This window comes from Hippichthys cyanospilos, chromosome 3 (genome assembly GCF_059441005.1).
Source record: "Hippichthys cyanospilos isolate Australia breed blue-spotted pipefish chromosome 3, RoL_Hcya_1.0, whole genome shotgun sequence".
NCBI lineage: Eukaryota > Metazoa > Chordata > Actinopteri > Syngnathiformes > Syngnathidae > Hippichthys > Hippichthys cyanospilos.
In genome coordinates this window covers 13,397,797-13,516,278 of record NC_142371.1, presented here as the reverse complement: position 1 = coordinate 13,516,278, position 118,482 = coordinate 13,397,797, and the positions used below count along the sequence as shown (strand labels likewise).

Genomic DNA, 118,482 nt, shown 5'->3' with positions numbered 1-118,482 from the left:
TACAGAGCAAGCCCCAGCCATAAAAATCTTGTTGGTATTAGTACTACCAACATGAGGACTCAGAGTAGTCCAGAAAAAATTTCCCAGTTTAAATTCGGCTTCACAAGTATTAGGTCACTCCCCTCGAAAGCCCTTCTTGTAAATGATCTTATTACAGATCAAAATCTTAACGTGCTTGGTCTCTGCGAAACCTGGCTGAAACCAAATGAATTCTTATCATTAAATGAGGCCTCACCCGCAAACTTTGTGGGCTCACATGTTGCCCGTCCTTGTAAAAAAAAAAAAAAGGGGGGGGGGGGGTGTCGCCCAAATTTCAGAATCTGATTTTAAGCTTAGCACGAGCACTAGTCACACCTTCAAGATATTTGAGGCTCTCGTTATGCGATTGAGCTCCTCACCACCATTCTATGTGGTAGTTATTTACCGTCCTCCCGGTCCATACTCTGGATTCTTAGATGAATTCCCTGAACTTATGGCTGACTTAATAACTCACACAGATAATATATTAATTATGGGTGACTTCAATATTCATATGAACTCCCCATTGGAGCCACTTACTGTAGCTTTTCAAGCAATAATCGATGCATTTGGTTTTACACAAATAATAAAAAGCAGCAACACAATGGTAATATCTTAGACTTAGTGTTAACCCACGGCCTAACTGCCTCAAATGTCACAATTCTGCCGCATACTAACGTTATGTCTGATCTGATCATTATCTTATAACATTTGAAGTCCTAGCTCAGTGTGGTCTTATTGTCCACAACCAAGGCTTTAAGAGCCGTGATATTAACTTCTTCAACCACTGCTACACTTTCTGAATGACTGCCTTCCGCAACAGCTGCCTTTCCGTCTTTCACTGGTTCAGTCGATAAGATCGCGAATGATTTTAATACGGTTCTTTTAAATTCCCTAAACTCTATTGCGCCGCTGAAACTTAAAACTCGTCCGAAGCGGCACACTCCAAGGTTTACGGATGAAACGCGTACGTGTAAATTGTTAAGTAGACAACTTGAGCGTAAATGGCGAACAACTAAACTCGAGGTTTTCCGTCAGGCCTGGTGCGATAGCTTGCTGAAATATAAAGAGGCTCTTAGGTTAGCAAAAACAAATTACTTTTCCAAAATGATTAGTCTTGATAAAAACAACCGAAAATATTTATTTGAGACGGTAGCACAGCTAACACAACAGCAGCAGGTTAATCATAGTTCCCTCCATTCAGCACACGATTTCATGCAATTCTTTACTCAGCGGATTCAGCTAACAAGGGACGAAATAAAAAAGGCAGCGCCACTTACCCCCATCTGCTGTGATTGTTGATGCTAGTTCGGATAATCAGGTTCAAGAAAGTCTGGTTACCCTGTCCCAGTTTGATTTAGTATCCCTGGAGTGTCTTACACACCTGGTTAATGCAGCTAAGCCGACGTCCTGCATGCTCGACCCGCTTCCAGGCAAACTTGTTAAAGACTTATTCCCGGTCTTAGGGTCATCTGTCTTGAATATTATCAACCTGTCACTCTCCTCTGGCATTGTACCTGAAGCTTTTAAGACGGCCGTCATTCAACCATTACTTAAGAAACCTCACCTAGATCCTGAAAATCTCTTTAACTATAGGCCAGTGTCACACCTTCCGTTTATCGCCAAAATTCTTGCGAAAGTTGTAGCACAACAGCTTAGCGATTTTATGATAGACAACAATAGATTTGAACTCCTTCAGTCAGGTTTTAGGACCAACCACTCAACTGAGACAGCCCTAGTAAAAGTGACGAATGATCTTCTCTTAGCCTTGGATTCCAACATCTCATCAATATTATTACTGCTTGATCTTAGTGCTGCATTTGACACTATTGATCATCATACTCTTATAGAACGTCTTAGATCATGTGTTGGTATCTCGGGATCAGCACTTTCTTGGTTCAGATCTTACATCCTGGGAAGGACACATAGTGTCTCCTATGGCAATGCGATCTCTGAATCTTTCTCCGTCTCATGTGGTGTCCCGCAGGGGTCAGTACTTGGTCCCTTACTGTTCAACATCTACATGATTCCTCTCGGCGATATTATACATAAACATGCTATTAGTTTTCATTGCTATGCTGATGATACCCAACTCTATATGGCCTTAGAAATAACGGATCCGTGCAAGTGCAGTAAACTGGAGGCTTGCCTTGCCGAGATTAAACAATGGATGTCTTCCAATTTTCTGCTTCTCAACCCTAATAAAACTGAGATGTTATTTATTGGCCCTGCTCATCATCAGCACTTGCTCAAGAATACCACGCTGAACCTAGAAAACTGTATTATTTCCCAAAGTAGTTCTGCAAAAAATCTCGGTGTGATATTTGACTCAACGCTCTCCTTTCGAACACATATTAATAACATGACAAGAATGGCGTTTTTTCACCTCCGCAAAATAGCTTAAATTCGCCCTATTCTTTCTCTTAGCGATGCAGAAACATTAATGCGTTTGTTACGTCGCGCCTAGACTATTGTAACATTTTGTTTTCTGGACTTCCCATGTCCTACATTAAAAGCCTGCAGTGTGTACAGAATGCAGCAGCGAGACTATTGACAAGGACGAGAAAATTCAATCATATTACTCCGATTCTAGCTGACCTTCATTGGCTTCCAATACACGTGAGATGTTATTTTAAGGTGCTGTTAATTACTTATAAAATTTTACACGGTTTAGCTCCTTCCTATCTCGTCAACTTAGTATCACCATATGTTCCGTCCCGACAACTTCAATCACAAAATGCCGGTTTGCTATCGACCCCACGGGCTAAAAAGAAGTCTGCGATCAAGGGCATTTTCCATTCGCGCGCCAGTACTATGGAATGCCCTACCTATGGAAGTTCGCGCAGCCACCTCAGTAGAAATCTTTAAATCCCGACTAAAAACACATTTATATTCAAAAGCATTTAGTTAATTGAGCCTGTCTGCAGCTTTCTTCTTCTTTCTTTTTTCCTGCCCCCCTCTTCCGGCCGGGAGAGGGGGCTAGCTAGATGGTGAGGGTTGACTTGACCGCCTCCATTGGGTCCTGCGTTGGTTGACCATCACGGTTTAGCAGTTCGGCCGTCTGCGGTCCACCTGGCTGGAATGTGGGATGGTTCCTGCCCAATGGCTTTGCCTGCTGTCAAGACATCACTGCACTATATAGCACATGTTTTCTGTAATTTATATTGTTTCTGTGTTTGGTACATGCAGCATCCACTTCAACCTGTGGGCCTGGAAGGTGGCTCCTCCCACCTGTGGTCCCTTCTGGAGGTTTCTGATTTTCCCCAAATTGGGGTTTTTGAGTTTTTCCTTCCCCTTCTGGAAGCTTTGACAGGGGATGCTGTTGTGTACCTTATACTGAAAAGATGTCTCTGTACGACTTCTTTTCTCGAAAGAGGTCTCCACATGACCTCTTTTCATCTGTGAAGCCCTTTGAGACTTCGGTGATTTAGGGCTATATTAAAAAAATTTGATTGATTGATTGATTGATTGATTCATTGAATGTGCGTCCCACACGTTAGGAAGACATACTGTATTGGGGGAGATGATTTTTGGTTTTGCTTTTCCTAATTTCATGGTCTTCAAATGCCCCCAAAGATAAGTCAAGTAAGGGGAGATATTGGGATCGAGAAAGATAGAACACATAACCACGCTGACAAACCCAAAGTGCTGATCTGACCATTGAGGCAAAGGAATGCCACGTTTGAGATGGGGCTCCATCTTGCTGAAACCTCATGTACACAGTACCCACACATAGCCTTCAAAATCAATTTACTGTCATCTTCATTAGATTACTCACACTTTTCACACCAATAACTGCTATGCTGGTGGAGAACCGTAGTGAAATGTGTTAAAAAAAAAAAAAAGATCAGTAATTTTTTTACTATGAATGGAAAATTATGTGGCACCCTGTGTACTAAATCAGCACAAATCTGGGTAATCCCAACAATGAAATGGAGATTGGAAAAAACAAAAATATTTTTTTTCTGTGGTATAAATGACACACAAGCTTGTCATACACTAACACTACTGTCAATTTGACTTGCAAAGCAATAAGTCACCATTTAACTCAATTCATGTTCAGCAGCAAAAAAAAGTTTCCACATTAACACCATACCAAAAAACATTTGATATAAGGAGCATAACACAGCGTTTCAAAAACCTTCTCATTACACAACTTTCATCTTTTTAACTCAGGTATTTGTTCTATTATCATAAACAATTTTCATACAATGCAGTCCTCTTTTGATGTGGTAAACATGCCTCCAAGGGTTTCTATTTTTGGTGATTTATTTATTAAAAAAAAAAAGAAAATTAAGGCTTAGTAGAAGCCTTTTTGTTACAGTTACACTATAGAATATCTACAAAAGGACAGAAGAAAAAATCAGGTAAATGAGGTCCATTATTTACCTCTACAGCTTAATGCCTCTAATATATATATGTAATACTATATTGTGATTATATAGTACATGCTTATCTATATGTAAAACTGAATGCACTGTGTTTTCTGAGAATGTGATTCCTCATTGTGGGCAAAGCCTACAGATTATTAGACAGGGCAAAAACAATGGATAAAAAAAATCTACTACATACACAAGACATTAACTATTATTTACAAAACTGCAAAATATATATTTCAATTTGACCATTTTATCTCAATCAGACATTTCATCTTAGGTATAATGAAGTAGAAAACAACAACTGTGATTGCAAATGTAGCAAGTCATTAACATTATATTTGTTCACTCAAAAGTAGTCTGTTCATTCAAAAATAGTCAAACAATCCTCTAAAAGTTAAAGGTGCTTCAGAGGTTTTATATTGCATTCCTGATCTTATATAGCACCCTTGGTTCCATAAAACATTGTGGCATACCTCTTGCTTTATTTTAGAGGTTCTTCAATACTAGTGCTTTAAAAATTATAGTTCTATATAGCACGATGAAATTTTTTTGAACGCTATCGTAAGGGTACACATTTTGAACCACATTTGGATAGCGTTCCAAGTCATCTTTTTTTGAGTAAATGTGAGCCTTTATGTCTCACAAAGGCTGATTTTTTTCTTTATTTAATCGTATATTAAGCTACTGCTGTGTCTCACAAACGTGCCTTTGCGGAATTGTCACCACCAATCAATAAAAATTCATGATGGTTGAGGAAAAGAGAAGGAGAAAAGCATCCCAATCTATGTGAAAATTTTCACAAAACCAGGCTTATGTTGGCGAAAATGAAAATTGAGATATTAATATACTGTATTTCAGTGGTGGGCAACTTTCATTTTTTTTGCTGGTCCAATATTCGTCATTCATCATATTCGTAATTTTCAAGCCAAGCGAAATTGTAATCAACAGTCCGACAGTTTCCCAACCTTCCGCCACCACTAGATGGCAAAATCTGACTTTTTTCTTTTTTTCTGGTCTGCAGGCGTTTTTCAGTAATTACACTTATTTTCAGTTGCAGTCACACTTGCCTCCCTGCAACGCGTCCCTACAATTCTGGCCTGCTATTGGTCGGCGTCTCCTCATGGAGATGGTGTTCTGCTATCGGTCGGCCTCACTCGTTTCAAATTGGCTGAATGGTAAAGCTTTGTTCGATTGTGAGTGGTTACAATACTGTTTTCATAGTGCATTTTACCGCTTAATTTAAAGTTGAAAGGGTTAGCCATGGGTCCCAAGATTGATAGTGAAAGAGAGTTAAAGAGATAAGTAAGAAGATGATTTGTATAGAAACAATGCTGGAGATAACCCTTATTAGGAAATACAGTATGGGCATAACAAGCGCCACTCAAAGGTTAATAAATCCTTTCTATTTTTTATTTATGAAGTTTTCTGATTGTATACATGTATATTATATATACGTAGCACTTACTATACTATTTTGGTACCAATTTTTAATATGTATGTGCACTTTTGATGTTTTTACCTGGGGTTATAAACGCATTAGCTATTCAACACAGGTTTGGATTGCCCGTCATATGATGATTTCGCCTTACGAACCCAACCACGGAATGGATTAATCTCATACCATGGGGGCCCACTGTATTCCTGAGGGTGAATTTACGAAAAAAACGTCTTTAGTTAGGAAATCAAAAAACTTCTATCTTACATTTCGTGGCCAACAGCCAATCAGAGAAAGAATGCAAATTTGTTCTGCAGCCATTGGTTACTTGAAAGAGTCGTCTGAGCAAGAAACGTGAAACCGGGACTAAGAAAGAGAGCAACTACAAATAAATCTCCGGTAAAGTCAGCTGTGAATGACAAGTGAACAACCCAAAGTATTCTGTTTGTACTATAAAGATGCAGCAAAATATCAAAAGATGTCAAAGTCAGTTCAAATATATTTCAGGAGGCAAAAAGGGCGTGGCAGGCTGACGAACAAGAGAACACCGGACATAATGTCTCTTCCGATGATTACGACGATGAGTGAAAATTGCAATTACGACATTTTAAATTGGCCGTTTCTTTTTGTTAGCATTACTATCATTTATTATCGCATCGGACAGCTCATCAGTGCCCACCTCTGGTTACAGCAATTTGAATGTTGCCAGGTTGAAAATCCTAGTTGTGAGAATTTTGGCACATTCATTCTTCTATGTCCATAGCAACCATTATCTTAGCAAAAAGATATTGACCTGAAACATTAAGAAAATGAAAAGTGTCCGGGTGGAACAAGTTGATTAAAAAAGTCCATAACACCGCTGCTTGTTGTCTATTTTCATACACTCTGAATAAAATTTTAACTTTTGGGCTTTTCTGAAATTAATGACAATACATTAAGGAGGTTGTTTTTGTACGAATCAAAAAATGTACACGTCCACCGAAAAGTCATATTTTAGTTCATAACTCAAAACTATGCCTGGTTTTGTCAAAACAAGTCACAGCCATTTAAAAAAAGAGAATGTCATGAAAAAGTTATTATTTTATTTTATTATTAGTTATTATTTCCACAATTCCATTATATAAAAAAAATTATAGATTATAGATCCAGGGCCCACAATTTAAGACATTTAAGACATTTCAAATTTACATTTGTTTATATTTACATCATTTGGATGTTCAGCTCATAAAACCCAATTAAAAAAAAGCAGGATTTAAAAAAAAAAGAATTTACTTCTCAGAAAAAAGAACTCATCAAAGTAGTCAAAATAATATATTTCAAAATGATATGTCCATCTTTAATACTTGGTTGGAAATCCTTCTGCCTTAATAACTGCCTCAATGTGCTGTGACATTGTAGCAATCACCTAGTGGCATTGTCCGGGGTTATGGAAGCCCAGAGCTCCTTAACGATTACTTTCACCTCTTTGTGTTTGAATAATGGTGTCTGTCATTTCCCTCTTGGTAATACCCGTTTAATTCTCAACGCGGTTGAGGTCCGGCAAACCGGCTGGCCAGTCAAACTCTATGAAGGCATTAAAGGGCATTAAACCAGGTTTTGGTGCTTCTGGCAGTACTATAGACAGGGGCCAAATAAGGGAAGATAAAATCAGCATCTCCACACAGATCCACAGCAGAAGGAATCATGTAGTCCTTTAAAACATTCTGGTAGACTGTTACTGTGACAGATTTTTGACTTTTCTAATAATCTGCTGAAGTCATCCCTTTTGGTGGTGCATCTCCAGCCACATGTTGCCATTCCACTAAACTTTACATTGATATGCTTGGGCAGAGCAATCTGTGAACAACCACCTCTTTGGCAATGAACGTTTGTGGCTTACTCATCCTAGGGAAGTTATCAGTGATATTTTGCTGGCCAGTTGTCAAGTCTGCATATTACCCAATTTAAATACACCTGGGAAAACCTGTGCAAGTGCTTTGAGTTTGTTCAATGATACTCAGTTAAAATGTACAAAAAATGCCCTGCAAAATTTGGTCAGTCCGATTTCTTCACAGTATTCTAATTTTCGAAATGCTGGTTTAATGCTGCTGTAATGATTTTTTGGGCTGGAAGCCCAAATCATGTAAAAATAAACTGATAAATACCTGTAATAACTTAAATTGTGAGTCCAGAATTTATAAACCATGAATGTTTGAATTTTTGAATGGTATTGTGGAAATAAATTAAGTCAAGAACTTTTCCATGATATTCATTTTTTTAAATGCGTCTATAACACACCGCAGATTATAAAATGAATTATGAGTAATAATCTCTGCAGCCAGGATCTCCAACACGTAGTTCACCAAATGGTCAAGAAAACGTTGATTTAAAAATATTCAATTACATTCACATTCCATTCATCAAAAAAGGGGGCAATTTGACAAACATCTGTCACTCAAATTTAAAATTGTGATTATCTTAATGATCATGGACAATGGCAGCAGTAAAAACTACTTTACTCCCTTGACCTTTTGGCTGCTGCGCTTAATAAATTCAGAATACAGAAAAAAAAGAAATACAACAAGCAGGACACCCTGAAAGGAAATGACAGGAACCCGAGTAAGACGTGGTCTTCATAAACATTCATTTTCACTCTTTAGTGAATAAAACAGGCATAGACACATGATGGCAAAAGTCATGTCCGTGCCATTTTGTGAATTCCTGGTGAGTTGTTATAGTTCTGCGGGGCCACACAAAACAAAAACAAAACATGAAGATCAGGTGCAAACCAGTTAAACAGGTCAAATAAGGTCACAAACCACTTACCCTCATGGCAGTATATAACCACGGCAGAAATCGGGAAACCTTGGTGTAAACGCCAGGCTTTTTTGGCATGGCACATCCTATTCCCCAGCTCACCACCCCCAGCAAACGGTATCGGCTGGTTTTGGACAAGCGGTCCTCTGCAATAAACGGGCCGCCACTATCTCCCTGTTTCCACCCAATTTTACATATGAAAGATATAACACAGAAAAAAACACTAAGAAAGTGATGTAAACCAATAGCATGTATCTGTAAAGAATATTTACACAACGACAATGACGTTCCAAAAAGTTCTCGTCACTAAAGAGGTACAAAATCTACCGTGTTTCTTTGTGTACAAGTCGACCCCCCTTTTATTACTTCAATTAGGGTGAATTTTCCAGAAAGGCAAGTATAAGTCTACCCCTGACATTAGTGGTTACACAAATCATGGCTGTCCAATTAAACACATGATGTGTGTTATTAAAATGACGAAATCACGCTACTTTTAGACTCATTTCTTTATTGTATATCGAATAATATACTGTTATGGTTATGGGGGGATATGGTGGGGCGAAAAAGAGACAAATGTGAGGCAATGTACGCATGCGCATAGACGCAAATGCTGAAACTAATGTTGCAACAATAAAGTTACAATGCTTTATTTTTTTGGCACAGCTGAATATAAATTCGTCAAAAAGCCCTAAAAGTCATTGTTGCTATCTGACAAGCCAAACAGCTCCTCTCATTTCAATGTATGAATATAACATGCTCTTCTTCGTCCTTGTCATTTGTTCAAACATCCTCATTGCCGTATTTTTCAGACTATAAGTCGCTCCGGAGTATAAGTGGCACCGGCCAAAAAATGAATAATTAAGAAGGAAAAAACATATATGTCGCACTGGAGTATAAGTCGCATTTTGGGGGGAAATGTAAATATAATGATAAAATATATGGCGAGTGTAGACGCAGCGGCCACTCCGCTAGCTCGGCCGCTCGCTCGGCAGCTCGCTCGAACGCTAGCTCGGTTGCTAGCTCGACCGCTCCGCTTCGACGTCGCTTACGTCAGACTCAACGGTGCCATTTTAGTTCAGCCCTTCTCAGTTGTTTTTATAAATTACCGGCATTGTTGAAATGATTAACACAGGCCTAGAGCGCCCTCTTGCGGTTTAGTGTGAAAATAACAGGTGAAATGATGTATTAATGTGTTAATAATTTCACACATAAGTCGCACCAGAGTATAAGTCGCACCCCCGGCTAAACTAAGTAAAAAACTGTGACTTATAGTCCGAAAAATACAGAACTCTTCCATGGGTAGTCATCTTTGGACCCCATCCAATTTGTTTGAAATGGAGGTCTCCAGAAATGCTTTGCTGAAGCCTTCTTTCCACAAGTGACGACTGTGAGATCAGAGCGTGGATTGGTTGCTCTTCGCTATTTTTCTCCCCCCACCTATTGACATCCACGCATGCCATGCCACTGCACTCGTATTTTTGTCTTAAACGGCCAAGTCAACTCGTATTTTCCTTTTCATAATGGGTCAAATTCCGGCTAAAAAATTATCTACACAGCCTCGTTTTTGACAAAGAAGAGGCAGTAAGGCGGCGCTTGACAAAACAACAAACACTTTAAGACGGATATATACTACAGTATATAGAGTTAGAGGTATACAGTAATCCCTTGCTGTATCGAGGTTCATCTTTCACAGGTTCGCTGCTTCACGAATTTTTTACAGTGTGGATATTTTTTACAGCGCATCGTGCTCTGTCGTGCTCTGAATCCTGATTGGCTCAGGGGCTTTACTGTTGTCTAGAAATAAAATATTGACGCTGTACTGTATTGGTTTTTCACTTGTCAATTTATTACAAAAGGCAAAAGAATCCAAAAGCTTGCTTTTGTCTCTCCTGTGCCCACGTGCGCTCAGCTCAGCACACAAGTTACAAACGTGCTAGTAAGCACGTTGATTGACAGCTTAGTCTCTGTGGGCCAATCACATGACCCGTAGGCATGCCGAGAGAAAACGCGTACGTCTGTGTGCCTACCGAGAGCAACGGAGAAATGCACAGCCCTCGAAATTTGACTTTTACCTAGATTTCTTTTGTAATAAATTGAAATTTCAAGTGTATTGTTATGATAAAAGAGGTTTCACTTTAATTGGATGTCCGGGCATATCCGTTAATAAAAATCGTCTTGCTCAGAAAAGGAAAGAGCTCAACAACTACTCATAAAAACGTGCGGGTTCAGGATGAAGAGGCATAACTGGGACTGTGAAATACGCGAGTGACAATGTTTCCAACTTTGTATTACTATATTAAAATGATTGTTTTAAACAAATTTGGGGCTTTAAAACAAGTTTTGATTTCTGGTTTTATTCTATAGTTTATTATTGCATTGTAAAATAATAAACGGATTTCACTTTGCGCGTGTTATTTTTGGAACGTAACCCCTGCGATAAACGAGGGATTACTGTATACAGTATAATCATTTTAAGCCTTGTAAATGACATATATTACTTATTTTGCATTCGAATTAATATTAATCAAACTTGGTCTCGTTTTGAGTTATGCGGGTATAAGTCGACCCTCCCAATATGGGAGCTGAAAATGAGGGAAAAAAAAAACTCAACTTGTACAGAAATGCAGTACTCAATAACCATAGAAAAAAATCTTTCACGAGGCCTTTTTGTACTCTGTTGAAAAGGGCTTTTGTAGTTGTTATAGCTGGTTATTTTTACTTTAGTAATAAGGTTTTTAGGAAATATGAGAATTTTTTTGCGTGAGAGTTTGATATCATTGCTTGTAAATCTGTGCATCGTCACTCTTGAGGAATATATCCAGTGTGTGTGTGTGTGTGTGCGTGTGTATGCGTGTGTGCATGTGTGTGAACTGTAGGTTTTGGTGAAAAGTTTTAGTGTGAGAGTTTTTGGTAGACTGAAGGTCTTGTGAGAGATTTATCAGAGTATGCTAGTGTAATATTTGTATGTGTGTGTGGATAAACACATATAGGGGAACATTTTATAACTGTTTATTTCTATGGATAGATCTGTTTTATTGGTTATTGATGTCGCTTAAGTGTGTTGACTATACGAATGAAAGACATACTGCTGCTGCTATAACACCTTACTTTCCTGTATCTATCTATCTATCTATCTATCTATCTATCTATCTATCTATCTATCTATCTATCTATCTATCTATCTATCTATCTAATGTTTTCTGATTGTCAGAGAGTCTCGTGACAAAGGTTTGCGTGAGACTTTTTCTAATGCAAGTTCTTTTGTGTCACACGGGCAGGGGTGGGCAACAGCGATTACTCAAAGAGCGATGACTGTCTCCCACAGAACAAAAAAACACTGTGAGCCACAAAAGCTTATCAAGTGACGCGAACACTGCACACAAATATAATAACGGTAATAGAGCCATAATGAACACACGCATTTGTGAACATTGAAGACACACGGACCTGGCAGGCGTCGGAAGATCCTTTCTCAAAGCCAGCACAGAACATACTGGCGGTGATCTGGTTGTTGTAGTAATCAGGCGCATTACACAGAGCGTCACTGATCACAGGGACATTCACCTCGTGCAGAATGTCTGTTTGATGACCTTGATCCAAACATAAGTCGTATTATAAGCAACACATTGATGATATTCTTTTTCACATCATCATTCATACAATGACAAAAATTTACCAGAGTATCCTAAGCTCCCCCAGCCAATTACTGTGCCTATCTGCCCGTCTCTCAGACTTTGGCCGTAGGCTGGCAGGCAAATGGGTTGGATGTATTCTACAAAGAGCAGGAGAAAAAAAATCAGATGTCTGGCGTTTATAATACAATGCATACCACACTGAATACATTTATTTAATCAAGCAGATTGAGTTTGTGAAAACATCGTTCACCATAGTTCTGTCCCTCATATCAAAATGCATTTATAAAAGCAAACACTAGATGGCATACGTGATCAAGCTGAAATGCTGAAATGATGTTTTGAAAAGGAACGTCAACACTTGGCAACACGCGCACAAAAAAATTTAAACTGTATTCCATTGTTAAGTATTTATTTCTGTCTACACGTTTTTCATTTAATGAGATCAATGTGAGTAATGTCGATATCTTTCTATTATTTATTTTCATTTTTTTTCATATGCCATATGTAATTTGTTGGTTGTTGTATTGTTGTAGGTATTAATGAAAAATCCAATAACTATGTTTAAAAAAAAAACTGTACTCCATTAACATTATATATACATACATAATGTATGGAGAAAGAGAGGAAGGGAGGAATAGCGAAAGTGTGTGTGTGTGTGTGTGTGTGTGTGTGCGTGTGTGTGTGTGTGTGTGTGTGTGTGTGTGTGTGTGAGAGAGAGAGAGAGAAAGAGCGAGAGCGAGAACAAGAGAAAATGTAATTGAGCAACACAGGCAGTGTTAGAGAGCACAATATACAAAAAAATGCCTTCCTTTTATGCTACGCAGATAATAATTTGAAATTTCCATATGGTGGGAGTAAGAAGAGGATTAGATCATCATTTAAGGCCCTGCACTGAAGGCCAAGGTCCAAAACTCACCACCCGCCACTGTTTTTCTCTATCGGTGCATTGCATCATGGCATTTATTTGATTTTCTCATGACATTGTGCGGTACTTTTCAAAATGTGTTGCGAGATCAACTAAGGGCAATAAAGGGATACGTTAATCTCACATTCAAACAACATTACAAAATATCAAACATGTATTTGCAACTTTGGACACAGCCTAATCCTTTCACTTTTGTCACTCTTATCACATAAAACACATGTGTCTATATCCAAGAAAATGTTGGCATGGCAAGTCCTACCATTGAAGGTGATGGGCTTAGCAAGGGCCAGTACAGCAATGTCACGGCTGTTGTCGTCAATGTTATCGACCACAAAGGGCAGGTAGCTGCTGTGGTAAACGATAGTTTTCACCTCTGCCACGTTGGCATTGACAGGTTTGTTGTAGATGGAGCCCATCAACACACGCCAATGACTAATAAAGCCATTGCGTCTGGTAAAAGGAGAGGGACAGAAAAAGTCATTTTTAATTATTATTTTGATTCAAACATGTCTTTGTGTTCTAAAGCAGCGGTCCCCAACCACCGGTCCGCGGACCGGTACCAGGCCACGTGGGCTGCAGTCGAAATAATGTTTTGGAAATGATTTAGGTTAACAGTTCATACGTTTATGCTTGATCTTTGTTTTTTTGACGCCGCTTCTGGCCGCTGTTGATATTACATACTGACAGAAAAATATTAAGCTACTGGTACTTGAGATCTGAATGGTTGCTTAATTGATTGAATTTTACTTCTCCGTTCGAGCAGTTATGAAAGTCATAAAATAAGGAAAATATTTGTGTGCAGAGAAGTTGTTTTTTTCAGTGTTCCCAGTTAATAAAAAGGTTAATGATCAGAGGTTCCCACCCGTCAGTCTGCGGTCTGGTACCGGTCCGTGGATCAACTGGTATTGGGCCGCATGGGCCGCACCCAAAATAAGGTTGATTTGGAACTGATTTTGGTTATGCTTTAACAGTTACAGATCTGTACTTTATTTGTGCTTTGCTTGGCTTGACCTTTGTTTTTTGGCGCCACCTTTGGTTGCTATTGATTTTACACTTTGTAGTAAGGAAGGACGGTGCGGCTTGAGTTAAGAGCAGTTACTGTTGGTGGTGACACATTTCTCTGTGAAATATGGACCACGAGTGTTGTACTTTCTTTGTAAGAATGTTGCCGTTCATGATATTATGCCCAAAGTTAGTTTGTTGATCCAAGGATTAGTGGCTGTGGATAACGTGCTAGCTAATGTTAGTTCTTATCTTCAGCATGTTATATAGTGCTGCCATGTTTGCATTTGGCTCATTAGCATTTTCGTCTGTGCCAAGTATTTGTCTTTGGTATATGTTAGCATATGCAAAGGTTTTGGATTGATAAGTACCCATTTGCATCTAATTAACGTCTTGTATTGAAATGAAGACCATTTGTGATTTAGTTATATGATTGATTTAATCAATATAATTTGTGTACATTTTTGAAAGATATATTTTTATTGCATATGGGACTTGAGTAACTGAGTTATGGTGATGTTTGAAGAGACAGCCTTTGATTGCTGTATTTTCTGTTTTATACAGTTTTTTATATATATATATATATATATATATATATATATATATATATATATATATATATATATATATATATATATATATATATATATATATATATATATATAAATGAGTTATAGATGCACCACTGACACTGTACACTCATTTGCTCTTCACTGGCTGTCTATCTGGATAGAAGCCATTGTAACATTTATAAAGGACGGAACAAATGAACTATTTCCATTTTATGTATTTTTTGAGTCTGAAACCTATTTATTTTTGTCCGAAACGGGCTGGGTTCTCTTGGATGTGTTCCGGTCACTTAAGCCCCAAAATGTTACTCACAAATATGTTAAATGAGCAAGAAACAGACGCCCTGTCAAGAAACAGGTGCCGAGCCCAAAACTTTGAAGAAAAAGAAAGCTTTTAACAGGCAATACCAAAGGTCGAACTTGATATAATTACTTCTTCGCGATAAGGACTTTGAGAGCTACTTCGTAGCCAAAAAGGACCCACAAAGTAACAAGGAATGGATTCGAATTTTTTGTTACCAAACCAGATAAACTCACAAATGGCGGCAGCCTTAAAAGTATTATCGATTGCATTGAAAAAATCGTAAGGCTTCGTTTAGTTTGTTGTGAATGTGCACTTTATATTTGCCGCCCCCACTCCAGGATAAAAACCCTCAACCGTTCACCGGCCCCTGGTGATAAAAAGGTTGGGGACCCCTGGTGTAGATAAATCATAGTAACATGTATTTTTACCTTTTATTTTGTTCCTATTAAGTAATTTTCAGATTCTTGAATGTTTTATTTGTTTAGATTGTGGTACTTTGGCCACAGGTATATAAAGAGATAGAGGTACAGTATACAGTAATCCCTCGCTGTATCGCGGTTAATCTTTCACGGGTTCGCTGCTTCACGGATTTTTTTACAGAGTGGGGAATTACTTTAACTGAATCCTGATTGGCTCAGGGGCTTTACTGTTGTCTCGAAATAAAATTTTTCACTTGTCAATTTGCTTGCTTTCGTCTATCCTTTGTCTCTCCTGTGCCCGCCTGCGCTCAGCTCAGTACATAGGTTGCAAACGTGCTAGTAAGCACATTGATTGACAACTTGGTCTCTGGGAGCTCTGGGATCACGTGACTCGTAGGCGTGACGAGAGCAAACGCACAGACCCGGTCTGTGTGCCTACATAGCGAGCAACGGAGAAACGCACAGCTTTGGAAATCTGACTTTTACGTAGATTTCTTTTGTAATAAATTGAACTTTCAAGCGTATTGTTATGACATAAGAGGCTTCACTTTAATTCAATGTCCGGGCATATCCGTTTATAAAAATCTTCTTGCTCAGAAAAAGAAAGAGCTCAACAACTACTCATAACAATGTGGGGGTGCAAGACGGGGACGCATAGCTGGGACTGTGAAATACGCGAGTGACAATGTTTCCAACTTTGTACTACGATATAAAAAAATTATTATCTTAAACAAATTTGGGGCTTTAAAACAGGTTTTGATTTTTGGTTTTATTCTATAGTTTAGTGTTGCGTTGTAAAATAATAAAAAAATAAATAAATAAAGCTGGCTACTTCACGGATTTCACTTTGCGCGTGTTATTTTTGGAACGTAACCCCCGCGATAAACGAGGCATTACTGTATATACAAAGAGATGATCTTAATTTCATGCATAAAATCAAGCTCTGCCTCTTACTTGGGGAAACAGTGAGCTGCAGAGACAACCCAGCGGTCTGAGATGATAGAACCTCCACACTGGTGAACTCCATCGTATTGCAAGCTCACCTGCCATGGCCACATGCCCTGCCTCGCTTCAACGCCACCCACTATGCGGTCTGCTGCAAAACTACGCCCACCACAATCTGGTGGGGGAGAAGGAATTGATTTCTGGATAAAATGTGAGTCGAAATAGCTCAATATGTTGATGGAATTGGACGAAATGAAAACAAAAGCGAAAATGAAATATGGAAATATAACAATAGCGGTTATTGGCTTACCTTGGCACAACAATGTAAGAACCTCCTTACTCTCGCAGTCGCTGAAACATAATGACACTTGTTAAGAGAAGATCAATACACCTCATCAGAATTTAAAGTACAGATGAATTGTATGGAACTAAAGAGGAAATTGTTCCGAAAGGACGGGCTGTTCGTGTACAGGTGGGTGCCCAATATTTAAAATGTCAAAGGAATGTTCATTTACAGAATATGAATCATTTGTTTTACAAAGTGAAACTTGTATGTTATATGTAATACAGTGATCCCTCATTTTTTGCAGTTAACGGGGACCGGAACCCCCAGCGATAAGTGAAAACCGCAAAGTAGCGTTAACCTGAACTAGTCTTCATACTATACATATTTAACACAAATGTTACTGCTGTACATGAATATACTTAAATCTTAGATTATTAAACCTTATACAGTAGCTTTACTGTTGTCTCTCCCCATCCATTTTGCAGACAGCCGCGGTCATATTAGCGGCAAGTCTAATTAAAGTGAAGCCTGTAGCAAACATGATAACAATCACAGTTTACTCTTAAAATTACAATTTACAGTAACCCCTCGTTTATTGCGGGGGTTACGTTCCAAAGATAACACGCGCAAAGTGAAATCCGTGAGGTAGCCAGCTTTATTTGTTTTATAATTTTACAATGCAATACTAAACTATAGAATAAAACCAAAAATCAAAACCTGTTTTAAAGCCCCAAATTTGTTTAAAACAATCATTTTAATATAGTAATACAAAGTTGGACATTGTCACTCTCGTATTTCACGGTCCCAGCTATGCCTCTTCGTCCTGAACCCGCACATTGTTATGAGTAGTTGTTGAGCTCTTTCTTTTTCTGACCAAGAAGATTTTTATAAACGGATATGCCCGGACATCGAATTAAAGTGAAGCCTCTTATATCATAACAATACACTTGAAATTTCAATTTATTACAAAAAAAATCTAGGTAAAAGTCAGATTTCAAAAGCTGCGCATTTCTCCATTGCTCTTGGTGGGCAGACAGACGTGTGCGTTTCCTCTCGGCACGCCTACGAGTCACGTGATTGGCTCACAGAGACCAAGCTGTCAATCAATGTGCTTACTAGCACGTTTGTATCGTGTGAGTTGAGCTGAGCGCACGCGGGCACAGGAGCGACACAGGATAGACGAAAGCAAGCTTTTGGATCCTCTTGCATTTTGTAATAAATTGACAAATGAAAAACCAATACAGTACAGCGTCAATATTTTATTTCGAGACAACAGTAAAGCCCCTGAGCCAATCAGGATTCAGAGCACAATGCACTGTAAAAATTATCCACACTGTAAAAAATCCGTGAAGCAGCGACCCCGTGAAAGATGAACCGCGACACAGCGAGGGATTACTGTATTACAAAAAAAGAATCTAGGTTAAAGTCACATTTCCAAACTTGTGCATTTCTCCATTCCTGTCTGTGCCTCTAAAGCGTGTGTGTGTGGATGTGTGTTTGACTTCAAGGACACGCAGCTCTCGACATGCCTATGAGACACATAATCGGCTCCCGGCGCATCACAACGTCACAAACACATATACACACGCTTTTGAGGCACAGAAAGGAACGGAGAAATGCGCAGCTTTGGAAATCTGACTTTAACCTAGATTTCTTTTGTAATAAATTGGAATTTCAAGTGTATACTGTGATTGTTATCATTGCTATCGTTGCTACGAGGCTTCACTTTAATTAGACTTCCAGGTGCCGCTAACATGACCGCGGCTCTTTGTGAGACTACAGCAGTGTAAACTTACAGTTACTATACAGTTACTGTATAAGGTTTAAAAATTTAAGAATGATGTATATACAGTATGTGCACTGCAGTAGTTAACTTGACCTGTACTTTATGTATTTAACCTCTCAGCTTGTAATCGAATGGGTCAAATTAGTTAATTGTGTAAAAGAATGGGCTCAGAGTTTTAACTGTTTTTACACATCTTGCTAGATCACATATTAATGCATAGTAGTAGTAGAATAGTTACCATGGGTACAAAAAGTCTTTGATTTTCTTGCCATAGCTCAGCTCTTCAGTTCTGACGCAGAAAAACTCTCCACCATCACTGCCGACATCTTGTACGGACGTAATCGAATAATTCACCACACTGAAAATAAAACACTTCAGTTTTACATAAGTCATTGAATAGAGTTTTTAAGGTCCTCTCACCTGACAAGGCCAACCTCCTCACAGCTGACATGAGCAAGAAGCTCATTGGCTGAAGAAGAGCACACCTGACGCCACCTCTTCTTAGTGGAGTCAAACACTCTGAGATGTTGGTCAGCGGAATTTACTTGGACTGTTTGAGTAAATCAACATCATAGTGGGATTTGGCAGTGTTACACATTGTTTTGACCTTCAATGTCATTAATTGACTCCTAAGTAATGTTTTGATGATTGATCAATTTTTGCAACCATATAACATTTTGACCGCATGCACAATACAAAACTCTTCAACACAAGACTTGCATCAAATGTTTGACCTTTCTAAAGGTAATAATGCTTAGTTTCACCTTTCCAAGGTACTCATACGTTATTCTACACCTTCAACATGATTACTATTCTTTTTTATTCCTCGCACTTTTTTAATATGCTAGCACACATTTTTAATCGTATTATTACCAACTTCAACATATTCACAAATTTCACAACCAGTGTGCTAAAAAGTTTCTCTTTCCAAAAATGCACATTTTCACCCTAGAACAGCATTAATTCCAAATGGCATTCAAAAAAGTAAAAGATAAAAAAAAGAAATCATATGGCCAAAGGCAGACAAACCCAGGGTTGTATGGATTGTCACTCATTTTAACATTTTAATGTATTGTTACTTTATAAAAACACGTGAGACAATAGGTGTACATATATCTATGTTCATTTGGTGCCGTTGTTAGCATGTTGCTTTTTTTAATCACTAAATCATGGGATCAAATCCTGTATAACATATTAAATTTTGAAACTCATATTCATAAATACTGGACTTTACTTCTTATTTTCGCAGTACAGTGGGAGTGCGAACAATCTAACATGCCGGTCAATGAGTCCGCACTATTTTTTTCGCTTTGCTGCATCATTAGAATCAACTGTTCCCGCATGTCACGGTACCACCGATATGCTATTGCTCTTACAATGTCACAGTCACTGTCTCAGTCACGGTGTCTGTCACGGAGATGCCGATATGCTATTGGTCGATTAAGTTCACAGTCCCGGTCTCAGTCACGGGAGATGCAGATATGCTATTGGCTGGCGTCACGTCAATCACAGAAATGCCGATATGCTATTGGCCGAATGCCGAATTGTGAAGGCTTTGCAAACTTTATCTGTTAGACATGGCTTCTAAAATTGCTAGTGGCGGTAAAGGAAGAAGTAATGATGATGACAATAGAAATGAAGCAGGAGATAATAAAGAAAATACGAAGGAGGCGCACGCATAGTTAACCTTGCTCGTGAGTATGGCCGTAACCGCTCAGCAATCTTCTAAGGGCAAAACTTTCCTTGCCAGGGGACGGACCTTGGTCAACACCAAAATGGAGAGGATTCTTCTATTATGGATTAAAGAGAAGGAAATCGCCGGTGATATGTTCTAGTTTGAGAAAAGTTCTCGTTTAAGAAAATAAATAAATTCTGCGGGTTGGTCTCTGCTCCCCTCCGCCTCCACCCAGCTCAAGTCACATCGCCCCAAAGGTAAATGGCATTTTTCCTTTGTATATTTATGTTATTTAATTTAACAGTACAGTAGATTATGTTACTAATTTTTAATATGTGTATAAAGTCGTGATGTTTTTACCTAAGGTTTTTGCACGCGTTGCACGCATTCACTAATTAAAATAGGTTTGGATTGCCCGTCATACGAGCAATTCGAGTTACGAGCATAGCCGCTGAACGGATTAAGTTCGTAACACGGGGGCCCACTGTATTTGTACTACACAGATACTGCTTAGGGGGCAATATTGCAACTAATGGTCGTCTTGTCCGTAAAAACTTACACTTTTATTTCATTCTACATATTTTACCGCTTGGGCTTGTTGCCCACTTGATGGCACCATAGAGAGAATGAATCAACATGAAATCTTAAACCATGTGCAAACCAATTGACAGGAAAGATTCAGTGTGTCGAGAAGTAATTGTCAACTGTCACCCGACAAAAGCATAATTTCGCAAAACTGTCATATGCTTCAGAATATGGGAGCATAAGACACAGTCAGACTAACCAGCAAATTTTCGATCTAGCCCTTAGGGCTAATAGATCACTAGTTATGTGACGTTCATGAACGAACCGAGTTTTTTGAACAGCTCATCACTGTGAACAATGTGACTCGAGTCTTTGTTAGAAGCCGTTCATCCTAGGGCTGCATGATTATGTCCAAAATATTAATCACAATTATTTTGTTTAATATTGAAATCATGATTATTAATCATGATTATTCATCATATTTGGACAGATTCAGTGCATCAAGAAGTAATTGTCAACTGTCACCCGACAAAAGCATCATTTCGCAAAACTGCCATATGTTTCAGAATATGGGAGCATAAGACAGACAGACTAAACAGCAAGTTATCGATCTAGCCCTTAGGGCGAATAGATCACTTGAGACCATTGGTGTACATCTATGTTCATGTGGTGCCGTTGTTAGAACGTTGAAATGTACGTATGAAATACAATGAAAGACAAATATCCAAAGGAAGGAAAATGCCTCAATTAAAATCTGTGGTTGCACACCTTCTTTGCAAAGAGTTTAAGTGAACTGCAAAGACTTGAACAGAATAAAATGGTTCTGTAGTGTGTCATTCTGGACACTTGTTGTCACCCATGTAATGATATACAGTGGTCCGGGACCCTTCCCGCGATAACTGAAAATCGTGACATAGCCCTGCCCCCCAACCGCCACCACGGATTTTTTTTTTTTTTTTTAATGTTTTTTTGTGGTCTTCATACTATACATATTTCAAAACAATATTACTGCAGTCCATTAATTTAATTCAATCTTAAATCATGAAACCTTACACGGTAACTGCTGTCATCCCTCCCCATCCATTTTGCTGTAGTTTCAGCTGTGGCCATATTACCATATTAGCCGCACCAGAAAGTCAAATGAAAGTGAACGCTGTAAAAAAAAACATGCTAAAATTCACAGTTTACACTTAAAATTCCAATTTATTAAAAAAAAAAAATCTAGGTAGAGATTTCCAACAGCATGGTGAAGCCACTTTCCTCCTCCCACCAGCGTGTGTATTTTCTGATTACCGGCACTGCCTTGCTTGCAGGACATAAAGTGACACAGAAGTCTAATTAAAGTGACAGCTGTAGCAAACATGATAAGGATCGCAGTTTACACTTGAAATTCCAATTTATTACAAAAGAAATCCAGGTACGTGATTTCCAACGGAACTGCTAATCGTTTTCCTCCTTCTAGGAGCCTGCGTTGTTTTTGAGTCACACCCGTGACAACCCAAGCAGCGGAAGTTGGGGTGGGAGTTGATTACACTCCTGCTCTCATTGGTCGATAGTCGTACCGGGAGCCAATCACGTGTCATATTGAAGTGCCAATCTCCCTTCTGAAATCACTTTTGAGTGCCCTGCAAGACACGCAATTGTCTCCCAGCGCGACCATCGACCAATGAGGGCAGGAGTTGTAATCTACTTCCGCCCCAACTTCCGCTTGTTATGTAGATGAAGGCAAACAGCTCGATTTCAAAAAACACCCAGCCTCTTGGGAGGAGGAAAGCGGCTTCACCGTGCCGTTGGAAATCTCTTACCTAGGTTTCTTTTGTAATAAATTGGGATTTCAAGCATAGACTGTGATTTTTAATTCTGTTTTCTACAGCGTTCATTTTAATTGGACTTCACCACTTACATGACATGGCTCTCCGTGAGACCACAGCAACTTAAACTTACATTTACTGTATAAGGTTCAATAACATAAGACGTAAGTAAATATGTGTACTGCAGTACTTGGATGTCCAAGAAGTGTACGTGGCAAGTGCATTAAGTCAGCGGTCCTCAACCCCCAGTCCGCGGACCGTGGATCGACTGGTACCGGGCCGCATGGGCTGCACCCGAAATAATGTTTTGGAGATGATTTAGTTTAATGGTACGCGCGCACCAAACGCAAACGAGGCCAAAAAGCGGAGCGTTTTGTATGGAGTTCACGTGACTGGGCAACGCGATGGACGCGAATGAAGCGACGCAAATGGCCGCGCACGGTCACAAGCGAAATTTTGCCTTTCGAGTGAAGGGTTTTTTTTTTTGTTTTTTTTTTTACTTTTTCCGCGTTTCGCGTCGCCACAGCCAATCAACTTTGGGAACATTCAACGGCGCACGCAGGGGGCAGGAATGACTCATGGCGGCCGCTTTGCCGTCACCGGGAGTGATCCAACACGGCCAGCTGAGCTTTCAATACTAAACAGAGCCAAGCAAGAGCCCTCACCTGGCTTGTCGAAAGGCAGAAGCGAGAACTTGGGACAACTGGTATGTGCAGCGTTTGCTTCACTTAACAGCTGTTGAACCGTAGTCACTGTGCTAAGCTAACGATAGCGCAGCGTTGTCATCACAATATTTAGCACGGTCTCGGCCACTCGATTGCGTCATTGAAATTTTTATTTTTTGGCAAGCGAGTATTGCCGCAAAAAATAAAGGTGCTGTCGGTGAAACTTGGCTCTGTCACATCCCAGAAAAGTGAAAGTTCTCAGCAATGCTCTTCTTTCCGGATCTACCGTAAAGTGCACAGCAAGCTCACTGGCATTTCCTGTAAAATTAAGAATTTTTTCCGCATTGTAACATTCGTTGTTACGCATGAGGAAGCCTGCAGAGGAGGACTGAGGGCAGTTGTTATAGAGCACTTTTAACTTCAATAAAAGAAGTAATCAGACAGTGAATCCTTTGACACACGCAAAGGCATTACAGTAATATAGACAGCGGACTACTTTGGCTCATTCAGTGCAAAATTTCTCCTTGTTAACTCAAGAACTAAAATGAAACAAAAAGACATGGATAAGGCTGGGGTTTGCAGGGGCGGTGTAAGGGAGGTACAATTTTTTTAAAAACAACACTTTGGGGGTGTTTCAAGTGAGAAATCAAAATTGTAACATGGTAAAAAGCACCAAAACGTTGACTTTTCATGATAGGGTCCCACTTTAGTACAACATAAATTGTTTCACTTATCCATCCAACCATTCATTTTCTCCCACTTTTTCGGGGTTGAGTCGCCAGACAGCTTCTTTAGCAGGGAAGCCCAGAATTTCCACTACCTAGCCACTTTGCCCACCTTCTCCGGCGAAACTTTCACAGGCCAGCCAAAAGACACTGTCTCTCAGCATGTCCTGAGTGATCCACGGCAATGTTCCCTATAATTTTCAATGCGTCTGAGCATTCACACAAACTTCCTGAGCAGGCTTTGGCCCACGGTGAGAAACTTCAGACATGCACACAGTGAGTCGCCGTGTGCCCGTCAGAACAGCTCTTTTTAGTGAATGGTTTGTGAATGAGCGTTTCTCTTTATAGAGCCAGATAAACACATTGTAGTTTTATCCACTATGCTATTAATTACTGACTATACAAGTAAAAGGATGCAGCAGTATTATGGTGGCAGAGAGAGCTGCAGCTCCTTACAACAACTCGGTCCCATCATTCACAGCGAAGAGCCGCTCAAAAATATGAATAAATAATTTTCACATCACTCGTGAGGACAAATGATGTGTATACTCGAAGGTGGAGGCAGAAGACACAGTTCAAATTGGACACCTTTGACAAAAGTGCCAAAACTGTTAAAAAAAAAAAAAAATTATAGTACGTACTATTCAAAAATGCCCCGCCCTCCAAAAAAATAATTACAATAAAATAAAAAAATGAAAAATTCTAAACTGATTCACACCATTCCAAAAAATGATGCTGGCCAGGGATATTATTGTTCACATTTAAAAAATCCAGTTTCATTTGACCAAAATTTCACCCTCATTCCCAAGAAACACTTCGCTTTAATTCTTCTTAGTAAGAATTTCCACTCCAAAAATTGACACATGCCAAAAAAAAAATCTGCATTGATTCATTTATTTATTTCCACATTCGTTCACTAATTCACACCATTCAGATTTCAACCGATGCTATTCAGAGCTACTGTTTTTCTCGTTTTAAAATTTATATTTTATCCAAAATTCTAAATATTTCAACCAAAAATTCATCATGCATTCGCAATAGCCCATTCAATTTTATACATTTACACTGTTCACATTTGAAATTCAAAACATTCATCTCAATCAAAAAACTTAGGGAGAGTTTTCAATATGGCCAAAAATCCCACCCATCAGAGGTTGAGCAATTTCACCATTCAAACACCTAAAACAATTTTTTTAATATATCATTTTTTGTTTTTCATCTCTAATTTTTACAGTTTTAACAGATTCAAATTGTTCCAATTTTAGACCGTTCATCTATTTTTAATATAAAAAAAGCAAAAAAAAACTTAAGTCATTTAGCCTCTTCACATGCAACTTCTCCAGATATTGCATAGTCTCGTAGCTGTACTGAACAACTACATAATAATATTGTGTGATTGTTCAATGGACACCTACCACTCTCTGCCAATTAAAACTGGGCATTATCTTAGATATAAATCTTGAACAAGATGTCGTCTTGTGAACATGGTCAAAATGTTTAGGTGGTCAGTGCATTTTGAAAAAATTACCGTCATAGTATCCTGTGTCTTCCTCCACAGTGCAATACGTGACTATAAAGGAGAAGAAAAGTTTACATTAAATGAGACAATTGATGACGTTTTTAGATTGGAATATGTATCTATTTTCTACTCTGTTTGTGTGTTTATGTATGTATCTGACCTATGACCCAGACCGTTGCTCCAATGGCTCCCAAGGTCATAAGTATCATGCACACACCCATAATACGGCAAGGTGTTAACACACAGGTGAGAGTGATCCCCCTGTTCCCTGCACACACATGTACGAACATTCGTCTGACAAGCAGAGATACTCAAAACACTCCAAATCATAACAATAACTAATAATGTAGTAAATGTATACACCAGCCAATTAGAAGCTTACAAGAAAAAAGCGTCCGAACCGCAAGACCTGCCCCCGTCCCAACTCACTGACGCTTAAACAATGGAAGTGGAATAAGTGGATAAATTGTCACCAAAAGCTCAATAGGCCACCTACAATTGTAGCATTAATATTCTGAGTCTGTAATCTTTGCCAACATTTGTCCTGCTTGACCTTGCATTAACTTTGTTGACAAGTGACAAGCAAGACCTTCATCACCGGGAAAAAAATAGCCATTCAACCAAATGGCAGGCTTTCCTAATCCAACCAGTTTACAAGCAACACAAAAAGATTGGGCTGGTAAATGGCGGCCTTTTAACGTAAGTAAAATATTTTACAATCATATCTCGAATCACCCATGTAAATACCATCCTATTTATATATGAATCTAAATTACTTAACTTGTCACTACTTAAATAATGAAAAAATATTTCCCCAGTTGACATTACGTATCATTGTCTTTGTCTCTGTAAAATGTATTGTATTGTAAAAGCAATGTAAATAGATAAATAAAATTTGTGTGTGCTGTTTGCGGAAGTGACTGGACTTAGGGTTAACGCTAAATAAAGAGATTGCTTTCATTAGCCTAATTGTCCTCATTTTGTATTTTATATGTAATAATTACAGTTTATGAAGCTGGCGGCTAGGTAGAATTATGGTTAGCATGTCCACCTCACAGTTCAGAGACCCAAGTTCAAATCAACCTCGCTTCAGCCATCCTGTGTGGAGTTCTCCCCGATGGGTTCTCTCCGGACGCTCCGGCTTCCTTCCACATTCCAAAAACATGCATGGCAGGTGAATTGGACAGTCTAAATTGTCCTTAGGTGTGATTGGATGCGTGAATGGTTGTTTGTCTCTGTATGCCCTGCAATTGGCTGGCAACCAGTTCAGGGTGTCCCCCGCCTACTGCCCATAGACAGTTGGGATAGGCATTGACAGGTCACCGACTCTAATGAGGATAAGCGGCTCCAGAAAATGGAAGGATGGATGGATGGCTGGATGGATGGATGGATGTTTATGAAGCAAGCAAATCTAATTGCAGGTGCTATGGATTGCTTCTCCCATTCCAAAACCATGCATAGTAAATATTCATAAGACAGAAAACACACCAGACCATAATTATAAATATAATAAATTATATGTATTTTTTTGAAAGCCGTATAGATGTTGACACTCACGTTTTGTAGTTACTTTGGGTGTGTTTACTTTTTACCTGGGGGTAACTGCTTAGCGATCAGCATCTCAGTATGCCCTTTCTTGTGCACCATGTGCTGAGGGTCTGATTTTTTACTAAACTGACCATGTTCTGGCCAAGGGCATTGAAAAAATATGAACATTTAAATTGATTATTAATTACTATTCATTATTAAAATTATTTTAGTCGCGTTAAATTGTTCATTTTTTTCTTTTGCCTGTCTCAGCAGAAAGTAAACTACCATGATAACTGATATAGTAAAAGACTTACTACTGATCACAGAAAAACAACTTATAATAGCAGCAATATTAATAATATCTGCACATAAAATACCAACATATTCTGCTTCACATGTTGCATGTTTACATGTTGTTATTGTTGCAGCAAGTAATGGGATAGCTCAACGTTGCTGGCTAGATGGTTGATGGAATGGCAGGACCATCCTATTTACATCGCTCCTTGCACCACGTGTGGCTCCACACAACAGAGGACTTGTAGAAGGCATCACTACTTAAAGTATGGGGGAGGGCTGAGTCACACCTGAAAGTCCAAGTGCATAACTGGGCCCCGTTTTAGCATCTCTAAAAATATCCAGATATCTGAAATGGTGATAAAAAAATATATATCTCATCAATTTACTGCTAAGTTGCTCTTAGCATGTTTTAAGCACTTATCTTCAAACATATTCAATGCATTAAAAAGAATCACAGAAAGGCCTTAGATTTTTGTAAATTTGGTGTTTTGGTTTTTTGTTTGTTCGTTAAAAAAATAAATAAATAAAATACTGTATCAGCCCCCACAAAACTATGTGGAAACTTTACAGCAAAGGCCAATTGTGCTTTTGTTAAGAGTCTAAGCTTGGCAGAGTTCCCCAGGAAGCTGTGTTCTAATTACAATTTATAATTTTAAGCCTGCCACTATTTCAATTTGATATTGAAAATACTATTTTCGAGGGCCCCTGTCGGTCGTGGACCCTTAAATGATTCACTTTTCTGCCCCTTAGTGTTTCCAAAAGGAATAAAAACTACTGTGATGGTCTACATTCTTTTCTTCAGGGCATCTCTTTCAGCATTCAGAGCCTAAGCGAGAACAAGAACTCTATTGTCCACTTCTACCTGAGACCGCTACTGTGGGTCTTTGTTAAGATGAATCCATTTATGCTTTGAGTTCCTGGGTCATTTTGTACTTTATTGGTGCTTCCTTTCTATAGAGATATATTTATTTTGGGTTATGTAGAAACTATTCCACTTGTCGTACATGTGGTAATAATAAATGTGTCTTCTACGATTAGAAAAATAATTTCCACACATCACAGGACCACAAGGGAAAGTCTTTAATAATATCAACGATAAATGTTTAGTTTCTCTCCTAGATAATGAAAATGTGTCATAGAGCAGTGGTTCTCAAATGGGAATATGTGTTTGTGTAAAACCATTTCGGGGGTGTATTTGAAATTTTTAAAGGGTTTCTTCAAACATCAGCAAATCAAATTTTCAATGCCATGGCAGGAACATCACATCTCCCTTTTTAAATTAAAAGCAAATTAAATGCAACATGAAGCAACATTTTGCCAAATTGTGGCATAGTGACTCCTTGTATGAATGTATTTATTATGTTAAGTTTTGCACTGAGGCGCATTGTTTTTAGTGACGCAATTTTCCAGCAGATGAAAAAGAAATATGTGAAGAAATTATGTGAAGAGACTGCCATATGGTTTATGATACTGTGACATATTACATTCATCCATCCATCCTTCCTTCCATTTCCTTAACCGCCTGTCCTCACAAGGTTGCAGGCTTGCACGGGCCTATCCCAGCTGTCTTAGGGCAGAAGGCGGGGTACATCCTGAACTAGTTGCTATCCAATCGCAGGGCACACAGAGATGGACAACAATCTACACTAAGGTGTGTCCAATAGTAAGTGCCTGATATGCCTACCACACACCTGGAGGAAACCGGCACAGGCACAGGGAGAACATGCAAACCACGCTGGAAGGCCGGAGGCGGAACTGAACATGGGTCCTTCGCATGTGAGGCATGTGATGTGCTAACCAGTGGCAGTGGTTAACTGAGATCTCATCACTATTTTTAATCAAGCCATCTGGTGATCAATTTTTTATGTGTATATGTGTTATCCTCCTTCTCCTTAGGAGGATATTAAGGAGGACTCCAAAGGCATACAGTATATCCTGCCATTCTTTGAGGATTAAGCAAACAATGGGGAATAGGTCGTTTATCTAGTCTGGGATGTTGAATTGACAAATAGAGCTGAAGCAGTCAGCTAGGAACAAATCTGTTAATAGTTAACAGTTGTCAAATGGACTGATGTCTGCTTACGGCCCAGATTCAGACAACATAAAGCAAGACCAGCAAGCACAACATTTGAATGAGTGTGAATGTGAGTGGAATTTACCCATCTTCCCCTCTTTAACAATTTTTTCAGCGTACATCTGTAGGATAGATAAAAGAAGACAACAGCAGAAAATGTCCTGTTCCTGTCTTCTTTCGTTTATTCCCTTGATTTCTTATGGCACCAACTCCACTAAAAAGATAGACAAACAGATCGAGCAAGTTTCAATGTAACCAATTTATCTTACTTAAGCATATCGATCGATCGATCGATCGATCGATCGATCGATCGATAGATAGATAGATAGATAGATAGATAGATAGATAGATAGATAGATAGATAGATAGATAGATAGATAGACTGACAGACAGACAGACAGACAGACAGACAGACTATTATTGTTGATATTGTATTTAATATTAGGTCGATCTCTGCCTTTGCAATTACAGTAGCTTACGCCTTTTCATTAAAATCTGCAGTAGAAATATTTTCATTCAGCGCATCAACAAATAGACAATGGTTTGGATACACAAAATCTTTCAACAGCTTTCAACAAGCATTGGTGCTTGGTAACCGCTTCCTCATAGACAGCAAATCTTTCTAAATTAAGATTAAAGTTTTAAGTAGGCTCACCTTGTCTCCTCTGAAAGCAGGTGTACCGGTAGTTTCCTTGAGAACTTAACCGGAATGTGCCTTAGTCCATAGGTGAATATAAATTATAAAAAAAAAAAATATTTGAGGTGCTGTTACCACTATAAAGTCCAGCGTTAACCCAGTTTATGCCTTTACGTTCCGGGCACAGGTTGATCCAACAAAGCACAGGGAAAATGGTTTTGTACTAGTTTTTTTACCCCCCTTTTTCGCTGTCTTTCAATTGAACGAAACCAACCACCTTTGCTTCTTATGAAAATTGAAACACAATTTGAAAGACTAAATACAGCGCAAATTGGATTTGGGTGACTTTTACACGGAGTGTAACCTTTCTAAGTGGTCGTTCTGTGAGAGGGAGAGGCGGATCGCCGTACGTGACGTAGCGGCTCCTGCGCACTTTGTTTACATGTCTGTCTATACGACGTTGAGTGAATAAACTTTCATTTTATCGCTAGATAGTTCTCAAAATTATACCCACAGAAGTACGGTGGTTGAAGAGGCAAACCCCAATGCAACCCGCAGAAAGCTACAATATTTAATAACAGGCAAATGAGACAAACAAACAAAATCTACCGCTAACAAAATATGGAAAACACTTAAAGGGACAATGTGTAAGATTTAGACCGATTTTCATTTCGGACAGCAGGAGGTGCAGCATTTACCATTATCCGTAGCTATAACAGACATGGCAGCCTCTGGAGGCGTGCCACCCCCCATGTAATATAATGTAATGATAACAAGCACTACGATTATATTTGAAACATACTGTTGGTCATTAAGAACACAGGTATTTGCAAGTTTTTGAAATTTAATAATCATATTTTTTTTCTTTTTTTAATGAAAAATGGTCGAAATCTTTGTCCTTTTAGAGAAAACATGCAAATATAAAGTGCACATAAAATATGAACTCACCATTAACACCAAAATAATGGGAGCCCTCAGCTTGTTTATATAATGATGTCGGGAGTCTCGAACATATGTTTGAGGCTGCCGCCATTTGCAAGCTCTTCTGGTTCGGTAACAAAAAAATGTATACATTCCTTGTCAGTTAGTGGGTCCTCTTTAGCTACTAAGTAGCGCTCAAAGTCCTTACGACAAGAAGCAAGTAGAACTACTGGTATTGCCTATTAAAACTTTCTTTTTTTACCAAAATGGTAGGCTGTCTATACAAGCCCTGTCCCTTGATTGTGCCTTTTCCCCTTCCAAACACTTCTTACTCATTTAACTTATTTGTGAGTGACATTTTGGCACTCAAGTGATCGAAACAAATCCAAGTTTTCAAAATTAAATTTTTTCAAAATAAAATAGACCTGCACGCTAAAACGAGGTTGACACCCTTTAGTTTTCTTTAATTTCTTGTTTTAAGTTTGTGTCCATGTTGTTTTTGTGATTGCATCTTTTTTGTGTGCATTAATCTCGGTTTGCACTTTTTTTTTCCTTCCATTTCTTGTGTGGTGAGTTTTCTTCCAATTCTTTTTTGTTGTTGCGTCTTTTGTGTCGCTGCTTATTTTTGTGATTGCATCTTTTTTATGCATTTCCTATTGTTTTGTTTGTTTGCCTAATTTCTGTGTTTATTGCAATCTTTTTTTTAAATTTATCAAATTATTCTCCATATTCTGTTCTGTTTGTGTCATACTAAATCCATTTGGTTACGCTCCTAGTGTTGTAGTGTCATAGTGTTTGTGTTATTTTATCTCGTTCATATTCAGTTAAGAGTCAAGAAATAAAATGTTCTTATATTAAACTGCAATTTGTAATTTTGACTTCATACAATTTTGCGGATATTTATTTTAAATTAATAATTTTTTAAAGTTTTGACAGCATCGTGTATAATGACAAGTTATGTAATGGCTGATTTAAGTTTATTGACATTTAAAAGCTCCGGTAGATACCCTGAGTAGCCCAGTAATGCGTACGTGTGCGCATGGGGGCTATTTATTCGAGAGTCTGACATATCACAGAAGACGTACATGTGAATGTCACAACCTATGGCGTTATATTTGTGCCACAATTACGAGCGTGCGAAAAAAAAAAATTGAGCGGAGAAAATCAAACTGAGCGAGCGAAAACAGCTTTTGAGCGCAAGAAAAAAACAATTGACCACGTAATGATAAGAGTTTGAGTGCGCGCCGATGGAGTTTGAACACAGAAAAAGAAATTGCTCGCTCAAAATTCCTTTTTGCTCACTCGGGATAGCCCTCTCTCGCTCAACATCTCGCTCTCGCTCGCGATACTCCTCCCTCCCTCGCTCAACATCGCGTTTGCACAGAATTACTTTTAATATTATTATTATTACTGTATTGTATCATTTGACAGAAATACCTTGTTAGTTTTTGTACTTTAATAATATAAGCCCACCTCCTCCCGCCCACGTCGATGTGACGCACTCTCGTTTGCTCGTTCCGGGTGAACACAACAAGCAATCTCATTGGATACCAAGCTGTCAATCAATGTGCTTTTACAAGCTCTGATTGGCTGGTTTTGTGGCTCAAACGTAACGCGTGAGCAGAACTGAGCGAGCGAAGAGGACAACTCAAACGAGCGAGAGCTCGATGTTGAGCAAACGCGATGTTGAGCGAGGGAGGGAGCAGTATCGCGAACGAGAGCGAGATGTTGAGCGCGAGAATGCTATTGCGAGCGAGCAAAAAGGAATTTTGAGCGAGAAACTTCTTTTCAAGAACTTTTTTTCCGCGCTCAAAATCTGTTGTCGCTCGCTTAGTTTTATTTTCAACGCTCAAATTTTTTTTTCGCGCGCACGTAATTGTGGCACAAATATAACGCCATAACAACCCGCCACTGAAATACCGTACGCCATTGAAATACGGTAACCTGTAGCCTGTAGAATTGTTAAAAGAAGTTAGAATTGATTTATTTTGCTTCTTTTTTTGTGAATGTGAAAAACGTTTTTCATCTCCATTTGCTTTTTAGTGACTTCATCGTTTCAGCAAGACTAGGTAACTGCAGTGAAAAAATGCATATATACTTACATAGTGTTTTCTGCCAGCCTCATCAATATCTTTCTTCATCGTGGGTATGTCTCAGATCCTGAGTCATTATTCGAAGGGCATAAACAACAAAATTTAGAGGAACTCCTAGGAATGCCAATTAAATAGGCACATAGTAGAGTCTTGCTTATGTAAATTCTCAAATTCCCAAGTTGTGATAAGGCACCACCAAGAGATATTGAGCAGAGTGCAAGAATGAGGACGAAAACCAGAAGGACAATGACTCCCAACATCTGGACGATTGTTTACAATATACTGGGACATAATTACTTCATTCTCAACTCTTGTGTAAAAGGCTAATCTGGTTTATTACAAACATCGGTGTCTCAGTCAATCAGAAGGCTTTCCCAAGGCTAGTCAGACAAATGGATAGTTAAGTGTTCATACCAGTCTTTTTGTTGTTCGCATTACTTGTAGGTATTTCGCCCGTGGTTAGTGGTTGTTATCTCCTTTTCGGTAATTGCCCCAGGAGAAAGAAGCAAACTATATAAAAAGAAACAACGAGCCAAAATGAAAAGCTTCAGAAGACTGAGAAGAGGAAAAAATGATGACATAGTGAGAGCTGGAACACCCACTAGTGACACTAGTGACAGACAAATTACTGACAAGTTAACTAGTGTGCTCCCCTACACGCCTTGAAATCGAACTAGTGAGTGTTAAAATGTGTTACTAGTTAACTAGTGACGCCCCAAATGTCCACTAGTTTCACTAGTGTGACATTTTGTCTTCACTAGTTCCACTAGTGAGGGCCAAAATGTTCACTAGTGGAACTAGTGGAAGCCAATGCATTCGTTTGTCAACTAGTCAAAGGGTCTTTTTAGTTCAACTAGCTAACAAGTGATGCCCAAATGTTCACTAGTAGAATAAGTGCACCCATTTTGCTCACTAGTTGCACTCCTTACACCAAATGCAAATCAGGGGGCGCGAAAGAGGAAAAAGATGACAACTCCTATTAGCTCTTTGATAAGCCTCCACCGAGCAAAACATTAACCCTGTAAAGCCTGAGTCTGAGATTCCATAGTTGTTTACTGCCCTGGGCTAAAAATCTGCACAATATATTAGATTATGAATCACTTTAGTGGTTTATTTTCGTTGTTTTTTTTATTTTAAATTCTGAAACTCAAGACTATGTAATGATATTACCGTGAGCTTAAAAACACAATGTCATTCAAAATAAAGGAGTATAAAAACATAGCAATAATAATGTGCAATTATAATAATGTGGTACCACCTATACACATACAAAAAAAATAACAAAAAATAAGTAACTATAAGAATATTAATACAACAATTACTAAAAGTTCTTAAAAATGAACAATATCTACTGCCATCGTGTGGTCAGAATTTGTCTGTACTGTATGGTATGGTAACAGGCATAGGGGGGGGAATAGACCACCAGTTGTTTTTTTTTTTCAATTTAAATGCGTAGTCACAAACTTCACGATTACCTGACAGGAAACGGGGCCCAGGGCAGATCCGTAGTGGGCCTATTTTCAAAAACTTAAAATGTGAATATTTTCAAAACCAAAGCAGCTAGCGTCCTAAAACCAAAATGAGCACCTACCTAGGCATATAGGAGTCTCCATGAGCAGTGGCATAAAAAGTTAAAAGTAATTCCCTAAGAAAATCCAGATTAGGTAGTTGTTGTTGTTTTTTGTTTGTTTGTTTTTTTAATGTAAGTATGACAAAACGTAAAATGAATATAGTGCATCTTCAACCTAAGTTTTAAACAGCAAATAAATCACTCAATTTTCACACCAGAAACTTTATATTTGAGGAAAGCATGCAGAAACATTTTCATTTCACTCAATAGAAAAATAATTTGCATTTTTCTACATACAATCACAACTTATTTAGGTTGAATTCCAGTGTCAATATTGCCACAGCACGTCTTGCCGGCTATCTGGCCCACGTCCTTCAACAATCATTTTAGCCTGTTGGCTTATGACTTGTGGACCCCGGTCAGATTCCTGGACTTGTACAAGTTCCAGTCACTCACGATCTCCTTCCTGCTCTCCTTGACCCTGCTCCTCCTGCCGGGTGGCTGCTCCAGGGCATTGTTCTTCCCCACTTCTGAAGCCCGAAGAAAAGTTAGCACCAAAAGAGTTGAAGAGGGACGAACATCACAGAGGGCGGGTCTCCCCTCTCGAGCTCCATGTCAATCTCCATCTTCTCTTGCTGGGTAGGCTCCTGCTTGCAACACTGAGCCACAGACGAGTTGGCTTGGACCTTCCTGGCCAGGTAGCTGGCGTAGTTGCAGATCGCAGCGAGGAGCAACTCGTCCATTGACTGGTCCAGCTGGTCGTCGGACAGCTCACTGGCAAGCTCGGCCAAGACCACCTCGTCATCCTCCTTCTCCTCTACCTTGGCGCAGTCCAGGGGAAGAACCCGATGAGCTTCAGCAAGTACAGGTGCTGGGCCAGCCTGTTGCTCACCATGAAGTTCTGCACGCTGGTCCGGTAGTTGGTGCCGCACATTGTGCGGCACTTGCCAAAAGAGTTCTCAGTCGGATCAGAGTTGGCTTCCCTGTGCGCGCATACTCAACTTCGGGGATCTTGAGGAGGATAATGTCCCTGCAGGAGGCAGGCAGGGCATTGTATGATTTAATACATTATGGAGGAAGGGAGTAACTACCGACTACAATATTAAGCTTTATTTACTTTTTCTTTTTTAACCACCTTTTTTTTTTCCTTTTCCAATTTTCAAGCCATGGCTGCCTAAAAACCGTTTGTGTTTCTTTTTTTAAAATGACTACTTTTTTTTTAGATTGAATTGTAACATAAGACATGTAAAAAAAAAAAAAAAAATTAGTAAGGACGCAGAAATATCTTAATTATCGTACCATAAATTTTGGACAAAAGTGGGCAAAAAGCTTAAAATGACCTTATTATTTGAACATAAAGTTATGCTGCGTTCAGATGGAACGCGTCGTTTATGCTCTACGCGATGCGTTTTGTCGCGAGGTCAAGATGAAGTTCATTTTTCACACAACAGCTCCATCTGAACGCGGCATTACGCTGTTGTGTAGATACAAATTTCAACATGGCTGCCAGCACAAAACAAAGAGTTATTTAAGTTGAAATTTCTTGGACATAAATGCGTAAAACGTTTATACATATGAATGAATATTCGTCTAGATTATTGGTTAAAAGAAAAAAACTGTCCGTTATCATTTATTTTACGTAAATAATTCAACATCAAGTTAAGCTTTTTGCACAACGTTTTCAAAGTGCCGACATGGTGCTATTTTAGATAATAATTCCCTTGAATCCTCGACCGAATCCACCTTGAAACTCCTGTCGATTTCGTCCTATTTCCCCTGAAATTTATATGTGAAATTCGGCGTGAGAACGCAGCGCGTATATGCAATGTAAGCAAGAGTTGTCCCGTCAAGTAATACCCAAGTCTATGGCCTAGTTAAATGCATGCGCTGATCTTGACATTATCCAAAGGTTTTATTGATAATGACCAAAATCACTTCACAAGTTCTTACATAATTTGCTATTGCATTGCCAAATATGGTGCTTTTTGTCATTTTGATATTTTCTTTGTAAATACATGCGTTCATATTGTTGTATAATCACTCCTTTCATTTCAAATGGTCCGGGAGCTTCAGGGTTAAAGCTTCAAACATGCCATCTGAATAGAGACCAATGAACATTTTTGTCCCGCCTGCTCATTTGCATGCAGTCCACTCCTGATACATGTTGGCATTATGTCACACCAGTGGATCTATAGGCAACATGTTACAGCGCACATGTTCACTTGTAAGGGACAAACGCCCACTAGTTGCACCAGTTAGGTTTTTATTTTACCTTAGTAGTTAAGTTGTGTTTTAAAATTTTATCACTGTAAACTAGTAAGGCATACAATATCGACTAGTAACACTAGTTGGGATTTTTCCAACCTTACTAGCTGACTAGTGAGGCCCAAAACATTAACTAGTTCATTAGTAAATCTGAAGATACTCACTAGGTGGACTAGTTGGCCTCATTTTGACCTTACTTGTTTACTAGTGAGACACATGTTTTCTTACTAGTAACACTAGTTGAGGCCAGAGTTACTCACTAGTTTACTAGTGACACTGTTTTTCATGTCACTAGGGAAAGTGGAAGGCATTTTGTCTCACTAGTCATACCCAGAAATGAACTTGTGCAAGATTTGATCAAACATGTTTGACATTTTTCACTCGTTAGCTAGTGCGATGAAAATCTGTGTCACTGGTAAACTAGTGAGTAACTCTGGCCTTAAATAGTGTTATTAGTAAGAAAACATGTTTTCTTACTAGTGAAACATGTTTCACTAGTAAACAAGTAAGGTCAAAATGCGACAAACTAGTGCAACTAGTGGATAAATTAAGATTTACTAGTGAACTAGTTTACATTTTGAGCCTCACCAGTTAGCATGTAAGGCCAAAATAGGTTGCAAGTAGCAATCTGTGTTTCAGCATTCACAAGTTAACATGTAAACCATAAGAGGCAGCCTAGTTACCTAGCTGCAATTCTTCAGGACAACTTGTAAGCTAGTGTCCAACATGCAAATAAAGTGGGTGGGCTAATCACAAAATCTGAATCCTGACTGGGTGATTGTAATTGTGGAGCCAATGGAATTCCGGGATGCACATGTCCGTCCCACCTCCTCATTATTTTTTGTGTAACTAGTTAACTAGTGAGCAGATTGGCATTCACTAGTTGTACGAGTGAGCCTTTTGGATCTCACTAGTTGAACTAGTGAGGTCAAACTGTCACACGAGTGTAACTGGTGGATATTTTGCCCGTCACTAGTTTAACTAGTGAAACATTTGACACTCACTAGTTAGATATCCAAGCGTGTAGGGGCGTACACTAGTTAACTTGTCAGTATTTTGTCTGTCACTCGTGTCACTAGTGGGTGTTCCAGCTCTCACTAGTGAGCTTGTGCTGCAAATCATAGGTCACTAGGTAACATGTTAGAATAAGCAGCATTTGACTTGTTAACATGTGTCTGAAAATGAGTGGCTAGATAGAGTTTCTGTGCAACTCGTGTGACAAAAAGCATAACTAGTGTGGCTGAATGTCCAACTAGTGCTGGCAAAGACCGAACTAGTGAAAAATGCAAATGGCTGATATCCACGATATCGAATAAATGCTCAAAAGGCTTGCCATAACTACGTCCGCGGCGCTCCGCTCTGCCACAGTCCGCCATGGTCCTTCAACTTTACGCAAGACTTGAAAAATCGGGTCCTTCGCGCACGCCGCCGAGTCAATTCCACAGTTCAGCAAGCACAAACAGTTAAAGAATGCAGTCTACATCCGGTTACAAAAGCAAAATTGCATTCTCCTTTACTGATTGATTGAATGAAGTCAAAAGCGAATGCAAGCTTCTGCTCGTCTGTGCTATTGCCATCGAGACAAAAGGCTCAAGCGCTCTCCTCCTGTTAATCGGCACTAACGTGTGTACAAATATATATTACTTTTTGAGCCTCGATTCAATTAATTCATTTCAAAGTTAAAACGAACGTTGTATGTACGTACTCCCCTAGTATAAATGAAGCATGTGTAACATACCGTATTTTCCGCACTATAAGGCGCTCCGGATTATAGGGCGCACCATCAATGAACGGCCGAGTTTCTAAAAAAAGCCATATATAAGGCGCACCGGATTATAAATTCTAGAGTTGAAACCATAGTACTGGTTGGGGCTGTATTATGCATCCACTAGATAGAGTTGCGTCATGCAGCCACTAGATGGTGCTTTACTAAAGGGAATGTATTAAAAATGATCAACAAAGTCATCAAACTTTGTTAATAGAATAGAAACTTTATTCATACAATATAAGTGTTGTATCGATATTATACTATGAAATATTTGTTATTAAAAAATAATCAGATAAAACAGAGAATGCGTTATTGGTAATTGCTATTTAACTTCTAAACAGGAGCCGCAGAGGGCAGAATAGATCCAGATCAAGCCATGTACTTGTCAACGCTGCGCCGCAATTCTTTCCCCTCCGCATGCATTATATATTTTGCACAAAGAAGTAAGGAATAAACGGAATTCAGGGAAATTTAAACGCCAAACATGCAACGGTATGAGCTTGGAGCCAAGCGCTGGTGAAGGCTGGCACCACTGTCTTTTTCATTTTTTCCTCTGCGTGCAATATATATTTTTGACCCACTGTTACGATATGGAGCACAGAGAAGTTAGGAATGAATGAAAGTCGGGGAAATTTAAACGCCAAACATGCAACGGTAGGAGTTTGGAGCCAAGCGCAGGTGAAGGCTGGCGCCGCTGTCTTTTTCATTTTTTGCTCTGTGTGCATTATATATTTTTGACCCGCTGTTACGATATGGAGCACAAAGAAGTTAGGAATGAACGAAAGTCAGGGAAATTTAAACGCCAAACATGAGTGTGGGGCCACACACACTTAAGTCCTCAAAAAAAAATCGTATTGGGCCTGCAAATCAAGTTAATTAATCGCGCAGGGCCGTGTTGGCTTTAATACCCTCGGGCAAGGTTGGTTTGAACTGGATTTTGTAATCATAAACTATAGTTTATGCAGTCAGCACATGATTTGATCCATAAATAAGGCGCACCGGATTATAAGGCGCACGTCAACTTTTTTTAAAAAATCAGGCTTTTGGGTGCGCCTTAAAGTGCGGAAAATACGGTATGTTACACGTGCTTCATTTACAATGACTGAGTACGTACATACAGTACAACGTTATAGTACTCATACTGCAGAAATGATTTCCCAATAATGTGCATGTTGCCTCCAACTCAAGGTGGCAGCATAGCAGATTGATCATGACTGCAGACTACATGGAGTTTCGCTCACTCAGTTTTATTTTCTGCGCTCAAAATGTTTTTTGCGCGCTCGCAATTGTGGCACAAATATAACGCCATAGAGTTGAACTCTTGCAGTGCAAGGAAACCCTAAGCGTAATAAAATAATAATAATAATAATATTAATAATAATAATATTAATACATTTTAAAAATCTAGAATATTGTTTGTTTGTTTGTTTTTATATTCAATGAGCCATAAAAATAGTGCCCAACTTTCAAAGGCAGGAATTCTTTAGAAAAAAAAGGATAGACTGAAGCAGGGTAATTGCAATAATCATGGGACGACACGTCATGATGTGAACGACACCGCCTGCATGTTTTACTTTCTATCGCTAATCGTTATTGCCTGCATGCACAGTTCCCTAAAAGCGAAAGAATCTGGATCCACAACCAATAAGCAGCCACTTTAAGCCAGCTGAACCTGTTTGCTGCAGCTATCTTTGTTTCTCTATTGCCGAAATGTTTCACTTGAATCAGCGACTGTACTTTCTCACACTCATCTTCTAACCTCCAACTGAAAGAAGAAAGATGATACATTTGTATTATACACAATAATTTATTCTTTCGAGCTATTCATTGGACTTCAGCTTTGGCAAGACTGTCGAATTTAATTCTGAAGTGGTATAGCGATCATCATTTCAGAGGTGTTCAACTGCAAAGCTTGCATTTATATAAAGGTTAGTTGTGGTTTGTATTGTTTTCTATTCCTCTGCTCTTGAAGAAATTTGGCCAGAGAGTTCTTGTTTGAAGAATCACAATTTCAAAGAACCCATTTCTAGTGGAAAGCAAATATTTACTTGGTTTGTTATTGTTTTTGCGTATACTAGCACATCTTAAAAAGCAACTTTAATGAATGGGAAAATGTGTAAGCAGTACTTGAATATTGTATGTGGTCAACAATCAGTTTTCAGCATTCTACCATAGCATCCACGCACTGTTGTTGAAAGACTCAGGAGCAATGAAACGTCACATCAGAGTATGCTTTGTTTGACCAGACAATCTGTTCTAGGTTGCTTTAACCGATAAAGTTAAATAAGTAAATAAAATACAGTACAAGGTAGTTTGGAGCACAGTCCGCCGTTTGTGCGAAGTCTGCTGGGATAGGCTCAAGAACTCTGCAACCCTGAACAGAATATACCATATGGAAAATGGATGAAGAATAAGAGTTAAAATATCATTCCGATAATGCATTGATTTTCACTTTTGCATTATTTCATGATTATTTTATAAAAATGTTCCTCAAACATTATATTGTATTTTATCTACATTAAATTGTTTGTGGTTAAATTTGTAATCTAAATTACCATGTCCAAATTTTAACAGATTGAAAAGAAAATACACAAATCATGAGGAAGAACATTCACCTGTTGTTGCTGACCTTGATCCACATATTCACACCCTCATCAGGTATGCAGTTTTTTGGTGTTGTTATTTTCATCTGAGCTTGAGTTATTACAGTGATGTCAAAGTGTGATTGCTCCTATTGTTTTACAGGATTGTCACACCTAAATATTTCCCATCATCAAATGAATTTAAGTCTTTAAGTCAATTCATTTATCGTGCCATCAGTGCATTGCAATTTTTTTTTGTTTTGTTTTGTTTTTTTGTTAGAGCTATATTGCGGAGAGATGCGCTGTAAAGGTTCCCTGCATGCCAGACAGACAAGTTACCTTTTAATGCACTTGACACAGGCAGTCGTCGGAGGTCAAAGTACTTTAGTACACATTATTACTTAAATCTTAAATTATTAAACCTTGTACAGTAACTGTACTGTTATCCCTTCCTTTCCATCCCTTTGGCTGTAGTCTTACGGAGAGCCACGGTTATATTAGCAGCCCCCGGAAGTCTAATTAGAGTGAAGCATGTAGCTGACCAAACATGACAACAATTAGAGTTTATACTTGAAATTCAAATTTATTATAAAATAAATCTCAGTAAGAAATTTACAATGCTCCAGTGCAGCATTGCTCTTTCCTGCTCTTCCTTTGCATTTACCTAACAGCGTGTGTGAGTTTCATGAGAGAGACAGACAAATCCTACAAGACACGTGACCTTCAACCAATGAGGGCAGGAGTAGATACAACTCCCGCCCCATCTCCGTGAGACTACAGCCAAAGGAATGGGAAGGGATAACAGGACAGCTACTGTATAAGGTTTAATGATTTAAGATCTAAATAAATATGTGTACTGCAGGAATATTTCTCTTAAATATGTATAGTATAGACGTATTGAATTATAAACTGGTCAAAATATACATAACCAACCAACCTGTTATTTATCCAATTAATTACTTTCTTTTCTTTCCTTTTTTATTGAGTTAAATCTAAAACAGCTCAATTTTCATCAAGTATTCAGTAACCAACTTTTTAACAATATTCAAAAGCTGTTCACAATCAGGAAATGTTATATATATATATATATATATATATATATATATATATATATATATATATATATATATATATATATATATACATGTATGTATGAATAGATGTGTGTATATAGTTATAGGGTAGCCACCCTATACCAATGCAGTACATATATTGGTGGAAGGGCAGTTAGTACGTTCGCCTTACTGCCTGCCTTCCTGTGTGGAGTTTGCCAATAAGCGACAACAGTTGCTTATTAGCCCGAGTGGGTTCTCTCCAGGCATTCAGACTTCCTCCCACGCTCCAAAAACATGCATGGCACGTGTATTGGGCATATTAAATTGTCCTTAGGTGTGATTGGGTGTGTAAATGGTTGTTTGTCCCTAGGTGCCCTGCAACCAGTTCAGGGTGTCCCCTGCATACTACCCGAAGAAAGCTGGGATAGGCACCAGCATGCCGTCGACCTTAGTGAGGATAGTGAGCGGCTATGAGAAATGAATGCATGAATGTATATATAAATTATATGGGAATTTATCTATATCCATACTGACATCAAGAGGAGTGTGACTTTTTTTGTTTATTGATTGATGTACTAATACAGTGGTTCTTAACCTGGGTTCGATCAAACCCTAGGGGTTCGGTGAGTCGGTCTCAGGGGTTCGGTGGAGCCTCCGCCGCAGAGGTCCACCCCTCACTCTAGTCTGCAGATAGTGGGCACAGTCATTGAAAGCGTCCAGCTCTGAAATTTCCTACCATGCACTGTGTTGGTTTTGTTATTTGAATAAGGTGATATTAATGCACAATTCATTTCGTGCACCAGTAAAAAAAAAATCATATTTTATTTTTTGCTAAAGAAGGGTTCAGTGAATGAGCATATGAAACTGGTGGGGTTCGGTGCCTCCAACCAATATACACTGACAATTTCTTTCACTTGCTTTCTTTTTTCCTCTTTCCTTAAATTTTGAAATGTGTTTATATATTCAATAAAATAAGCATTCAATCATATAGACAGTTTTCTGTCCCCATGCAGTGTAATTTGTGACAATGCTTTAATAAATCTTTTCTTTCAGTGTACAACAGCTGACATTTGTTACATATATTTGCCACCCATTGCAGCACAAAATACAACCACACTATCTATAAACACGGCAGCAGCGATCTTGACAAGGCCAGTGGATGTGTCAGTGTTTGTGGGAGACCCTGCCATGTTTACCTGTGCTGTGCCTGAAAGATCATCTGTTGTCATCTTCACGTTGTTTGGGAGTCATGTCAATTACAGTCTCACTTGCCCTGGTGGACATGTGGAGGACATCCCTCAGGTCAGATTGCAACTGAAACCTTACTTTATTGTTAAGATATACTGATAAAATGAAGTTTGGAGTTTTGACCTTTTGTTATGTGCGAATGCAAACATAAAATAACAAATAAATAAATAAATAAATAAATAAATAAATACTCTTAGTGTGAAGTGGGGTAATAAACAGTGGAAGTGCAGGCTCAGCACCTAATTTTGATGGCACCGCAACCTTTGTGAGGATAAACAGCTGTAGTAAATGGATGGATTGATGGATGGATGAATATTTTGGTTCAAGGTGTTGGAATGAGTGACTAGACATCCAAAGGTAGAATTGGTCAATCACATAATATTGCATGCAAAAAAAAACACACACACACACACACACACACACACACAAGCGTACAAAAATAAACAAACAAGGCACCAACAACAGGAGGTAAAGCCAACTGTAAATGCATATTTAACAGGCGAGTATCAATCCCAGTAACGCACTACTATTTCCATGAAAGTTACTTTTATGATGTCACTGGTTGTTCCACTAAAAAATTAATTCAGTGTGTTCAATGTGTGACCTATGTATAGTTCAACTAAGATAATGATCCTGTCGCAGCTGTCTTGCCTTTTATCCGCATTAGACTGTCTGAGTACAACTTTGCAATATCTTTGACTATGACTGTCATTAAATCAACTAAAAACGTAAAGATTATGAATTTCAATCTGATACTTGTTAATGGAATGCCCTTATCTATGTTCACAGGCTATTTATGGAACTTGCCATACAAAAAAAGGACAATCACTGGCTGTGTGGACCTTCAAAGGAACTTCCCTTTCAGACAACAACACAAGAGTTTTTTGTCAGTTGTCAAATGGTTTTGACTCTTCCACGGCCACTCTACGTATTTATGGTGAGGGCATCTATCCATTCTTCCATTTTATATGCTGCTTGGGCCTTGTGTGAGCTGGAGGCTATCCCAGCCAGCTTTGGGCCAGATGCAGAGGAATACTAAACTGGTTTCCAACCAATCACAGAGCACATGTGGAAAAACAAGCATTCACATCCTTAGGTGTGTTTGGGTGCCTGAATTTTATGCAATTTCAAGTGTTCAGTCAACTGAAGAGTCATATTTTTAGAGGGTGGGAAGAAGCCAAAGTGGGTGTTCAGCGAAAGCCCACGCAAGCAGGTGCAATGTATGAAAACACCACACAGGAAGAGCAAAAATTCAAACACCCAAAGTAACAACCAGAAGGAGATCTAAAAAGACTAAATGAAGCAATTGTTGAAAAAGATTGGCATTTCCATGGTAGATGAAGTGGTACATTTTCAACGCATTTTTTCACCTTCAATTTTTTCACAGTGCCACTAATCTCTGATGTGTTCACTCCTAGATAATGGCAGAAACATGGCTATCCTCATTGGCTGTGCTATTGGAGGCTTCTTTGGTGTCATCCTTGTATTTGCTTTGTCTTACATACTTCTGCAGAGGTCCGAGGCCTTCCAGAAATGTTTCCGTAAGTAGAGGGGCAAATCTAAATACACTCCAATGTAACTTTATCACTGCTGTCCAGTTATTTTAGACTTTCTGATCAACATGATCAAAGTTAAAATGTTTTTCTTTACTTGCAGGGGGCAAGGGAGACGAAGATGACACATTCTCAATTATAGCCAAGGATGCGAAGCCGAAGGGTTAATGATACAATCCTCATAATGCATAATGTTCAAAACTATATATATATATATATATATATATATATATATATATATATATATATATATATATATATATATATATATATATATATATATATATATATATATATACGACACTATGACCAAAGACCTAGAAATCCTTGAAAGTATATAAATAAATAAATAACTGCCATGCATCCCTGATAATCAAACACCGTCATTCCTGTGCCTTGTATGAATAATTTCTTTATATCTTATTTTAAACTGGTTGATGTTTGAACATTCCGAGTGTCCCTTCTAAACTGTTCCACAGTTTAACACCACAGATTGAAATACAGAAAATGTTTTTTGTTGTGCGAACCTTCATTATCCTAAAATTAAGTGCTTTCCTCAGATTATACCCCCCTTACCTCCCAGTGAAAAGCTTTTGAATATTCATAGGCAACAGATTATTTTTTGCTTTGAAAAGTATTTGTGCTGTCCTAAATTCCACTAAATCTTTGAGTTTGATGAGTTTTGACTGTAAGAATAATACATTTGTGTGGTCCCTGTATCCTGCCCCATGAATGATCCATATTGCTTTCTTTTATAATATAAGAAGTGGATATATTGTGCTTGTGTAATTGTTGCCCCAAATTTTAATACAGTAAATGAGATACGCAAGAACTAGAGAATTATATAGAATGCGGAGTGATTTCTGATCAAGTACCTGTTTAGCTTTATTTAATACTGCAATGCATCTTAAGTTTTTACTTGTACATATTTAACATGTGATTTCCAGCTGATCTTTTCATCTATCATCACCCCTAAAAATTCGAACCTCATTTACTCTTTCAATACGCACCCCTCCAGCTGTATCTCTAGTTCCAAATTAGTTCTATGATTTCTATGATTGCCAAAAAGTATCATTTTTGTTTTGCTCAAAATCAAGGATAATCTGTCCATACCTTTAATTTACTTAATTCATTATTTATCAGTCTTATTATTGTGGATAAGTCACTCCCAGAACAAAACATATTAGTATCATCTGCAAACAAAACCATCTTGAATGTTTGTGACACCTTGCATATCGATGTACTGTATAATATAAAGTGTTTAGGTTTCAATACTGACCTCTAAGGGATGCCGCAGGTAATGTCTAAACACTCCGAGCAGGTGTCACCCAACTTCACAAATTGCTTCCTTTTAGTTAAGTAGATTTTGATCCATTCTAGTGCTTTTCCCCTAATACCATACCTGTCTAGTTTATTGAATAATATTTCACGATGTATCTTGTCACATGTCTTTCTTAGATCAATAAATATTCCAACAATATATTGTTGTAAATTTATTGCATTTGTAATTTCCTCGACTGAATCAATTAGCGCCAGTGATGTCGATCTCTTGGATCTAAATCCATACTGTTCTTCAGTGAGCACTTGATGTTTATCCCTGAATTTATCAGTCTGTTATTAAAAAGTGTTTCTAGTGTATTTGGAAAATTGTGGGATACAGGTCTGGAGTTTGTGGATTGATGTTTGTCCCCAGCTTTATATAAGGTTATGACTTTAGCTATTTTCATTTTGTCTAGAAATGTGCCGGTGTGAAATGAAAGGTTACAGATATACATTAATGGTTTGGAAATCCCCTTAATCACTGTTTTTATAAGAGTCATATCAATATCATCACAGTTTTTTGAGGTCTTGTTCTTGAATTGGGAAACTATATTTATAATTTTGGTCTCATCCACACTTGAAAGAAACATTGAACTTAAGTTACAGGCTATTAATTTATTGTACTGCTAAAACTATAGCAACTGAAGGATTGTAGCCAAATGGATATAATATTACATGAAAAGAACAGAATTTGGTGAATAATTTTATTTATAAACAATATAACACATGTAAATTTAGTAAAACTTTAGTAAATGTATTTATATATATATATATATATATATATATATATATATATATATATATATATATATATATATATATATATGTATATGTGTGTGTGTGTGTATGTGTGTGTGTGTGTGTGCGTGTGTGTGTAGGTGCGTGTGTGTGTGTGTGCGTGTGTCCCTTTTGCTGTGGATGCACTTTATGACCGACACGTATGTGCCTGTAGGGCAGGTGTTACAGCTATGTTACTACTATGTTGTCACGGTGGGGCATGGCGAGTGGAATGCCGGAGTGCGGGAGGATGAACCAAGCGTGCAAGGAAGCCAGGAGGGGATGTGCTCAAAATGAGGTTTTAATCAACAAAAGGCGGCAGGAACAACAACAGACAAAAACTGGGCAAAGTATCAAAGCAATGAGAACTTAACCAAACTACATTTACGGGGAAGGGCAATCGCGGGGCTGGTGAACACTACGGACGAGACAGCGAGGGAACGAAGGCGAGGGGTGACCATTACATTAATCCGACGACTAACTGTGACAAGACTACAACTTAAATACACAAGACTCTAATTACAAAACAACGCGAAACAGCTGGGAGAGAACAAGAGGCAGGGGAAGCTGATTGGGTGAGACGCAAGGGCAGGAACACACAGGCGACAGGTGGACAAAATCAAACTAAAGGACAGCTAGGCGAGGCACACGCACAGGAGAGACTATTCAAACTAAATGGCTAAACAACCCAAAATCTCTCCAAATAAACCCATAGCAGAACGAAACCCAGGTAGAACGTGACATATGTCTCTTCAAGCAAGCTTTAGAATACACTACTACTAAGGTACTACGAGCTTCTGCTGGGAACATTGAACAGGACCACCTGTTAGAAAGAGTGTTAAGTCGCATCTCCAGGAGAATTTCACTCACGTCACGGGGAATTGGGGGTTATGAGTCCCGGTGGCAGATGTTCCATGCCTCCATTGCTGAGGCAGCCGAACGGATCTTTGGCCAATAAGGTGATCCATGCTCGTCATGTCGGCTATCCCCCAAACTGTTGATGGACACCAGTTTTAAGGCTTGTATGGTTAAAACATGCAAACTCCCAACACAAGAAGGCTGGAATTCAAATAGGCGCTCATGACCTATGAAGACATGAAGCTAGCTGGTCGACCACCATGCCGTCAACCAACCCATCCATCCATGTTCTGTTGTCATTGATGTAATGTACAACATATAACAGTGATATGCAACATGTGTTTGACTTTAGGTGGTCAACCTCCATGTCGTCAACCTACCCATCTATCATCCATTCATCCTTCCATTTTTATTGTGATTGATAAATATATGTCGTAGTAATATATAATATGTATCTTTGCCTCAAGGTGGTCAACCAGCTTGCCGTCAACCTTCTCATCCATCCATCCATCTTCTATCGTCTTGGATAAATATATGCCATAGTAATGTAGTAATATGTCTGCCTCATTCGTTGTAAGGGTAATACATTATCACACAGATTTGTTCTGAATTAGCAGTGCTAAGGAATGGATGATAAACAATGAAAATATAGCCACTGTTATTTGATCTTTTTTTTATCCATCATTTGTTTTGAGACCTATGCAAGACATACTCATGCATATCAGCGGGAGAAAATTCTCTCTCCTATTTTAGTTTATACAACAGAGGTAGCATGCAGCAACATGTTGGTTCAGCTGCTTCCCTTAAATGTGTTTCTTTGTCTTGAATGGACAAGAATAAGTGGTTAATATTCTCTATAATACCTCGGATTTAGAACAGTTGATTGGGTTTCACACAGTGTCAGTTAAACCTGTTCTAAGCCTTTCATTAGTTACACTGTTGAGACAATTACTACCATGACAGCGCACATCTATGTCAGCGCATGTGGCGTGTGCACTTGAGTAACATAATAATAATAATAAAAATAACAATGAGGCGACACAGTGGAAGACTGGCTAGCATGTCCACCACACAGTGTAAAAGGTTGTGCATGCGCTTCCGCCTCACATTCCAGCGGTCATGGGTTTCCTTTCGGCTCTGGCCTTCCTGTGTGGATTTTGTATGTTCTCCCTGTGCCTGTGTGAGTTTTCTTTGGATACTATGGTTTCCTTCCTTGTTCCAAAAACATGATTGAATACAACATCACATTCATTATGTGTAACAACCCCCACATAGCCACATTTTTTATTTTTATGTGATCTCCTTCTTACACATATTTTTCCATGGAACCTGCAAATGAGTTTTAATATTTTGGGGTTTTTCACTCATTGCAGTCAGCATTGGTCCATATTTCCTAAACAATACAGTACGCTATTTTGTTATCATGGATTGCTCTGTGAATAGAAGGTGTGTGTTTGGGTGGTGGCTGCATGTTCAATTGACATTTCACATTGGCTGTTGGAGGAGGAGGTGGTGATGGAGGAGGCATGTCAAGTGGATGTGGAGAATAACCTACCTGGATCATCTAAGCCAATCTATGGGAAAATGTTAGCAACTAGGGAGAACTTGCATAATGCGGGTACTTAACAAAGTATGCGAGGATTATTTTTCAATTATATATTCATGTGTTTCTATGTATTTGATGCACACCAACAGGCTAATGGTAGTCAACACAACATAACACAAAACCAATTCTTCTACGTAGGCCAACTTCCAAGTAAACACACCAAATACCGTAACTCCCCAAATATAAGACGCATCCTTAATTTTGGGGTCAAATTCTGGTGTTTTCTGTTGTAGCAGTTGTTTAATCTTCTAATCACAACGCGACTCATTTTCTGTTTCCGTGTATAAGACGCACCAACACTTTGACAACAATGTTACAATCATGGCAAAACAGAATAAATCTCATCATGTACATTTTTCATATTTTCTTGTGTTCATATCCGTAAGTTATATATTTGTTGCGTTAATTTAAGCGTGTTTCAAATTTCCCACATTGTGTCAGTGAACGCCTTGCACCTGTGATGGTGAATGTGCTTGAAGCTGTTGTTTTTCCTTTTCCTCGTATCCGCAGTATCCGTGTTTCACCATGTTTATGATCATGTGAATATGCCAAAAGACTGCAAATGATAAACCAGTCAGTGGGAATTGATTTGAATCAGCTCAAGACATAATAACTCATTCCTCTCAGTTTTAGTAATATTACTGTGTGTGAACAAAGATGGACTCGAATATTGGTTCACTCAGCTCGCTTCTTTTATTAAAAATAAGGGCGTAGCAACCTCAGGTAATACGAGCTGCTGTTAGCTGCAGCAGGCACTTGAACAAAAAACTAACATCCCCCTCCTAGCTGACAGGCATTTGAACGACCATTTGACATCCCCCTCCTCTAGCGCATTCCATTACGGTAGTTACTGTATGTAAAAATAAGGCCGATATAAGAATGCACATCTGTTCATCAAAACTCTGCTTATGTGGCTGACATCAATCTTCCTCGAATGGTCTCAAAAAAAAATTGAATTTTTAAGTTACCATTTGGAGAATGTACGCATACTTTTGGCCTTCATTTTTGGGAAAAAAAAAGTGCATCTGATATTTGGGGAATTACAGTAGTGCATTGCTGTCAATGACGACTCCATTATCCTAAATTATTGCCATCAAAACACCATTCATATTATTACCAAAAAACACACATACACACACACACATTAAATCGCTGATCAAGGACATTAATAACATTAATAACATTATATATATATATATATATATATATATATATATATATATATATATATATATATATATATATATATATATATATTGTAGCTAAGAATGACTAGCTGCTAATGTTAGGACAAAACATATGGTAAATTCAAATACGATCAGACATTTCAAACTCAGACAGAAAAAAAGATGATGTATACATTAAACATGAATGACTAATATAATGATAATAAGCATAATAATTATAATATCTTAATCATCATCATGTTAATGTAATTATTACTGCCTAATCAATCCTCATTTTACCTATGAAAACTGGTGAGTCCCCGGGGACTTGCAATACTAAAATTGCATTTTTAGAAATGGGGCGGAAAGATCCCAGAATCTTTGCCAGGACAGACAAGTCCACGGTGCAATTTTCTGTGAAATAAATGTGAATGGTTTAAAAATTTGGAGCACAACTTGATGAGAGGGAAAAATGTTTTTCCTCCTAAAGGAAGACCATTTGAGAACCACTGCACTATCCAAAGCAGTGTTGTCAAACTCGTTTAAGATTGCAGGCACATGGAGGAAAAGCTATTCCAATAAAATCATGGCATACATTAATATAACTTTAAAACAACAACTTCAAGTTGTCATGTGTGGTTGGGGTGTGTTGTTTCTTTGGGTTTTGTTCATGTAACTAAGGTCAAGTTTCAAGTTTCGTTTCCCTTTGCATCTGAGTTTGCTGTCAGTGTCTCATTAGTTTGATCTTGTCCACCTGCCTATTTACCTGCCTTCCTTGCCTTCCAATCAGCTTCCCCTGTCTGTCATCTCTCCCCAGCTGTGTCGTGTCTTCTCGTTTATTATGTTGTCTATTTAAGTTCCCAGTTTGCATTCAGTTCTTGTCGGGTCATTGTTTATTTTACATGCTGCCTGGTCCTTCTCACTAGCATTACCTACCTGCTGCCTCGCCCGAGCTGACTTGTGGTCACTCAGCTCCTCGTCCTCAATTTCCCTGTTTTGCCCCCACCTGCCTGTAAGTTTGTTTCTGTTCTGAGTGTTTCTGTTGTACTTCATATTTTTTCACATTGCCATTCCTGTTCAGTTTTGTTTTTTTGTTTTTTTTATTAAATGATCTTTTGAACCTTAAACCTATCAGCCTCAGAATTTATTGGTTCCACCCTTCCCACACTCCTCATCAACATGCCTCGAGATCACGACACAAGTTTTTTTTTTTTTTTTAAATACTGTATAAAACAAGTACAACATGACTTAATCATAAAATATGAACATTACTATTGATCATAAAACCTTTTCAAAATATTAATTTAAAAAAAATTTTACTTCACAAAATCATCTTGCGGTCCAGATTAAATCCAGAAGAGTGTAACACCCCTGATCCAGACGCTCTGTCAACTCAGACAATTTTAATGCGGTGTTCTCAAAATGATCATTGTTTTATGCTGTTGAAACTTTCTGCAAATTCCCACGACAGCGCCTACAACAAATGAATATGGTTGTCTTGACACAAGGAATAACGTGAGCTACTTTAGAAGACAGACTTGCGATGCGTACCTAGCTAGGACTTCAATGACTCCATTCTTTGCTGCCGCACGCAAATAACTTTCTGATATCCATCTCGGAGTTACACTTTCACCCTTGTGCACACATCGTATCTATGTGGGACCTTTTCGATGATTTTTCTTTTCGATGGAGAAAGCATTGGGGAAAAAAAAACACTAGGGAGTTGAAACTTCACGCTAATCATATAATCATGTTAAAGTTCAAAATACAACCATGCTGCAAATTCTAAACTGTTGCAGCTTGGCTTACTGAATAATTACAACACATGTTTATGTGTACCAGGTTGAACATACACATACTCATTATAATCCACGTTTTTTCAATGGATGTTAATCCTATGTGTTATATTGCATTTCGTGCTATTTTTGAACCAAGATCTTTAGCGGTGGTTGAGATAGGCCAACAGATAGAAATTTCTCAAATGGCTTGTGTGTAACACTTTTAGACAGTAGGTGACGCCAAAGACTAGTAAATGTTTTGGACCGAGCAGTCTCTTGCTTTACGCTATGCAAAGCGTTTGAGTCAAACCAAGTGTACTCAAACGTGGGCAAGTGGTGTCCAAGCTTGTCTGAGTTGTGCAAGTCTGTATATGTGTGTATTTTTGTGTTGTGCAAGTCTGTATATGTGTGTATTTTTGTGTTAATGTCTAATAGACGCTCTTACAACATAATCATAGAGGGTAATATAGCGCGCACATTTGTTTGCTGTTACTTTTCGCAAGAAAACTCTTTGCCCAGCTGTAAATTATTTTTGTTTTGAAATCATGCACGTTTTGATATATCCTTTTATTCCTGCACAATGAAATTTCAAATAGATGTCACCAATTGTCTCAATGACGGATGGAAAGAATTTGAATCTGGTTATATTATTTTATGTCCAGTTCTCGTAGAAATGTATTTCAACTTGCTTTCGGGGTTCCCCAAGTGACAAAACACACACAGTACCCATTTCTGGATTTTTTTTAAATTAAGTCAATTGTTCACAAAACTGCTCTGCAAAATATATATATATATATATATATATATATATATATATATATATATTCAAACCTTCATTTAACATGACCTGCTTAACAACTATTCCAAAATGTGATGCACTTATGTTTATGGGAAAATACTATCAATGGCCTCTCCAGCCTACTGTAGGACCAAAAGTCACCCCTGCATGTCACACACACGCACACACACAAATATGCACAAACACATGTACTAACACAATAGTTTATACCCCAAACAAAGAGGAGGAGCAGATGCAACAAATTCAGGTGAAACAGAAACAGAAAAAGACTTTTGTCTAGGCTGCAGCTGTGCAACATTGAAAGAGCACCTCAGTACTCTTCTGTTCAGGTAAGATAAGGTGTAAAATAGTTGCTTTTAGCATTAAGGGTCATGCTTTGTTGTTATTGACTAAAAGATGATAATTTTATCCTAATCTAAACATTTTCAATATTGACAAAACGATGAAAATTAAAAATAAGTGTTGGTGTTAATTGTGTTTTTCAATCTTTGTTTGGTACACATGAGACTGAAAGGTCAAAATTCTGTGGCCTTCACCAATGTCATGCTAGAAGATAACTGTGACCTTCGGATAGAGGTCATAAAGGAAGATGACTACAAAAAGTTGCAAAACAAGTCTTCACACTATGTTTTCACTCTATGACCATTCCTTGAACTATTCATGCTGAAACAAATATTTTGAGTCACTTTATGATACCCGTTGACTTGCTCATTATTTTAGATTTATATTGTCCACACTTCATTAAATGGAATGTGCTGAAAGACTTTCAGTGCTTTTCAAGGTCAATTGGAGGTGAGTCTCTAAAATGTTTCACTCGAACATCAAATGTTTGCAAATGCAATACATACATTTTGTCAATAAAATGTTGTTAGATTTTGAAAATATATGTACTTGGTTGTTTTAAACTAGTACAGCAAAGACCCTAACCCCAACCCTAGCAATATGAATATGCATGTTTATGTATACTGTACATACAATATTTTTGTAACTTACCTGCTGTATAGATTGAGTGGTTCAAAACTACAGCTCCATTTTGTACTATTTATTTATTTATCAAATGTATTTATTTATATTTTATATTTTGCGTGTTTGTTTGATTGGCTGTGATTTTCTGTGTGTGCATGCGTACGTCTGTGCGCATGTGTTTGTGTGTCTGTGTGTATACTTGTGTGTATTTGTGTGTGTGTGTGTGTGTGTGTGTGTGTGTCTTTGGAGAACTGGAATGAAAGTTGACTGGAAACTTTACTGTTTATTCTCCAAACACACAGTATGCATCCCTGCTGACGGGATTCTGACCTCTCACACCAAAAGGACATGCGTCGTGAGGAGAGGGAGAAGGGAGTGTGTATGCGTGTTTGGGTGCATGTGTGTGTGTGTACATGTAGGTAGGTGTGTGTGTGTGTGTGTGTGTGTGTGTGTGCGTGTGTGTGTGTGTGTGCGTGCATGTCTGCGCTTGCGTTCATGCATGCGCATGAACAAGGCCAAAGTCATGAGAACAAAATCATGTGTCCTATTCAGTTTCACAGTCATGTTTTTTTTTCTCTCTCATTTCAGTTTTAACAGTGTTGAAGATGGGAAATCTTACACTTCTAAGTGTGATAGCAGGTAAAGTGAAAAATGCATCTTAAACAAGCTATAATTTACCAAAACTACGTGTAATCCATTTTCTCTCATATAATTATTGAGCAGATATTCCTACCTTTCACAATGAATTAATAATATGAACATAATTATAAAAATTTATAATACTAATTAAGAATACTAAAGAGCTAATCAAGAAAACTAAAGAGCTAGCAGGAAATTCCATGAATAACATATTTTCTGTTTTCTCTTCTTGTAGTTCTTGTCACACTCTTCACTGAAACTGAAGCAAGTAAGGCAAAAACTCGGCCTTAATTAGTTTGTCTGAGGGTAATTCTATGAACAAACTAATTTGTGAAGAAAATTAATGCTTCTGATGTACTGAGTTTTGCTGAAATGTGCCCATTTTGAAGTGTGAAATTTCAGACACAATTTTATCGACTACTTGTGCATCACATCAACCACACGACAACAAGCTGATGTTTCAAAGCGGCTCAGTGGCGCAGTGAATAGCATGTCCGCCTCACAGTGCGAGGGACCCGAGTTTGAATCCAGCTGGCTTTGGCATTCTAAAGTGGAGTTTGCATGTTCTCCCCGACTCCTCCTCCCACAGTCCAAAACATGCATGGCAGGTGAATTGGACATAGAAAATTGTCCTTAGGTGTGATTGGGTGCATGCATTATTGCTCGTGTCCTCGTGCCCTGCAATTGGCTGGCAACCAGTTCTGGGTGTCTCCCACCTACTGCACAAAGCCAGCTGGGATAGGCACCAGTGAGTCTGTAACTCCTGTGAGGATAAGCGGCTCTAGAAAATGCATGGGTGTTTCAAAATAAACAAAAAAAAGTCAACATTGTGTGTCACTGAAAATGAGAACTGAATGGTTTCTATTTCTTACCCTGTGCATAGAGAACCTTCATACAAAAACGGTGTCAGACAGCATAATTTTGATTGTGACTGTTTTCTGTCTCCGTTGTTCTTGTGTTTTGCTCTATAGGTGCATTTGTTTATAGTAAGTACACTTCATTTTCATCTATTGTAAGGCTTCATGGTGTGCTACATTTCCATAATTATAATGTTCCTTTTGGGAATGAGGTCTGCTTTTGTGCATAACACAAAAATAAAACATATGTTCATGTTGTTTAAACTAGATGTCAAAGTATCATTGTTTAAACAACATGTTTGTAAATGTATCAAATTTGTTAAACCTGTGATTTTTTTTTTGGACAGACTATGAAAGGCTTCGAATTGCAGGTCTGATCTTTTCAGGCCTTTTATTCTTTGGAGGACTTGGTGTTTTACTGTGTAAGTGCCATACAAACAGCAATGTAAGCCCGTGTATTACATTGAAACGATTAACTGTTCTTGAGCATCCTTAATCCCTGGGAAAAATTTGCACTCAACTCGGGCTTTTAAAAGTTTTTGATGTGTGATATCAAGGGAAAAGCATAAAAAAAACACTAGGAGACAAAAATATTGCATTGATTGTCAAAACATGTGAACTGTCAATATGATGCCCTGCAGTCTCTTCTACAATTAAATGCTTGCAAACAGGAGGTAAAGAGGTACAGCCTGCATATGTCAAATTTAGCCCATGAGCTCATTTACTGCTATCGAAAGTTGGAAATAGTCAATTTTGGACATATTGAAAATCCAATGTTGTATCATGCATTTTCCCCGATTTTCGCATTAATAATTTCAATGACAACTCTCGAACGGAGCAAAAGAAATTTTTGTGTCAATACCCCAAAACCACTGGTGGGTGCTAGCAGACAACCTATGACATTTGCAAGCCTTTCAATGACTTCATCAAGTGGCTTAGCCTCACTCCCATAATGCAAACTTCTTGCTACGCATTGTGCCACTTTTGTGCCACAATTGACAAAAGGCTTCGATCCAAGAGCAAAACATTGAAGGAAAGCTTTTATTTTGCAGCAAGGGAGAGTTTTATTTCATAACATTATACAGTGGACCCTCGGTTTACGACGTCCTATGTCTATGATGTCGACCACTGTGTTTTTTTTTGGTCCCCTCTTTACGCCATTTTTTTCACGTTACGACAAAAACTCCTCTTCAAACATGGCGGTCAGTGTTGCATGCGTGACTCTGCGAGTCGTTCCGCGCTCATATGTCTATACACGCATCACCACTTACATCACTAAAATGCTGGTCTGCTATTGGTGGGCATCACGTCTCCCAAAGATACTAGTCTGCTATTGGTCGGCGTCACGGTTTCCAAAATGATGGAACGTTAAAGTTTAGTTCGCCTGTGAGTGCATACAAAAACTTAATAGTGCATTTTAGTGCTTAATTCAAACTTGAATTAGTTAGCCATAGGTCTCAAGATTGCTAGTGATGTTAAAGAGAAAAGTAAGAAGATGATTTATATGGAAAGGAAGCTGGAGATAATCAAGAAATACAAAGAAGGGTAAGCTAGCCTAGCCTAGGCTACCCTCAGAATGGAATATGGCCGTAACAAGCTCTAACGTCACTCAAAGGTACATAAATACTTTGTATATTTTTTATTTAGGATGTTATTTAATTATATACGTATAATACGTGTATTATATATATATATATACAGTGATCCCCCCTACTTCGCGGTTAATGGGGGCTGTCAACCCCCCGCGAAGTCTGAAACCCGCGAAGTAGGGTATCAGTTTGTAGATTTCGATGTATGCCTATTTTATTTCCCTTTTCCTATTATTTAACATTACATTATCCTTATTATCATTATTGTATATTCATTAAATAACTACTATTACTTAGTTTGTTGAGAATGTGTTCTCAGGACTGGTTATCTGCACCAAGACTCCGGTGAAAGAGGATGCAAGTCATCACGTTGAAGTTCACATTTATTTTGGCTCATGTATGGTGTATCATGTAGTATCTGTTGAATAATAAATCGGCAACTATCTTAAAGTCAGTCAACTAACATATAAACACTTAATCTATGAATTTACTGTATTTTTAGCCGACATTAGCGAGTTAGCAACAACTAACAACTACTAACTATAAAGTGCAACCTCTACACAAATGAACACATAAACAGAATAAACACTCATCGCTTCCTAAACATAGGCAGTAGCGTTCGTTATCAACATAAATGATAATAAACTATAAATATGAGTTTACGTTGTCATTCACTATGTCACTGTAACGAGCCGAATGACGCACAGAGAACGTAAAACAGGAAACGGAAATGCAACGCGACCCGACGAATTAAAAGCATACATTTCAAAAAAAGATTAAAAAAAAACGTCACGAACTCTAACGCTTGAAGAATTCTTAACATAGTTATTAACTAATCTTACTTCGTTATTTGATTAATACAGTACTGTATAATGAACCTTTGTGCTTTTTTCAATTTTTGTACATTTTTGCACATTTTTGAAATTATTTTTTATTTTTTATTTTGAAATATTTTTTATTTTTCCTGGAAAAATTGCGTACTGAGACCGCTAAGTAGGAGGGATCACTGTATATATATATATATATATATATATATATATATATATGGACCATAAAATATAGGCTACTGCAGCATTCTAGAACTAGTGATTAATGCTCAGCTAACCAGTTTTTTCTCTCGTGTGCGTGCGTGTGTGTGTGTGTGTGTGTGTGTGTGTGTGTGTGTGTGTGTGTGTGTGTGTGTTGTGTGTGTGTGTGTGTGTGTGTGTGTGTGTGTAAATACACATATTTATAGATAAGGCTGAGGCCAAAGAACAGTTTTGGGGGTTGAGAGTGAAAATATACAGTTATGTTTTTAATCCATTTTGACTATGTACTGTATGAACCTTTCAAAGTCATTTGGGGGATAGTAAAGCCAGGTTAGTGAAAAATCACCCAGGGGTTAATTTGAATGATGAATAGCTTTGGAGTTCAAAAGTTTAATTACTGACACGTCACTGCTTTTTATTATCACCTCAATACTGTGGGATGACAAAATGTCACATTTTTATTTGTCACAAACATCTGTAACTGTCTTTTGGTGCTGCTATGAACTTAAAAAAAGATGTTTTATGATGTATCGTTGAATTTTAGTGGAAGGTTGCCACTCTGCAAATGCTTTTCTCAGTATTCCTGCAATAATCTGTGACCATTTATGACCAAATTACCCTGCCTTTTTTCAGACAACAGGTGCTCAAGGGGCTCCAAGTAAGATTAATTTATCTTTCCTTTTTAACCCCCACTGTTCAGTGACTGTGCCGACAAGCTCCCCCAACTCAATTCTCTGTTTTCTTTCTCAACCTCCTATTGTAGGAAAACGGAAGATGACAGCAGTGAAATCTGATATGGAACCTGACAAACCGGTTTCACTGTGGGAAAAGAGCAGACAGAAACGGATTGGCCATATGGAGGGAAGCGTACCATTTTAGGTTGATCCCCATATTTCAGGAGGGGTGGAAACGTTTGCTAAAAAAGTTTGATCTTGTGTTGTCTGTCTAAGGTGCTCTCAAAAGAACAAAGTCATTGTTTTAAATTGTGAAGAGGTAACACCTAAAAAACGTGTAATCATTGCATGGATAAAAAGTACTTAATATTATCTTATTCCCTGTAGTCAAACATTTAAGAGAGAGAAAGCGTTTATCTAATGAAATCAAATAAAATCAGCTTCTACGAGTTTTCATGTTGTTGTTTTTTGTTTTTACATTATTTATTTATTGTCCTCCTGCGGCTATAGAAAATGGATGACTGGGTGGATGGATGTCCAATGTTGTATAAACGCAATAAACGACATAATACATTAAAACATTTCGACTAAGGAAAAGGATGAACCTTATTTACTACTGGAGTGAGCGGAGCAAGGGGTTGAACTTGACATGTTCGCTCTGGTTAAAGCAAACACTGTGAAGCGACACTCCCCAATGGACACAGAGACCTGACCCAGGATCAGCCTACACGCCCTGTTTCGCCAGCACATACCCTCGGCGCCCTGTTGCAACATAAAAAAACCGACCTGGGATCGGGACAAGATTCTGCTGTTTGACGCTTCTTTAACTTCCCCTTTCTCGACTTCTGCCAACCTGTGGAGCGTTTCGTTTGAGAAGGGTGTTAACCATCCGAGCGGACAAGAATCCACAGAGCTTGAATTTTCCATCGTCCTCTCCGTCGGGGTTTTGGAAGTCCAACGTGTCAACAGTAAGTTAAACAGACACACGAGTTTGTCTGTTTTTATCTTGTTATTTTTGAACGAGCTGGTCTCCTTGACTGCGTTTCAGGAAATGTGCTGATAAATCTCCATCTTGGGAGCATCTTCTACTCCGCTGGCATAGTTAAGCATATTTTGTTGTAACGAGTATAGTAGAGCAGTTTCTCGGTATCTTTATAATACTCCCTGTCTCTAGTTCACTTAATTCGTTTTACGTTGTTAAATCTCTACATTTAAACAGTCTCACACGAGACAATATGTTGCCAGCGTTGTTACAACAACTGGTTTTACTTGAATCGAATTAGTGAATTTGTCTGCGCCTCCATTAGCATCTCGGTGTATTCTTTCTGTGACATGAGAAACTTCATGAAGACATTATTAATGACACTTAACAGCCATAACTGCAACGTTCTGCAAATGTGTGTGTGTGTGTGTGCGCGCGCGCGCGCGTGCGTCTGTGTGTGTGAAAAGGCCAGATGATAAAACCAGTGCAAATATGTGACATAAGGAGTCAGATAAACAGATGTAAATACTGTATGTGCTTTTAAATGAATGGGCCTACTTAAGAAAATATACAACGTGTTACAATAACAGTGATATAATAAAATTGATATCAATTTTTTATATTTACATTTATAGATTACATTCGTAAGGAATAGAAAGAATCCTATTCATATTTGAGCGATTCCAACCCAAATTATGAGTTTTATCTACCAACTCCAAGTTATGTCTTTAATGGTTAATTTCATATGGATCTGTTTTCTACCATTAATTTTCTACATTATGAGCATTCAACGTGGTGTCTCTTTCTAAGTTATAATTCTTCAAGATCATGACAGTCTGTTCATGAATGATTTGAGAAATGGAACTCCGACTGAGTTAAGGTATGTATTATTGATTAATAATACAGTATGAAATGTCTGCAGCAAAAAAAGTTTTAAACTCCATTTAGTATTACTTCTGTCTCACACAAACATGTACATTAGTACTTGTTATTATCAAGGGGAAGTCAAGTAAATTTCATAATGATAATTTGATTGACATGGCCGCACTAGTCTAAACTTGGTGTTCTAGGTTTTTGGAATATGAATTAATCAGCAAAGTCCACCAAATTGTATGCATCTCTGGTGACTGCCATTTTTTCACTTGCTGTCAAGTGAAAATAACATCTCCTGTAACAAATAATCCTGGCTCACCTTGCAAAAATTACATGATCAAACGCAGAAAATAGGTGAGCTGTCATTGGTCATTACCTGAGTCCTGTCAGAGGGTCTGGGTTTGAATCTTTGCCATGCTCAAGGGGTTTGGGTTTGACTTTGATTCCATTTGTTTTCTCCTTTTTTTTTTGTCCTTCTTGTCAGTGTCTTGGGTCGTTTAATTGCGTCGACCTGTGCTAGTCAACCTAGGCCCCTGTGTTTACTAATTAGCTCCCTTCAACCACTCGTGTATTATCCTGGTCTTCTTTATTGTCTTATCAGTGAGCTTCTATTTAGCTCCTTGGCTTCCTTTAAGTTTTTGTTTGGTCATTGCTTCACTTTGTGTTTCTTGTTTTGTATCTTGGTTTATAGTTATTTGTACTCTTAATACTTAAGTATTTTTCGATTCCATATGCGAGTTTATCTTTGTGTTTTATTTTTGAAAAATAAATAGATTTTGTTTTGAGTTGATGCTGCATTCGAGCCTTGCCTCACAGTTCAAGCACTTGGGTCCAGCCTTTTGCCATCTCAACATCTTGTGTTTTATGACAGTGTGTACTGTAATTTGAACATTTTTGCCATCCTTACTTTTTTTTCCCCGATGTACAGTCTTTCGCCCACATTCCAAAGACATGCGCGTTAGTTTTATTAATTACACCCAGTTGACCACCGGTTTACTCGGTTGTTTGTGTTTTATTTACATGTGCCTTGTGATTGTCTGTCAGCCGATCAGGGTTGAACCTACTTCTTGCCCAAGCCGGAATAGCCTCCACATCACTTGTGACCTGGACCAATTCTTGATTACGGTAGAAGATGTATGGCCTGATAAATAAATGCTTACAGTAGCTGTCATTATTGACACAGAAATGACTCACTCTATGTATAACTATAACAAAACAGATGATGTGATCATCTTTTTGCTGCTCAGAAACGGCAAACCTGATTTTTAAACATGTAAATGTAGAGAATGATTTGTGAGTTGCATAGATCTGAATGCTCTCTTTTCAAGTGACCACAGAAAGGTTGAGAGGGGAGAAAGTGGAGACAGAGAGACAGCTTTATTTTTCTTTGAGACAGACCCTCACTTCATCTGTCTATGCATGACTGCAGACAGAAAGTAAAGAAGCAAGTCAAGAGAGGGCATTCTCATAGGGAGCTACACACACTTTTATACTATACTGTAGATGTCGATTAGGACAGGTTGTTTGATTTAGCGCTATTGCTTCTTTGTCTTTCAAGGTGCTTCTTTGATTGGTTACTCACTATTTAATTCGTATTAGGATATATTATTTGTCATTTTAAAAATGAACAGTTTAATAGTTGGCTAAACCAAGATTTTGCACAAGCGACAGACTGTGGAAACTGTGGTTTACAAGACTTGTTTACAATAGGTACTAAATACTTAAACATGGCATTCAAGCAAGTTTTTCACAATCCATGAATAGCTATTTTTTGCACAGACAACAAATGTTCAGTTTGTTAAAACTGCAAACATTTGAAATAGGTTTCAGGTAGGCATGTGCTGATAACCTGATACAACAATACGCTGTGTTTTTAAAAGTCACACAGTTACTGTATTTGAAACCGTCTAAAACTGGAAAGTTCTTTTCCCTCCCGCATCGTCTGCCTTAAAGGGCAACTGCACTGTGCAGCGGGAGCCCACTCTCATAGTGTATCATATTTGAATCCTCCTCTGATGCAGCAGCCAATCACATGATGGCTGCTGTTGTCCACTCTCTGCTTTGCCGGCTAACTCCCAAGAAGGACGTGAGCAGTTTCGCAAGCAAGAGGTTGACCAACCAATTAACAGAGAGTTAGGAAGCGAGAGAGAGACAGAGCTGTGGCTCACTCGATTTTATTTACAGCTTTATTTTCATTTTGCATGGTAAATGTTTGTTATACAACTTTGCAAGAAGTGTTGTAAATTGCAAAGACTAGAAGCTAATGGTGCTGTAGTTTGTAATTCTGGACACCGGCTGTCCATATAACGATATATGTTTAAAAAACTCACAAAGAAGAAGTCATGCTGTCAAGTCAAAGCTATGTGCTAATAGCGGAGCTGTAATTAAAGTAAATTTAAAAAGAAATACAAGATGTTTATAATGCAGCAGTGACCAAAGCTGAATATTTGGTAATGGCCTAGATGGTGACCCTTGCCCACTGGAAATCTCATCAGATAGAAGGATTTTACCTGTGCTGAACAGTAGCTCGACAAAGCTAGATGATAATGCTGAAGGTTTCACTTTCTGTCACAGAAGTGTTCAGCAAGCTTTTTGGTACAAGCATGGTAACTGGTCACTTCGGCTTGTAAATCACAATGCTCTCTTCGCATTGCTTGTAAAAGTATTCATTTTTGCATATTGTCATGTTCATTGTTAGGCATGAGCCTATGAAGGCGGATTGAGTCAGCTGTTATTGAGTACTAGCATGAGTTGTGGTTGACAACAGGTTGGAACGAAACACTTAACCGTTATTTCGGTCCTCTTCATTTTTATTCAGTGCTTCACTGAATCTTCTTGCGGGTCTAATTAATTATTTCAGTGCCATAGACAAGAATTCCCATCTTTTCAAATAGTAAAAACAAAAGTACATTTAAAAAAAATTCTCCTCCAATACGTTTTTAATGGAGGGTAGCTGACACCCTTGACAAATGCTTACCTAATATAAGCCAATTCAGCACTGTAGTTGGATGGCAGTGTTTCCCCACATATAACAAAGATATTGCCGACATGGAAATCGAAGTAAGAAATGGAAGTAATTTTTTTCATATGATATCATTCATATTAAAATAGGCATAGCACAAAATATTCTGTTGGCCCTGAAATATGAGTGAAAGAATTAAATATACTGGCCTTCTAGAGGTTTCCTTTTCCGATCATGCTTGGCACTGACAGAGTTAAACCTCCTGGATCTGGATCTGGCCCACTGATCATATGTTTGACAAGGTATAGTTGGTTCGGTTTGAACAAACAGAAATGCATGCATGTATTCTAGGTGTTGGTATGTTTTGTTGTTGTTGTTTTGTTTATTTGTTTTGTATTGATTTTCCATTTTTGTACACCTTGAATTGCACATAGTTTAAAGTGTTTTCTTTTGAAATGCTCCTTGTGTTCTGATTAGCTTGGCATGTCCTTGGAACTTCATCCATCCATCCTTTTCCAGCAGTAGGCGGGGACACCCTAGACCAGACATGTCCAAAGTCCGGCCCGGGGGGCAAATGCGGCCCGTCAATTTGCATCCGGCTCGCAGCCTCCGTCATAAAATCAATAACATCTGGCCCGCATGGAGAATTAATACATTGGGCAGCAGCGCTGTTACCTGCGTGTCCTAAATGCTGCAATCTAAAGGCTCAATTAGGAACAGCAAATTAGTATATGTGTAATTGACTATATGAGCCCCTAATTTTCTAAAATGGCGACAATCAACAAAAGGAGGAATGTTGAGCTGCAGTGTGACGCAGTGAGCTGCGGTCAGCACCAGCAGCTTTATATCGTCAACTTTTAGTGACAGTTGGATAGGGACAAGTTTCCGAGAGATTCAAGCATTGGGTATTTGTGTGAGAAGACATTCTCGGTTATGAACTTAAATAAGAGCCATGTGAGGACACGGCTATCGGACTCACATACAAGACATCTTGCGCATCCATACTCCTGCCATAGAGCCACACCTGGCCGTTGTCCTGCACTCCAGATCTCCCATAACTCACATATCTCCCAGTTTCACCCATAACACTCATGCGGACAAGTCATTTTTCATTTACGATAAGTCTGAAAATGTTTTTTCTCAAGTTTTCACTCCAGAATAATAACCATTTAAAAATCCAATCAACATTTATAGTCACTAATTTCATATTTTAAATGAGGCCTGCACTTGTTAATATGACTATTACTTGTTCATTTCTTTGTTATTGTGTTTAAAAATTCTATAAATATTAAACTGCCATGGTGAGATATTTTTTTTTGTTTCAAATGTAATTTGCACCCAAGAGTACAATTACTTTTGTTCAACTGTTACAAAAATGTAAATTATAGTGTTTAAAAAAAGTGAAGTTAAGTGAATATTCAATTTCAATATTTAATGTCAATTCAATTTTGGCTAGATGCAGTAGACTGCTTAGATTACCTTGCTTGCCCTTCAAATGCAGCTTTGTCTGTCATGTATGCTTTTTTTTAACTCTAAAGAATAAAAACTGAAGTTTAGCCCACCCAAATTCCTTTCAATAATAATGTTCAAAAACAGTAAAAAGTTTATGAAAATAAAGAACGGAGAAGTACTTATGATTTGTCCAAAAATAACTCTGTTAAGCATGAAAATAAAGAACGGAGAAGTACTTATGATTTGTCCAAAAATAACTCTGTTAAGCCTGCATATTTTTAATTATTTTAAAGAATCAAAATTGAGAATCATCTGGAATCAGAATCAACTGGAAGAATGCTAATTGGAACCAAAATCTTCAAAATCTTGATCACAGCTCCCAAACCCCTGTTTTCGTTACTTTAGTTTAATCAAAATGGTCTCTGTTAAAATCTTCAGATTTTGGGGGCGATCTGGTATGTAATGGCCCAAAATTTAATCAAGGAATATTCTCCATTTTTTTAAAAATTAAAACTTTATCCTCAAAAATCATTGTTTTTTCAGAATATTAAATCTCCCTATCTGTAACATCACAACTTTTTATAAACCCATACATTTTCTAGAGTGTAATAATGATAGCTCTTGTAGTACTGTACAGTAGTGAGCATCAGGACTCAAAGCTAGCAGTACTGAGTGTGACTCACTTCCTCAGTATGCTCCACTCCCTTTTTCTTCTTTCACACTTTCATATGACGCTGTCCCTCTTTCTTTTCACAATTGCTCCCTCCCTTTTTTTCCCTGCCTCACTCAATAATTCCCTCAGGATTGCACTTAACTATGAAAATTTTCCTTGTTATGTTGCTTTATATCTAGCCTAGCATAATCTCATTCTTGTGTCAAAAGCTGCAGTCCAGTTTTGCTAATTTAGGAATGAATCTGGCCACAGTAGAACAGCTGTCTTTGTACTGCACTGCAGTAACAGACACATACACACACACACTCGCATACCGGTTGGTATTGAAGTGGAGGGGTGTAATCATGGAAAAATGGGCACAACAATGTGACTGGGACCTTGCACACAACACAATCCGTATATCTCCATATCCTGCATACACAAAGTACAGGAATCATAAATATTTATAAGAAGTAAGTGTCCATTGTTCAATTTATTTCAAAGAGTCAACCTACACTTAGGTTGATTTTGTTGTGTGTGTTGTTAATTTGGTCAGATTGGAGGGAATTTGGATTTATGTGATTTTCTCTGGATTTATAAGAACTGACCCAAACTTTTTTTTTTTTACAATCTTTTTATTGAAAAAGAACATAAGACAGTTGCAGTTATAGAATTACAACTGACCCAAACTTTTTAAATCTTTTTGTACACCTACCAGTGATGCTATGTGACAGGATTAAAGACAGGGGAGCACATAAGTTTTGGGGGGGTTTCTCAAATTATAGGCCTGGGTATTGTGTCTTAAAAGTGTATTGCGATTTATTTCGATGCAGTAAAGGTGTATTGCAATACGTACTGCGATATATTGGGCAATGTTTGGTAAAAAAAAAAAAAAAACAATAAATCTTTGACAAATATATTGAAATGACTGAAAAAACAGAAGGAATTTATTAAAAAAGACAAATTATATTTATCCTTTTTTAGAAGCCATACATCATTGACATCTCAGAGCACACGTTAAACATTCTTTAAAAAAAAAAAAAAAAAAAGCATGTAACATTTTTTCACTTCATGCATTTTCTTGACTGTGTTAATAGGGCCCCAGCAGTTGAGAATACTCTTTCAATAGCACTCATGTGGCAGGAATACATAGGTCGTACTTTGCCACAAGTTCCAGCTCAGGATACTGGTGACAGTGCTCTTCAACCGTAAATGAAACAGATCAGTGACGTCACTCACATTGGTGGAAAAAAAATACAACACAAACCAAGGCGAAATCTGCTGTATTGTAATTTAGCAAATACAGTGAAACTTCGAGATACAGTCACTTCTGTACATGTTTTCCCCTTCATATCACAAAAATTACTTGGCATGTAAAAGAATACAAAACAAAACAAAACTTGGGCGCCAATGCTGAAAAGTCGTGTCTGTCCAATTTCCGTTTTGCTCTTCTTCAGCCATTGTGGCTGAATAGGCTGAAATCAATAGCTGTGCTCAAAAAGGGTTAAAACAATATATTATTAATATATATATATATATATATATATATATATATATATATATATATATATATATATGTATATGTATGTATGTATGTATGTATGTCTACATCTAATGAGAGAATGTGTAAAATTTTAGGTAAATTTGTGACGTTTAAATTTCATATACAGTACACAGTATATGTGATTCTTATTTATACATTTGTGATTGTATATGAATTATGTAGAACAGTGGTCCCCAACCCCCAGTCCGCGGACCGGTACCGGTCCGTGGATCAACTGGTACTGGGCCGCGTGGGCTGCACCCGAGATAATGTTTTGGAGATGATTTAGTTTAATGCTACGTGCACACCGAACGCAAACGAGGTGAAAAAGTGGAGTTTTGTATTGTAGTCAATGGAGTTCGCGCGAATGCGCATCGGGCGACGCGATGGATGCGAATGGAGCGACGCGAATGGCCGCACGCGGTCACAAGAAGCAAAATGTCGCCTTTCGTGTAAAGTTAAAATTTTGTAACTTTTTTCGCGTTTCGCGTCGCATCAGCCAATCAACTTCAGGAACATTCAACGGCTCACACAGGGGGCAGGAATGAATCATGGTGGCCGCTTTGCGGTCACCGGGAGCGATCCAACACGGCCAGCTGAGTTTTCAACACAAAACAGAGCCAAACAAGAGGACTCACTTGGCTTATAGAAAGGCGGAAGCCAGCAAAATGTGAGCATAAAAAAAAAAGGCTTTTGTCATGGATAAGCCGCACTGGACTACAAGCCGCAGGTTATAACATCGGATCTTTACGCAAAAAGATGGTATATGAAGTTTAGCATTTTTTTTGTTTTGTTTTTTTTGTAATTGTCTGCCAACAAGCAACATCCTCTCTTTAACAGACTGAACATGCCTGCATCTTTAGTCCCAACATATTTATAGAAAATGGATGGATGGATGGATATCTGTTAGTTAAATAGCATCTTTTTTGTCACCCTTTGTTTGATAGTTTATTTTAGTGAACATAATAACACATTCTACATCAGTGGTCAGTGGACCGGTCAACACCTTGGATTTATATTGCGGACCGGGGGGGGTGCTGGCTGCTCTAAAAGCCACATCACCCTTCTCATTATGTATGTAGTAGAGGTGGCGCCAAAAGTTTCAATGTCACAATCAAGTTGCCGAGACTGTGCTAAATATTGTGCTGACAATGCTGCGCTATCGTTAGCTTAGCACAGTAACTACGGTTCAACAGCTGTTAAGTGAAGCAAACGCTGCACATACCAGTTGTCCCAAGTTCTTGCTTCCGCCTTTCTACAAGCCAGGTGAGTGCTCTTGCTTAGCTCCGTTTTGTATTGAAAGCTCAGCCTGCTGTGTTGGATCGCTCCCGGTGACCGCAAAGCGGCCGCCATGATTCATACCTGCCCCCTGCGTGAGCCGTTGAACGTTCCCGAAGTTGATTGGATGTCGCGACACGAAACAAGGAAAAAGTAAAAAAAAAAAAGTAACTTCCCGCAAAAAGGGAAATTCCGCTTCTCGTGACCGCGCGCGGCCATTCGCGTCGCTCCATTCACGTCCCTCGCGTCGCCCGACCTGCATTCGCGCCCAGTCACGCGAACTCCATTGACTAAAATACAAAACTCTTTGCTTTTTTGCCTCGTTCCTGTTCGGTGTGCACGTACTATTAAACTATTAAACTAAAGCATCTCCAAAATTTCGGGTGCAGCCCACGTGGCCTGGTACCAATTGATCCACGGACCGGGGTTTGGGGACCACTGCTGTAGGGCCTTCACAATTAATCTAATTTTACATGACCTACATGTCAAATCAAGCACTTTCAGTCATCCTACCACCAAGGGGCAAAGTTTAAGACTTCATTAAGCTTAAGAAATAGTAAGTAAATTTTGCAAAAAGGGTGGCAGCTTGGTTTATGCTTGACGCGACCGAGAGTTCTGCATGTCTCCATGCGTGTAAATGATGTCATTTCGGCAACCACGCACCTTTGCACGGTGTCAGATGTTCTGCAACGTGTACCTTCCTTTTGTATTGTTTTTTTCATGCAAAAAAAAAAAAATTAAGGCTGGTGTAGGTGTTGTTACAGGCCTGTTGTAATATTATGTCCCTAAGCAGGCCTCTTTTTTTTTTTTTAATTGGTTTCCACTCAGCAAGTTACCTGTGTTGCCTTGTGTGCCAAATTTTTGCCATATCTTTGGTTAATTTGTTTTAATTATATTTTACTTTATTGATTTTAGTTTATCATTATCATTCTTAAGTATCAAGCATTGAAGCCTTGTTTATATACTTCTTGTTTAAAAAAGATAAATAGACATGTTTGACCAAACATGATGAATAATCTTGATTTCAATATTGACCAAAATACTAAATGTGATTATTATTTTGGACATAATCATGCAGCCCTAGTGTCCAGTACCATTAGTCTATCCATTATTTGGTATGTTTGGTTCAGAATGCCACAGCATGTTTGAAAATGTTTGTAAACTTCAATGTGTTTTTTCTTTGCAAATGGGAGTGTGTCAGGCCAGTGACAGTAGCTGCACTAGCTACTCAAAAAAAGTGACACCATTGCAGCGTGACAGTGTAACTCATCACTGAATTCATTCAAGAATAGTCAACAAAGAACAACATTGTATGACAACCGACATTTTGTTTTCTCCATATGTCTTCCCATTTGGATATACAGGTAGTTATTTACCAGAATACAAGCATTGCTTCCCTAAAGTTAAGAGATGTCCTGAGCCATGGGCGGACTCTTCATGATGGGTTGAAAGAATGTCGAAACAAACAAAAGACATTGAAAATGGGAAAAGAAAAAAATGGTTCTCATAGAGACAGACAGAGAAGCTTGGTAGAGCCAGAACAGAAAAGGCTTTATCAAGAGACTGTGTGGGAGAAGTGTCCCTTCTGGAATTGTGGGCCCTCATTAAATCTAATCGAAACCTCAAAAATGGCAGATTTCAAACTGTGCAATGCATTTTTTTTTTTTTTTTTTTTTACTTTTAAATGTATTGTTTTTAAGATCACAGTCCTTTTTAGGAATTGTCTTTTTAGACTTGATGGTCCTGTGCACCCCCACCCACCAATTGCAGAAGAAAAGCAACATTTGAATGGCCCTGCGGTCATAGAGCTCTTAATTACATCTGTGTCATTCAAGTTAAAAAAAGAAGAATAGTTTTTTTTCAGTCTGGCAGTTTTCTTCCTATTAATATGACCTATTAAGTTAAGACAAAAGTTTGATCCTGGTTCAGTTTATTTGTAAATGTATTTGCCAATCAGAACAAATGAATGTTGACCAGTATCCTGGAATCAGTCGTGCTTGACCAATGAGATTCGACTGTATCCAAATACACATACAATTTGCACTCTCACCCATTGCAGGTTCCAACTTGTACTAATACATTTGATCATACTTTACCTTTGATCTTCTAACAAGAGAAGCAAGGTGCCAACACATCTGCAGCCCAACCTACACACTTACTGTACTTTGTCTTTGTACCTCGTATCACACACTCACTCACCCTTTTAGTTCTCTCACCTTCAGTTTGCCCCGTGGCCTTCTCTTGTTTCTCTGCCCTTCTTTCCCCTGTTTCAGTCTCAGTATTCCTTCTTATCATGATCCTCCATGTTTGTACTTTCTCTCACGAGGTAAATCATCCTCTTGTGGTTGTTGGCTTGTTTCCCGCACCACACATTCCCGGTGCTACATCATGGGTTGCTGTGGAGAGGCACCAAGGGAGATGCACTTGTGCTCCTCTTCTTTTTCTCTTTCCAGGCAGACTTCATACACCAATAGCAGAGCCTTTTTTCCCTTACTCCTGAGTTCCACTACGAGCTTTTTAAGTTCATATAATGTACTTTCACATACTTGGTCATTATAAACAATGATTTCTCCCAAGATTCAAGAGATTTATTGTCATATGCATAGCTGTACCACACAATGAAATTCTTATTCTGTTCACTTCCCAAGCAGCAGATGACATTCCATAATCAAGCAATAAATAAATAGCTATAAATAAATAAATAGCGATACAAACGGAGACAAAGGTGCTAACATACTGCATAATATCATGTAGTGCAAGATTTTAGTGCAAGATATTGTTTATGCATTCAGTAGTCAGGAAGAGGCAGGTTAGTTCGTGAGGGATTTGTTAAGAATCCGGATGGCTACAGTATACATAAATTCACATGTTTTTGTTCTTTACAGCGATCTTTCGTAACAAGGAAGCCTAAGAGCAGAAAAAAAAAACGTGAGCATGTTTACAGACGTTATCGTAGAAGTTTAAGTATGTTCGTATGCAAGCGCTGCAAGGAAACAAGCACAGGTGTGTTTGTTCTTTAGTTAAGAGAGCTCAGCGGAAAAGCGCTACAGTCATGGAAAATCACTACAGTGATGCAGAAGATATTTGTGTTATTTTCTGCTGTGTTGTTATTGTTACATAGACATTGAAAGGCTACCGGATCAAATTACAGTTGTCATAAAACAACTTCCATATTCATAAGAAGAGGCATTAGTAAAAAAGGACTAAAGTACAAACAAGAATAACCTTTGAAGGGGTAGTGGAGTTTAATCGTATTTTCATGGATTTCATGGCCAAGACATCTTGCCACAAGCCACTATACAAGATGAAAAGGTAATGCATTACAGTAATTACATTACTTTTGTAATGCATTACTCCCAACACTGATTTTTAATCGTTGCTAAAATTGTTTTTCATATCCATATTTGTATTTGTCTTGCAGGTAATACATTAGCAACTGTGAAGATGTCAAAGATCTGTGCTTTGGTGTTATTGACAAGTGAGTTGTATTTAAAACTCTTAATCTCGACCAAGATTGTCCAGAACACTTAAGTCTGAATAATAGTAGGACAATACTAAGGAAGTAGCCAAATCTCAAACATGAAATAACATTCTCACAGGAAATTCTGAGGGTAACAGGTGTTTTTATGTGTGTTCTATTATGTAAAATAAACTACAGATCCCTGACAGTGTGTTGCTAGAAAGGTTGCGTCAACTCTGACTGCTGACACTCAACCTTTTCTGAAATTTTAGAAACTGTGAAACTTTACTGACCCTTAAATTTGTTTTTTATTTTTGTTGTTGACCAAGGATGCTCAGGATGCATCTCATAATGCTATTGTGCTTCTCCCATCTTTTGCAGCAGTCTCTCTGGTGTTTGCTGAAGAACAGAAGTGTAAGGACATTTTATTAAATATAGTCAATATTTAATAAGTAAAATATTAAGTAAATATTTGCCACCCCCAAATAAAAAATGTCTTGACAGTGGCAGTCTTTGTTGAGAGAAAGTTGTGTATGTTGTAGCGTAATGTATGTGCTTTTTATGTTGCACTGTTGACTTGTGATGTTCCTGATTGATGTTTTAAGGGTTAAAGGTGTGCCAGAAAAGTCCAAGACCGTTGCCCCGTTTTATAAATCCAAACTTCAAGTTTTGATTTCAAGTGATCGTTCATAGCTGGTATTTCTGCCCTTTTTTGATGTCATCCACATATTTGATGTCCCACTGTCGCTTGGGACTGTATTCAAAATTCACTGAGCCAAGTCAGGCACAAAGGGATGTTAAAAGACAAGAACTATCTGATTCTCAAGGCATTGTGAACATGTGCCACTGGAAAAGACATGACAAAGTAGCTGTGCCATAATTCTCACCACTTCTTCACTGAAATAATCAAAAGTGAGAGGGCCTCTTTGTAGATGTGTTGGTTGATCCCCTGGGTCTGAATATATTGAAAAAACATTTTTGGTAGTTGGGGCTCAAAATACAGTGGGCCCCCGTGTTACGAGATTAATCCGTTCCGCGGTTGGGCTCATAAAACGAATTCACCATATGGCGGGCAATCCAAACCTATGTTAAATAGCCAATGCATTTAGAACCCCAGGTAGAAACATCAAAATTGTACATACATATTAAAAATTGGTACCAAAATAGTATAGTAAGTGCTATGTATATATAATATAAATGTATACAATCAGAAAACATCATAAATAAAACATATAGAAAGGATTTATTTACCTTTGAGTGGCGCTTGTTATGCCCATATTCCCTAGTAAGGGTAGCCTAGGCTAGGCTAGCTTCGTATTTCTTGATTATCTTCAGCTTTGTTTCCATATAAATCATCTTCTTACTTCTCTCTTTAACATCACTAGTAATCTTGGGACCCATGGCTAACCTTTTTAAGTTTAAATTAAGCACTAAAATGCACTATAAATACGGATTTGTAACCACTCGCGATAAAACAAAGCTTTACTATTCCACCATTTTGAAACGAGTGAGGCCGACCAATAGCAGACCAGCATCTCTGTGAGGAGACACTGACCAATAGCAGACCAGCATTGTAGTGACGCATTGCATAGAGGCAGTTAGATAACAGAACAGAAACTAAGTGTAAATACCTAAAAACGCCTGCAGATAGAAACAAAACAACACAAATACAACCAACCCCTTGGGGTCATGACAGTTGTTTTTGTCGCAAAGCCAGAAAAATACCGTTAAGAGGGGACGAAAAAACTCTGTATTCCACGTCGCAACATGAAAAAAAACGTAAGACATGGACACTGTTACAAGTGGGTCCACCGTATTGAATATCTCTTGAGCCACCATTCGTATAACTTTTCTAACACACCTTGAAGGGACAGGATTTTACAGTTTTTCACTACGGACAGCAGATGGTACTGCATTTACCATTGCCTGTAGCTATAACAAACATGGCAGCCTCCAGAGAAGTGCCTCGCCCCATAACTAGACCTAGACTAGGTCTAATAATAACTAGAACTACGATTACATTTAAAACATACTGTTGGTCGGTAAGAATACATTTATTTGCATGTTTTTGAAATTTATAATCATTCAATATTTTCCTTTTTAATGGAAGACGTCTAAATCTTACAGTGTCCCTTTAATTGTTATGTATCTGATGCTGATACCCACTTGTTTCTGTCTCTGCAGCTGATGATGACCCATTTACCTTTGGTAAATCCTTTTATTTTACTTGTTTCTTAAAATTAAACCCAAATTTTAAAAAAAACAACATAGAAATCATGAATATAAAATGGGGGGGGGGGGGTTACAGACGACTAGTTTTCTGTGTCTGAGTGGACCTGGAAAGAACCTAAAAAATAGAAAGCACAAGAAAAATGCTAATCTCAAACTTACTGGGGCAACAAGGAACGGGAGGCAACACAGGAAGGATGGGTTCAGGGCAGCGTGAGGCAACGGAGGGAAGACGTACAATGACCCGACAAGGGACGGGACAAAACACTGGGGCTTGAATACTAACAGAACTAATTAAGATGCAAGACACCTGGGAACAACAAGGGGCGGGGGGGAAACTGACTGGTCGAAATAATAGGCTGGAACACAGCCTATTGACACAGCCGGGTGACAGGTGAGGCTAATTACAGTGACGACAGACGCGGGGGCAACACAGAGAACCTATAACTGATACTGCACAAACTAAATCCCACAACAAAGACAGACAGAACGTGACAGAGACCTGTTTGGTTAATTTAATTGATCAGATGTGACAATGGGAAAATCTTAGTTTTCTCATTAAAGGTTATAGGGGTTCAAAGTGGCGCGGGGGGGTTAGCGGCTTTAAACTCGTCTTAAAACTGTTACCTTGTAATTCTATTAATTTCAAATGTCTTTTGAAAACTGCTAAAAAAAACTCTTTTGACATAGATATAAAAAAATTATTTGACATAAAGCAACTCCCTAAATGTACCGGTAGTTAAAATGCTTACTTTTTCTGGTAGTTCATTTGTTTTATTATATTATGATTCAATTACCACCTCATGTTACTTTTCTAAGCAAGTACGAAGTAGCAATATATTATAAAGTTTCGTTCCAAACGTTGTTTTTTTCTTGTCTTCATATTTGCAACTGACTGGGGACCAGTCTGGATGGAATCCACCTTTACTTAAATCAGATTTTGTGATGTATGCTTTTATATCATCTTACTGAAATCCTGATCTGAACAGACTACCACAGACTGCGTGTTGGAGGTCTGATTCTTGCAGCTGTCCTTTGTCTCATTGGCATTACCATCCTGCTCAGTAAGATGCATAACCCACACACATGAGCCCGTACATCTTCTTGTTTACATGAAAGAAGTCTTTTAGAAATGCTACCAAAAAAAAAAGCTTTGGACATACCATATAAAGCCTGCTCTTTTCTCTTGGCACAGGTGGCCACTGCAGGTGCAAATTCAAGCAGGACAAAAGGTGATACTTGCACATTAAAATGCTAAGACAATTGCAGTTGAAAATTTCCATGTCTTGTCTCGCTTATTGTGCTCATTTCTCTGCAGGAGGAGGGCAGGAAGCAATACACAGGCAATGCTGGCTGACAAAGGTAACATATAAATACAGTACCTAGCAGGCATGGCAAATACTACTATCCAAATTCTATGTAAAATCAACGGATTGGTTGGTATTTGGGGCCTAAGTGGGGGTTATTACATCGCAATTATAGAAGCAATGAATACTTAACTACAAAAACAAAACTGCCATATACTACATCGTCTGAAGCAGTTCAGAATTAGTATTTATGTAGTTATTTAGTCACGTGTTTTAAGTTGAATTGGCCTGCACTAACGATTCCGGAGGCCCTGGTCAAGTTAGACTGACACAGTAGCACATAGAGCACAGTTGTCAAACTCAAGGCCCAGGGGCCTGATCCGGCCCGTCACATAATTTTATGTGGCCCACAAAATGCTAATTCTACCTCTAAGGTTCCCTCAAAAATCCTCAATTTGCAAGTTGTCTTTAACTTTTACCCCTTTTGAACAGTTTTTAGTTGCATCAGATTTCAAAATGTGTAAATGTGTGACGAGCCCATGATAAAAATGAGTTTGACACCCTGACATAGAGGGAAAAAATCGGATTGGGCAAAACAATAAAATCTCCTACTGGCAACAGTGCCGCATCAGGAAATGCTATATTGAGAAACTAATATTCCGAAACAAATGATTACAATTTCATTGATGAAATATTTTGTGTTGTCATTGTAGGGCAGTGCTTCTAATACTGTTTAAGTCAATATAGAAGGCCTTGCTGTTCCACTGCATATATTGTACGTCTGTGTTGTAAAATAGGCCTCTGTATTCCTGTTGAAATATTGACAAATTTATCACCCGTTAGCCATCCTGCCAAAGTCTAAAGTTATATTTACTCTGCCCATGTGCTTGACTGTGGATGAACTTATGTCACAGAACCTCATACAATGTGGAGAGTAAGCATGGCAGATGATGCCGTGAGGTAACCACTTATGTATGTTGAAAGTTCAAAGTAGAGATTAACCTCACAAAGGTAATAGTAGTAGACGTTTCTTCTGCAGAACAGGAAACTTCAAGAAATATTTTGTTGGTCTCCCCATCAGTGTTGTCAAAGCTAGATATCACATTATTTGCCTGCAGGTCGTGCCTGTGATTGCTAGAAGTTGACAAGAACACAGTGACATCCCGAAGTCAAATACAACTGAAGCAACAGCATTTCAGAGAGTTCGAGAGGATTTTCATTGTTCAGGAAACCAACCGCAAGTTGTAAATCTGGGCTTCATTTGTAACTGACGATTGCTCTGTAACAAACTTTCCAGGAACTTACACACACTTGCATTTGAAAACCTTGCACACACACTTGTTGAGGCTTTTCTTGTCATATTATTCAATTTCATGTTTTATACTTTGTCATAATTATTCATCAGTTTGGGTTAAACGCTTGAATTTATTGTAGTCAATGTGACACCTGTTAACATGGAAACCAGTTACCAAAAACAGTTTGTTACGTGAGTTAATGTATCCCACTAGTCTGTATTGTATGTTTAATAACAATGTAGCTACTTGGAGCCCATTAGCTACTTCTTGTAAGTTGCCTAACGCTCGTTTCATGTACCCATGTTTCATACATAAAGGACAGAGTAAAAATTATATGTGAGTTACACTATGTTAAGAATTGTGTCAATAATTGATAATAATCTAATTTTGCTCATCTATTTAGCTTCTTTAAATAAGACGATAGATTTTACCCTTCAGAAACAATCTCTCAGCCATGTTTCAATTAAACAGTTGTTGAAACAATAACTTTGAAAAAACATTTTATTTGTGTTTCTCAACTAAGTAAAGCAGCAGCACTGCTATTTGTAGGTATATGGTATGGACTTCTGAAGGATACTGTATGCCAGCACTCTTCCTATTTCATATCTAATCTCAAAATGGCGGCAAAACAACATGTCAAGATCGTTTTTGTTTCTCTGGACACTTGCACGTTTGTTTGCATAAATGTACTAAATTGCTCAATTGGTTCAATTGCACATTGTGACATGAAGGGGACACTTATGAATTTAGGCAGAGTTGGGCACTCCATCAGCACTGACGGACTGTCCGTCAAATTGTCTCCAATGGACGTCGGGCTTGCTGATGGACGCACGAATGACGGGAATGTTAAAGAAAAAGATGGATTGATAATGTCGGAAGTGTCATTTTTATCCGCTGTTTTAATCATAGACCAGTGGTTGGAAACCCTTAAAATTCAAACAGACATTTTGACCCAGTTTTCACAGATGAGGCAACACAGGGAGCTGCAAACACTTTATTAAATCAGAAATGAACACCTGAATCCATCCGTTTTCACAAACAGGGGCATTTAGATGAGATTTATTCTGTCAAGAATTCTTCAAGCGCTCTGGTTTGTATTGTTTACTTACAGGTGTTATCTTATTTTGAAATACCTGCTTTTAATCTGGAAGGTTGCGCTGTATGCCCTGTTTACGTTCTCTGTTTGTTATTTACCTTTTAGCCAAGGAGGTTACTGTCTTGCTGTCAAGAAAAGAACTAGACCCAATGTTTCAGTCTATCCTTGCTCGCACGCAGGGGCATTAGGACATTTATGTTGTATTCTTCAAGCACTTATTTTTTAATGTTCAGTTTTATTTTACTTTGAAAATGTTTACCTTTATACCGGTAGGCCACGCTGTATTTCTGTTTCCTGTTCTTACCTTCCCAAAACTGATTGGCTGTCTCGCGTCACGTTTCATGGCCCGTCACCCCAAACATCTATAGTTGTTGCCCTATCACCCCATCAAGCAAATTTCATTGACTGCAATTCAAATGCGTCGCATGTTACGCCATTCACATAGTCGATCTGAACCAAGCATTATTTATTTTCCCAAGCCACGGAGAGCTGCAACATAAGGATGAAAGATCTGCATGTTGCATCGTGTTAGACTCTGTCAATCCGCCACACCCCTCTTGCTGGCTTGCGTGTTTTTCTGCTGTATTTGTGCATTTTTGGAGCACAAACAACGATCACTTTATAGTTAGTGTGACATTAGTCAGTTGACTTCGTCCCCAAGAAGGGTTCATTTGAGTGAATAAACTATGTTGTTTGAAGTCACTACTTGTCATTCATAGCCATAACACAGCTGACTTTATTGGGGAGCATATTAGCGGCAGAAGTTGCTGACAGACCGGCCGTCATCTGACAAACAACGATTACAATTTTCAAAGTGAAAAAAAAACTGATGATATAAGGGAGGCATTACTGATTGTATTGCTCCTTCTGCACGTTCTGACTGCTTTTTGGAGGCAGTCAAGTAGCTTGGACAAGATTGACTGGCTGGACCAGTCATGGTCAAACTACAGCTCACCAAACTTGAAAAAATGATCAATCAGGAACAGAGGACGGTAGCCAACTGGGGCAAATGCGCCACAAATGGCACAGCACTTTTCCCCAAAACGGAAACGCGCTACAAAACGGAAACAGGTTTCCCAGAACGGAAACGCGCTGTAAAATGGGAACACGCATCAGGAGAAAACGCGCTGCAAATGCCACAACACTTTCCCAAAACGGAAACACATTCCGGGTAAAAAACAACTGCCGGTTGTGATTCTCAAAACGGAAATGCGCCAGGCCCCTGGGAGACGCCATCGTGGCACCAGATCCTCGGAAGTGTTTTCATTGATCAGCTCTTGGAGAACTAAAAGGTACGCTTTACTTTGAATCTGTTTAAACAATTTAGTTTCATTACCTAATTAATGGCTAACAGCAGTTAACTTGTATATTAATGATATATATTTGGTGTCTGAAAAACTAAAATGTATCCTGTTTGCAGACAATCATGCACTCAGGTAAAATCTTGAAAAACTTATTACAGATCCCACAAATAAAGTATGCAAGCTAAATTTGTTTGCAGGAAATAAATTGTCACTACATATACTATAAACCAATATTATCGTTGGGAATAACTATGACACGACACACGAGGGAGTAGCACCAAGGGTTATTAATAGAAAATCACACGGCAAATGTGGGAGAGTCCAAAATACAAAGTACAGCAAAAAGAGAGACCAAAAGGGCCTAGACACTCAGGTAACCGTGCACAAGGGAACAATGTCAGAGGGAGGACAATCAAAAATTAGGTAGCCCGGAGGGGGAGCAAAAGGCAAATGAGCAAACGAAGCAAAAAGGCACAAGCTAAAGTACAAATAAAATTAAAAAAAGCACGGCGGCAGAAACTCGGGAAAGAAAATGCTGGGAATCACAGTAGCGTCAGTGAGGAGCGGCTCATGGAAAAACCCAGCGATTTCCTCCTGCGCAAGCCGTCTTAAATAAGGCCTTGATGATGGTTATCAGGTGCGCCGCCGGTGACCCCGCCCCCTTGCGACGGCACGAGGACTTCGCCTAAAACAAAAAGCACAATCACCCAGGGATAATACAGTTATGTTCTTTGGTAAGGTCAGGAAAATATGAATAAACAAATCACATATTATGATCGATGACATTGAAATTGAGTCCATGTACATACATTTCTTATGATAATTTCTTGGGGACCGCACAAAGTTAAAACCAAAATGGCTAAAATTGTGGCTTTGATGTATAAATCCAAATATCTTGATAAGAAGGCATTACATATAATCTATTGCTCACTGATGTCACCACATTTAACCTACTGTGTAGAGCTGTGGGGAAATACATAAGAGTAATATTGAACCATTATAGAGTACATAATACAAAAGAAAGCAATATGAATTATTAGTTCTGTGGGATATTGGGACCATACAAGTGCCCTCTTTCTTCAGTTAAAACATTAAAGTTCAAGGACCTCATAACATTTAAATCAAATCAGTTTATGTTCAAGATACACAGCAATTTGCTCCCTGCAAACTTAATTTAAAAACTCCTACTCCCGAACCACACTAAAGAGTATGTGTGTGACAAGATGTGGTGCAAATCTTTGGAACTGCCTTGATGAAGAAATCAAAGGTGATAAAAATTTGGCGCACTTTGAAATACTTTATAAAAACCACTTCTTGCGTATATTTGCAGAAATCGAAAAAAAAATTAACTTTTCAGTTCCAGTTTTCACACGAATGTTGTCACAACTTGGATGGTAGTGTAAGGAGATGCGGGGATGTGGGAAAGGTGGAACCAAAAAATGCAGGGCCTAGAGAGATGAGGCTCAATAGATGCTGGGGTTAATGCAAAAACATACGCTGGGATATAAGAAACATAAAAATGCAAAGTACAACTATGTGTGGCCATAGTACCTTCACTGTCTTCTTGTTCTTGTCCTTTTCTTTTTTAAAGTACCTTTGAAAAGAATGTCCTTCTCTATCTTTTATGACCCTGAATTTCAAGAATGAAGCTACACTCAAGCAAACTCACATATGGCAAATAAGTTAAAGGAAGTTATACATGCAACAGTTGCACATATTTTACTCCTGTTATAATCTTTCTCATACAACAATGATAATAATTAAAATAGTGCGAAGAATATATATATATATATATATATATATATATATATATATATATATATATATATATATATATATATATATATATATATATATATATATATAAAAACGTTTTCTTTTTTTGAACCTTGGCGATTTAGGTAAGCATAAGCAGCCCTTTTCTTGAAATTTGTGGTGCCAAGTCCTAATTTGTTTTGTACTTGGTGCCCTCAAAATTTGTGAAGAAGGCACGCTGCACTGTCTTCGGTGACTGAGACCGAGCATACTCTAACACACAAAATGCCTTTTCTTCTGAAGTGAACGGCATTTCTTAACCTGAAAAGACCACCAAAAAACCACCAAACATTACACTCAAAAACATGAAACATTTCTACAGAAGTTGTGAAAACTTGAGGTCATTCTAACAAAAATGGTCAAATTTATTGGCCTACGAAATGGGGTCAAACATCTTGGAACACCATTTTTAAAGTGTTGTGGCGGGCACTAGGACCATGTCTCTCACCCAGTAGGCATGTTGCTATGAACCTTTGATGCTTTGAACCTTTTGGCGTTGTCTTTGCTGGTTTGGACTTTGTTGTGTCAGTTTTGTGATGGCATGCAAAGAGTAAAGATCTACACTAGCACAGCAACGTGTGGTTTCTTCGCCTCGCCACAATGTTTGAGGTTATTTTAGTTTGTTCATATTCAATTAATAGTAAAGAAATAAAATGATGTTCTTCTTATATTAAACTGTGATTTGTAATTGGGACTCCATAAAATGTTGTGGATATTTATTGGAAAATATTTTGCGGGCCCTAGGACCATGTCGCTCACCCAGAAGGCATGTTGGAATGAACCTTTGATGCTTTGAACCTTGTGGCTTTGTTTTTGAGAATTTGGACAATGTTGTTCAAGGCATGCGAAGAGGAAGACCAGAACAGCAACAGTGGATTCATCGTTATGCCACATTGGTGACCGCAGACGTTCGAATGTTTCAGCAGGCTGTTGAAGAGATCGTCTCGCCACATGTGTGACCCCGGACGTCAGAATGTTTCAGCAAGGTGTTGAAGAGGTGTCATCCTCGGCTACATCGCCCCAACACTCACAATCGTCAGGCATCGTGACATCGGCGAAAGTGCCTGAGTTTTGCAGAGCGATCCGGCCATGTGGTTTCAGTTTATTGAGGCGCTGTTCCAACTGTGAGGAATCACTGCAGATGTCCCACATGGTCATGGCGTCCCTCAACCAGCCTACTACACGTCGGGTAATAAACAGGCTGGTACCAAGTGAGCCTGATTCCGGGAATCTGGTGGTCCCCGCCCGCACCCCGCCAAGGGTTCTCTCGCCCGTCGCGGAGTCCCTCGGTGCCCCTGGGCAGCCAGCAACAGGCTGGTACAGGCGCTGGTGAGAACGGCTGGTGCAGTCCAGTTCCGAAGTCCTGAGCCGTCAACCGGGATCGTCCAGCCGGGTGGCCTCATCCACCACTGATGTCCGTCCAGCCTCTGCAGTAGGCCTCAAGCCAGCATCATCCAGCTGCCCCTCGGATTCACCATGCCCACAGGTATGGTCCTGGCATACATTGGAGCGGGTCAGCTGGTGGTAGTGCAGCAGCAGGTTTAGGCCCAGGCACAGGCTGGTCCCTCAGAAACCCACCATGCCTACCAGCATCCAGATGAGCGGTGTCGCTCCGGCTCCTGCGGAACCACAGAACATCCATTTGGCAATGACACCTCATGTGGTTTTCACGCTGAGTGTCTGACCCTTACTCCTATCGCACCTGAGTCTCCTGGTGTCACATATACTGCCCAGGACCGGACTGTATACTCAAGGTATCAGACTAGTGAATACCCTGTAGGATTTCGTTATGCCTTTCTGGGTGTTTGAGAGGGGGGGGGGGCTGTTGGGGGCACTAGGACCATGTCCCTCACCCAGTGGGCATATTGGAATGAACCTTTGATGTTTTGAACCTTGTGGCTTTGTTTTTAATGATTTGAACAATTTTGTACCGTTTTTGTGATGGCATGTGAAGAGTAAAGATGTACACTAGAACAGCAACATGTGGTTTCTTCGTTATTACACTTTTTTTTTTAAGGTTTTGACAGCATCACATATAATGACAAGTTTTAACCGCTGATGTGGGTTTATCGACGTTTAAAATTGCCTGTGTAGCCCAGTAATGTGTAATGTGTAAGGGCTGGTTAATGAAAACACTTCCACCGAGGATCTGGTCACACGATAGCGTCTCCCAGTGGCCCCTCATTTCCGTTTTGAGAATCACAATCTGCAGTTGTTTTTCACCCGGAGTGTGTTTCCGTTTTGGGATAAGTGATGTTGCTTTGCAGGGCGTTTTCCCCTGGTGCATGTTTCCGTTTTGGGAAATGTGTTTCTGTTTTGGGAAATGTGTTTCCGTTTTGGGAAAAAGTGCTATGGCATTTGCAGCGCGTTTGCCCCTGTCGGCCACGTTAGAAGAGTGATAATGTTAACGTCCTAAAACATAGCGGAACTATCAATGTGTTAAAAAAAAAAAAAGCTAACAGAAAGTATATCTGTTAGCTATTTTTTTTTAACTATTTTGCTCATTTAATTTTCAGTTATTGGAAGAGGGTTCAATAGATAGTTAAATACATGAGACTTTTGTTGATTTTCTATTGAAATTAATGCACGTTTCTAGATATCCTGCATTTGTTTTCTCTTATGAAGTGGATGATCAAAATAATCGATTCATCTGCTACTGGTCTTGCCCGTTTGTTAAATTTTAGAACCTCTTGCAGTCCTTGGGATCAAAAGGTTTGCCCATCCCTGGGCTAGACAATCAGTCAATTAACTCAATGGTACACCTACAAGACACATGTTTGTCTCCCGGCGCAACTTAGGCCTATGAGTGGAGCACAACGCCTGCCCTCATTGGTCGATGTTGCACTGGGAATCAATCACATATCTTGTCGGCGCGCCCGTGAGGTGATTCACTGATTGGCCATCCAACCTTGTTCATGCTGTTGTTATACCTCAAGGCAGCAGTCTACAAATGAAACACATGTGGGTGACAATGGCAGGGCAAGGAGTATGGTGATGACAGCACAGAGTTTTGGGAAGATGTGACAAGTTGTAATAAATTGGAATTTTGAGTGTAAACTCAATCAATCAATCAATCAAATTTTATTTATATAGCCCTAAATCACCGAAGTCTCAAAGGGCTTCACAGAATGAAAAGAGGTCGTACAGAGACATCTTTTCAGTATAGGGTACACAACAGCATCCCCTGTCAAAGCTCCCAGAAGGGGAAGGAAAAACTCAAAAACCCCAAATTTGGGGAAAATCAGAAACCTCCAGAAGGGACCACAGGTGGGAGGAGCCCCCTTCCAGGCCCACAGGTTGAAGTGGATGCTGCATGTACCAGACACAGAAACGACATAAATTACAGAAAACATATTGTGCTATATAGTGCAGTGATGTCTTGACAGCAGGCAAGGCCATTGGGCAGGAACCATCCCACATTCCAGCCAGGTGGACTGCAGACGGCCGAACTCCTAACCCGTGATGGTCGACCAACGCAGGACCCAATGGAGGCGGTCAAGTCAACCCTCACCATCTAGCTAGCCCCCTCTCCCAGCCGGAAGAGGGGGGCAGGAAAAAAGAAAAAAGAAGAAGGCTACAGACAGGCTAAATTAACAAAATGCTTTTGAATATAAATGTGTTTTTAGTCGGGATTTAAAGATTTCTACTGAGGTGGCTGCGCGAACTTCCATAGGTAGGGCATTCCATAGTACTGGCGCGCGAATGGAAAATGCCCTTGATCCCGCAGACTTCTTTTTAGCCCGTGGGGTCGATAGCAAACCGGCATTTTGCGATCGAAGTTGTCGGGGCGGAACATAAGGTGATACTAAGTCGACGAGATAGGAAGGAGCTAAACCGTGTAGAATTTTATAAGTAATTAACAGCACCTTAAAATCACATCTCACGTGTATTGGAAGCCAATGCAGGTCAGCTAGAATCGGAGTAATATGATCAAACTTTCTCGTCCTTGTCAAAAGTCTTGCTGCTGCATTCTGTACACACTGCAGGCTTTTAATGTAGGACATGGGAAGTCCAGAAAACAAAATGTTGCAATAGTCTAGGCGCGACGTAACAAATGCATGAATTAATGTTTCTGCATCGCTAAGAGAAAGAATAGGGCGAATTTTAGCTATATTGCGGAGGTGAAAAAACGCCGTTCTTGTCATGTTATTAATATGTGCTCGAAAGGAGAGAGTGGAGTCGAATATCACGCCGAGATTTTTTGCAGAACTACTTTGGGAAATAATACAGTTTTCTAGGTTCAGCGTGGTATTCTTAAGCAAGTGCTGATGATGAGCAGGGCCAATAAATAACATCTCAGCTTTATTAGGGTTGAGAAGCAGAAAATTGGAAGACATCCATTGTTTAATCTCGGCAAGGCAAGCCTCCAGTTTACTGCACTTGTTATTTATGTACCGTTATTTCTAAGGGCATATAGAGTTGGGTATCATCAGCATAGCAATGAAAACTAATAGCATGTTTGCGTATAATATCGCCGAGAGGAATCATGTAGATGTTGAACAGTAAGGGACCAAGTACTGACCCCTGCGGGACACCACATGAGACGGAGAAAGACTCAGAGATCGCATCACCATAAGAAACACTATGCGTCCTTCCCAGGATGTAAGATCTGAACCAAGAAAGTGCTGATCCCGAGATACCAACACATGATCTAAGACGTTCTATAAGAATATGATGATCAATAGTGTCAAATGCGGCACTAAGATCAAGCAGTAACAATACTGATGAGACGTTGGAATCCAAGGCTAATAGAAGATCATTCGTCACTTTTACTAGGGCTGTCTCAGTTGAGTGGTTGGCCCTAAAACCTGACTGAAGGAGTTCAAATCTATTGTTGTCTATCATAAAATCGCTAAGCTGTTGTGTTACAACTTTCTCAAGAATTTTGGCGATAAACGGAAGGTGTGACACTGGCCTATAGTTAGAGAGATCTTCAGGATCTAGGTGAGGTTTCTTAAGTAATGGTTGAATGACAGCTGTCTTAAAAGTCTCATGTACAATGCCAGAGGAGAGTGACAGGTTGATAATATTCAAGACAGATGACCCTAAGACCGGGAATAAATCTTTGACGAGTTTGCCTGGAAGCGGGTCGAGCATGCAGGACGTCGGCTTTGCTGCATTAACTAGTTGTGTAAGACACTCCAGGGATACTAAATCAAACTGGGACAGGGTAGCCAGACTTTCATGAACCTGATTGTCCGAACTAGCATCAACATTCATAGTCGAGGTGGTGAGCGGCGCTGCCTTTTTTATTTCTTCCCTTATTAGCTGAATCCGCTGAGTGAAGAATTGCATGAAATCGTGTGCTGAATGGAGGGAATTATGATTAACCTGCTGCTGCTGTGTTAGCTGCGCTACCGTCTCAAATAAATACTTTGGGTTGTTTTTATTAAGACTAATCATTTTGGAAAAGTGATTGGTTTTTGCTAACCTAAGAGCCTCTTTATATTTCAGCAAGCTATCGCACCAGGCCTGACGGAAAACCTCGAGTTTAGTTGTTCGCCATTTACGCTCAAGTTGTCTACTTAACAATTTACACATACGCGTTTCCTCCGTAAACCACGGAGTAAACTCTGGTTTCTTGTTATCATCTTTGTTATGATCAGCTCCACTCTACGTCGACATCTGAGGGCCGCTACACTGAGAGCAACTCCGGCCCTCTGTGTTCCCTGACTATGGCCGAGGGGTATGGCAATGAGGAGCGATAACAGTACAGGTACTGTATATGGTCAATTAAATATTTAAGTAAATATTTGTACAGCAGCAACCTTTGTCTCTAAATGTAACGTAAAAATGCTTTTCACATTTTAAACATTCTGTTACCCACATACATGCATGAAGATTCCTGGACAATGGAGGGGGGGCTCCTACTATGCAGATTTTACTTTTCGTGGAAGGTTTTCGGTCTCCATTAACCAGAGCATTTAAAATAATTCTTTTTCTTTGATATTTTTTACATTTAATTTTGTTGCCGCTGACTTAATAACAAATAAACATGGCAAAAATACATATACAATTTTTGCACGCACCAATGTGGATCCACAAAGTGACACGTTATTTGAAAGCAAAATATATCCTTCTCTCATAATGGCTCTGTTGAGGAATTTATCTGTGTGCTTAAGGTCCATTGGCAAGCATTTTTCTATGAACATGGAGGCTAATGCCGTAAGCGATGTATGTCCGCTCGAATTCTGAAGAGGACTTCATTGCTTTACACTTGGTTCATGCATTTGAAATCCTTCTTGTCTCGAAGTCCAGACTGAAACTCAATTAGCCAACATAATTTTTAAGACGCTTGTGCGTACAATCACTGTGAAATCAGGGACAAGTCCAATATGAGCACCTTTTACACCAAAAGGTCCAGGAGCTCAAGAGTTCCTGGTCGCGGGGGTTCCGTGTGGCCCACAAGTTTCCCTTCACATGGGGGGTCGACCTGCGAAGGAGTGCCACCCCCCATGTAATATGATTTAATGATTACTAGACCTACGATTATATTTTAAACATACTGTTGGTCATCAAGAACACATTTAGAACAATTTATAATTTATTCATTTTTAACGAAAAACGAAATCTAAAGTCTAAATCTTATACAGTGTCACTTTAAGATATTCAAAATCAATATCAATTTTTAACACTTTAAAACACAGGTGTCAAACTCAAGGCCCGGGGGCCAGATCCGGCCCTCCACATCATTTTTTGTGGCCTGCGAAATGCTGATTTGACTTCAAGTTTCTGGCTAAAATAGCAAATTAGCAAGTTGTCTTTAACTTTTAAAAATCTGTGCAGAAAATACAAGCATTTTTTAATTCACAATCAGTTTTTGGTGCGTGTTTTACAAAAGCATTTTAAAAAGATTTGACTTCACAGTCCTACCGTCCCTCTGACAGAAACTACAACTACAATGTGGCCCTTAATAAAAATGAGTTTGACACCCCTGCTTTAAAACATAAAAGAAATGTTTAAAATTTGGCTTTGTGAATATGAAATTTGACACTGGACTAGGTATAATTTGATCAAATTGGGCTAATGGCGAGAAGCAGGGAGTACTGCACAACCCTTCCTGTCCAGCAAGTAGCGGTACTAAAAAAAAATTATAATAAAACAAAGAAAAAACAACAGGATGAAGTATATAAAAAGACGCCCATTAACTGCGCGTAACTTTTTGGTCGTAACGCACTACTCTATATGAAGAGTGATCAAAAAGAGCATTTTTTTTTCTTCATCATGCCGTTTAGAGTTGTGAGTGCATATTTTGAAGTCGCAACAGATATATGCCGGCTTTGTCCAAAAAGAGGGAGAGACACCAAGGTTCTTCGTACTGATGCTTTACTGACTGCACTTGTTTGCAACAGTTCACACCGTAGAACTGACACATACAAAGGAGATGTCAGCTACGGACAACATAACATGCATTTAAACATAAACCAAACCAAACATACCACTTTGGGCCGCTAAACAGACAAAGCTGGAACACTTTACGTCGTTGGATACACGCGTGCCGTCGCGTCCGACCCGATGACAGCAGCGTGAATGATTTTCCCGGAAGCCCCTTTCGCGACCCTAATTAAACTCTGCAGCTAACGGATTGAAAATCATCCATAAATTAACACTATTGCTCCAATGGACTTAGAAATAATATGGAGCCATTTCAACCGAAATACAAAATATAGAAATCGAACAGAACAAAATTAGGTTATGTTTCAATACAACATTGCCCTCTTCCGGCGAATGCACGGCATTTCTTTGCCAACCGCCACAGATACTGTGACGAGTCCTCCGAACACATGGTGTACCCCTGAGGATGCTCTTTTTCTGAAAAATTTGTGGAATAACTATCTTTCACTCTTTTTCCAGAATCCCAACTTTAATAGTCTAATAACATTCTTTGATTCGTATTCTTTGATTCGTTTTTTGTTGTTCTTTTGACTTCTTCAAGCGATCGCAAACAAAACAATAGGTCTCTGCTTTCCACCTTAAAGGCCGTTTCTGTATTTGCGCTCTCTAGCCTGAAGATGGCAATGTATCCACAGTTTTCCATTGGAAAAACGCTGGTTTCAAAATTGACTGCGATAAATACAAGGTTAACACAAAATCTATATTGCATGGACTTTCTCACCCATTACACACCGCACACTAACCCATATCGTTCAAACGAATCACCCTTGTATTTCTGTTTAAAGTTTAGCAGAGCTATATGGTATCACTTCAACATGACGTCACACCATCTTTGCGTTGGACATTCCTTTTTTTTTTTTTTAACTTTGTTCAGGTTAATCGAGCACCTCTATGTACAGATAAGCAAATGGGACTACCGATGTTTTTCCATTAACTGCATATTATTTTCTGTTCCATTCGTTTTTTTTTTTGGTCCTCATTTTTGATAGGACTCTCATGCCGAGAAGCCAGTTGACAGCACTTTTGGGGAAAAAAAATCAATGCTTTTAATATAAAAGAAATAAAGGAAGAAAGCGCTCTGGAAAACAATGCAAAATTATTGGTTACGAGTTTCATTTGTGATAGCTTTTTAATTTGTTGTTTGCCAACTGTTCTTTTGTGTTGCTGCACTTTTGTTACTTGTTCATAATTAAATATAGAGTGCTGCAATTATAAATACGTATAGTGTATGCAAACATAAGTAGTAAGAGGTGGTGAGGGTGCTTGATGTGATGTGTCGTGACTTTAAATTGATTCTCGTCCTCAATCCAATGGGAATTGACCACCTGGCTGGACATCTTTGCACTGGATGGTTCCTGCCTAATATGGCACAATATTATTCTGTAATCGGTATTGTGTGTCTGTATTTGGCTGTATTTGGTACACATAACATCCACTTCTACCTGTTGAGCATGGATGGGGGCTCCTCCCACCTGTGGTCCCTTTTGAAGGTTTTTGATTTTCCCTAAATTGGGGTTTTTGAGTTTTTCCTTCCCCTTCTGGGAACTTTGAGCATGGGACGCTGTTGTGTACTTATGATGAAAAGAAGTCTCTGTATGACTTCTTTTTTTTTTTTTTTTTTTTTTTTAAAGAAGTCTTGATATGACCTTTTCACCTGTGAAGCCCCTGGGGACTTCGGTGATTCAGGGCTATACAAATAAAAATTTGATTTGATTTGATTATACGGTATACCACAGATTTGTTAGATCACCTCGACGGTTTCACTTACCTGAGCACTAGGCTTTTGCACCTGTAGGCATGCTTTTATTTTGATGTCTCGAGAGGAAACCCAGCCGTTAGCCTCTGTAAATTACACCATTTTTTTACAACCCCACCCACACCCCTCCTCCCACTCCTTCGCGCTTTAATTTTTGTCAAGTCTCCTTACATCAGGTCAAACGTGGGTTAACTTGAAAAGGGTTCCCGCAACCTACAAAATTATATAAAGGACACTATCTTTACTATAGACATTAAGGGTTCGTTTTTCCTTCGAGAAAACAGACCATTATGGACCCTAGCGCCCCTCCGAAGGAATGGGCGAATGAGAAGTCTTCCATGGGCCAAGTGCCTCCTCCGCCCTACCAGGACAATCCGTACCCGGGATATGCCCAGCCCTGTCCGGGATACCCCCAACCTGGGCCGGGGTTACCCCAACCTGGGCCAGGGTACCCCCATCCAGGACCAGGCGGTTACGCTCTTACTCAGGTAGTTTTTTTTTTCTTCCCTGTAAACCTTTTGGGGGGGTAAAAAGTCTTCGTTTTTTTTTCGTGGGATAAACCAGAGGTGAACGTTCTTTCTGTTGCCGAAAGGAAGTAGACAGCCAGTTGGTCGTAAGACACCAATAATGCTTTAAGTAAAAGTAACCAAATTGCAGACAACAATACAATATTACACCCTATCGAAATTATTTTATTCTATTGCTTTTGTTCCGTTTTGTTTCCAAAGTGAGAGCTTCATTTGTATGGCGAGAGAGGGGAAAAAAAGGTCTGAATATTTCTGAACAGAAATCGAAAGTAGTTTCATCACAAGTATTTGCCAGTTAGTGACCTTTTTTTTTTTTTTTAAGTTTTAGACATTCATCACATTTGGTAGAAACAAATATTGAATTGTTCTTTCAGGAGTTTTCATATCCGCCATCATATGGTGGTGCTGAATATGGACAACAACAGTACACGGCGGTTCAACATTACCCACTCCAGCAAGGCACGGTCACCGTCCAGCCAACAGTGTTCGTGACCCGAGGACCGCTGGAGAACCCCGTAAATGACTACATGGGTTACTCCATCTTCACCTTGCTGTGCTGCTGCTTGCCTCTTGGAATCGCCGCTCTCATCTACTCAATTAACGTGAGTTCATGTCATCGCCAACATTTGCAGCTACGTTCAAAGTATGCTACCCCCATCCATTTCATTTTTCAATGGAATAAAAATAAAACAAAGAAATCATTCATTAAGCGAAGGCCTGCAGGACTATTTTAAAAATAAAGGATGAGGGCCTGTATGACTAACACCACCACGACTCAAAAGCGTTTCTTCATAATGTTAAATGAACAAGCTATTTCAAAACAAAAAATAATTTGTTTTACATCTTGGTCCAATTTGGAAACACATCAAATTAATGAACCCCACGCAAAGGCATACACAATAGTGACCCTGCTATCGATTGTGCTTGTTTTAGTCCTTAATGTAAAACTTGAGTAGAGAAAGAAAGGGAGCCCGACCAAGCCCCATAAAGACAGGGTAAAATACATACATTTTTAAATCTAAATCATGAAAAATACTTCAAATACATATCTCTATATCTAGATCAGTACATGACATTTATCATTTATGAAGGGGTGGACTTTATGGGTGGCATTAGCAAGGCCAAACAAGGCAGTCAGGTTCGTATTTTATAGACAGAGGCAGGTGTCCATTAAATGTATGATAACTTTATTTAAATAATCACAAGGTGTCGGCTATTAATGTAAATCGACAGAGCTGAGCTTCCGTGTCCGGTACACTGGAGAGGGAGAGTGCATTCCCAGGCAGCAAAACCACAAAACCCAAGTGACATTCACACACACACACACACACACACACACACACACACACACACACTCCTTTGAGTACTCAACAAAAATCTCACAGCAACACAATAAAAGCGAACCCTCTACCGGGAGCGCCGCTGGGAGTCCAAAGTCCTGTGGAAGAGAAAAAAAAAAACAACTACAATGGTGAGAAGTAGAAACAATCAGCCTGCCAACACGCAATGGATGAAGATGAATTAAAACAAATCCTAAAAATACTAAAACGGGGTTGGCTTGAGTCCATGGACCGAACGCTGTTGGGAGAGTACACTGGACGTACAGAGGGGAAGGTCACTCCCAGGCGACAATACACCAATTGGTATAAACCAAGACAAAGCAGCAGCGTCTAATGTTATTCTGTCCCTGCTAAATAAAAGTACAATTGGAAGTGGGCAGAGCTCAGAGACAAAGAGCGAGATGGAATAAGAGCAAAACGGTCTCTTTTTATAGCAGAGTCTTGATTGGCTGATTGGCTACATAATATCATGGGCAGAGCTTAACACAATGACCACCAGGAGGAGAATTTAACCTCTCCTGTCACATATGTATCCATTTCAAATAGAAAACAGGATGCCAAGTTTTATTTGAGTGATCTTTAAAGTCAAAGTACGAAGTTGACATGGACAACCATTGTTTGAGTAATACTATTGGCTAGAACTCTCTTAAGCATACTTTAGTATTATTAACACAACCCACCCAGATTCTATTAGACCAGGAGTGGGCAATTATTTTTCTTCACCGGCCAAATAAGAAACAAAAATTATTGTGGTGGGTCGAGCCAAAAATGTGAAATGACTCCAGTTATCATTTTTATTTCCATGTTGAAATAAGTAAATGACATTGTTTACAGAAACTGATAAATGATTTGTAATTATATGTTAAACGTGTTATGGTTTTTATACTGTTCATATTAGTTTCCTTGCATCTTGCAGTATTCAGTTAATTCACATCACCAGCAAATGTTAATTCAGCAATCCTGTCTACATCTGAGAGCTCAGGGATGTTTTTCCCTTTAATCTCACAAAACTTATGAATGTCGGCTTTGAGGTACCAAAATCTGACAGCTGTTTGGTACCTGAGGTCACCATATTCATTATCATGCTCTTCTAAAAGTGTAACAAACTGTCTATGATTCAGTGCCCTTTCCCTGATGAAGTTAACTATCTAAATTACAACATTGACAATTCTCTTTGGAGTTTTAACATTGACTTGCACAGCGCGTGTCGATGAATAATGCAATGAATACTTACCAATTTATGCTCAGTGTTAAGTTCAGTCACTTTATCTTGCATCCGTTTCAAAAGTCCAAGGGACTCCTACAAGTTTGTACCATTTCAGTTCAAACTTGTCCATGCACATGTCAATGATGGGCCCATGTAACAATGATTATTGCTCAGCTCTGGTAATTACTTTTTCACTACGTTGCCACTTGCAAATAGACGAAGTTGCCCTCTGTGGTGGCATGGCTAAGAGAGTATAAAATTTTTTGGGGGATGGTAGACATCATCAACCAATAACAAGCTCTAGGGCTGTGGGTTCATCACAGAAAAGTTGTTTTGTTCATCAGTGTTTGAATTGTGATCTCGTCTAAATATAGTAGTAGACTTTTTTCTTTTTCCTCATAGACCAAGGATGTGCAACTAAAATTATGGTGGGGGAGACAATTTTTCATTAGTGCTGCTATGGGACCACTCACGACTATCCACTTCTTACCAGTGGTCTGTTTCATTGTGCCACCCATTCTTGTTCCTATTAGAAATTGTGCATTTTGTGCCCCTATTGCCAGGGACCAAGCCCAAATGAATGAATCTGTAATTATGCATTTGTAAGCCTGAAAGGATTACACATAAAAACTGGCATAAGAGATAACAATTTTGTTTGTCTTATATCCAGAGGTTAGCTCCTGGGCTGTTTTGTCTTCTAAGACTCTACCCACTACTTCTCAACCCTCTCAGTAGATGAGGCAAAAAAGGCGATGACTATCTTTCAGCCTATTATCTTCTAGAATTTTCCTAATTCTTATCATGCCCTCCCCTCTGGCAGCAGTCCACATGGAAGGAAGGATTGGCTGTCCAAGGCCCTTCTTCGGCCTTGTCTCCTCCTCGTTCTGTAACACCAGACATACAGCCTAAAGAAAGACTTGCATATTCATAATACAGTGGGCCCCCCGGTTTACAAAATTAATCCATTCCGCGAATTCGCCGTATGACAGGCAATCCAAACCTATGTTAATTCGCTAATGCATGTAAAACCACAGATAAAAACATCAAAATTGTATATACATAATAAAAAATGGGATAAAAATAGTAAAGTAAGTGCTATTTAGATATAATATACATGTATATAATTAAAAAAAAACATCATAAATGAAAAATTCCAAAAGGATTTATTTAGCTTTATGTGATGAGCTTTTTAGGCCAAATTCCCTAGTGAGGGTAGCTTAGGCTAGAATAGCTTAGCCTTCGTCGTATTTCTTGATTATCTGCAGCTTCGTTTGCGTTAAAATCATCTTCTTATTTCTCTCTTTAACATCACTAGAAATCTTGGGACCCATGGCGCACCCATTCATGTTTGAATTAAGCAGTAAAATGCACAATAAATAGTTAAGCACTCAGACTCGATCCAGTCCGTAGCATGCCGCCATTTTTAAAGTGACGCCAACCAATAGCAGATCAGAATCTTAGGGAGTCGTGACACAGACCAATAGCATCCCTTGCCCAATAGCACAATAAGAAACAGCATCTGAGTGATACGTTGCAGTGCAAGCAATTTGACGGGACCAGAAAATAAGAGCAATCACCTAAAATCGCCTGAAGATAGAGACAAAACAACACAAATACAACTAACCCCTAGGGTCATGACAGTTTTTTTTGTCGTAAAGCGGGAAAAATACCATAACAAGGGACAAAAAACCATCATGCAGTGTCAAACCAGATCATGTAGTAAGCTGAAAAAACGTAAGGCAGGGATGTTATAGACCGGGGGTCCACTGTATTAGCAAAATCAGAATGATCCTTGTAAAAATAATTTATGACTGATCTATTCTCTCTGAATGAAAATGCCTCCAAAAATACTGGTCAAAAGTAATGTATAAAAGGCAACATTAAACTGAAACTTTTGGCTAAAAATGGTGTTCAATGCACATGGTAGTATACATCATTTACATATACATCATTAAGGACAAGACATATCCACAAAACGATCTGTTTGAAATGCTGCCATCAGGCAGGTGCTACAAGAGTCTGAGGGCCAGGACTGCCAGACTGGCAAACAGCTTCTACCCACAAGCTATCCGAATTCTTAACAAATCCCTCACAAACTAATCTGCCTCCTACTGCATGCGTAAACAATATCTTGCACTAAAATTTTGCACTACATGATATTCTGCACTACATTATTAGCACCTTTGTTTGTTCTTTTATTGCTATTCATTTATCTATTGCTTGATTATGGAATGTAGTCTGCTGCTTGGGAGCTGAACAGAATAAGAATATTATTGTGTGGTACAACTTTATACATGACAATAAATATCTTGGATCTTGAATATGATATACAAACATTTCAAACTTATGCCAAAGCTATATTACCTGATGTTAATCACCAGTGTTTTATTACATCTGAGGTAAATGATTAAGAATCAATATAACAGTCCCAAATGATCGGCAGACTTGTACCGGTCTAAAGACCGGTGGTTGGGGACCACTGCTGTATCTGATAACATGATAGTGAAAAGCAATATTTCAAAGTTATGCCAAAGCTACACTAAATGGTATAATACACCAGTGTTTGATTACGTCTGAGATCAATTAGATCTAGGAACTTCTAATTCTATATGGCAGACCGACAAAAAGTGTTTTAAAAACCATTTAATGTGCAATTATTGTGCAGTGGACCCCCGCCATATGAAATGTATCCGTTCTGGAGTTGGGATTGTCAGGTGAAATCGGACAATTTCATGGCGGACAATAGAAACCCATAGTAATTAACTAATGCATATAAAACCCCAGCTAAAAAGATCAGAAATTGTCTAAAAATCAGAATTGTATATACATATCAAATTCGTTACAAAATAAATGCTATTTATAGATAATATACTGTACATGTATATGATGAAATAACATCATAAATAAATAAGGAAAAATAAAATATATCTACCGTTGGCGTGACGAGACTTAAGCTACTTATGGCCATATTCCCTCGTGAGAGTAGCCTAGCCTAGCCTTCTTCATATTTCTGGATTATTTCCAGCTTAATTTCCATACTAATCATCTTACTTCTGTCTTTCACATCACTTGCAATCTTGGGACCCATAGCTGACCAATTAAAGTTTGAATTAAGCACTAAAATGTACGATATTGTAAGCACTCACACGAGATCAAGTCTTTAGCATGTCGGCATCTTAGTGACACCGTGACATTGACCAATAGCAGACCAGCTGAGCCGTGATGCCGACCAATAGCCGACCAGCATCTTAGGAGCTGTGACTCTGACCAATAGCAGACCAGCATTTTAGTGACGTATGCAGTGACGCATGTGCAACGTGCAGTCATATGCATGCACTCTGGTCGCCAAGTTTGAATTTTGTATTTATTGTTGACGCTGTAAAGTGGGAAAAATTCCGTAAAGAGGAGAAGAAAAGACTTAGTATTCCATTTCATAATGTGAAAAAAAACATAAACCAGGGACGCCATAACCACTGCGGGGTTCTCTGTTTATTTTTTAGTCTGTTTGTCTTTTTGGAGATTGGTGCTTATCAGATTAGTTCAAATCTAGCGGAAAGAGATTGGGGACTCGCGTAATGATGAGTCTGACTCAAGTTATATTTTTGCAACTTGCTTGCCATAAACTTGGGAATGACTTAACCAGAGATTTGATATCTGAGTCGACTTGACCTGGACTTGAACAAAATACCTTGACAGCTCATCTAGTTTATAGTTGGAAATCTGCATTCTCACACAGTTTGTCTTTCCTTTGAAAGAAAAAAAATACTTTTGTTTAATTTATGCCAATTCGACAACCCATTCCGCAGCATCACTTGTTTCATAGTGTGAAGTGGTGACATACTGTAATGCCAACAAAATGGGAGCATGTCCCAGGGTCCTTAACTTGAAATAATGAGTTACTTTGTTGATGACATTGGCAAAAAAAGAATGGGAAAATGCATGGCAAGAAACAACATCGGTAATGTCTAACTTCATCGGGCATTACAAAACAGACAGATAGGTCAGTAGCTAACATCACAGTTTAGCTAGCAGTGCGAATACTGGTTTGAGTCCAGTAAAAATATGTGATTGTGAACAATTAAGTAATTAACATAAGTGAGCTGGTATGTGAAAAATGTCAGAGCCACTTGTGGCTGTGACTGTGATATTTCCATTTAAATGTTGTTCTGCCACACCCTCTATCTAATAACAAGGCAGAGCAATGTGCGCTTGGAAGCAGCTCCTATTACCGAAAGATTGACGCTACCGATTGAATGCAAGAGAAGCGAAGCTGCATTATTCTAGCTGTCAATGTTAGAGAAATGTGGAGATGTTTTTTTTTTTTTTTTTTTTTCTGCATGATATTTTTGAAGACAATAGCAACATGCAAAGTTTGAAACTCGTAGATGAGGGAAAACAACATTTTACTGTTTCACTATTCCTAATGCAGTGTCAGCTAGTTAAAATGAAAATGATCTCAAGCACATTAAGAGGTCAAGAAATTCAATCTACTAACTCTTCAAAGAACACAGTTGTGATTAGAACGCAATTTCAGGTCATAAAGCATGATCCGCTTCTTAAAGTTGAACGAGGAAAGACAAAAGATGTGCTGAGCTGTTATTTGAGCAAAAGATTCCTTCTTTGAAGAATATCAATTACTGAGTAAAACATACTCGATAAACATTCAAAAATGGAACAACACATAAATTGAAATTGATTATTTATCATGTTTGGTCGAACATGTATATTTATTGCACATTTTTAAACAAGTAGTATATTAACACAGCTTCAAGGGTTGACGCTTAATAATAATAATCATTATAATAAAGTAAAATAAATAATGAAAACAAATCACGCAAGACATGGCAAAAATTTGGCACACGGGGCAACACAGCGAACTTACCGTATTTTCCGGACTATAAGCCGCACCGGTATATAAGCCACAGCAGCAAAAATTGCCCAAAAAAAACATCGTTTGCCACGGATAAGCCGCACTGGACTATAAGCCGCAGATCATAACATCAGTTATTCATGCAAAAAGATGATATATGAAAGTTTAATTTTTTTTTGTATACATTTTTTTAATCGTCTACCAACTGCAACATCCTCTCTTTAACAGCATTCTGTCTCCCATTGTTTAATTGATAGATTAATTTAGTGAACATTGCACACACTGCACATAAATAATATTTACAATCATAATATTATAAATACAATCATATATACCAGGCATGTCCAAACCCAGTCCTCGAGGGCCGCCTATCCGGCATGTTTTGGAGGTTTCTGTCCTCCTACCACACCTGATTCAAATGATCAGCTCATCAGCAAGCTCAGCGGAAGCCTGACAACAAACCTGATCATTTGAATCAGCTGCATTGGACGACAGAAACACCAAAAACATGCAGGATAGGTGGCCCTCGAGGACCGGGTTTGGACATGCCTGATACATACTGTATACTGTACACAAACTTTTATACAAGCTCTTTATTTGTCCTCACTCCGAAGCGTCGGGTTTTTTGCCAGCTAGACAGCTGGATAACGACGTTTCAAACATCCAGACTGTCTTTCCTTTTGGTCTGCTTTATTCGAACAATGGCCTTTGACCATTACCCTCTTTAGGTCGCCGTAAAACTAGAAAAATAAAACACGTAATCAGCTAATGATACAGAGCGCCTCTCGAGCTAACAAACAAGTTGCACAACGAAAAAATACTCTTATTTCCAATGTCTCTAACGATAAACAAAACAGATGAACAGTGTCATAATTTTGACAACTTGTGTACTTACGGACAATTCTCGTCCAAGGCAAAACAAAATAAGATCTGCAATCCTCGAATATTAACCTGTCGTCTTTGCGTGCTGCCACATTGGATAACTCACGTCTATTGAGAAAAACAATATTTCGAAGTAACCAGAAGAGGGTGCCCTAAGTCTATGGACAAATCTAAAACAACAAAGGTGGTACTGCATTTCTGAATGGCAGAATATCTTATTCAAAAATCTTATTCAATTTAGACATATTTAAAAAATATTTTTAATATATTTTACAATTATATATATATATATATATATATATATATATATATATATATATATATATATATATATATATATATATATATATATATATATATATATATATATATATACACTCTTTAAAACTCTTTTTGAGCACAGCCATTGATTCACATCTTTGCAGTTCTATTTCATAGTTGTTGCATAAACTGACTCCTTGAGCAGATACACACATTTGCTTGACCGGTGGGGAAAAAAAAAACAGCAGATAAGCCCCACTGGACTATAAGAAGCAGGGCTCAAATCATGAGGAATAAGTTGCGGCTTATAGTCCAAATACGGTACTTCCTGAATGCAAAGCAATGAAAAAAATGAAGCCCACTTACAACCAAGCACATACTACAACAGGCCTGTAATAACTTCTACAACAGCCTTATTTTTTTGCAAGAAAAAACAGTACAATAGTACCAGAATCACTCGTGAGTATGGATTCAATTGACAGCTAGCATGGTATATTAGGGGGTGAGAGAATCAGAAGCTTTTCTCATGTAAACAAGTGGGAAGCATTGCCATCTAAAGGCTTCTAAGGTGGAATTGAAAGCTAAACGTGCACCCGCAAAGCCAACTCCAGTGTCGTCATCACGTCCTACTCTCTTGCTGCGTTCAGAACAAATGTGAAATATCACGTCACTACACTCATTCTGTAGGCTTTCAGTTTAGGCTGCTGCTAATGCTACTGCCCTCCTAGCTGCTGCGACAGGATTTGCTCACTTGCTATTTCTTAAGCTTAATGAAGTCTTAACTTTGCGTTTGCCCCCTGGTGGTAGGATGACTGAAACTGCTTGATTTGTCATGTACTGAACATAGTCGACTTTTTTTTCGACGGAATCACAGAGGATCATCTTGGCATCATGGCAGCCAATATTGTGATGACAATTAAAATTGGATTGATTGTGCAGCCCTAGCCAGACATATGATAGTGAACAATCCCATATGTTTGTTGTTGTTTTGGTCGCCACAGGGGGATTGTTTTGAAGGAGAAACTTTGTACTTTGTTGCTTGGATTTGAAATATACCTTTTATAACACCAGTACTAGAACTTCTCTGACACACTTTGTTGTTCACCTTGCAACTGAATGTATTGCTGTTTCAGGATGTGGGCCATAAAGCAACTTTGACAATGGGGCATGTTCAGGGTTGTCGCCAGATTTTTTTTTCTGTGGGGTGGACAGGCCAACCCAAAACCTGAGTGAGGAATGTCCAGGTGCGCATGCAAGCCCCCGTGTGTGTGTGTTTTATCATACCATGCTCAGTCAGGGTTTCATGAAATCAAATTTGTATTTTTTTCATTTTGAAATATAAACATGATTACTTAATATAACTTGTGGGAGGTATCAAGGGGTTTAACAATTCTTAATGCATGTAATGCATGTTTGTGGCAGGTAGCCCAAAGGGGGGCCAGAGGGGTGGCGAACCCTGGCCACCATGTATCCGCGCACCCGGACATGTTGGATGAACATACAACATACAAGGATGTGAGCAATGATAAATTGTGTACTGACTGGAACTATAAAGGAATGCAATTTTCCATGCTGCAAGCACACTCAAATGATGTTCAATGCTGGTGAAATATTGTTTATCTTTGAGGGACCTCCAGTGAGGTCATTCAGCCAATTGTGTGGCTTTACCATGCGTCATTCCAGGACAAGCGGAATAATTGGTGGTGGGCATACTCTAGGGTTCAAAGAAACTTTGTGACAACCTACAAACAATTTATAATGAAAAGGCTATCAGAACTCGCCAGATGTGTGCATTCTTTGATAGCAACAAACGGCTGTTTTGCCAACAGACTGTTGAACGATAAGAAATCGTTTTTAAAATGATGGACTAAGCATGACAGCAGTTGATTTAATCTATTACTTTCATCCATTGTCACGATGTTGTGTAGTAAGATCCAGAGGCAACCTCCGACATGTACCGTAATTTTCCGCACTATAAGGCGCACCGGATTATAAGGTCCACCCTCAACTAATGACATATTTTAAAACTTTTTCTATATATAATGCGCACCGGATTATAAGGCACACCCTCAATTAATGACATATTTTAAATCTTTTTCAAACACGATATAGTAATAAAGTAATAATAATAACTCAAATAATAACTCTAAACTCTCAATAGCATAATAATTCAATGTCAACATGACAAACCTTGTTCAACTCTAAACACACAAAAAAACGGTAACGCGTACTTTTTCAGTTCATTCCTCATCTACGGATCCCAATCTCAATATTGACCCATATATAAGGCGCACCTGATTATAAGGCGCACCATCAGGTTTTTTTTTTTTTTTAAATATAAGGCTTTTAGGTGCGCCTTATAGTGCGGCAAATACGGTAGTTAATTCCAATTACCGTATTTCGTGTACAAGTCGATTTTTTTTTCTTCATTTTCAACCCCCATATTGAGGCGGTATAACCACTGAAGTCAGGGGTACACTAATACACACATTTTTGTAAAATTCACCCAAATTGAAGTAATAAAGTGGGGGGTCGACTTATGCACAAGGTTGACATGTACACGGAGAAATACGATATTTATTAATGAAAAAACAAAGCAGAATTGGAACGTAAACTTCCAAAGCAGTCATGTCTCAGAGAGTACTTGTTATAAGCAGACAAAGAATAAAGGGCTTCATGACAAATTGTGACAAATGTTCTAGTTTGAGAAAAGTTCTTGTTTAAGAAAATAAATAAATAAATTCTGCGGGTTGGTCTCTGCTCCCCTCCGCCTCCACCCAGCTCAAGTCACGTCGCCCCAAAGGTAAATGTCATTTTTCCTTTGTATATTTCTGTTATTTAATTTAACTGTGCAGTAGATTATGTAACTAATTTTTAATATGTGTATAAAGTCGTGATGTTTTTACCTAAGGTTTTTGCACGCGTCGCACGCATTCACTAATTAACATAGGTTTGGATTGCCCGTCATACGAGCAATTCGAGTTACCCCCCCCATCCGCTGTATACATTTACGACATTGACTGTGCCGGGGACAGCCCCCACCCCCCCCACCCCCGTCCGCTGGATACATTTACGGCATTGACTGTGCCGCGGACAGCACCCTCAAGGCTTTAAATGTGACGCGGTGATAAAAAGGTTGGGAAACACTGAGCTAGATGAAGGCGTTCGGCCAAGCATATCGGCATTTCTGTGATTGACATGACGCTGGCCAATAGTATATCTGCATCTCCGTGAGTGAGACCGGGACTGTGACCTTTATCGACCAATAGCATATCGGCATCTCCGTGATTGACTCCGTGACTGACACCGTGACTGAGACAGTGACTGTGACATTATAAGAGCAATAGCGTTCAGCGTTGCCCTTACAAGCGTGATCATTTAATTTCGTTGATGCAGCAAAGCGAAAATACTTATATGAACATATTGATCAGCATGTCGGATTGTTCTTAAGACGAAAGGTTTGTGCGTTAGAGGGGGACAAAAAACGCTGCGTGGTCGTAAGTCGAAAAGTTCGTAAGAGGGGGAGTTCGTAAACCGGGGGCCCACTATAGATATAGATATGTGTGTGTGTATATATACATTTATATATATATATATATATATATATATATATATATATATATACATATATATATATATATATATATATATATATATATATATATATATATATATATATATATATATATAGAGAGAGAGAGAGAGAAAGCGGTCCTCCTCCATCCTCATCACTTCCACCACCACCATCAGTGGTGTGTCAGTAAGGCCGAAGCCAGCTGGTTCTTGCGGTTGGCCTTGGACCAGAAGCGTGGCACATCTCCCATCCCAGGCCCTATCTGGACTCTGCCCTTTACTCCTGATGTTGAAGCCTACTGATGGCCTGGTCAACCTCAGCCTGGGCATTCCACTTGCAGCCAGTCAGAACCTTGGCTTTTGCCTTCCTCATTGCCTTATCTGTCCACTCCCTAAGCTCAAGGACCAGTCTGGCCTTTCCTTCCATGTAGACCAGTTGTAGTGATTACACTGGCAGCTGCAGCATGTTTTTGCCAAAAAGGCTGGCTTCAGATAGGCAACATGGCAACCCCAACCCCTTTCGGATGAATGAGTTGGTTATCTCATCCATCTTACTCATGGTTGATGAGGTGATCTCGCTCATTTTCAGGGGCCACATTACCCTCTGGTTGAGTGTCATCTGGTAGCACCAGACCTTGTAGCAGATAAACACTGTGATATTTGAGAGGTGAAATGAAGTTCATAGGGTTTACAGAAAATGTACAATAATTACTTAAACATAAGTAGGAAGGTGCATACATTTGGGTACACTGGTTGTTTTATTGATTTGAATACTTTTAGCAGTAATATTGTGGGGAAAAAATTATTTGGCAAGCTCAAAAAAAAACTGTGGACATCTTCACGCACACACACAAACAGTGCAAAAAACAATTGATAATAAAAAAATAAAATGATAGGCTTAATGTTGTGGTGGTCTCCTCCCAATAAATTAGTGTATGTTAAATGTGAAGTCAGTTTAACAGTCATTTGAGAGTGACATAATTGTTGCAGCTCTCTATAGGAAGAATTTTCCTGGAAGATGTTTCCAGTTAATGTGAACAACACTATGGAAATTTCGAATGCAGCATCCTTTGGATCATCCCGTACAAGGGGGTCCTGTGACTGTGTCATCAAGCGGTTCTTTGTTCCCCAAATCATCAGCCTGCTTTCATAGTTTTGCAAGTAAGGCCCATGGACAATATCAGCCACTTGTTTATTCTTGAAGCTTCATGGTGGAAAATATGACGAGTATGACGTCAAGAAAAGACCTTTAGCTGCAGCAAAGCTTAGCTGCAGCAAGGGATTCACACAGATGAGACTACAGTTGGTTAAGTTCCTGGTTTTAGTGTAATTTTTAAATTGGAAAGGAAAGCTCGTTTTATTCGATGAAATTAAGCCAAAGGTCAGTCACATACACACACACATGCACACACACACACAGTACATGTGTTGTGTATTTCAATGGCGTGAAGTCTCTGAACTTGTAGCTCTTTAATTCTTTTTCCATCTCTTCCCTGCACAGCTCAGTCAACATTGACTGAGGAGGGCTTACCTGACCAATGAGAGCTCAGCGGATGCTGCTGGCACTTTACAGGGTTGCTTACTTTTTTTTCTGCATTTCTCAGATCAAAGTCATTGCTACTCTGTGGACACCTTCATGTCACAATAAATGTGCACACACAAACAAACTGCTATAAATTCAGCAAAAATCTGAAATTTTCTACCCTTTTCAAATATCAGTGACACAAATTCAGACTTGCTGAAAACCACCTAATTTTCAATATTGTATTGCATTTTTTTACACTTTTATTATTGAAAGGATTGTGTTTTGTATTTATGGAAAAAGCTTGTGAGAGACCAATCAATCAATCAATCAAATTTTATTTGTATAGCCCCGAAGTCTCAAAGGGCTTTACAGATGAAAAGAGGTCATGTGCAGACTTCTTTCGAAAAAAGAAGTCATACAGAGACATCTTTTCAGTGTAAGTTACACAACAGCATCCCCTGTCAAAGCTCCCAGAAGGGGAAGGAAAAACACAAAAACCCCAATTAGGGGAAAATCAAAAACCTCCAGAAGGGACCACAGGTGGGAGGAACCCCCTTCCAGGCCCACAGGTTGAAGTGGATGCTGCATGTACCAAATACAGACAAATAGATACACATAAACAATATAGATTACAGAAAACATATTGTGCTATATAGTGCAGTGATGCCTTGACAGCAGGCAAAGCTATTGGGCAGGAACCTTCCCACATTCCAACCAAGTGGACCGCAGACGGCCGATCTCCTAACACGCGATGGTCGATCAGCGCAGGACCAAATGGAGGCGGTCAAGTCAACCCTCACCATCTAGCTAGCCCCCTCTCCAAGCCGGAAGAGGGGGGCAGGAAAAAGGAAAAAAGAAGAAAGCTACAGACAGGCTCAATTAACTAAATGCTTTTGAATATAAATGAGTTTTTTGTTGGGATTTAAAGATTTCTACTGAGGTGGCTACGCGAACTTCCATAGGTAGGGCATTCCATAGTACTGGCGTGCGAATGGAAAATGTCCTCGATCCCGCGGACTTCTTTTTAGCCCGTGGGGTCGATAGCAAACCGGCATTTTGTGCAAGTTATCGGGACGGAACATATGGTGATACTAAGTCGACGGGATAGGAAGGAGCTAAACCGTGTAAAATTTTATAAGTAATTAACAGCACCTTAAAATCACATCTCACGTGTATTGGAAGCCAATGCAGGTCAGCTAGAATCGGAGTAATATGATCGAACTTTCTCATCCTTGTCAATAGTCTCGCTGCTGCATTCTGTACAGACTGCAGGCTTTTGATGTAGGACATAAGAAGTCCAGAAAACAAAATGTTACAATAGTCTAGGCGCGGCGTAACAATTGCATGAATTAATGTTTCTGCGTCGCTAGGAGAAAGAATAGGGCGAATTTTAGCTATATTGCGAAGGTGAAAAAACGCCGTTCCGGTCATGTTATTAATATGTGTTCGAAAGGAGAGAGTTGAGTCAAATATCACGCCGAGATTTACAAGATGGGTTGTTGCATTGGAAATTGCTATTAGATACAAGAAAACAATGAATTGTGACACTAAATTATCCAGACTATTATTGGTGTAAATCTGTAATCATCTCAAAAAAGGGGGGCAATTCGGCAAGCCTTCTTAAAGGATCCAGATCATAATAGTTTTACACTTTCCACAGTTAAATATATGCATAAAATTCATGTTTGGCACATTGGAGACGTTCCTCCTATCAAAGTGGTCCTCGTGGAAACCCCGTATTCATAACAACAGTTCCGCCTGTGAGTGACTGACATTGATTGTCCAGCCTTGTGCTCCCAATCACACACTTTCACCACTTCGGCATTTTCTACTATAAAACATTGTAACTAATGAATGAAACATTGCTGTTTACTTGGTCGAGTCGGTACAAAATGTTTCCGCTTTACAACTCCGGAATTGAAACAAAACTAAGGCTAGATGTACACTGCATTGACACAATTCCATTTTTTTTCATCACTATCCAACCTGTATCTGATCTTTTGATGGCAGTGTGAATGATACATATCAGATTTTTTTCAAATGCGACCCAGGCCACTTAGGTATGTGGTACCAAAGCCGATACGTATCTGATCTTTTGACGTGTGACTTCAGTCTGAACAGCCAGGTCGCGGTCATCTGACTCGCATGTAACACATATGCACAAATATACCAATGCACTCAAAAAGGCGGAAGCAGCTTGTAAAACAAACATAATAGCAGAACGTGGCAGAGATGTTTGAAAATATTCTGAGGGAGGGAGAAGTACAGATGGTCCCTTCACATCCTAATGCATTAGCTGAAAGCGCAGAAACACTTGCTGAATATGGGCATTCCGTCAATTTGGTGATGTAGTGCCTAGCTCGATTAAACAAGACTCAGAAGCAGCCTAAAAAGTAGGGAGACTTCATTTGAAGACATTGACCAAGTTGACCACACAAAGATAAAAAAATAATAAAACACTTAAAACTCAAAACTTAACAATTAAATAAAAACAACAAAATAAATAGTAAATAAGACGAATAAGTAAAATTAAGATGATAAGAAAGTAAACATTGTCCCACAACAGAAACCAACAGTTACAAATAAGAATGCTGAGACAGCTAGAAAAGAGGTACAGTAAAAGAAAAGAAAAGGCAATGAAGATATCTCAGAGTGAAAGTGATGTGACTTATAACAAACTAGGTTAAAGAACACTGGTTACAATTAAAAAAAATATTCACCGTCCTGTCTTTAGTATCAAACGATTGCTAGCACGTAGCAACCGGGCAACATTAAAGCTAACCGTCACAAGCAAATGAGTGCTAGCATGCTCACAGTGACACAGCATCATTCACATTAGTGGTCCTTCGACAACATCATCTTGACAATTCCTCGAGTGTGCAAAGTCAGTGGCTTCCTTTACAGAAGGAAGGGATTTCCTCGTCCCCTCTTCGAGTATGATGTAAAGCGTAGCTGTGTACCTTAAGAAGGGCTTGAAGCCCATGTCGTATAAATACTTAATGACGCTTCGGTATGGGGATCGCGGGGGAGTAATCTTTCGAACTGTGTATACTTGGTCTTCATATTTCAACTTGCCTCTCAGCCTGCGGGCTCCTTGCACCACGTGTTCCCGTGTTTGAAAGTTGTGATAGCACACGACAACAGCCGGTGGCCTGTTGGAAGGGCCAGTCTTGGCTGACAGCGTGTGGTGTGCTCTGTCCAACTCCAGGGGTGATATCAAAATGTCAGCGCCTACCACATCTAAAAGTATCTCCGAGAAAAACTGTAGCTTTGGTAAAATTTTCAATGTTCTCAATGAGACCCAGTATCCAAATATTGTTCTCCGAGTTCGGCTTTCGAAATCCACCACTTTAGCTTTTAGCTTAGCATTCTCAGTGGCCAGAGTTTTGAGCGTGGCCTGAACACTGGCGAGATCTGTACTAGTGACATTCGCAAACCAATCCAAACTGGAGATATGCTGCTTGTGGTTGTTGACAATTGTTTTAACAGCGTTTAGCTGTACCTCCAATAGGTGTTCTCAATCTCTCCCTGACCTGCATCCTCCCCCACCATTGGAGCCAACACACCACCAGGTGGTGATCAGTTGACAGCTCCACCCTTCTCTTCACCTGACCACCCCACCACAAATCCGATGATACGAACACAAAGTTGATCATTGAACTGCAGCCCAGGGTGTTATGGTGCCAAGTGCACACATGGACACCCCTATGTTTGAACATGGTGTTCGTTATGGACAATCTTTGACGAGAACAAAAGTCCAATAAAAAAACACCACTCAGGTTCAGATTGAACCTCCAGGTCTCACTGTCATTGTCCCATGTGAGCATTGAAGTCCCCCAGTAGAAAGAGGGAGTCCCTAGAGGGTGTGCTCTCCAGCACACCCTCCAAGGACTCCAAGGGTTGGTACTCTGAACTGCTGTGTTTGATGCATAAGCACAAACAATCGTCAGGACCCTTCCTCCACCTGAAGGCGGAAGGAGGCTATCCTCTTGTCCACCGGGGTAAACCCCAATGTACAGTCGCTGAACTGGGGGGCAATAAGTATGCCCACAACTGTTCTGCGCCTCTCTCTGCAGGCAACTCTAGAGTGGAAAAGAGTCCAGCTCCTCTCAAGAGGACTGGTACCAGAGCTGTGTGTGAAGGCAAGCTCAATTATATCTAGTCGAAACTTCTCGGCCTCGCACACCAGCTCAGGCTCCTTCCCCGCCAGAGAGGTGACCTTCCATGTCCTAAGAGCTAGCTTTTGTAGCCGGGGATCAGTCCACCAAGGTCCCCGCCTTTATCCCCCGCCCAGCTTACATCGCACCCAACCCCTATGGCCCCTCCCACAGGTGGTGAGCCCACAGGAAAGGAGACCAGGGTTACTCTTTCGGGCTGAGCCTGGCCAGACCCCATGGGTGGAGGCCCAGCCACCGGACGGTCGGCAACAAGCCCTACCTCCAGCCCTGGCTCCAAAGGGGGACCCCAGTGACCCTGGCAAGGGAATGCAAGATCCAACATTTTTATTTATCATAGGGAATCTATGAGTGTGTTTAGTCTGGTCCCTCACCTAGGACCTGTTTGTCATGGGTAACACTACCATGGGCCTAAAGCCCCAGCCAACATAGCTCCTAGGATCATTGGGACATGCAAACCCCTCCACCACGATAAGGTGCCGGCTCATGGAGGGTAACATGATTACACTGAATCAGGCATGTCCAAAGTTTGGCCTGGAGGCCAATGCGTTCAAATTTTCACCGTCCTTGAGTCTCTGTTATCAAAACAGCAATATTCGGCCCACCAGCAGTTCACCACAGTTTAAAATACATGTGGACAAAAAATCGCTACCGTATTTTCACGGCCATGAGGCGCATTTAAAAGTCTTACATTTTCACAAATATCGACAAGGCATCTTATGATGCGCTGTGTCATATGTGTGCACGAGTTCCAAAATCTGTAAAGGTTGCTGATTGACATCCATGAACGCTCTGCTTGACTGACTGCCTCATTCTTGTTAGAGAGTAAGCCATGCCGTGATTTAATAAATGTAACAGTACCAAACGTAACGATATTCTGGTGGTTGTATTGTGTGTGACGGATTTAGCGTTAGATGTCTCCGCATCAAAGTTTGTGTTTAACTGAGGTGTTAGTCGAGGTGGTTCAGCCATTTGGTTAGAATGCCTCCCCGGACGCCTCCCTGGAGAGGCGTTTCAGGCATGTCCCACCGTGAGGAGACCCCAAGATATGCCGGAGAGACTATGTCTCTCGGCTGGCCAGACCTCGGGTAAAGCGGCAGAAAATGGTTGGAGGGCTGGATGGATGGCAATAGGGCATCTCAGCAGGTCCAGTTATGTTCACGTTTCCTCCCAGCCTAAGGTGCCTCACAGACCTCTATAAATCTCTTGCTCACTTGTCTCGGGTGTCAGTTTTTTTCAGAATCCTATTTTTAAGAAGTACACGTTCAGTACTTTTTTTCATGTACACATTACTAGAAAATACCACTATTTCCAACAGTCAATTCGATTTCAACACTATTTCTTGTATACATTGAAAAAGATGTATGTAGAACTTGTGTAACTGAAATTTTTATGATTGTATTTGTAATTTTTGTGCTAGAATGTGTATTGTCAACTACTGTATGACTTGCATTTGCATTTTGTATTCATCTTAAACCTTTTTCATCATTTGTTTTGTGAGTCAATCAATGAAAATACACTATAACACTTCTATAGATGATTTAGCAATGGCAATTTTTTTTACCAGCACTACTATTTAAGTCAATGATTCACTAAAAGACATATGGATTTGAGTATCTTCCCTTATGACTTCACATCTTCAAGATGTGAAACATTGTAACATCTTTCCCTGTTGGTGAGTATTGCAATTTATTAGATTATTTTATTTTTCATTTTTCCATTCTACAGCTTAAGTGAATTTGACAAACTGGTTTTCATCATTCATTTATATAACTGCCTTTGGTTGTTTGAGTGGAAAAGGACGGAATGCTCAGATTTGGTCAATTTGTGCACCATGCTTTAATGTATCTTTGTGATTTTGATCATTTTATATTACATTTTTACTGACAAGCTAAATAGCCATGATTTTCTTTTCTTTTCACTCTCATGGTTCCTTGCCCTTAATTTAGCTAGTGCATTATTGACACAAATAAAGACAGTGTTTGTCAATTTGCTGTTGTACTAGCTTAAGGGCAATTCTTAGCATCTTGTTTCATTAAATTCCAAATGTGGTGATTAAAATCCAGTGTCACTTCTAGAAATCATCTGTGACATAAATTGGTCTGTTCATCATCCTTTAGCCGCCAATGTATGTAGATAGAGCATTTCCTGTGGTACAGCCAGCCCCTGTTCCTGGAACTCTATGTGGGTGTGTTTATCTTAGAAACACAACAAATATTTAACATGTCATGAGGTTATAGAAACAGTTAAAAATTGTTTGTGAGGGAATTTACTATTGGTAAGAATATAAGGAAGGCGATCTTGAGTATTTGATGCAAAAATAGGATTGCGTGAAAACAGACATTCTGAGTATTATTTAGGGGATTTCTGTGTTGTCTTTCACTAGTCATGTCCTACAAGGAAGTCCTACAGGAATTTTCCACAAGTATCAAATCAAACTCTGTCTTTCCCAGCTTTACATCCCAACTAAAGTAACACATCACACTGTGTCACCGCTTACTGCCAATCGATGGTAAATGGAGAAAGCATTACGAGTGAGAACAAAATATCACATTTGTAGAAACAACAACCTAAGCTATCGTACTCACAAGAATATCATGCCAACAGAGAGTGACAGAACATCTTGGCACAAAAAACATTTTTTAAACAAGTTGTTGGAACGTACAGCATACATACGCTGCATGCATGCTGTGTGTTTCTCTATTTTAAGAATAAATGTGAAAAAATGTATTGAAAAGTCAGTGCAAAACAACTACCTATTAATCGACAGTTATATAATGTGTTACATAATAGGGCATTTGTTCTGAGGTGTTTGAGACAATATGCAGCCATGACTTCAAGTGAACTAACGCAGCTGCTGGTATTTATGAGCTGCTTCACGCGACTTTCTCACAGTTCCAGCAAACCACACACTCCCACACACGCACGCACACACACACACACACATGCACATGCACGTATACATTCTCACAGAGGCCCTTCCTCATAACAGGGCCAACATACTCATTTCCCACTTTCATGATCTTGTTCTTGTCTTCAACAAACCAAAACCTTCATTTAATACGACGTAAGATCACACAAAATCGATAAACAAGCATATGTCAGTATTTTATGAGAGTAATAACTTTATTTGGTCAAACACACTTGCCTGTGCCTGTTTTTCTTCAAGGTTATAAAGTGTAACGTGAGCTCCGTATTCCCTGGTGAGAGGGGAATTTTAAGATCTTTGTCCTCCACAACAAGATGGGGTGCATCGCTCAGCTGTGTGACGCAAATGCTTCACTAAACAGAAATGGGGACGGTCTAGTTGAAGAAAGGCCCATACATGTAGTTGTTTGGTTGGTGGGAGCAACCCTTGATTTTGACAGGCTGAGGGATTGTGAGGGTAGCGCACTTAAAGGCCCAGACCAGATCATGTTCTCAGAATGGGCTACAACATCCCCCACTAAACAAGTTACATATTACATGTTTCTGTTTATTTTCTTTCCTTTCCTTTAGTTCTAAAGCAATTTAAAAACAACCATCACTGCATAGAAAGTTCAGTTTATGGACCAAAACTGTGACTTACAAAAACAAACCGTCATGATACGGCATTGATGGTGAGCAGGGGTGGACCCAAAAGCAGGGAAGCGGGAAGTGAGGTGAACTCAAAAAATGGTGTTTAATAAAAAGAGCCGACCAAAAATTAGGGCAGCAAACAGTAATGTAACAACCCAAAGGGCATTAGCAGCTAACACGGCAGATATGGACAGGCTCAATGGGAAAACACAAAACCGAAAGAGAGGCAAAAAGACTTAACTTAGCGATGCGAGGCAACTTGGGCGTGGTCGCGGACAAAGAGCTAAACAGCAATGTGTGACATAGACAATGACCCGACACGAACTGAATACAAACTCTGACTTAAAGAGACGAGAGACTCAACAAGGAAAAACGCTAAACAGCTGGGGAGGAACAGAAGGCAGGGCAAGTTGATTGGAAGACACAAGGAGGGCAGGTACACAGTCAGGTGGAAACAAATCACGCTAACGAGGATCGACGCAAGGGAAATCAAATGAGAGCAAGACACAAGAACTAAAAAGAACCCCACAACTTCAGAATACCAAAGTCCCCAAAAAACAGAAACGCCAACCCAAACCCCACAACGGAAACATGACAAGAACATTGTGATTTTTGAGGAATTTCACTAACAATTACGCATATATGACATATACGTTACAGATTACACTTGATTCCCATTTTTACTACAGCTGCTTCCTCATTATTGTGAGAAATCAATAACATGATTGGTGTCTTCACATAAACTGGTATGCCTTCGTATTACTCAGTACCAAAGAAGCAGCTCTCAGTTTCAAAAAGGCTGGTGACACCTGCTATATAAAAATAATCAAAACAGTTTACCTTGAAGACTTTTCCACACATTTAAACGAAGCCATGCTTTGCAAAATTCCCAACATGCCTAAATCTACTGACTATTACAATATTTTAGTGGAAGACACTTAAGTATCCTATCGTATAAACACTTAAAGTACGACATGAATCGCAACATAACTGAATCACTAATCCCAGTGTTAAATTTTAACAGTAAAGCATTGATGTTATGAAATGAACTAAAAACCAAAAACTTCATTTTAGTGAAGAGTTAATGGAAAGCTTCGATAAAACGCTCAAACAAAATGTGGCGTGTATTTAACATCAGCAGCCAATAAGAAGTGCCACTAATTTCAATACTGTTTGCCATTCAGAGACAGTTGTGTTGGGTCAAAGATTTTCCTTGTGTTCCATTAATATTTGTGCCATTCTTTTTTTTTCTCTAGACTCGAGAAGCCAACCACAGTGGGGATCGGCTAACGGCTGAGCGATGCAGCCGGACTGCCAGAACCCTGAACCACGTGGCCCTGGGACTTGGCATCGGAGGTGTCCTCCTCTTCATTCTCTATTTTGTCCTTATGTTCACTCTGTAAACCTGTTTCGAAAATGGCTGAAAATTTGTTCAACTATATCAGACCGTTAGAGCCATTTCATTTCAAACACATGATTGTCTGTTAGTTGCAAGGGAAATGTACAGCATATTGCTATATATCTGTTTCATTTTGCTTGCAACTTAAAAAAAAAAAAATGTTAGTTATCCAGGTTTTTAGATGGAACGTGAACAACTTTGCAACCAGTTGCAATGGTGTTAAGTACAAGTGTAAAAACATCTTTATTGCAAACTAATCCAATCAAGCGGGCACATTCAAAACATATAATCTTGGAAGACGGTAGAATGGACATGCACTACTGTCTTTTATATCATGACGGAATTCAGTAGTAGCAAGAAGAGTCAAACCGTTTCCATGAAAGTCTTTTTTTCCTCTTCTTTTCGAGGAAAAAATTGCTTCTCTTGCCCCCCAAGAAACATCTTTCCGTCATTGGCTGCCATTGCTTTCAGACAGCCTCATCACCTCGAGCTCTGGAGTTCACAGTTAGTCCAAAAAGAGTTTTTCAGTCATGTGTGCCAATAAAGGTATGCAAAATCTTTCATTTTCACATGGGTGTGCTATGGGAAAAGGAAGTACTCGCAACAACTTTTTGATAGGAGTTTGCTTGATGTTAATACAATAAATAGGAAAAAATACTTTAATATCTTGTCACTCCCTTGCACCAAGTTTCATTGAAATTAGTTGCATTATTTTTGCACTTTGACTTCAGTGAACGCCTCAGGTTTTCAAAAAAGGCATAGCAAGGGGCTCTCACCTGTAAAGTTACAAGGACAACTTCCTCCCCCTTTTCAGCCATTTCTGACTTATATTATCTCCTGCTTAGTTTAACGTTTTACTTCGATGCCTTAAAAGTTGCATGCACATGTAAAAAAATGATACTTTTTACAGTTTTGAAAATTAAGGTAGCTTTGCAACCTTCCACATGGCTTTCAGCTCACGCTACTAGCTTGAATTTCTTGACCTCTTAATGTGTCTGTGATCATTTGAATTTGAAGGAGTTTTCCATTTTTTAACTGGGATTGTATTTTTTTGGGTGGTGGTGCTCATGATGAAAAGAAGAAGAAAATTTGCTATCTTGTGAAGTGATTGTTATCCGCTGTTTGTCCTTGCAGGTTTTTTTTTCTTCTTCTTCTCTAATCCAAAGCTGAAAAAGCAAACCTGTGCTTTGTAACAAATCTCTTTATAAATAAAGTTCCATTTTTTTTTAAAAACACCTACTTTGCATTTAACTCTTTACATTGTTATTTTTATCCATTGTTATTACTACATATTGATGTCACAGTTCCTTTATTTAACATTTATCATTTTCCATCAATTTCATTTATTATTGTTCATTCCCTGAGTCCTGTTCTTGTTTTTGTTTTGTTCTGTTTTGTTTTCAGTCTCGTCAGCAAGCCAATTCTTTTAAAGAGCCAATCTGTAGTATTTAGCAACATCTAGAAATATCTAGTGATTTTGACGCGAGTGCACTATGATGTTTCAAGGAAGCCATAACTTGCAAACTAGGGCTGCACGGTTATGTGCTAAATAATAATCATGATTATTTTGGTCAATATTGAAATCACGATTATTCATCACAATTATCATGTTTGGTCAAACGTGTATTTATTGCACTTTTTTTTAAAACACGCAGTATATAAACAAGGCTTCATGGCTTGATAACAAACTAAAATAAATAATTCAAATTCACGTAAAACTTGGCACACAGGGCAACACAGCTAACATATGTACTTGCAAACCAATGAAAAAACAAAGAATCCTACTTAAAACCAAGGACATACTCCCAACGACAGCCTTAACGTTTTTTTTCCCAAGAAAAAAAAAACTGCACAATTGTACAAGAATCAGTTGAAGTGATGTGAAGGGAATCATATATTAGGTTGTTATCATTATGTGCTTAGTTCATTGTTACCCATTTATGCAATCCTAGTTCATCTTGACCCTGTCCTTAGATAGAGCTGTTGACGCACGAAAGTGTGAGCCGGGACCTTGGCCCAGCTGCCGGTGGCGCCCGGCTGGCTCTCTTGTTGTGTCTTGTAATCTGCTATGCTTTTTGCTCAATAAAAGCCAGGGGGGGACGGCTGGGCAGTGGGAAAACTAGCGTTGGAAGACCCACGAGTTACATTTGCCCAAGCTTTTTCCCTATGCCCGGCATAGAAAAGTCAATCTTGGCTGGTCTGAGTTACTCTTTTTGCTGTTTAAGCAGCTAGGCTTGTCCTAGTCTTTTCTGAGATTTCTCTGTCAAGTGAGTATGTGTCAGGAATAACCCGTGGATCCCGAATTGAAACGGACCCCAACCAGGCACACGAGGTGATAGACATAGAGTTTATTGACAAAAGGTGCACGCTAGGCGTGGAATAAACAAAAACAGTCCAATGGGTAAAGTAGGAAACAAAAGTCACAAAGTACCGACATAAAGCGAGACGATAAAGTCTGAGTAACGAAGTCCAACGGGAAAAGGGCAGCTGCGAGAGAGTGAGTCCACAGGAGGATGGCTGCAAACAAAGTAGCAACAGAAATCATTTACAAGCAGAAAAACATAACTAGCACAAAGTACAAACCAAAATTATCTCGAGAGGGCAGAACGTGAGGGAGAGAGCCCTGGGATTCACTGAACGGCGAGCGAGTTTGGCAAAGGAATAACCCGGAGAAAACTTGTCAGTGCCGGCCTTCTTAAAAAGCCCCGTGATGTGATGGGCAACAGGTGTGCGTGTCTGATGGCTCCGCCCCCTTGCAGAGGAAGGGGAACTCAAATCTGCAAATCAAAACAAACTAATAGGCAGGAAAAAGCCCCGTGATGTGATGGGCAACATGTGTGCATGTCTGATGGCCCCGCCCCCTTGCAGAGGAAAGGGAACTCAGTCTGCAAATCAAAACAAACTAAAAGGCAGGAAACGTGACAGTATTGACTTAGCGGTCAAAATGTCATTATTGATCATTTAAAACAATGTTGGGAAAGTTACTTCAAAACTGTAATGCATTGTTTATTACTTATCACTGTGATTTCAAAGTAATTACAGTAGTTATATTACAATATTGCTGTATTTGAAATGTAATGTATCACATTGTAATGTACATGTAATGTACTATTACATTACTTTTAAATTACGCTCACCACCATAACTGGAAATATGGATTTGCCATTCTAAATGCAGCTCATTACGCTCATTACACATCCAGTGAAAAGTCGGCCTGAGCATTAAACCGGTACAAATCATTTCATCTGTATTTGATTGTAAATCTTTAAAGACAAGATACAAAATCTTTTTTTATTGTATATTAATCAATTTATTACTCAGCTTCACAGCATAGTGATGCATTGTTTAAGCTGTATGTAAGCAAAAACAGTTTGTGCATTTCTAATTTCAATTTTAATATTCAAATTCAAGTTCAGATGCTCCTTAACTCCTGGCTGTCAGGGAATTTTTCACTAGCCTTATTATCACCCAACTCGGGCTGACTTTGAAGGGGTCATGACATTGTCAGTAAATACTGTATACATTTACTTTCAACCTTTTAAAATGTTTGGTAGCATTAGCCCGATGCATATATCTAGACATAAATAATTCTTGGAGGACACACACCTATAGTCCCTTCATGTACAGAAATTGTAAAAATGTGATAATAGCAAAAGTACCTACACCGTATACACCTACACCATATTTATGAAAAATAGGAATATTTATTATGTTATGATTAGTTATTAGTATTATGACGCAGCAAAAAAAATAAAGCATGCATGGAAAAAGTCGCACATAAAGAGAAGCATGTAAAAAACACACAAAAAAGAGCAAGTCCCACTGACGGCACCATTTTTTTCTGTTTAGCTTTTTTCCTTTGTTTAAACGTTCTTGCAGACAGACAACAGATCATTTAGGCCCAAACTTATTGATGAACAGAACACTTCTGCTTTAACGCTTATTATTGATTAACAGAACACATAGGGCCTAAGTATGTGTTCATCATACCTACACGTGTTGCCACTTATCTTCAAAGACCACTTTACATACATATACTGTATGAATAAAATGTATACAAGGTTTGAAGATTTCTGTTCACAAGTCTAGAGTACATACTTCTGCTTATTTCATCATTTTTCTAACTTCATATTGACCTTTCATTTTACAGGATATGTGCATTTGTTCCATAACCATCTACCCTTTATTCAACCAATAAATCTAACATTGGCCAAACACTCATCAGGAAAAAAGGGAAGAGAAACCAATGGAATGGCAAAGAAGAAGAATGGACCAATGGCATGTGCATTCGTCCAGTCTTATACCTACAATCCATGCTTGATGAAAACCTGGTCTATTGAATTCAGAACCCCCCCTCCACAAAAAATAACAAACAAAAACAAATGCTCTAAACCTTACTAAAGATATGTATATGTATATGTATATATATATATATATATATATATATATATATATATATATATACAAAAAACAATGCCAGATCGTAATTTGTTCACGCTTCATTCATTAAAGAGAAAGGGAAAATAACTACATCACAAGTCTTCAATTGTTCATGCATCATTTTGTTCTTGATATGCTGTACATACTGACATACTGTATACTATACATTACAGTCTAGTAAGCATGACTGAGATTTTTTTTCCTGTAACTGCAAAGACAACAACAGATCACAAAAGTAGCCAAGGCAACAGTGAGTA

General features: G+C 38.9%; 7 protein-coding genes across 8 annotated transcripts in view; 4 read left to right on the top strand and 3 right to left on the bottom strand.

Moving 5' to 3' along the window:
• Nucleotides 1-6,900: 6,900 nt before the first annotated feature.
• On the bottom strand, nucleotides 6,901-30,316 carry hpn (hepsin). The gene is made up of 13 exons (XM_088411608.1): nucleotides 29,976-30,316; nucleotides 29,406-29,534; nucleotides 25,580-25,687; nucleotides 25,429-25,470; nucleotides 18,920-19,049; nucleotides 18,738-18,857; nucleotides 16,738-16,778; nucleotides 16,437-16,602; nucleotides 13,448-13,638; nucleotides 12,305-12,400; nucleotides 12,076-12,218; nucleotides 8,638-8,802; nucleotides 6,901-8,551 (listed from the first exon to the last, which is right to left on the bottom strand). Exons 2-13 carry the CDS (start codon nucleotides 29,440-29,442, stop codon nucleotides 8,507-8,509), a joined length of 1,284 nt encoding a protein of 427 aa, XP_088267734.1. The 5' UTR covers nucleotides 29,443-29,534; nucleotides 29,976-30,316; the 3' UTR covers nucleotides 6,901-8,506.
• A 4,591-nt stretch (nucleotides 30,317-34,907) lies between these two features.
• On the bottom strand, nucleotides 34,908-40,951 carry LOC148425810 (uncharacterized). Its single transcript, XM_088410991.1, has 3 exons — nucleotides 40,880-40,951; nucleotides 35,434-35,571; nucleotides 34,908-35,362 (listed from the first exon to the last, which is right to left on the bottom strand). Exons 2-3 carry the CDS (start codon nucleotides 35,473-35,475, stop codon nucleotides 35,090-35,092), a joined length of 315 nt encoding a protein of 104 aa, XP_088267117.1. The 5' UTR covers nucleotides 35,476-35,571; nucleotides 40,880-40,951; the 3' UTR covers nucleotides 34,908-35,089.
• Nucleotides 40,275-45,240, top strand: LOC148425809 (uncharacterized). Its single transcript, XM_088410989.1, has 6 exons — nucleotides 40,275-40,502; nucleotides 41,149-41,232; nucleotides 43,311-43,513; nucleotides 44,249-44,396; nucleotides 44,878-45,000; nucleotides 45,116-45,240. Exons 2-6 carry the CDS (start codon nucleotides 41,172-41,174, stop codon nucleotides 45,178-45,180), a joined length of 600 nt encoding a protein of 199 aa, XP_088267115.1. The 5' UTR covers nucleotides 40,275-40,502; nucleotides 41,149-41,171; the 3' UTR covers nucleotides 45,181-45,240.
• An 8,577-nt stretch (nucleotides 45,241-53,817) lies between these two features.
• LOC148425808 (FXYD domain-containing ion transport regulator 11-like) lies at nucleotides 53,818-59,518 on the top strand. The gene is made up of 7 exons (XM_088409577.1): nucleotides 53,818-53,875; nucleotides 54,871-54,921; nucleotides 55,157-55,189; nucleotides 55,893-55,907; nucleotides 56,126-56,200; nucleotides 59,029-59,053; nucleotides 59,159-59,518. Exons 1-7 carry the CDS (start codon nucleotides 53,818-53,820, stop codon nucleotides 59,187-59,189), a joined length of 288 nt encoding a protein of 95 aa, XP_088265703.1. The 3' UTR covers nucleotides 59,190-59,518.
• Nucleotides 59,519-59,783: 265 nt separating this feature from the next.
• On the top strand, nucleotides 59,784-78,900 carry fxyd3 (FXYD domain containing ion transport regulator 3). Of its 2 annotated transcripts, none has more exons than XM_088410259.1 (8): nucleotides 59,784-60,037; nucleotides 72,233-72,289; nucleotides 72,656-72,685; nucleotides 74,456-74,479; nucleotides 75,490-75,564; nucleotides 75,696-75,732; nucleotides 75,819-75,862; nucleotides 76,926-78,900. In XM_088410259.1, exons 2-8 carry the CDS (start codon nucleotides 72,256-72,258, stop codon nucleotides 76,943-76,945), a joined length of 264 nt encoding a protein of 87 aa, XP_088266385.1. In that variant the 5' UTR covers nucleotides 59,784-60,037; nucleotides 72,233-72,255; the 3' UTR covers nucleotides 76,946-78,900. The 2 variants fall into 2 exon arrangements, with proteins under 2 accessions (XP_088266385.1, XP_088266386.1); XM_088410260.1 differs by having other exon boundaries at nucleotides 59,812-60,037; nucleotides 72,653-72,685.
• Nucleotides 78,901-90,598: 11,698 nt separating this feature from the next.
• LOC148425806 (uncharacterized) lies at nucleotides 90,599-115,020 on the top strand. The gene is made up of 3 exons (XM_088409721.1): nucleotides 90,599-90,956; nucleotides 91,370-91,597; nucleotides 113,643-115,020. Exons 1-3 carry the CDS (start codon nucleotides 90,759-90,761, stop codon nucleotides 113,787-113,789), a joined length of 573 nt encoding a protein of 190 aa, XP_088265847.1. The 5' UTR covers nucleotides 90,599-90,758; the 3' UTR covers nucleotides 113,790-115,020.
• A 3,249-nt stretch (nucleotides 115,021-118,269) lies between these two features.
• sdha (succinate dehydrogenase complex, subunit A, flavoprotein (Fp)) overlaps nucleotides 118,270-118,482 on the bottom strand; it is a 13,431-nt gene continuing 13,218 nt past the window's right edge. The window contains exon 15 of the mRNA XM_088409720.1: nucleotides 118,270-118,482. This exon is cut by the window's right edge and continues 438 nt beyond it. The gene's annotated coding sequence lies outside the window, so the exon portion shown is untranslated.

Coding starts and splice junctions, on each gene's coding strand:
- hpn (XM_088411608.1), bottom strand. CDS start 29,442: ATGTACGCTGAAAAAATTGTTAAAGAGGGGAAGATGG. Junction 16,603..16,737: donor TCTTACATTGTTGTGCCAAG/GTAAGCCAATAA, acceptor CTCCCCCACCAG/ATTGTGGTGGGCGTAGTTTT. Junction 13,639..16,436: donor GCAGCTCACTGTTTCCCCAA/GTAAGAGGCAGA, acceptor TCCTTTTACCAG/ACGCAATGGCTTTATTAGTC.
- LOC148425810 (XM_088410991.1), bottom strand. CDS start 35,475: ATGTGCGGCACCAACTACCGGACCAGCGTGCAGAACTTCATG. Junction 35,363..35,433: donor CCAGCGTGCAGAACTTCATG/GTGAGCAACAGG, acceptor GACTGCGCCAAG/GTAGAGGAGAAGGAGGATGA.
- LOC148425809 (XM_088410989.1), top strand. CDS start 41,172: ATGAGGAAGAACATTCACCTGTTGTTGCTGACCTTGATCCACATATTC. Junction 41,233..43,310: donor CATATTCACACCCTCATCAG/GTATGCAGTTTT, acceptor CACCCATTGCAG/CACAAAATACAACCACACTA. Junction 45,001..45,115: donor GGCCTTCCAGAAATGTTTCC/GTAAGTAGAGGG, acceptor CTTTACTTGCAG/GGGGCAAGGGAGACGAAGAT.
- LOC148425808 (XM_088409577.1), top strand. CDS start 53,818: ATGAGACTGAAAGGTCAAAATTCTGTGGCCTTCACCAATGTCATGCTA. Junction 54,922..55,156: donor ACTTCTAAGTGTGATAGCAG/GTAAAGTGAAAA, acceptor CTCTTCTTGTAG/TTCTTGTCACACTCTTCACT. Junction 56,201..59,028: donor AGGACTTGGTGTTTTACTGT/GTAAGTGCCATA, acceptor GCCTTTTTTCAG/ACAACAGGTGCTCAAGGGGC.
- fxyd3 (XM_088410260.1), top strand. CDS start 72,256: ATGTCAAAGATCTGTGCTTTGGTGTTATTGACAA. Junction 74,480..75,489: donor TGATGACCCATTTACCTTTG/GTAAATCCTTTT, acceptor TGATCTGAACAG/ACTACCACAGACTGCGTGTT. Junction 75,863..76,925: donor GGCAATGCTGGCTGACAAAG/GTAACATATAAA, acceptor ATTTGCCTGCAG/GTCGTGCCTGTGATTGCTAG.
- LOC148425806 (XM_088409721.1), top strand. CDS start 90,759: ATGGACCCTAGCGCCCCTCCGAAGGAATGGGCGAATGAGAAGTCTTCC. Junction 90,957..91,369: donor GCGGTTACGCTCTTACTCAG/GTAGTTTTTTTT, acceptor TTGTTCTTTCAG/GAGTTTTCATATCCGCCATC. Junction 91,598..113,642: donor CTCTCATCTACTCAATTAAC/GTGAGTTCATGT, acceptor TTTTTTCTCTAG/ACTCGAGAAGCCAACCACAG.